The sequence below is a fragment of the Falco biarmicus genome, chromosome 3, assembly GCF_023638135.1.
Source record: "Falco biarmicus isolate bFalBia1 chromosome 3, bFalBia1.pri, whole genome shotgun sequence".
Taxonomy (NCBI): domain Eukaryota; kingdom Metazoa; phylum Chordata; class Aves; order Falconiformes; family Falconidae; genus Falco; species Falco biarmicus.
Window position 1 is genome coordinate 83,214,038 of NC_079290.1, and position 144,179 is coordinate 83,358,216.

A 144,179-nucleotide genomic window follows, 5' to 3' on the forward strand; every position below is an offset into this window, starting at 1 on the left:
ATTATGCTTTAATCAACTTCATCCTAGAACTGGGATCCTAGATATGACATGCAAATGCAGCAAGAGGGATGATAGCCTTCACTGCAAGCCTGAATTAATACCCCTGTTCTTACTGCTTATGTGCCTTCCAAGCTGACATGATCTACAAGCAGGTCAAACATTTTTGACATTGATACAACACTGTACCAATCACACATCATAAGGAAAATTCACATACCTGCAATTTACTTTTTGTCTCCAGGCCTTACTCACCTTTTCATAGGAATTACACAGGCTATGTTAATGAGGTTGGGAAACTCCATACTCTGATTTTTTTTCTAAATTATTTCCCTGCTGCACAGCTCCCTGTTTGCTTTGATCCAGCTTGGGAAGGTCATGCAGTCACAGCCACTAAATGAAGAACGCTGTTGGAGTATGACATTCCAGTGGACAGAAAGCCCTCCAAGTCTCCATTCTTGCTAGCTAGCCTGCAAGCACTTTCTTATTATCTTCCAGCTTGATAAATCTGGGGAGAAAAGATCAGTAAAGGCCCCATCTACACAAAAACTTGCAATGGTTTTGAGATAGTTCTGTTTTCATAAAAATGCAGAATAATGTAGGCTTGAGGTACCTAGTCCAAACACTTGCTCAAAGCAGGTCTCATTAGATGAATTTGCTTGGGCTGTGTCCTATCAAGCCTTGAAAACGTCCACAATATTTTACAGTCTTCCAGGAAACCTGTTCCTGTATTTGATCACCCTCATGGTAAAATATTATATCTTTACCTAATTAGAGTTTCCCATGTTTCAACTTTTGACCTTTGCATATCATCTTACCACTGCACATAGCCAAGGGGAAGCTGGCTCCATCTTCTCTGCATCTTCCAATCAGGCGGCTGTAGAAATCAGTAAGATCTCTCCTGAATCTTCCATTTTTTAGGCTAAAGACACCCCGTCCTCTCCTCATATATCATGTGCTCCACTTCCCTGGACATCCTGATGGCCCTTCAATGGACTCATTCCCATATGTTAGTACCTTATATTGGGAAACAAAAACTGGACACCATATTCCAGATGCAGTCTCACAAGTACCACAGAGGGGAAAAGATCACTTCCCTGGAGCTGCTGGCTGTATTTGTGCTACAACCCAGGAAGTGGTTGGCCTTTGATGCTTTAATTAGTTGGCCTTTTTGTTTTAATTAATTCTATTTCAAATCTATAGTTCACTGAAATTTAAAATGAGCCAGTCAAAACTGCAATAATGCTTTGCACAGGGGTTTTCAGTAGTTTAAATACAATCAGCAGGAGTCGGTTCCATTTCTGCCCATACTTAAAACTGGGCTTTTGTTTATAACCAAGAGCTGTGCTGATTTAACTGGGATGGCTTTCCTCCAACATCAGCTTAAAAACATTTCAGCAATTAAACTGAAGACATCTTCATACCACTGTCAGTAAAGTGACTCCTTACTTCTATTAGGGTAAATGAGAGTTAAGTTCTAAGAGCTGTCAAGTAGAAATTAAATTTACAGTAATAAATGCAGTACGTACTGGTAGTCATCCCCTACCACCCCAGATTCATACAACAAACCCTGTTGTAAAAGTGCTAAGACTTTTCAAACTGGTAGGGCATTGTCATACAACAACTTAAATAATCATATAATTTTTCACAGGAAAAAGTAAAATATCACAACTTTTTGCATCATTCATTTACTTCTTTGAGTTAGAAGATATGAAGATCTCTCAAAGAACAAGACAAATTTTCTTCTGAAATTACTTTAATAAAAACAAAGGCATTAAAGTTTTACAAAGAACATTCTAAAATGCCAAAGTATTAATTCAGGGTAATAACTCCTATAAGCATTACTGAATTATACATTTTAAATTACAATTTTCAAAAAAAGGAGTGGGTATATTACAAAACTGAAAATAAATTTCACAAAACCTATTCTAAGTATTCTATGCAATGATATGTGTGAATTATTTAACATTTTCATTAACATTGTCTGGAAATGTACAATTTTATCTGACTCATGTCTTGAGATTCTTGTAATGTCAGAGAACCTAGTTCTGCAAGTTTTCCTGCATAGGCATGCCACTAAATGCACACATATGTATTTCTAGAACTCAGAAGATTCAGTACTGAAACTATGAACTAATGCTGAATGTCAGCACCATTTGAGTTGCATTATATGTACAATGCTCCCTTCCGAGCATTATGCATTTATCCTTTTGTATTACATTATAAAAAAATAAAAAACAAAAATAAAACTCAAACCCCACAAACCTCAAACTTTTGTCTAGTTTTCATGCTCTTTAAGAAGCATAAAATTCAGGCTTGCAAAGGGAGACAGAATTCCATCAAATAAAGGCTTTCCTTTAAAAATCCAAGCATCTCTTGTGCCTAGTTGAGCAACAGGAAAGAGTTGCATTCCTTAGTGCAGCACCTGTTTTGAAAGAGGTGTGGCAGACCAAATAATTAAACCTAAAGTATTCAAACACCAATTAACATTTGACTTGAAGTTCAAGTAAACGTTTAAACTAGATATTATGTTATCAGAACCATCCAGACTAACATCCCTAATACATGCAAGTGAGACACAGACAGATCACAACAGTTATTGAAAATTAAAGCTGCTTAATTGTTTGCATTAAGCAGAAGGCAGTCGAGGAACACACTGTTATGGATATTTTATTTCTCCTTTCCACTTCGTTAGCACAGTCCCTTCAGTGCATGAAAAGTCTCACCAAAATCGGTGGGTAACATTTCCACAGGAATTTCCAGCCTAGATATCTGGAGGGGAACTAGATGCCTCAGTGCTCTCCTAGGCACTGAAAATATCTTAGATGCTTTTGTCACCGGTGAGCTCTGCAGACATCTGAACCTCTATGCATATGCCTCTAACAGTTACAATTCAGGTCAGTTAGCAGTCACTAATGAGTGTTGCTGATTATGCTTATGGATCAATTCAGTTCGCTACTCTTTAAAAACCTTATACTGATTGGAGAAAAAAACAGAACCCAGGTTTTCCTGTACCACATGTGTGTAACCATATAACCATAAGCCCAGTGCATCCATTTCTCTTTCCAACATTAAACTTGTCGGTTGGTGCCACGTCTTCTTGTCAGCAACTCCCGAATAAATGCACTGAATTTGGCCTTTCTAATTAACACATGTGAATAAACCCCAAATTCAGGATGCCATTGCACTAGCTTAAGATGTGCATAACAGTTTTTTTCATACTGTTACCAAAAAAATTTCCGACTGCCAAATACCAGCTACAGTGAGGGAGAGAAAAAAGTGTGCACCTTTGCTACGACTTGGCAGACAGAAACAAGTATTTTGTATGGATTTCCCAAAAGATATATCAAGAACTATCTTCAGCATGTTAAAGATTTTAAGTATTTATAAACTTTATAAATGTTATTACTATTATAGGGAAATAAATATTCTATATCCATTTTGCTGAGGCTGTTATTCTGGAAGTTCATGTGGTAAGAGGTATTTCTTGCCCAGAATATAAATTCACTTGCACAGTATGTATTTTGCAAAAAGAGAGAGAACATTGGCTTCCAGCCTTTTTAATGAGGGATAAAAAGAACTGGAGATATTTTTTAAGCTTTGCTTTGGCGCTCATATGTTACAGGTGTCCACAGTTATGTGGAGGCACACAGAATATTAACACTCAGGTATTTAACTTTACGTTATGCCTATCTAGACAGGATGTGAAATGTCTAAATGAGGAATCTTGTACTCACACTATGTCACTACACAAAATCTCACCTGGAATTGTCTTGCCCATAAAGCTGTAGTTATAAAAATGGAGAATATGACTGTTTTCCAAATGAAACTCATAATGTTAATATCAACTATTTTATATCCTTAAGTGATTGCTTATGACATGATTTCATATCTTACAGTAGTCTGGTAAAAGTCACAATCTCAAACCAGAAATGCTAGATTTTACAAGGATAAGGGATACAGATATACATCTGTAGAAAAGTATGTGAAACCACAATATAAAATAGTGTTTTCCATAGAAAATACATGTGATCCACTAATTTTACAAAGACACCAAAAGACGTGAAGCACAAACGGCCTACCAACAAAACCTTCAGAGAGGTTACAATGCATTTGCTCAATAAATTAGTGCAGGCTTATACCACAAAAACCAATTGGTGAGAAGCTCACACTCTCCAAATGAGGTGCACTAACATCCTTGATTAGCATAACAGGGATACAGAAAGTTTCAAGCATGATACTGAAGTTACTTTTTAAATTACTACATCAATAAAATTAGCATATCATGTCTTTCAAGTTTGATTATTACAGTGAAAGTATTCCTTTAATATTTATATAAACAGAAGTTTTAAAAAGTATACCTAAATAAAAAAAATTATGTTACTATCCTCACATAGTAGTCCACACACCGACTCAAAACATATTTTTTTAAGTTCGAATCCTGTCATTCATGTTTTGTACTCAAAAGGCACAACAATATTTTTTCTCAAGTAAAACTAAGTAAAGGTGAAACAATGGCAAGACCTAACCCTATGAGAATTGTTCAACTAGCAGAACAGAATAGCAGCAGGAGTAGTGTTACTACCAGAAGTACAATCAGAGACAGGGCTAAGAAACAGTCAATGTAAGCGCATATGTCTCAGCTATTATTCATTCACATACAATTCCAACAAAACATTGTTTTCTGGCCAAGACATTCTAGAATACGTGCTTGCTAATAATGTGAAGCATGGGCAGATTCACAAATCTGTTGTTGTCCACTAACTATGCAAATTTGTCTTTTGTAACACCAGAGAAAGCCAGAAAATGATGGAGAAAGAAAGAAAAATAACTGGTGTCAACCATTCGACATATAGCAGAGCAAATGAAAGAAATTAATTTTGTCTTATTGCAGGATGGCAGTATTGTGACTGACATCATTTAGTGGGTTGCTTAGCATTTGGGTCAGCAGACTGAAATTGCAGTGAGAAGACAAGACCAAGCATTGTACAATATTATCACAGTGTTCCTATTTCTGGTGCATTTCTTCATCAGAGAGAAGATGCAACCTCAGGGTTAGACTTTTTGATAGACAATTTAGTATCAATAAATTTATACATCAGATCCAAATCCCCAAAATCTTCTAACTGCTTCCAGAGTTCTGGAAAAGCCAAACCTGAAAGTTTGCAGATTATTCCTTGAAATATGAGGATTGGATTCAAGCCAACCGGTTTGGAGTTTGGTTTTTTTTTTTCTTTTCCTAATTGTTAACATAAACACAAAGAAAAAAGAGACTAAATGAGTGGCAGACACAACCAAGTTCTGAGTAGAGAATTTATAGGGAGCTAGAATCCAGGTTAATTCCAGACAAGAAAGACCACTTGCCACTGTATCAGCTACAAAGAGTCAGATGTCACAAGAGGCGAAGTTCTTTGCCATAAGAAAAGCTCCAACACACATCCTGAGAAGGGGTTATGTCGGAAAACAAAAGAAAAAACAACAAAAAATTAATATTTGAGCTGAAGGTAGCTCCATCATCTTCCACAGGCACAAAAACCCCATCTCAGAGGTGATGGAAAAGGAAACTGGGTTGAGGCTTAGATGCTTGAGGGTAGATGCTAACCATTTCCAAGACAAAAGCAACCCTTTCCCTACCAAGAACAAGAAAGAGGAAAGAGAAACTATTTTCTTCTCAGTAGGACAGAACGTACAGAAAAACTACATTCTGAACTCCAAGAACAGGAATAGCCATTAGCAAAACTTCCAGTGTCTACAAAGGAGGACAGCATTGTTCTATCTTGGGCTCATCAATAACTCCATCCCAAGCTCAGAGGTAAGACCATAGAAAGAAGACATTAAAAAGACAATATTTTTTGGCACAGTCATACCCCACTAACAGACACAATTCGTTGTGTCATGGTCCCAGGCTGGTGCTGTTTTCACACAGAAGGTTTTTCTGGAAGCTTCTGTTGCTTCTGTTTTGCAGACTTCTCTGAAGTCAGTCTTGGCTAGGAAATATGTCTGAAACACAGTGAAATCACACTTCTTAAAGGACATCAGGTCAGCTGAACAGATGGGCATAAATATAAGAAGTGCCTGCTTCAAGCTTTTTTTTTTTTTAATAGGTTTTCATTCAGACACGCTATAAGTAAAAGTCAGCGGTGTCTATAACAACAGCAAATAGAGGTAGTAGACAAAGCTAAGTGACCCCTTAAGGACTGAGTGTATAAAATGAACTCCATCGCAAAACCAGACTACTGTTTCAAGTTCAGTAAATAGCATTTCCTACAGATCGTCTCTCACGTTACAGTCTCAACAAGATCTAGGTTAACTATACTTACCCTTATCAGTGCTGTCTTAAGGGGATTCTTGACAGCTACCAGTCTATGGTATGTTCAAAATAAGACAAGTCTGTATCTTCCAACATTTCCTGAAGCAGGAAATGTTCATATTAAAGACATTGGTTTTATTCAAATCTTCATTTTCTCCCACTATTTCCTGTTTGCTGGGACTTGTTACAGCTCCTGGGAAAACTGACTGGGTAGCAAGGTCCTCTCTGACAGCTTCCCAGACACATTTTCCCACACACTCATAGTTCAAAACACACACTGAAAGTTTCATCCATCTCTGACTCAAGTGGACTCAAAGGTCAACATAAAGATTTAAATCAAAATTAATTCTTATTCCAACTTTAATTTTGTAGTCTGGTCAGCAAGAGGATGACTAAAGTAAGGCTGCAATACAATATGTTTTAACTCTCCCACAAATTATAGCCTCTAGACATTTTTCTAAATGTGTATATGTAGTCATAAAAATTGTAAGACATTTTGATACTGCATGACAATGATTAGGAATAAAAAACATGTCATAGAGCCCTGGAAACCAGAGACCTTTGCAAATTATAGCAAAATAAAACTCGTATTCATTTAACTTTTATAATACAGTTTTCTGAGGTACAAATTATATTATTAACTAACCTTGAAACAACTTCGAAATTTTCAGACTTTCTCTGAAACTTTTTTTAAACTTTCCAGTTGCTACTAGTGGAACTTTGATTTTTGAAATCACACTGCCTCATCAGACCTGGCCCCTTTCTGGGGCAACTGAAGAAATGCAGAGAGCAGCCAAGGCACCCATCCAGGGAGAAAGTACTACAGGGAAACTGCCCATCAGGAGTGGAGACAGAAAGGGGGATAAGTACTTCTCTCACTCTTTTAAAAATACAAAAGACTCCTGTGACTCAAGAAACTATAAGCAGAACTCCATTAGAAAATGCCAGAGGAATATATCTGCCTTCTCCTCACTCCTGCAGTTGTGACTGAATATCACAAAGCACAAAGCACATGCAAAATGTCTCTCCTGAGCAGCATCCAGAAGCTGTAGCCCTAGGAATTTTTGCAACACTCTCTAGGCATACACACATTATGTTGTTCAAATTCCTTGATACTGTCCATATTTGAAAAAATAAGTCATTTACCAGTAACTAGAGTTATTCAAAACATTTACACATACATGTTCTGTTTATGTGCAAACTGCAGTTACTAGGATGTAACTTGCATCTTTCCTCCAGGGACTGCCCACATCTACTTCCACAGAAATGTTACTTCAGAAGAACTCCAGGCTCAGTTATCAGGGTCCCGACATCCTTCATTTAGGCAGTAACTGAAGGATCATCCTACCAAGGCATGGCCACAGTGAATATCTCTGCAGTAATGCAAAACTTCAAAGATGGGGATTCAGCTTCAAAGCTGTACTAAGCAGGTGCTGGAATAGAAAACATTTTTTTAGTGAGGTCCAACACATAGCTTGAGCTCTAATGGACTGTATTGTCAAGGTAGGAAATGGTTTGACTATGTGAAAATGGATTTTCCTTTGGACTTGCAGCAATTAGATCGAATAGATCTTCCAATAGCTGAAAGAGCGAGTGTTGTTAAGCATAGGAGTTCTCTTAAAACCAAAGGTATGAGGTGTGGCTTCAGTCTTACAGGAATTGAATTTAGCCAAGAAAATTGTCTTGAGGTGACACTTGGGAACTACTTAGGCAAGAAATTTGCTGAGGTATATAGGAACGCATTAACTCTGAAATAAGGTTTTTAGGGGTGGCAGAAGTATACAGGTAACATCCTCCCCTTTTGCAAGCCAAAATACCAGCTACCAGAATTTACCCTCTCAGATATGCAATGCAGCCATGAACGAACCATCAAGATTCAAAAATCTGGCCTTCAAAAAAGAAAAAAATAGAGAGTCCTCAATTTCCTTTGAGATCCTTCCAGAATGGAAACATATTACCCAAAGTTCACAGGAGTTCAGGAGTACTTGGTGAGAGAACACAAAGATTACACACGCCCTGGAGGGTGATGGTTTAAAAGGAAAGCCAGAGAAACTCTGGCCAAGCAGAAAGATGACTCCTTCAGTGATAGCAAATATTTTCTCTAGAAGATACTCATTCTTGAATTGAGAAAATAAATTCAGAGGAATATGAGACTTTGTATTTTGCCAGTAAACTCCACTTGCCTAGGAACAGCAGGGGTGTGCTACTGATGAGAGATAGTCAACATTCCTGTCATGAGGTAAAGGTGCTTGCAGAAGGATACTTCACCTGAAGTTGAGTGAATAGATCCAGACTGGGGGGAAGGCTCTAAGGTTACTTCTGGACAGGCAAAGGAGGAGGAAAGAAACAGGCTTGGTGTCAGAAATACAGGTGAGAAGTACTTTTGACACAGTGTGAATTAAGAATTTGAAACCCTAACCTATTTTCTTGGTATTTATCACAGAAGGGTTCCCTGTCCCAGGTAACTAATTTGGGTGAACTTCCTATTTCACCAAAGAGTGTTCTCCTGCACCTGAAGAAGAGCAGAGATCTTGTTCTACTTTCTTAGCACAAAACATAACAGCATTGTCACCATTAAACATGACAACATCAGAAGTAGATCCAAAATGTTCTACAGGCTCTGAAATCGCAAGTTCCTGTGGGGTTTTCATTCTCCTCAGAACAAGTGTCATCCTTCTGGTTGCTGAAACGGTTCACACAAGCAAGAGGTCTGTGGGGGGTCTGTCACATCAAAGCAGGACTGTAGGAGATGCTGGAAAGGTCACCTGCTTACAGAGGCTGGCTTGAACTATCCAAAGAATGCATTATTGTGAGAGCTGTTCTGTTTGATAGAGATGATGCCTGCCTGAAGAATGGATGGTCCTTAGCCACACTCAGCCTGGAATCTGAAGGCATAGTAACCCTGAAACATCTTAAAATTCCACTCTATCTTGAGGCAAAATGGGGATAGAGGAAGGAGCAACTCATAAACCAACTTGTAGTGCTAGTTTAAGGAAACTAGAGTAAGGCAGAAAGGCCTTCTTTGCCACAAAACCCAGTACTATCTCAGGCAAGTGTAAAACATGTTAGATGGCTGTGTCCAAATTTTGAAGCCCCTCCTTTGAAGTGTTGGGTGTCCAAGAACTGAGTGTATTCTGTAGACAATAAAGAACCTATTCTTTGAACAAAAATCTAGGTGCCATAACAGCTAACCTCAGATGAAACAAAGTGCAGCTATGACAGACAGTATGTTGAAAAAACTCAAAATTAAATAGGTCCTGAACATTGAATGGAATGGTCCTGATTCACTGGGGTTCATAACTTCTCCATATGTCACTTTTATCTGGAGACAGAGAAATTATGTTAAGTTCAGCAAGTGTCAGATCAGTCTTGTCTTGAATGGCTGTCAGCAAAAAGCTAGTGACCTTCTTAAATTTACAGATTCCACAGTTCTGTCTCCTTTAGCCAAGGATGGATTACCACCTTTCTTTTCTCTTTAGAGAGAGTGGAGAGCAACACTTCCTACATGAGCTAGTCTGTCATCAAATGAAGAGGAAATTAACAAGTAAACCAGGAGGTGGTGACAGTAGGAGTAAAGGGAGAACTGGGTGACAGCTCTCTGAGAGGCTCTCAGTGATGTTGGCAAGGTTACAAAGGCTCAGGTGGGGATACTGCCAAAAAAGACCTTGAGTGAGGAAATCTCTGACTTCTGCTTTCCTTAACGTGGAACCCGAGGGGAGGCTAGCACTGGAAACTAGGGGTTTTGCAAACAGATGAAGCGACAAAAGTGGACAGGTATCTGGAGACAAAGGCATACTACAACATCAGAGTGCCTTTACCATGTAAAAAATAACACCATAAATCCTTACCTTAAACCTGGTGATTCTAAAGAATAAATCTTCCACCTAGGAATGCATATCCCTCATGCAATTAAGCAAATGTAGCTAGGATGTATCATGTTTAGAAGAGGCAACCCAGTGTTGCACTTAACTGTGAAAGCTGATTGGAACTAGGACCGGACTGATATGACATGTTCCTCAGAACGTAGGAGCAGATGCCACCAATGGGTCTTTTATTCACAGTAAGCAGATGGTCCTGGTAGTTACTTGGGCAAACTAAAAGAAAACAAAAGTTTACATTCTTACCCAAAGCCTCCAGACACCTGTAGCCCATAAATTTAGACTCCTTTATTTTCTCTGAGAAGTGGCTGTGATCATGAGGAAAAGTAGCAGCAGTTGAATATATAGAAATATGACCATCCTTCTGTTTCCTTATTAGTCTTTGTGGTCATGGGAAGCAGGACATGGAAACACGTCACTAATGGGCAAGGAGATTCGGGATGATTTTTACCTAATGTCTTATTAGTCTATTAGAAAGTTTAATCTCACTCTCCAAAAGATAAAGTCTCCTACTACACTCAACTGTAGTCACACTTGAAGGTACTTGATTGTAGTTCAAAGTCAAAACTGACTAGTATCCCTCAGAGGCAGAATACTGATTTCTACTATTGAGGTTGTCCATGCTGCATGATTGTAGAGAGATGCTTTCCATGCTACCTTTCCTGCATTCTTCATACAGTAAAAGATGGCCAACAAATAATGCACAGATCAGTACAACAACTGGAAGCCACGTTTCTGGCTTAATTTAACACAGCTCAGAACACTTTGCAATAATACTTTTCATCCATACCTGATCTTTTAAAAGGAAAATACAAAGATAGCCTGTTACAATCCCCAGCATACTTGCTGTATTGTATCAAGGATTAGACCACTCCACAAAAGTTTACTTAGCTAATATATTAAAATCTGTCCATACAAGTTGGACTTCAAAGATTAGTTTCCTGCCACAGGAGAAAACTATTTGCATGAGGTTTACACTTCTTTTTAGTTGTCATGGACATTCTGTGGGAATTATGAAGTACTTGTGCCATCACATGAAGGTATTAAAAAAATTAAATGCTGGGAAATGACCCACAGATTTAGCTCTCATCTGCCTGCAGTGATGATGGTGACAGATTTTAAAAAATATTTTCTCTCAAAACAGTAGTATTGCTGAAAACGAAGTTCACCTAAGTGCATGGGGAAAGGAAGAAAATATTGCTTTAGGTTTTAGGGATGGCAGAACTATAAAATAAGTTATATCTGCATGAGATACAGGGTGAAAATAATTCACTAACAATCTCCCTCACAATGATAACCAAGCACCAAAATGTCAAACAAAAGGCTGGAAACCTTTATTGAATCAGATGCTTGTCAGTCTTCTGACAAATGTATCAGCTCTGGGTATTTTAGTCAGCAATTTCAGTAACAACCAAATGGCCTTTTGTACACTGAACATGAAGACAGCCTTCAATTGGCATGGAAAATAATAAATCTCAGGCTTTTGAACCTTTAATTCTCACTCATTTTTGGACGTGTTGGAAGAGATAAATGGGAGCTTTACTGATGTCCTTGTTCACATTGATCCAGAATGTAATTTTATTTAGAAATTTTATAAATTGCATGCCTCGTTTAAAAATCTGGAATTAAATGTTGCCTTCCAATGTAGGTCATCAGCACAATTCTCAGAACAACTTCAAGACAGCAGGCTGTATGCACAGCATAACAATGCTCGTAAATAACTACCCAACTGGCAAAGGAGCGCACGCTGTATTGAAACCCACTTTGAGGGGTAGATTGGAAGTGTTCAGACCCTGAATGCTCTGAAGCTGGGTGCCTCATAAAAGTATTGCTTTTGGCAAGGTATCAGTATCATCTGTATCCCTGTGGGTAAAACCCTGCCAATCACAGTCTGCTTTAAAAAAAACCAAAAGTCACCTTTTCTCTCCAAAGAGCCACAAGGGATGGAGGCAAATAAGGGAAAAATTCAAACCAAATTAATAGTCTGTTTGTCAGCAGTGGCTCTGCCAGTTTAGTGAAATTATGTCAAGTTTACTCCAGATTGGCACCACAGCTCTGATGAAAATCTGGGTGTAAGGAACTCAATTGAGCAAAAGATGCCAAAACAGAATCTTATTTTCCAAAGTAAATGTTTTTACCTTTGATAATCCTGATACCCAACATTCTTATGACCAGAGAACAAAAAAGGTGGAGAAAAATGAACCATTTCAGATATCTACACCAATTATAATTAGCCAGGAGAAGCACCCTCATACTGACAGGTCAATTGGCTGCTATTTTCACTACTCAGCACCTAACCTACAACTTCATATTACCAATGTTTCAGAGAGAGGGCAAATGAATCTCCAGCGATCTTGGGAGTGCTGGCATAAGGTTGGCAGTTCTTGGCAAGACTCATTCAAAACCAAAAGTTTCAAAAAAAAAAAGAAAAGAGTGATGACAGCCATGGGGTAAGAAGAAAGTTTTGTCTCTGTGCCTGTTTAACAGTTGGCTGGCAACAGTCCTGTGGCAAACCCAGACATCTCAGGGCCCAGGCAATATCTGGGCTCACCAAGGTGACATATTGCTCAGGTTTGTTTCCAGATGGCCCAGAAAGAATCAACCTGCAAGTCCAAAAGAGGCTTTGGTTCAGGAAATCCTGCTGTCACTGCTGACAGTCAGTGCCCTTATGATAAACTGTCTGAAGAGTCTGATTGAGACCGTTGTTTCTTACATTGCCTAGAAGAACTCTGTATTACATTATCTTCTCCCGGAGCTCTCAGGAAAGCTGGATATACACTTAAGACAATTAGGTATATCTCTAAGAAAGAGAACTTTGGGGTAATGAAAATTTTTCTAGACATTCTGTCCTTTTAAAAAGTATATATCTGTAAAAACAGAAAAATCAGCAGTTGCTGTGAAAGCTGGCTATTGACTAATTTGAGTCCTGTAACTCAATTTGTTCATGTAACACAGCACACTAGAGTACTAGTATTAAATCAGTAACCTAACTGCACATTCTTCTTTTTTTTTACAGAGTTTTGTGTCTCAGATTGCTTTCTTTCTTTTTTTTTGAAAGTAAGTTCTGAAGTTCTGCCACTTATGTGCTGTAAACTGGTATCTGTTATAAACTGCCAGTAGGGCAGAAACTTACTGATTTGCTTTCAGGACTCTAAAGCTGATACAGGAGTGCGCAGAAGTCTGCTGGAAGTCTTGCCGTCAAAATGACTTCCCCCCCAGAATGTCCACCTATTATATTAAGCATAAATAGCATATAATTAGAATTCAATGCCATTGTGAAAGATTTACAAATAAACTCTGCTTTTCTCTTAAGACAGATGAAACATTTTAAAATGTAAATAGCAAAACCTGAGTATCAGGAAATAAAATGTCTTAAAAAAATCCACAAACTGTCCTGAAAAGCAAAAATCATATTTCCTATTACTCTCATGTCCCTTTTCCCTATATACTTGGCCTTTCTGAAACCACAAATGGAACTTTGAGATCTCAGAAGAAAATTTCAAAGGAGATAATCACACAGTTTATTTGAGATCAGCAGATTTCAAGTACAAGTTTAGAGATTTTTTTTTCCTTTACAAACATCAGAACTTCCAGAAACTTATTCACTGACCAAAGCTAAGGCTATTATAAATTTGTAAGTAATAGAAGGCGTCTAAGATTAAGAAGCCTCAATTCCAGCTTAGAATTATCATTCTTTAAATATTATGAAAGAGGTAAGCTAAAAATCAGAATAAGAAAAAAAAAAAGCTGTGAGAGCAGGAGAGAATTTATTCAGGCTGCTCATCAATCTACAAACACTAATTGATGAAAGCAGTTTTCTGATAGTCATTGCTTTTCAGTGCATGCTTCTAAAAGGCCATTTACTCTTATAGTTACTCATGAATTTCATCAGAGCCTGACTTCAAATGTAATGCTAAATGCCGTAATTCAGATGCAAAAAAAAAAAAAAAAGAAAGGTAAACAGTGGCACAATAAAGATACTGGTTTATATGAATTCAGCACAGCCGTGATTACTTTCAGCAAATGTACAAATTGAGATGCACCAGCAATAATTAACCTCAGAGGATAACTGAGCTAAAAAACCCATTTAAAAAACATAAACTACCTAAGGACTGGAATTTTTGGCTACCTCTTTTGCAGACACTGTGGCAGCAACCTCAAAAGAAACACTGAGTCAAAATAAGCAAGAAGAGTGGAAAAAGATTCTGAGAACAGAGGCAATATGACCTTTTCTGGCCAAGCAGATATCACGTTGCATTAGTCAACAAAGGAAAAATATGGAAAAGGTGAAAGGAAAAGAATCCATTGCAGGTCTGGAAACACTATTCTAGTCTTGGGAAATGACACCTGGTTTACAGACAGCTTTCACAAATGTAGTCCTTATATAAAGTTGTCTGAACATGTCAGTCTATGAGTCAGTACAAATACGAAATATCTGAGCTGATCTTTTTTCCCTGCACTGCAACCTGTCACATCTGTCACTTGAATGTGAATATAATATACATGGTACATACAATTTTTTCCTTTGAATAGTTTACTGATTGTCATTTTCATTTTGATGGCTATGATACTGAGTCAACATCATACATTTCAATTATTCTTTCTCCAAACCTAGCTGTTTGATCACAATTTTTACACTTTGTATTGCACAAGCATGAATGATAGAAACATTTCATGCCTCCATTCTGCAGCAAGATGCAGTGCAGTGTCTCACTATGCTTTGTGCCATAATTTCACAGGTCGGGAGGTTGCTGTTCTGAAATGGTTATCCACATACCCACATCACCTAGAACTGCTATCTGACCTTTTCCTGCCCTTTTCCTTCAAAGCAGTAAGGAAATCCCAGAACATTTCTGACCTGCTGCAAACCTTAACATGCATTCTGTGAATGTAATTCAATACACATGCAAAACATCCTTCTTTTCCCTTCATGCATCTTCAGTTTCTACCATACAATACTTGCAGCTGGATATAAAACACACTCCTCACATTAATGCTTTCAGAAGTAATTGCAAGAGCAAATGCTATTATCAGAGATGTGCAGCGTATCATCTGACATGTTACTGCAGGGCTACCTGCTTTGTGCCAAAGAATTATCTGGTAGCATCCATTCACCTGGAAGTTTTCAGCACAGTTTCTGTTTGTAGTTACTTTTTGACATTGTTTTGATGATTTCTACCTGGGAAAAGACTATTATAGTAGAAGTACCCAAGATTTTCAAGAAATGATAAATAGAAAATTGAACAGAATAAATCACTTTAACACTTTAAAAGCTTCAAGAGGTGATTCAAAATTTTAAGAAAAGGTAATATCAAAACCAAAAAAGACCTGTCATGTCATCCTATACAATCCTACTCTTACAACAAGAAGTACAAAGCACAAAGGTGGTACATGTAATGCAGCTGAAGCAGATGTGCTGAGGAACAGAGCACCTCATTGCTGTGCTGGAGGTTAGCATGAGAAACCAGCAATGATCACACAGATCAGAAATGTAATAATTTTACATTCCAGAGTGCTAATCATAAGCAACCACTGCTGCTGGAATCTGATATTACCATAAATTATTTGATGATTGTTGTTCACCATTAACAATAATTAACAATCACATTACCTCACTCTGACAGACACAATACAAAGGCAACAAAAAGAAATCCTTGCCTCAGATGGTGAAGGGTTTATGATGGGTAACAAACATCAACAAGTCAGGAACCTCAGTGAAATAGGTATGCTTGCAGGTTTGGTGAGCTCTGAAATCAAAAAGCAGCAGCTGCTCCAAAATTTTAGATTTCCATGCCATCAAAACAAGTAAGGATTTTGATGAGGGAGTTAACTACAAATGAAATCTTATGGTTTTGCTAAGGTGTACCTGAGAATATGAAGAGCAACTTGCAGACTATGTCATATATTAGAGTTAAAAGGAAAAACTGATTGTGTCTTGCATATAAACTTGATTCAGGAATATTCTTAGGCAAAACAGTAAGCTTCAGTCAGGGGTTTGACTGAAATTTCATTAGACAGAGATATTCTTTGAAGCAGCTTTACAATACAGTGATACAGATAATCAAATCACATTATGATTACATACTGTTTACTCTGTAGTCTAAATTCAGTACAATTTCTTTAAAGGGGGCAAAATGACAAGCTGTAAAATAAAAAAATTGATTAAACACAACAAGTGTTCAAGAGCAAAAATCAGGGTTCAAAAAGGAATTAAAAGAGAGGAGATGGAGCTACAAAGACCTGTCTTGAGCAAATGCTGTTTGTTTACCGTGCATTTAGATAGGAATATCTTTTGTTTAGGCAGAAAGACTGTATTTTTATATTGGCTGCCAAGAAACTTTCTCCATCTGTCCCTAGTGAAAAGACTATGCTCTTACCCCTACTGTTGGACTCCTCTCATTTTTGACACAACCCCTTCAAACTGAGACTGCCTTTGTTAATCGTTCAGCAGGTCAGTGATTTGCTGTCAATATTCTAATAAGGAGTTCGCTTGCACCAGTCATGCACACATATTTATCCTCAGATCGCAACAAGCATTGTTTCCTGATGAGTAGAAGTACACTTAGAGAATGAAGATCTCAGGAATTGCAAAGTCTATTGATTTTTCCCCTACTCTAATTTAAAAGAGGGCATGCAAAAAACCATAGATTTGAGCTTATTTAACTTGCACTTTCAGATATGAAACAAAGAATAGTCATGTGCACATACTTGCAAGGAAAGATTTGCTTTTTTGACAAATATAATAACAGTAATGTCATAGTTATCCATTTCTAAAGGACTTTCTGGAGGGCCTGAGAACATTCACTGCATTTAAATTAAATGGATGGGAATCCTATGTATCCAAACAAGCTTTTCTCCATTAAAATTATAACACATAGAGCAAGTGATAAACAAGTGGCAACAAGACCAAAACAAACAATCTTCTACTATTAAAAACAAACAGAAAACTCCAAAAAGCCTTTCAGACCCTCAAACTAAAAATTCTAATAGAAGGAACTAGGAGGAGAGGATTATCTTTCCTATTTTAAGTTTTAATTAATGTGCTTCTCATAAGACAAAGGAAGAAGCTACATTACTTATCACATTGAAGAATATTCTTCTAAAAATAGCTACATCTTGTTCCCTAAAAACTCACAGCCAAACTAATAGGCAGCACAGAGCTTACTGAGTGGACATATACATAGCTGTGTTTGCATATATATGTACACATAACTTTCATGTTCACCTATTCAGAACAAAGTTAAGGGCATAAAGTTATGACTACTCACTCTTAGTCTTTCCTTTGACAGGTCCTACCATCACAGCTTTCAAGCAGTAGAGGACTAGATACTGATGAAACAGAAGATGAAAAAATATCTGGCAGACACTGTTTCATGCAGAAGTCTGATATTTTATCATAATTTCCACACACACTTTACACTGTAGACACTTTAAGAATATTGCTGTTATTGCTATCCTTTCTTCAGGTGCAGTGTGCATCTGCTAAAAGATCTATGCTTTGCACATAAAATCCAGGTGAATCTGCTTATATTTAGTTTTTTGTCAATTTACAATCTTACACTTCAAGTTGGTTGCACTTACCCTTGTAAACACCTGCATTGTGAGAAAGAGGGTATCTACACTGAGCTTAAGGGTCAGACCCTCTACACTGAGCTAGAGAGCTGCTGGGGCCCGGTGACTGCAGCGACGCAACAGGCACAGGCTGCTAATAAATTTCACAGGGAGAGGAAACGTCCTCATAATGAAGTTCAGAGAAGTGTTAGCACCCTAAAGAGCCTGGGTTAGACACCCAAATCAAGGCTACAAGGAAACGTGCTTTTACTTGGAAGTCACGTCTGAAAATTTGCCCCTGGATGTAGTCTTTAAAAATAGAAGGGGGAAAAAAAAAAAAGAAAAGAAAACAAAAAAGTCAAAACAAACCCCCAGATAAGAAATTGCACAGCAAGGATTATTTTTTCCTTAAATCACAGTAAGACAGAGCACCTCCTCTCCTGTGAATTTCACTCCAATATTAGAAACCAGAGTTCAGATTTGCTTGTGCTGAAGGGAAGGGAATATAACTAATCAATATAGTCCAGAAAAAAGACTTGGCTATGAACACAGGGGAAAAGATCACTGTCACTCTTGCCTACTTTGCATACAGAAGTAAATGATTAACTGAGCTGAGAGAGGGGGGAAGAGGTGACCAGCATTCTTTAGCTTTGTGATTAAGCTGCACATTCATGGGTGTGGGAGAGCAGGTTTTTGTTCCCTTTTCAGTGGCTATTTCTATGGGGTTTTTAGTCTAGGTACTGTTAAATGTAAGATGTATTACCCAGTCTAGATACAAGCTGTACCCTGAATATCCTGTGTGAGCACTCTGCTCTGTGTCTTGGCTAATCTTTAGGCGGGAATACACCACCATCCCTGCCTCTGCCAGCCTTCACCACCACCACCGGAGCTGCACAAAAAAAGTTAATGCATGTGAGGTACATTGGAAATGCATCTAGAGACTGGGACTCATGTGTGACCTTCCTTGACAATGCCAGCAGGTGTCACAAACAGGGCAGATACAGTCCTATCTTTGTTTTTTGGCAATATACTAGCATTTACAAAGCACAAAGCCATGCTTTCTTGTGAGTACTGCAAGCTAGCTCTGCAGTAACTAGGTCAGGTGCTAAGGGCAAGACAGCTGTGTTAACATGGGGTCTTGACAGAAGTCTGTCTCATAGGATCCTGAATTTTGTATAGATTTTTTCTATATACTTTATGTAAAAAGGAATATGGTGTTATAGAATAACATTGAAATTTAGAAGGCAAGAAGAAGCCAAAAGGTCAGTCTCCTTTCAGAGGTTGTCTGGAGGATTTTGTAAAATCACAAAAGATGTTACTTAGCATGTGTACATGTGCATGAATTACAGCACCCTTGCAAATACCTAACAAGTCCTTTTCTTACAACATTTAGTCTTCTGAAATTTGGAGCTCCTCTGAGGAACTTGAGGTCTCCTGAAATTTCTGAGAACCACACCAGTGGTAACAGTAATATTAGTGACATTCAGTGAATCCTGAAAAATAATTCAAAGTTACTATTTGCTGATACAGTGCAAAGAGGAACAGGCTGATTTCCAAGGAGCGAGGGACAGACAATGAGCATTTCTAATTTTCAGACACCATCTTTACTTCTTTTCAATGATGACCTGTTAGCGTAGGACTAGTTCTATACTGTCCCAGACCAGCAGGAGACTTCATGGATTTGCATAAGACATGCTTCAGATATCGCCAATAGTCTCAGTTCATGTCTGCAGTGGGGAAGCAGCCACAGTGTGCTTCACTCCACACACCACGGCAGGAGGAACTGCAGCTACAGCAACATTCCACAAGAAACACAATGTTTGGAACTAACAGGGCAAGCAGCAGCCATTTGCTGTATAAAGGCTGAAACGTTCTTTAATCTGAAGAAAAGAAACAAAGCTCATAAAAAGAAGGCTTCCTAAAAAGCTCAAGAGTTGGAGGGAAAAATAGTCTTTTACTAGCTGAAGTTAGAATGCAGGTCGAGTTCTGAGAGGAGGAAAATTTTGTTCTCAGTGAAGCAACCAAGGCAAACTCAGAGAAAATACCTACTCTATCTACTTTGTCCCTTTCAGAGATGATTCATGGATAGCACATGCAAAGAGATGAGCTAGGGATCCCTCCCACAGGTATTCCCAGGGAAAAGTTCTTCAGCAATGCTTGCATATAGATGCATCCCCAGTGTGGGCATATCTATGAGGGAAAAGGACACTTTCCGTTCTCCCCAGAACTGGCACGGAGAGAGTAGTATGTCTAGCATTGATCACTTTTTTTTTTTTTTTTTTTGCAGTAGATAAAGAGACTTCTTGGAGAAAAGCAAGAATGATCAGACAAAAGACCAAATTAAGCGTGTTCATTTATACATATATATATATATGCATGTATGTTCACATGTGTACGTGTTCATTTTTCTCTATATGCTAGGAGGGAAAAAAATGCAGGGAAGATAACTTCAGTCTTAATATAACTTAGAATCAACTGTTCTCTATGTCCATGGCAGATGACAAAATAAGTAAACTACAGCAAGGAGGAGTTAAGCAGGGTATCAGAAGAACAGTAAGGATATTCAGGTAATAGAATCTGCTGTAGAAACTACAGTACTGGTGACATCCAAGAACAGATTAGGCCATCATCTGTTAACATAAAACATACAGCTGAAATCTACCTGCAGGGGAATAAAATCTTTTGGGGGCAGATTTGGCCTCCTGAAGTCTGTTCTAGTTCTATCTTTTTTGCTGATGATGGAGGAAACAGCGCTGAAGGAAAGCCTTGCTACAAGAAATCTTAGGAATACTTTGGCTTTGCAACTAATTCCTAGCTCAGGAGACTATGTTTTCTTGCAGTGGTATAATTCAAAAGTGAGGTGCTATGGATGAAAAATGCTGGTTTAGCTCCCCTGAGACCTCTTCTTGAGACAATTTTTCAAACATACACAAAACATGCAGCATGAACTGGAAAAATCTGATTGTGTGATAAGCTAGCTTTAAGCAATCCATATGTCTACAAACAGTGACCAAGGCCACCTATGTCTTCTTGGAATTTTGGAAGAGCAAGAAATATAAGATCCTACTCTCCACAGCTCAAGCAGGTAGAGAAAAATCCCAACTGGGTCTACAGGTTAAGCCACAGAAACCTCCCTAATGCCACAATGCATGCTTTACCAAGTAACTGTCCATTCTTAAGAACAAAAGCATCTCCATCTTGAAATACACCCCAGGAAAAATCTCCTTGATGATGTCAGTATTGATGAATCTAATTTAATCACGTTCATTATAATCAGTTTTCACCCCCACTATGAGAAATAAATCACCGTCAGGTTTCTGGGTATAAGTGTCTTCAACTAGGCACAAAGGATAAAGTGTTCTAAGATTAATAGATATAATTTAAAAGGAATTTTAATACTATTTACATTGTAGAGCAAAAAAGTGCAATTTGTTTTTGCAGAAATACATCCCTTTCTATTAGTTGGAGATTTGACTGCCTTAAACATACTGCGACCAAACTATTGTCTTTTCTATTGAAGCCTTCCACAGATCAAGAGATACTTAAAGATATTTTCCAACACCTACTCAAATAAAGTTATTTTATACAACGGAACTGCCTTAGCTGGAAGAAGAGACATCCATCCTGGTCTAAAGCAGATCCTGTCATTTTTCTTGGTGCTTCTCTGAGCTCTGAGAAGTTTTGTTGAACTCCAGCCTTAGGGCATCTCTTTCCTCCTGAAGCAAAGCAACACACCTCAGGGGCCATAAAGATTAGTGCAATGTCTAGTCTATCTGTTCTCCCCCCTGCACAGACAAAGGAAAATGATGCTGATTAACATAGACAGACTTAGACCTACATTGTATAGTGAGTTTGATTTGAAAACAATTTAAATTTTTTCCATCAGACAATACAAGACATTCAATTTTAATTGGGGAATTCTTTGAAGAGTGTGTTCTCACACTTCCTGATTTTTCTTCAGTTTTCATATGTCATATCTTGATTATAAAAATCTCTTCTTGGCCCCATTTCACATCTGATTTCAGTGGTTATCCATTTTTCCAAAGCTGGCTTGTTTTGACTACTTAACTGCAAATTCCTTTGTCTTTTGGCTGTTTTTCTGAGAGCTAGTAAAACATAGTTCTCAAAGGTTATTTAAGCTGACTGCTTTGCTAACTACTCTAGGAAAGTGGGAAATGGATTTCCTCCTGTCTAACATAGCTTGCTTTTTTTTTTTTTTTTTTTTTTTTTACGTGGAGAGAAATTTCAAGCTCTTAATCTTTTAGCTGAAGAGCCACAATGCTCTTTTTATTAACTGAAGTATTTAGAAGGAATTTGAGGGAAAGGTATGATTAAACAATGAATCAAAACCATTTTTAAGGTGGCTGCAACAGTTTATCTCCAGTCTTACACACAGAATAAGACAGCTTTAAATTTATTCAACTCCTTGCCTCCAAGTTGTATCTAAGATAAGTATCCATAAGGGTAAGTACTACCACAGTCAGCTCAAGTCCGTTTGATGCCTTTGTCCAGTCACAGCTTGTATGATGAAATGCACTATGACCTCAATGATACTTGTTCAGCTAGCACTCGGAGAAGTGGTGAGCAAGATCAGCTGTGACCCGCTGCAGAGTTAGAGCAAAATCTAATTAATTGCTTATTAAAATTGTCTGTGTTGGTTATGCATAAACTACCAGGATTTACATATACATTAATTCTTCAGGTTTAATTTAGGCATACTGATGACACTCACTGGAGTATACAAAAATATGTAGACTATATAAGGTTAAACAGCTAATGGCATAGTTATGTTACACCTCTTGATTAACTTACTGATAACTAAATGAAAGTAAAAATCTGTCACAGAGTATCTGCAACTTCCTAATTTAGAACCTAGTTTTATGGGCTACAGTTCCAGTGGTAGAAGCCATTCCTAATTAATAGTGCCTAAAACATACCAAGAAAATAAAATTGATTTAATAATGAGAATTTCCCTAACTGGTATATATAATTTTAGCCAACAAGTCCAAAAGAGTGAGACAGAAGAGATCAACATTTCACCTGCAAATGCAGAATAACTAGAAAAATTAGTGAAAAAGCAGATGAAAAGATGAATATAAAAAGAAAAATAATGGAGAAACTCAAACAAGATAAAAAAATAAAAAGCAGGTAATGCATCATTTTTATATAGCTTTGGAGGTTTTTACTTGTTAAAATATTAACAAAGTTCATGTTTTGTCACCAATATAAGATTCAGAGTGGAATAATACAGCTTCCACAGCAATCATCAACCCCTTCTTCATTTAGTAGAAAAGAGAATATAAATAATGCAGGAACAAACCATTGAACTTTTTAGTTCCAAACATTAGTGTATCTTAAAAGCAGTCAAAATGTGAAAGGCAGTTATGTGAACATTTATCATTTATACTGTTTTAGTCATTTTACTTTTTATATTCTGGATCCATATAACTAGGTAGGGAATTGTAAAATATAATCCCATGCCCTGTGGCAGTGTGATTATGATTAAGTACATAAATTAGTTTTGCATGTTTAAAAGTTAATTACTTCCATTTACAAATCAATTAATGCATTTCTATTTTGTTTTTCAAAATAAAGGCCTATTCTAGAAAAGAACTGTGATTTTCTTATTTAATCAATATTCTACAAACTCTTTTTATGCTGATGTATAAAAAATATTTTGTCCATTTTTCTTATTAATATCGTTATATAAAAAGAACCCTAGTACACCTGAAAGTGACGTATTTTACATACAGAAGAGAAAAATGTAACACTACAAGTGAGGCACCATGCCCTACACAGACAGTAGCAGCACTCATTTTCACATAGTGCTTGCTTAGACTATTAATAACACTTTGCATATCACAACTTCTAACAGTTGTCAGCAACTGGCATGCACTGTCAAAAAAAAAATCAATACAAAATAAGACAGCTATCAGAGCAGATGTGCAGCAGTTCAAAATCTCCAATTTCCTCCAGCTATATTTTGGGCGGAGAAGATAGTTAAGAATAAAGCAACATAAGCTTCTAACTTGCTCTGAGCACTAAGCAGGCAATACAATTCCTTTTGAATACTCTGCAGCACAGTACATTCAATATCAGTCAAAGCTGGAGTAGAGCCATCATCTGTGTGTGTACAGATGCTGGTGTCTCCATTTAGGCATGGCAAAGCAGTGACACTTTGAAATTCTCTTGTACTTAAAAGCCACAATCTACACAATTTGTCTCTGTGTGCCTGAAAGTACCATTTTCTGTTAAGTTTGTCCCACAACATGCCTTAATATCAATGAGCAAATAGAAAATTCAGCAATGTGCTAGAAGAATTTGGAGTCTGGTGGAAAAATGAGGTCAAATAACCTATAAGAGCCTTCAAAACCATCACCTTCTATAACAGTTTGTGATTGCCAAGTACTTAAGCCTTTTGCTGTTCTGGATTTTTTCATTTTTCTCACAACAAACATATGATTAAGAATTGCTGTATTGCCTTCTAGGAGTAAAACGAAAACTTTATTGGCTTTCCTATGTGTTAATGTCAAAGCTTGGTACAGCAGAATTTATTGGTGGTGGAGTTGTTCTTGCTCGTGACCCCACTGCCACAGAGCCACGTTACATCCCCAGCATAATTTACAAGCAATTCCCACTCATTTTTCTGTTTTGCCCACTTAAGCTTATGCTACTGTAGGAAACAGCTCAGCAGCATGGCAAGCACCGTAACATTTTCTGATAAGTATAGCTTCCTTAAATTCCTATAAACCCCTGCAACTTAACTGTAAGGGCTGTGAAATTCTTCTACTGATCACATTTATCCTTCTCTATGATATTTTAAGACAGCTTGGAACAGGAGCATCGTCATGAAACACATGCCTTGGATTGATATGGCTGAGATACCAAAAGTTTCAAAACTCATTTACATGTACTAAACTGGTGCGTGTCTACAGGCAACGCTTCATTTGACAGGCTCGGCAGAGCTGGTTAAACCTGGCCTCTGCACTGGCTCTTCCCAGTCACTCCCAGTTTCTGTTATCCTCTGAGTGATGCATGCTGTTGTATAAAAGCAAAGGGCTACAAAGATGGCACACAAAATACCTCAAAACATGCGACTTAGTTTTTTTCTAAAGTAGGTTGCACTGTTTCATTGAGAGAGAAAGCCCTCGCAATCCAATCTGTTTCTCTCTGCATGGGATATAGTTGTTATGGTTTTTACCCTACCCATGTAACACAGAAGCTACTGTGCTATTAATAGCACCATTAATTTCTTCCTTAGGTTTCATTAATAAGCCTAAAGATTCAAAGAATTGAAGAATGTGATCTATGCAGATAAAGATCTATTGCCAGTATTTTCTGGTCTGGATTTTTGTTGCAGCGGAGCACATAGCTGCTACATCTTCTCTAAGACCATGATTTGGTTAAACACCGGAGTGTCACTGATGATTCAATCAAATGAAAAGGCTACCCATCGCTTCTTAGGATAAAGCAAAAGGCAGAAGGTCCCCTAGCCCCTCTAGTCACTTGCATATATGTAGAATGGGTACATACCTGATTCCAGCACATTGTTTAATAGCATGTGTCCACAGAGTGAGCAATCAACATATTTCAGTGATAACATCATTTATTCCCTACTGGGGGAAAAAAACCAAACCAAAACAAAAAAATTCCAAGAGAGACCATGTATCGGACGCCAGATAAAAATATCCATCCAAGCCAGGCTGGTGCATGCCAGTGGAAGAGGCTATCACAGTCTGTTTTCAGCTCCTGTATTACACAGGCCATGGGGTCTGGCTGTGCCACTTTATAACTTTTGCAACAGTAAGTCTCAACTGAAAGACTTTCTATGGTAATAAAAAGCTCTACTCTCAACTGCTAATTGCCCCATCAGCCACATACATAGTTAATTGGTTGTTCCTCTTCTGGATTAAAGAAAGCATCTCCTACAGACCTGCAGTTCCACAGCGTTTGCGCTCCCCATGGATCCCAAGCTCCTCCTACTGAAGTGGCTGCTCATCCTCCTGTAGAGGACCCTGAGCCATCTGCACTGAGCAACATACATTACAAAGGGGACCCTCAGAATCAGCCACCTCAGAGGCTGCCTGAGGACAGATGACCATGCATCACTTTGTCAGAGGGCAGGTGTGGCTTTGTGTGTGGCTGCAGGGAAAACATTGTGTCAAGTGACTGCTGCTTCAGCAGGTGATCCTTTTGCATGCCAGAAAAACAGGACTCTCCACCTCCTCTCATTGTCTGTGGTGCAGGGACAAGATTCACGATTTTATGGTGTATGCCATTACAACAGCACCAGCCTGTAACTGTTGTGCTTCAGGAGCTGAAGGTGCTGTGCGGCAGGGTCTCTGTGTGGAAGGACAGGAGGATGGTACCACCATGGCAGGTATGTGCACCACTTACTTGATCACCAGTGCTGACCTAGGCACTCATACAGGACAGCAGCCAGGAAATTAGTTTCTGACATAGGTATTTTGCTACCAGGGTTCACTTCCTCCAGGGAACTGCCCTTAAAGGGCACAGGATCCCTCCCAGTCAGCCAGGTGATGCATGTTGCTTACCCAGAATGCTCACCCCAATGCACTGCACCTACCAGAAGCATTCTACATTTCTGTAAGACGTGCAGAAAAAGCAGTAAACTCAACCAAGGTGAAGTCAGGCATGTTGGCACCTAGAGGCCCTTGTTAATGCATATGAGAAAAGTATTCCTGGATGTGTTATCACAAACAGGGGTCTTGTGAAGGATCTCAGGTCGAGAATCCCCAACCAGCTCTTCCAGACTCCCTCATACATCATGGTCTCACTCAGGGTACTGAGATCTAAAGCAGTACCAGGCTTGGTGACGTGACGCTACCCAAAAATCTCTTTAAGCTCTCCGGAACAGAAACTGTGCTGCCTCAAAGTTCATTGGTGTCCTGGGTCTTCCCAGAGTACACCATATTTTTCTGTAGTTTTCTCCAGTGTTGCTCACATCTTTTGCATCTTGCAGTAGCCATAAGATTACTGACTGCCTGATAGAGCCATTGGATCACTCTGCCAAACAAGAAATTTCCAACTCCGATAACACAGATTAGCAAGTAGCAGCATCTCCTCAAGACCCCAAGTGGCACCTCACCAGAACTTGAGTAGGTAGACTTTGCCACAGTAGAAGAGGAGAGGTGGGGAGAAAAAAGAATTTTAAAAGGGTGAAGAAGGATAAAAGGGGTTCAACAAAAGACCGTGGTAACAGAAGGTTAAAATAGCAGAAAAATGATAGAGGGTTACACACCAGGAAAAGTGTAGATGGGTGAGGAAGGAGAAGCAGTCGAAACAAAGCACTGAGAGTTGGCAAAGGATAGATGTGTATGATATTTAGTCCCAGATACAGCATGAGAACCTCTTCAACATGCTGCAGGGGTTCTCAGGGGTTGAAAAACCTCCTGCTGTGTGTTAGGTACTTCATGGTGAGGTGGCAAGTTTGTTGGTTCAGACTCTTATGGCTTTTCCAAAGGGCCTCCAGTATCTGAGGAGTTATTCTGGATTAATTTACTCTGAAAGATACCTAGGTCACATGCACCGCGACCACCCTGAAAAACCAAGCTCACTGTGCTGTAAATGGGCAGTCAGGAGGGTCGCTCAGAAATGCATTACTGCTCGAAAAAAGACTGCTGCTGGACACACAGCCCCAGAGATCAGGATCAATATTCAGCTGTTGTTTACTTAAAATGCTGACACCTAAACACGGAGGGAAAGCAACATAAATGTTCGGAGGGGTAGATGATGATGCACTCCCTATACAATTAACTCAAATTTGATAATTTCATAGCAGTAAGGTCCCTAATTGCAATTAAGGAAGCGCTACAGTCTTCTAATCATGACTGGATACAGGAAGATCTCTCCATTATACATTATTTAAGTGGACTTAATCACAACAATCCTAAATTAGGTAAATACAGATCTCATCTCTGGAAACACTTGGAGTCTATTTGGAAGGTTTAAATTACCTCAGTAGTGAGACTGAATATCAGTGACGTATGCCAAATAAAAAACTCTACACTCACTGAACTGAGATCAGTTAAAGCAGAACTATAAGCACGAGTTACATATTGGCATCAAGTCACTCAAAACTTTAATCTGAAAAATTCTTACATAGAAATAAGAGAAATGCAGGAAACTTCCTTAAGGGGAAGAGTTTAAGTTTGTTTGAAGGAGTGTAGGCACTGATATATTCATTATCTAACAATTTCCAGATCTGGAAGTCTTGTCCTCAAAATATCTTCACATACCTACGTACAAGTTCTGTAACAGCAAAGACCAATTGCAAAACATAAACATGGTCATAACCAAGAGTGAAATCCCATGCTCCTGACTTATCTGAGAACATTAGCTTGCCAGTCTAATGAGTTTGCCTGGATTCAAAACACCAGTGAAGGGAATTATTTAACATTATACAAATAATTATTACACTTCACTGTTTAGATTGTGATTGCAAGAAAATTATGAAGGTTCATAGTCAAGGTATTTCTGTTTGAGAACAACAATTCCAGTGAGCTCTCTAGATCACACAGAGCAATAAAGAATGTACCTGAGTGAGGAAATCCTGATGGTACAGTGACACTGTTACAGAGGCTGACTGCCAGAAAAACTGACCTGTCTTTCCTGATGCCCAAAACTGAAGAGAAACTCCAAGATACACCAGGCATGAGTCTCCCACACCCTTGCATAGTCAGAAATGTACAAACCCCCCAAAAATATGGTAGCATTTTTCACAATAGTTAACAGCGGTTATATATCTCTGTTGCATAAAGTGCAAATAGCTGCATGAAATACAATTTCCATTCTGACTTCAGCCAAAAGTTTCACAGCACACACTGTGCATAAACCACACATTCCTACTCCTTTACAGCTGGCAGTGAAATGATTATTTGCAATAGCCACCATGACAGGACTACTCACTCATCAGGCAGAGTTCTTGTCAGACAGTTATGAGGAAGCCCTTTCTTAAACAACAGCAACAGGAAACTAAAAGAGAGGAGAGCTGACAACCCACCTGTTTCCATAAGTTATCCATAACCTCCACAGAATCTGGAACCAGCAAGTCCAAAAATAAGCCTCTGAGAAAGCCACCTGAGTGGAGATCCTACAATCTATCTGCTTTCCCAGAGGATCATTCCTGCGTGCAGAATTCCCACGGAGATGTGTGTATCTTGCATTTAAGCCATCACATCAAACTCATGGAGGTGAATCCAGCACAATAAAGGTATAAGGCAAAGAAAAACAATTTAAACTGAAAGGCAAATCTAATATCATGGCAATTAGTAGGAATAAAGACAGCTGAAGAAGCGATATATTAACATATCAAAATTCTCTGTTGAAACAAAATTATACAGTTCAATCCAGGTCAATGGAATAGCATTTCTTCATATCAGGAGAAGCCCCGTGGATTTTTGTTTCCTTTTTTTCAGAAGAATGAGAGAAGAACACTTGTCCTTTTGCAAACATCATTACAGCACGCTAGATGTATAGTAGGTATACAAATAGAAAATTGTGTTTTGTTAAAGACAATGAAGTTACTAAGGCCAAATACTTTTAACTAATTCATTTGCACACACATACAGACAAAACCACAACTACTTTTAGCCTTCCAAGGTGCTTTTCAGTAGAAGGTCAGCAATAACATTCTTTCACAACTAACTGTAAAGTCTGTCCCTTAGTTTCACTGGTTTGGGGTCTGGCAATGTCAAGCCCCTACTCATTCTCATTCTTTGTCTGTTCACATATCCCGGTGGGGTACATAGGAGAGGTGTATTGCTTCTTACAGCTCTGCCAGGTCACTGAAGACTGATATGCCAACTCTGAATTCTGGTGGGTAGGTAGGGGTTACAAAGGAAAAATAAAAGAAAATTTTGGAACTAGGTTACTCTCTCATAGTTTGGAAAATAAGTAAACTTTATGACGGAATAAAAAAAATGCGTCTCAGAAGAGTAAGCAAGCAGGAAAATCAGCCTTTATTATTAGAATTTTCATCAAAATCAACATAATTCTACAAAGCACAAGACTTTCTGACCATCAAAAATCTGTATTTCTACATTAAAAAACTGAAATGCAGTATTCAGCCTGTAGCCACTCTGAAATACCACATAGCTCTTAGGAGCAGTTAGGGTCTATCAAAGGGTAAAAGACATCTGGAAATGTTGGGATAGTCCACAAGACAAGTTTTGAGCCCACCGCCAAACAGGAGAAATATTGACAAACCAGGAGACAAGCACAGGGCACTAAAACAGTCAGGGGGTAGAGCAGATGATGTAAGGCAAAGGGCTGAGGGAGCTGAGTTTATCCAGACTGGAGAAGAGAAGGCTTCAGACTGACCTAGTCAGGGCTGGGCAGGGGAGGTAATAGAGAAGACAGAGCCAAACTTTTTTAAAAAGTACACAGCAGAAGATCAAAATGTTATGGCCACAGGTTGCAGTAAGGGAAATCCTGACTAGATACAAGGAAAAAGAAAACTTACAATGAGAGTGGTTAAGAGCCTGAACAGGTTGCTCAGAGAAGCTGTGAAATTTCCATTACTGGAAGTTTTCAAGACTGCTCTGTATAAAACCCAGATTGATCTAACTATGAAATTACCTGGCTTTGAGCAGGGGGGCGGCTTAGATGACCTCCAGGGTTCCCTTCCAGACCTAAACTGATTCTGCGGTTCTAAGTGATTCAAGAATCGCTGATTCAAGAATCGTGATACCAGTACATGACTGTAAATCAGCATATGGTATAGATGAATGCATTCTGCTCCCTACTTTAAATCTAAACCCATTACCATACATGTTAGATAGAAGTAATTCATCATGATTTCAGTATCGCTTCCTTTAAGGGTAACAGTGTAACCCATGACAAATACATATTGCTGTGTAAAAAGAAACCTGTACCCTGTTATACTCACACAACTTTTCATTAAAAAAATAAAAAGAGTTTAAGTTTCAAGCTTCTGAAACCGCAAGAAAAGAAAAAAGTATTCTGTCTTTGAAAACCTTCTTAACCCTTCAGCATTTACCTATGAACAGTCCTTCCTGTCTAGCTGAAGTCCAGGCTACAAGCCCTTTGTGTATAACCTGCTCTACTGCAGAGCAACTTTGATGCATCAGTGGACCCCAGAGTAAGGAGCACAGGTGAAAACCTTTGCAAATAGGCCAGAGCATAAATACAGAGTCTGCAGAGCACCTGCAAAAGTTCTTGGTCCCCAAAGGGACAACAAAAGGTCCCAAAAGGGCCTGCCACATCCCGTTGCATAGCAAACAAGCAGAACAAAGCCACGTAGGGAATCTGACAAAGAACCATGAGCACTTGCAGCTCAGCACTACAAATGTCATTCAAGGTTGCACAGACCTCAGCAGTGTGTATGGTTTATGCTGTGGCTTCCTGAAGAGTGCCTTACTTACCAACCTCTTGGATATTTTGAGATGGCTGTCCATCAGCTTCTCCTGGCGAAGTGGTTCTGCTTTATGTAAGTATTTAAGGAGACAGTAAATAGGAATGACTTTCTAAAATATTAGCCAAAATACTCCCTTGCAAAAGAGAACTTGGCTTCTAGTTGAATTCCCAGGAAATATTTACACATACTAAACCACTGTTAATAGAAGTTGAAAGCATCTTACAGTCTTGTCTCTCTGGAAATGGTTTAATTTTTTTGATGGAAGGCAAAACATGAGTTTTAAAGCCTCTTCCGATAGAAGACCTGAGTCTGTGTTTTCATATTCTGGATCAATATTTTGAGACTTGCACTCTTGATTAGAAGAATGTTGCTGTTATTGCCTCCCATTCCTAGTAGTACACATCCGTTCCTAAATTTTTTCTTGGAACCACTGCGTAAATCCAGCTATCACATAAGGTTTCATGTACACAACAGGTGCAAATGCACGTTAAAGCTTCTCCTATAAAAACTTATTTTCCTTTCCAGCACAATACTAAAAGCATTGCCTTTTTCTTCAGCTATTAACTGTTTCTTTCACTTTCTTGAACTCTACCACATGTGGAAAGATAAATTATGTATTGATGTTTCCTCTGTTTAATAGCCTCATGAACAAAGAGGCAGTGATGTTGAAGATGGTGCTTCTGGGAGAGAAGGGACATCACCAGTAGAGCATTTTGAATCATGGCTCTCTTCTGGGTGTTTTTCTTGAAGTTAACAGACTTATCACCACAGAAGCACACTGCCAGAAAGTGCATTCTGCTGATTGCTCCTCAGATTGGAGTAAAGGAGAGCCATATGCATCTATCAGTATAGTTTTCCTGCCAACGGTACAGCACAGCTAATGGTCCTTTTCTGTCTCTGTCCCCCTCCCTTTGCTCCTTCATATATTTTATGAGACCATACCATCCTCAGTGTTGATGCTTTGTAGCTACTCCTGTACCTGGTATCATTAATGTGCCCATAAAAACTATTCCCCCAGTAGAACTGCCCCAAGTAATGCATCACTGGCAATTTCAGCCTTGGGTGAGCAATCGCTTTACCATAATTCACTGTGCTGTGCACAATCATACCTACAATAGGTTACTGCTTTATTGAACACTTCAAATCCCTCAGCTATAAATGGCAGAATTTTCAGCATTCAGCAGTCAAACAATATTCTGTTTCTCTCCTCTTCAAGCATTATGTTGTGAAGGCGAATTAATTTTAGCTAAGTTAACAAATACCATAAGGATAGTTCCCTCAAGGTATTTTGTTATTTCTTATTTGTTTTCTTATTTGAAGTCCTCAGCCAGAACAGAGACCAACTATGCTGGAGGTGGTACAAATAAAGGCAAATTGTTTATTAAGATGTGCTACCGCAAAAGAGAGACCACAGAGTTTTAGGCTTTGCTTCAAAAACATACTAACAATGTCAATCATCATTTGGTCCACAAACTAAATAACACCTATTGCAGTGGGACCACCGCATTTCTTATCAACATTTAAACACTAAAAATGTATTTCATGTTGAAACATATAAAACCCCAAACATTTCACAAGGCACTATTTCAACTATCTGGATTTTTGATCAGAAACTAGCAGCAAGCCAAAGATGATCTTAATAGAAAAAGTAACAAAATTTTGCTAAAACCCATGTAGATACTTGGGTTTTGAGAAAATAGCATAGAACATCAGAATTTTATCTTGCTGAAAACATTCTACATATGATGTTTGGACAATTTTTTAGTGAATTGTATGCCTATATATAAAAAAAAAAACCACCAATATTTTTGTCCAAAATAAAATTCCTCCTATCCAAGAATAACCCCCCAAAAAAACCTTTCTAGAAGCAGAGTTAAAATTAGGTAACCTCAGGGTTTTTTTTCTACCCCTGTTTAGTATTTGGCAGGGGGTGGGGGTAAAAATGTCTGAATTTTTCAAAATATTTCATGTAGGTCACTTCCAAAAATTCACATGAAAAGGCCCACAGAAAGACTCACAGTTCTAGTTGAGGAGGGCAAGCACTCACATTTTGGTCAGGAGCTCCATTTTTAACGTATTCAGCGTGGCTGGGATATATGTCGATTCTTTCCTCTCCTCCCTCTGAAAAGAACCGTGCTTACATGTCTCCTTCCTCCAGAAGAAGACTCAAAGCAATGGGCATAGTCTTTCCCACTCACCATATCTGATGGCTGTTTAAGGGGTCAGTGAAAAAGGGACCTCCAGCAGCACCTGGGGTACTACAATGCAGAGAGCATCACACCCAGAATGTCCTAGCCCAGGAGTTACAGAGCACTCTGGAGATGTGGATACCAATCTAGCTGGGCAGAGGACCAGACTGATACCCAGTGTTTCAGATGAAGGTTAATGCCCTTATCTGCAGGCTACCGGCCTCTCGACCTCCTGTCTCTGGCATGAAGTCTTATATTATCCCTGCTTTTATTACAAGTACACAAAATAGTCTAAGGTTGCAAAAAAATCCTTTAATCACTAAAACTTTTTCCTTATTTTTCATTCATATTTTATTTATTTGTTAATTTATTTTTCCATTTTGATTAACCACACGGGGTCCTAACCCCTGCTTTAGGAGCTGACTTGGGCAAAACAAAAGACTGACACACACAATTCTAGCTATAGACAACAAGGGAAGAGATTGCAGTCCATTTCTTACAACCCTGCTCCTCAGCCTCATTCATCTCTTCGTGAAAGCTCAGTCTCTGTCTCACAGAACAGTTTAAGACTCTTCAGCAGTTTACAAACTGGGCAGCCACCATCTATTGAGCCCACCCCAAGCAAGAGCATCTCACAGCAAGGCTTCATAAGTATTAACTGTAACCTCACTCTACTTGCTTGTTCCTCCAAAGAGACTGTTCAAGGATGATTTCCTTATCACTTAAAAAAACTTGTCTATGGTTTGTTGGGTGATTATGCAACGGGCACTGGTGGACTTTGAGCACATGAAATATTGTGTCTGTCCTTAAAAAATATGTAGGTACCTTGTGTCCCGAGATAAAATAGAGCCTCAGCTCTATCCCATACACATAACAGAGTCAGCTACCTTTATGCATAAAGGTATTTTTATGCATAAAGCAACTTCAAAAGCCAGGCCAGATATATTATATTTGTGGAGCAAAGGCTATTGGTGGTAAAGAAATAGTCTAAGTGTAAAGCCAAGACATAATGTAGAAAAAAACGGTTGTGATCAGTGGCGAAACACCATCAGCAGAACAAAAGAGGGGTAACCCAGCTTCCTTCCAGTTCCTGCCTTAAGGCTGGCTTCTGTGTTTTGGTCATTGGCTTTCAATGGAAGGTGAAGTAACTAGGATCTCTCTTCAAACACAAGTGTTAAGGACTTCTAATTTCTATTCATTCATGAGCTGTTCCCTTCTTCCTGCTTCAATTTTGTGCATTTTTTCCAAATCAGATTGTAAGCCAAATGACACATCCTCTTGTCCCTGTAGAGAATAGAGGTTTTAAGGTCACCTATGGCATATTAGGATCCTCTCCCTGTCTGCAAAATAGGAAGAACCTCTCTTGTTACAGAAAGTAAAGATGAACCAGAGTCCCCAAATGCAGATTTTGCTCTAAACTCTGGATCTGGGGTAACATGTGGGAAAGGAAAATTCAAGAGTCCTTATTCTAATTGTTCTTTTCTACCCTACATGTCCACTCTGCGCATATCTAAGAATCTAAATTGCTGTGACAAGTGGTTTTACATGTAATGCTCAAAGCACAGGTCTGGCTCTCATTTAACCAATATCACATTTATAAAAGTATTGAGGTACTGAACTCTATTTTAACAGTCATCAATGTGACAGCTGATAACTGTGTCATGATGCTTTTTGTCTAACTGTGCAAAAAAAGGGCAAGGCTAAGTGTTATGAGTACCTCAAAAATGTGGAATATATAGGGAAACACATAGACTAACAAATCCCTGAACTATGAGAATTAGCTATCAAAAACATCAGTGAAGTATTTGATTGTATTTTGCTCTTGTACTTGGAGATAAAAGGGAAAATGTTATTTTACCTGTACCAACAAATGTAACACTGTAAAGAACAATGTTCACTGCTCAGTTCAGAGCAATGTTCTGTACTATTTTTCAGGTTGAAAAGTACTTTGCTCCACAAATAGCTCTATTTGAGTGAATGCTAAGGTACTGTATCCAGTGCATAAAAGCAATATAGCTAAGCTTCATGGAATTAACCATTAGGAAAACTATAACACTTAAGAAAGCACCTGCATACATGATTTTTTTTTTCACTGTATATTGAATAATTACTTCCTGTTAACTGTGCAAAGAAAGAAATACAACAGAACAAACATAGAATTGGTTAGGTAAGTGTGATGGTTTAACCAGGACAGTTATACAAGTGTGGACCCTATCAAAATTCATGTGAACTACAGCTAGAAGTCTGAACTCAAATCTATTCACACTTTGTTCCTCTCAATTCCTAGAGATCCCATATCCAGATCAGTAATTCAGGTTAAGTATCAGTGAAAACTGATCAACATTTATTACAATACATTTTAAAATTATGGGATTCCAAGAGATTCATTTCACCCATCGCCATACAAAAAAATAATTTCACAGAGTTTCTTGCTGACCAGTTGCTTGTCTTTCATGTGCAACATGATTCCACCTATCAGGGAACACAGAGGGAGAAGCTGTAACACCAACACAAAATGCACAATCCTACAGCATGAATGCCTAGTTTACATTAATCTTCAGTTAAGGCATATAGTTGTGTCGCCTGCTTAGCCGTGTTTCTCTGCTCCCCAGCCCTGCCCTACCTCCTCAGCACTGTTGGGTTTTGTTTGGGGTTTTTTGAAAAGCCAAGAAAATTAAAACAGACTGACTTAATGCAACATTAAGGGCAAACATTTACAACCCACAGAGAAAATAAAAAGCTAAGGTTCCCAGAGCAATATTGATTTTTGCCACACTGAACACACTTTACATACAACTGTATATGCATGTAGTGCTACTAACAATGTTACATAATATAAATCACTCAGCATATCCAAATATTGTTACTATGGGAAATTTTATATCTTAATTTTCCTGACTTTTTGTATCTATATTGTTTAACTGTTGCATTAGGAGGATTTAAATTTTCACATTTGCTTTATGTTATAGTTTTACAATGTACTTTATCCTACTTCAATACACTCCACTATTGAGACCGCTGAATATGGAGAACTGGGTATTTTGGGATGTTTCTGCTAGATAAAGTAAACTTTAGGAGATTTCACAAGTTCTCAGTGATAGTTAACTGGAAACTGGGAGTGAATTATCAATAAAAATTTGGGGCATTTCTGTCTAAATTTGTAGACACCATTCAGAAACTCTTCTAAAATATAAAAAAAGTTCAGAATGTGTGTTCTAAATTCTAGCAATAAAAGTATCTCAGAGGTAAAAGTTTGGACATACCAGGAATTCAAATTTCCATTTAACCATCAGGATTCATATAGATTAGTGTAAAAAGAGAATGCAAAATTCTACTAGTTCATGCAAAATAAGCATGCAAAATTCTTTTTAAGGAAGAGCTACTATACAGAATCTGCAGCAAAAATACCCATATTCAACTAGTTACAAAATGCTCTGAAAAACAACAGAAACCTGAAAAATGCCAAACCAAATGCCAGGCCATTCATATATCTAGGAAGCTAAAACCATATCACTGTGGTGTTCCCAATAACAAAGCACAAATTCACAAAAAATGCATTGTCTTAAGAACAGGAAGAAAAAGGAACTATCACCTGTAGAAATCCAATGATTAAGTCCATAACGTTTATGAATACCCCCACAAGTGACTAGGCTATCCTGCTGATAGTTTTTCAAGGCTGTCACTATGAATGGCTTCTGTTTAAGCAGTTAATAAATGTTTTTCTGAGATGCAAAAGCCAAACCTGTAGTGGACTAGGCTCTCATACAATGCAAAATAAGTTAATATCACTTAGATACCTTCACAGCTGATTAAGCTGACCCATTTTACTGCTCATCACAATGCCTGTTCTTTGTCTCAGTTGCTGACACAGGAACTGTGTATCCACAATACAAAGTTTGATGAAATCAAGCACAACAGCATTACAACAGCACTTTCCCTTCCTGACACCACTTGCAGTTTTCTAGAGACATCCAAAAACATGGGCAGGTCTATCTCCCCACACTTCAAAGACACGATCCCAGGAGGGCTCTAGGGTGTCTGTTAGCTGAAGTAATTGCACTGGCAGTGCAAGTGTGGAGGCCAGCAGGTCACCACAGCTGGGCTGCTGAAATGCTACTCACTGCGGCTGTGATGCAAGCCGGCTCACCACCTCTACATTAGTCTTAGTTTTCAGAAGGGAAGCAGAGGTAGTCATACTCCACAACAGAAAAAACACAAACTTTTCTGCAAGTGTATTTTTTTCCCCTCTCTCTTCATAAACATTGTCCTGCTTCCCTTGCCCACTCGTTCCACGTTGATATTTGGCCAAAGTAAATGGCTTGCTGTAACAACTGTGCTGCTTACTTGCCTACTCACTATTCAACAAGAATAGCAATGTATTATGACCCGCAAATGCAAAATGGAATTGTGATTTTACAAAATATTCCAATGATCAAAAATGCAGCTAAGCCTCAGCCTGTTGGTTCAGTGTCCATAGCAGAGGTCAACACTGTTCCTTCCCTTCAAAGGCCTCCATCTATCTTGCATGCCTCTGTATTTCTCTTTTCCCTGCTCACCAGTAAAAATTCATAATGAATTTAAAGTTTCAGACAATAACAGTCATATAAAGAATGGGGAACGAAACACAGGCCCATCTTATTTTCCTCTCAAGCATGAGAAAAATCCCCTGCCTCACAAAGGTGACAGGCTGAGCAGTCATCTGGCAACTCTTCTGGAGTCCAAAGTAATGACTGTCTTAAGCTCATTTTCTTCCTTACTCCAAAACTTCAGCCAAGGCTGCCAGGTCTTCCCAACACTTGCTAAACTAGCAGTCGCTTTAGAAATAATAGATATTTTCTACAGGATAAAGCTGAAATTATACTGCGTGTCTTTTCATTTTAGCAGTATCCTACATTTCTCTCAGGTCTGAGGTAGATTTTTTTTGTCTCACAATATTGGTGACACTTTGATAAATAGTAAGAAAGATACTCTGTTCTTCATTTTTGATTCTCTGATTTATGAGCCACTCCGTCATCTAGAAAGCTAAACATCTGAAAGCCACCTGCTCACAGAGAGCACTGCTAGGGATTCCCTTAGAGCTAATACTAATCCTGCTTCAGGGGATGGATCTTTCTAATCCCAAACCCTAAAAAAATGACCATGGAAGTATATCGTGTATCCCTAAATTAAGGGAACATAAAAGGGTCCGACCTATGCATGAAATACATGCAGGACAAATGACACTAAAGTTAATATTTTAATTAAAACTATGGTATTTTACTTTCTCCCAAAACTCAGGTTTTACTCTTTTCCCTGATAAATCCTGTTGGTGTGTCTTCTCTTCATCTATTTTGCCTGATGAGGACCTTTGAATTAAAGGAATACAAAATGAGCATCTTTCCAGCACTAGACCGCGTTACTTTAAGTTTGGCAGTGTGTTCTTTACCAGAACTCCAGCACTGAAAGCTATTTCAGTTTCTGTAAGAACAGAAAACTATAGCTGGCATGACCTGTGACAACTGCAGAGGAAGCTCGATCCACATCTATTTTACACCATGTCTGAACTAGTAAAGTACCATTAGCTTCAGTGGATTTACTCCCAGTGTGTGGCCGTATAAGCAAGAGAAACAAGCACACAGTGATAGGGTGCTCTAGTTCAGCAAAAGGAATCCTTGATCAGAGCTAAACACAGCTCAGTCAATGAAAAAGGAAACAATAATATTTACATATGCTTTTTCCCAGTAGTTATGAAACATAAATCCAATAAAAATATCATTTATCAACCATTTACTGCAAAATAAATTACACATGTTATAAAAAATATAGCTGAGTTTTAATTTAAATTATTAATGATTATGGATCAGACCAAGAATATCTTAATTAAATCAGTCTGCACATACTGTTTGACTCAAGAGTTTAATAAAATATACTGGGTCTGGCTGGGATGAAGTTAATTTTCTTCATAGCATCCCATATGGTGGTGTGTTTTGGATTTGTGAATTTGTGTCTGAAAACTAAAACATTAGAGTTCATAACATACCAGTGTTTCGGTTATTGCTGAGCACTGCTTGTACAGCACCAAGGTTTGGGTTTGGGGGAGGGGGGGGAGTGGGGTGTGCGTCCTTCCTTTTTCCCACTCTGACCCTCCCATGCAAGTAGGCTGGGAGTGAAAAAGAAGCTGGGAGGGGGCACAGCCAGAACAGCTGACCGAAACTTACCAGAGGGACGCTCCATACCGTATGACCACATGCTCAGCAATAAAAGCTCAAGGAGAGAAGGCAGAAGGGGAAAAAATTAAGGCTACAGCATTTGCCTTCCCCAGTAACTGTTACGCACAATGGAGCCCTGCTTTCTGGGAATCGGCTAAATATCTGCCTGCTGATGGGAAGTAGCAAGTGAACTCCTTGTTTTGCTTGTGCTTGCAGGTCTGCCTCACCTGTTAAACTGTTTTTATCTTGAGTTATCTCACTTTTGCCTTCTGATTCTCTCTGCCACCCTGCTGGGGTTAGCAAGTGAGTGACTGGGTGGGGGCTTTGCTTCCAGATGGGGTCAACCCATCACATAAGAGAAAATAAATACAATAAATAGACCTCATCTCATATACAGAGTACAGGCAGACATACGTGATTCTAGATCCCAGCTTTTAGACTAGGAAGAGTTGTCTACAGTGATCAAGTTATCTGAGAGTGGAAAATAGCAGAGAACCTGTCCAGCCAAGCAGGAAGTGAAAAACAGACTCTCAGTGTCATTCATCAAATCCATCAAGTCTGATAAAGGCTTAAGGAGACAATATCTACTCCCAGGCAACTTTAACCATTAAGAAAATTAATTAGTGACAGACAGAAAACTAGAACTAAGTGCAGAGAATGGTAGAAACATCCAAAGCAGGGAGACAGTTTTCCCTGAATATTAACATACTGATAAGGAAAAGGAGAAAACTCAGAGGAAATAGTTTAAGAAGAAAATGTAAACAATTCTCAATTAAAGAATTGATGCAAATGCCTTCTTTTTGGACTGGCAGAAACCTTTGTTAAAGAAAAGCTGTGGCCACTGCTGGAGGGCCTTAGGAAGGAGACTTTGTTCCATGAGCACCTAATCGATTAATACAGTAGCCACACAGAGTATTTGTTACTTCTCCTGACAAGTTTTGCTCTCTAGTGCACTTAACACTCTGGGACCAGAATCTTCCAGCAGAAATCAGACTGGCACCTCAGAAACTTCTTACTCTCAGTTTATTTTATTGTTATAAAACAAACAAACAAACAAAAAAACCCAAAACAAAAATCACCAAATGCTGAGTGCACAGAAACTTGCATTTACACATAGGCTGAGGTTCTTACGCATGGCTGATGCACATGTATCATACATTCAAGCACATCTTTATTCAGATGTAAGCTACAAAAAGGATAGCACAGTAAAAGCAGAGAGCCCACTTCACAGTAAGAAGTAAACACAGTAAAAAGAAACATTTATAATTATTTCTTCTGCCCCAGTGATAAGGAAGTTATCAGGCTACTGAATTTCATCATTTCAATATCTAAATTGATAAGGGGTGCGAAGGAGCCCAGAAGGCATGTCATGCACAGGGGAAGAGCAAGAACAGTCTTGAAAAATGTTGCATTGTTTGCTTGGAGTGGCACATGATAATGAACAAAAACAGAAAAAGCACTAGAGACAATTTTGCAATCCTCATATTGAAGTCTGGCACTGATCCATTGCACTGCGTACAGTGAAGAAAGATAATACAAATGTGCATAATTGAGTGTCTAGTGAAAAATTAATATTACTACCTAAGAGTTGCCCACTTATCTCCAGTAATGAATTCAGGCTTTTCATCACCTGCATTTGAAAGAGAAAATGAAGGTAAGAGTAGGGTTTGGGGATTTTTTTGCCTATAGCTTATCTTATTATGCATCTGAGTGTGATTGAGCCTGTGAATGTACAGTCACCAAGCAGAACAGAAATGCTGAGCACCCACAAATAGTGCTGAGGACCCACAAATACTGCTGAAATCAATAGGAACTGCAGGGATATTGTGACTTTGAGAAACAGCTCATCTTTCTTACAGAGCTTGCTTACGGGTAGAAAGGCTTGCTCTGAAGCCGTATAAGATTTCAGTACTGGTGGGGCTTGTTCTGTTTTGTTTTATTTCCAGAGGACAAAATCAGGCCAGACAGGCCAAGTCCCGGGGCAGTGTGAGAAGAAAAGAAAATCTCTGTCTCAGGAAGATAAGTAGAGTCAGATGGATCCTTGAACCCATTTGTGCCCACGGGTAACTGACCCACAACCAGAAGAGTTATTCTATGTGCAATACATTTCTGAACACTGCAAATTATCAGGCCCAGCTGAGGTTCCCAATGAGAAAAATCCTTCTGTTGGCTGTTTGCACGTGTCAACCTAGCTAAGATGAATGTAGAGCTTTTGGCATTCAAGGACAATACAATGAAGATATCCTACCCAGAGCATTTTAAAGCTTGTCCTTATTCTATCTCCTGTTAAGCACTGCCATCAGAAGGCATGGGTGGTGCATAGTGGTCATAGCACAAGGGTCACAAGCACTTTCAAAGTCAAAAGGCCAGGACGTGCAGCCTATCTGCCTTCATCATTACTACTAGAGGTTAACACATCTCAGTATTAGCTAGATGAGTGCAAAAAAGAAAACATAACTGGCTTGTTTAAGGAAAGGTCCTTGTTTTAGAGTGCAAGAATTGTAGTTAGCACTGCAAAACATGTGGCATCATCAAAGAAGATGGAGTCAAGAGGGAGGTCAAATATCTGAAGACATTACTTTGACTGTTTTCAGCAAGTTCTGGGTTTGGATTCCATCCCTTTCCTGGCACGGGGCTTAACTGAGAAACAGGAACACAAAATGCAGTAGTTCTAGACAAGACAAACAGCTAGTATGTGCCTCAGGCAGTGGAAAGTGGCTGTCAAAAAAACCCGAAAGGTCACCTTCAGCAGCATCCTCAAGATGCTCTGTTGAGAGAGAAGATGCAAATCTGGCAATAAACTCAAACTGTTCTGAAGAGAAAGGCAACAATGGGATAGACAATTAAGACCATCACCTGCAAAAAATGTCTAATGAGGAAATTAAGAGTAACTAAAATGTCACAATACTCAATCTGCCTTATGTGTATTGTGTACAATGGAAGATAGAAAATAAACATTCTCCATGTACTGCAAAACTTCCAAGAGTTGTCCAGGAAGCCTACAAGGCAACAGATAAGAAGCGCCATTTTAAGGTCAAGAAAAATATCCAGCTCATACAAAAAGTTTCAGATTTTTAATTCTGAAAAGATTTTTTTCCCCACCATTTATTTTAAATCAGTATTTTCTGATGTGGGAAACCATAATCTTACACATTACAATGTATTAGGCAGCGTGCAGAGGACAGTGCATTTCAAATTTTTGCTGCTTTGAATTTTAATGCATTAGAGCTTGAATATTATCAAAAATCTCCTTTTTTGTTTCTTAAGACATCTAGTTTCCCCTCTGCACTTCCCCTATGCATTCCTGCTATTTCTCCAGAACATTTTAGGAAAAAAAATAAAGGTGTCGATATAGAAATGAGCATTGCATCATTTCTTAAATTAAAAATCCAGATAGTTAAACCTAGCGGCTCATTACCACTCTTCTGTCATAGTGTCCTTGTCACACTGGTCCTTTGTCCCTGATTAACTTTAGCAATGTCCCCTATTTTCCTGCATCAGAATTTATAGATATGATTAATATGCAGAACAAATGCATTTAGAAGTGCACACCACCAGAGTATTCTGGAGTAATGTACTAAGATACTATGTGAAACATCTGATCAATTACTGTTTAATACTGAATATTTAAATTTACCCTCATTTCATGAGTGAAGACAGCTTTTTCAGAAAAGCTGGTATTGGTTTCTTTTAGAGGAAAATAAAAGTGGATCCCCAGAAGACCCTACTGAAAAGATGACTTGTATTAGGGAGCAGCAAAATCCAGCGGCTCCCCCTGGGGTGGGGATTCCAGCAAGGCCCATCAGCCAGGGCCCACCCCACCGCCCTGGCCAGGAGGGTACTGGGGGACCCCCAGCCCCAGGCACTGGGCCCTGGGATGGGGACGAGCCAAGGACAGGCTGGGATATGAGCTGGGCCCATGCCTGGGCAGGGCAGGGACAGTCAAGGCTGGTGCATCTCTAGGGCCTTCACAACTTGTTCAACAGCACCAGCAAGAGCTGTACACAGGAGCACATGGCAGTTTTGGGTTTAAGTCTTCCAAGACAGTCACCTAATAAAATTGTACCTGCTACTTTTAAACCCTGCAACATCTAGCTAAAGTTCTTCGCATTTATTTGTTTTCCAGTATAAGCAGTGCATTGGTTCACAACAGCTTCACTGAAAGGCAATGTCTCATTGGAGAACAGGAGTAGAAAAACAGCTGTAAGGCTCAACAAGGAATATACAGGCTGCTGAATGAGGCAGGTGATTTAGCAACAGCAGACACAAATAAGGCCAAGGTATTCAATCTCATCTTTGTCCCAGTCTTCTCTGAGCTCTGCCATGACTCTGTGATTAGTGAAAGGGGCCATGGAGATCTACCAACACTGCATAATGACTCAATTAGGGGTTACTCGAGATAATTCAACTCACATAGGTCCATGGGATCCAACAGGCTGTATTCAGGAGTCAGAGAGAGCTGACATCCTTGCAAGGCTGCTCCCTATTACCTTTGAAAGCTCATGGAGATCCGAGTGGTCCCTCGTGACTAGTGACAGGCAAATGTATCCATCTTCAGAAAAAGCCAAAAGGTAAACCGAGGGAACTCCAAGTCTCACTTCAATTGCTCGAAAAAAATCACAGAGCGTGTCTTTTTCAAGCATGTCTCTGGGCACATGAAGTAGATAAGGTGACTGGGAACAGTCAGCACAGATTTACTAAGCGTAGATTGTCCTCTAGGATAAAGCTACTAGATTTATGGATGAAGGAACAGTGGATGTCATTTACCTTCAAGTTTAGAAACGTGCCTGACTCACAATATTGTTGTATGCAAGTTATGATGATAAGATCTGGATTAGTGGGCAATTAGAAGGGAAAAAACTGCTTGGATGATCAGTGTCAGAAGACAGTAGGATAGCCCATCATACTGTATCTGGAGGCTAATAACAAGTGGAGAACCAACAGAGGTCTATCCTGGGACCTGTCCTTTCTAAAATTTTTACCAATGACTTGTAGGAAAGTAGTTGCATGCACTTCCATCAGGTTTTCAGACGACATCAAATTAGGAGCTTAAAAGCAGGACTTCTGTTAAAAGGGACCTAGACAGACTGGATGAATGGGCCAGCAGGAACTTTATGCATTTCAACAAGGACAAATTCAAAGTCTTGCACCTAAGAAGGAATAAGCCATTGCAACAGTGCAGGCAGGGGAGTGACTGGCTGGGGAACAGCTCTGCTGAAAAGGACCTCAGTTAAACAGCCAGCAGTATGTCCTAGAAGCAAAAAAAAAAGAGTCATGCTATCCCAGGGTGTATTATCAGAAACTATTATCATAGCTAGTAGATGAAAGCACTTGGTAGAGCACATCTCAAACACTGCATCCAGTTTTGGCCCCTCAATACAAGACAGACATTAGTAAACTGGAGCAACTTCAGCAGAGTTCAGAGAATAGCTAACAAGATGGTCAGAGGTCCGGAGCATTTTTCCTATTAGTAGAGGCTGAGCTAATTTAGCTCGTTCAGCCTGGACTCAAGAAGGCTTCAGAGGAACCTAGCTGCAGCCTTTGAATATCTGCATGGAGGTCACAGAGATGATGGAGCCAGATTTTTCATAGTGATGTATGATGGGAAGAAGAGAAACAGCAAGCTTGAGTTGAAATAAGAGATTGAGACTGGGTAAAGGGATTTTTTTTTTTTCACCACGAGGACAGAGAAGTATTGGAATAGGTTACTCAGAAGTGTTGCATCGTCTCTTTCCTTGGAGATTTTAAAGACAGTAGATAAAGCCCCGAGTAACATGGTTTGACCTCATAGTTGACTTTACTTTGAACATGAGGTTGGACTAAAGACCTGCCTAGGTCCCTTCCAGATTGAACTATCCTATGATGCTATGATTATATTGTCTGTCTAGTACAGGTCTTGAAATCTCTCTATGTCAAGGCTTCTTGCAAGTACTGTCATGAGTCCTACAATTCTTTTCCAAAATATGCTACATCATATATCCCCTTGACCAGTCAAAACTGGCAATCACAGCTGAACCACAGAACCACAAAAGTGTTGAGGTTGGAAGTGACCTGTCAGGATGTCTAGTCCAATCCTTCTGCTCAAGCTGGGTCAGCTAGAATTGGTTGCCCACAAAAAGCAACATATGCAGAGAAATTTTTCGCTCACTCTGCTATTAAATAAAAGTTTTCTCCTCTCTGGAAACCCTTGTGTAAAAAGAAAACCCATGGCATCCAGTGACTTCCTCACCTGCAAATACCAATACAGAAACTAATCCATCTTCTCGTAACAAAAATATACTAAGCACTCCTAGCACAAACCTGGTCAAGTCCCAGGACTGTGCAGGTCTGATAGAAGATGAGTAAAGCAAAGACAGATATATCCTACAAAACCAAAATGGACCTGGTCTTTCCAAGTTCTGATTTAAGTGTCCAAGCAAACTTTTGAGGGCTTACTTTTAATCTATTTAAGCCTCTGCAAGGTATGTGGCTGAACCTGAGAACTAAATCCTTCCTAGAGCAACCAGAAATAGTGCTATGGTCTGCTAAGTTGGAATTCTCAAATGCTGTATAGCAGAGTAGATCAGGACTTCACTGAAATTGAGATGTTGCCTAAGACTTGATACTCATTTGTGCAGTTATCTTCATATATTCTGAATGATAGTTTCTGCCCACCTTAATATAGGCATAGAAGAAAGGAAGAAAGCAATTAATTAAACAATATGGAAGCACAGCTAAGGCGTTTCCATGAAGTTATTTGGGAAGGTGAATTTTAAATATTCTGAAGAACAAAATTATAACTTGCTACATATTGAGACAGTATATTTCTCCTTCAAAAGGGTTCATACTTTCTCACATCAAGTGCCCAATGATATCCTTAGGAATGGATTAACTTTTAATTTCATGATCCCTAGTCAATATTTCATCCAAAATAGGCACAGTTATCATTGTTTTTTATTAAAGACCTGGAGATCTACACATTTGCTTCCATAACTCAGGGGCTATAATTATAATTTAGATGTCAGCGAATTCTCCTGGATCTAGCATGTAATATTATGTTTCCTAAGTGAATTACAATTAGCTTTATTATACTTCTAGGACTCTTCGAAGGTAGATAAGTTCCCTAAGGTGTCACTATATTCCTGGAAAAATCTTACCTTAGCCAAACAAAGACTAATCTCTAGCATTTATGGAGTTATCTCTCTTCTTCATTATAATAGAAGTTAACTGTGCCAATAAAGCAGTTTATCTCTGCTCCTCTCCTCTGGGCTGCCAGTAGAACATGGTATTTATATGCCTTTGTCTCAAAGAGGATATATCTGTTCTCCAACAACTCACATTAAGATAAAAGGGAATTGATTTCCAAGAACATGAAGGACAGAAAATTAATCAGAAATAGTCAGCAGGGATTTACCAGGTGCAACTCATGCTTGACCAGCCTTATTGCCTTCTATGATGAAATGAAGGGACCAGGGAAGAGCAGTGGGTATGATACACTTTGGCTTTTATAAGGCTTTTGGCACAATCTCCCACAATACTGATTTGGAAGCTGAGAAACTATGACCTGACTGGACTTACATATGTTGAAAATTGGCTGGACACTGGGCTCACCATAATCAATGGCTCAAAGTCCAGTTGGCAGTCAGTAACACAAACTGAATCACAGAGTTGTTTCTGTGCCTGACATCATTCCCTATCTTCATCAGCAACCTGGGTCACAAGGAAGAATGCACTTACCAGAAAATGTGAGGACAGTACTAAACAGAGGGGAAATAGATACACTGAGTGCTAGAGTTTTGATTCACAGCACTCTTGAGAAACTTGTGAACCAGGCCAAAAGGGATTTCCTGAAGCTCAATAAGGAGAATTGCAAAGTTCCACCTGGAGAACGATAACCTTATGCACAAGTACAGCTGGAAATTGGCTGCCTGAACCACAGCCCTGATGAAAGGACCAGGGGCCATGATGGATGTCAATGTGACTATGAGCCATGGTGCAGTCCCCCTGTGAAGGTGACAAGACAATACTGGGTTGCACTAAGAAAAGCGTAGCCATACGGTCAGGGGAGTTACTGCATTTAAGAGGCTGTATCCGGAAAGCTGTGTTTGATTTGGGGCTCTGCAGTTCATGAAGGATGCTGAGAAGTTGAGGAATGTCCAGTAGAAGGCTATAAAGAAGGTCAGCACTTGACCCACTAGAAGAAACTGAGAGAACTGGGCTTGTCTAGCCTGGCAAAGAGGGTGATCTAATAACAGTCTACAGCTACATGAAAGGTAGCTACGATGACAGTGGAGACCTCTTATCAGAAATAGCCGATGGCAAAACAAGGGGCAACAGGGAATAGTTGCACTTAGGAAGACTGATGGACATGAGGAAAACTTTCTTCACTAGATAGTTTAGCGCTGGAATATATTATTCACATAGGTGGAACCTCCATCCTTAGAAGTTTTCAAGACTGGCTAGGCAAAACTACAGCTGACTTGATCTGGAGTTGGTAACAGTCCTGTTTCAAGTAGAACAAGGGACTAGATGGCCTCCAGGGGTCACTTTCAAACAAAATTTTAACGATTCTGTGAAAATATGTGAAATAAATCACACTGGTCAGTGTAACTTGCTTTTTATGGTAATGCCTAGAAGGGTTACAAAATATGGCTTTTGTTCATGAAGCACCTTGAAGAAATGTAACCACATTTGAGAAAGGACTAATCCAAAATGGCAGGTTCTCCCTTTACATTACCTACGTGAAGAAACAATGCTAATGGTTTAGGACAACACTTCACCTATTTAGGAACTGCATGCATTCACTGAATTACAAATCAATGCCAAAAGGCAATTTTTCATAGGCAGAATGTGGCCTAGACTTTCCTCAGAAAACAGCACAAAATGTCGTTCCCTTTCTATACGCTTAGATGTATTAAACACTTTTTGTTTTTATAAATGTGGCACCTTCAACACAAGAGTGCCAAAAGTGTCTGTTTATTTGTCTGCAAGTATTTGCTTAGAGAAAATAATCATGAACATTATCCCTCCACTTTTTGGCAGCTCTCCCATACAAGTATTTTTTATTTCTCTTAAATGAGAATAAAAATAGACTACCCCAGAAAAAAAGACTTAAAGAATTAATAAATTACAAATTTTAAAAGTCAATTTAAATCTGTAAGAACATAACGAGATACTGAATTTTGCTCATGTTTTTTCAGTACAAGTACGGCACAGTGTTGCATTCCCACTGCAATGTAATAAACACGTACCACAAAATTTGGCTTCTCCTTCCTGACTACGAAGGAAACTCCTGGATATGATGCCTGCCTGGACAAGCTGTCTGTTAAAAAGCCTGCTTCCTACCATGCACATTAGTTAATATCTGTATATTCCAGTATTATGCCAAATGCATAAGTGGTTTTGCCCACTACTGGTTAGTGAATTCAAATAACAGAAAAATAGAAATTTATTTGTAAACTGCATTAATTGGTGGGATCCACCTTATCTCTTCAGCAAAACAGTTTTATTTTTTAATCACTGCAGTAAGATTGAACCAACTCATCTTTAACAAAGCCAATGAGCTACTTAGTACTGCTACTGCAGCCGTTTGGTCTTACTGATTTCAGTGGTGTATCTAGCTATATATTGAGAGTATAAAGGGATAAAAAAGCCAATTTGTAGCAGAATTATAAAATATAATATTAGTTTAGGGAAAAATCCTGGGAAGAGAATACTCAGAATTGGTAAAACGATACTGAATTCACTGCATATGTCTATAGTAATAAATCAAAGAAAGGCAGGGCAAGGGCTCAAATACCAGCCTACACTCATCTATAACATTTAACTGCTAACATGTATACTCCATCAACAGCTGGCAATTAGTACTCTCTCAGACGCTGGGAGATTTAAGTACAGTCTGTAGGATAAAACAGGTCAAGGACTGTGTGTTGTGAGTGCATAAATACACTATGGTCCATTTTATTTGCTACCGTGGGCACAACCCACATGTCTACAAGAAAGTTGCTAAGGACAAACAGTAGCACTGCACTCTCCCATGTCCCAAAATAAGAATGAGTACCAAAACCACAGATAGTATCAGGCAGCAACACTGCAACCAGTCTGTCCTTACTCCAGAATTACTTCTCCAGTGCTCTTTACTCTTCAGCATACATTCACTATGACACTTTGTTGCTCCTTCAAGGAGCAATGGGTACATCTTGCATTCACTATTGTAACCACAGCCCATGTAGACGTTCTTGATGAATTCAAAATGCAGAGCTTGGATACTGCTAACAATGCAGCCACAGCAAGAAAGAGCCAACCTCAGGCCAGTGGGTAGAGTTTTTAAACCGTTTCCATTGTGGCTTTTCTGCTGCAGCTCTAATGCTGACAGTACTTGAGCTAAGCAGCTTTTAGCTAGCTCAACTTGTTCACCACAACTGCAGCTGTTGTAACACAGACATACCACCAAGTTCAGCCCTCAGAAGCCCTAGGGATCTTCAGAAAGCTTCTCTTAGCTGCTGACTGACCCTGGAGTCCAGGCTGCTTGGAGCTCACAGGTGGACATGCACAGAGCAGCCCACATACTGCTCTTGCCCAACAGAAGCCAGGGTGACGTGCAAGCCCCAGCAGGATTGACAGGGACCCCCAGTGGCATTTCCCCAGGCCCAAACTGTACTGAAACACTGAGCACACCCACAAGTCAGCCCCACAAGTGAACAGACAGGGGCAAGATTCCCCTCTCTCCCACACCAGAGGGTTTTTCTCCAGTAATGCTGGGCAGGGGTGAACTGGTTTAGTTTTAAACATGTGTGCATGCAGTCATACAACCTCAGCAGGAAAGGCATGGAGTATCTCCCAAAGTAGAAGATCCAGAACAGGATGGTGTACCTTAAAAAGTCTTACAGTACCCCTATCTAAATCAAATATGCCTGGGCAGGTCCGATTTACAACAGACTAAAGGCAAAACAAAATTGCCCAGGATATTGATATGAACGCTCCTTACTGATAATATTTCCATAACCATAACAGAAAAATACTTCATGCTGTATAGTCCCACCAAACTAGTGAAATTCAGTAAGTGGTACACTCCTCAATTTAACTGCCTCAAAAACATCTAACCTTGCTAAGCATTTTAACCTCTGGTCCTAAACACTCCAAAGGGCTTTCAGGGTGGTGCTCGCGTCAGTAAGCGTTCTCCTGCAGTTCTGATAATAAAGGTTTTACTACTTTCATGTAAGAAGATAACAACCTATTGTGCCTCTAAGTTATGAGAGAACAGCAATAATGCCTGATTTTTTCATTTTCCTTCTAATAAAATAAAAAACTATGAATTCCATGCAAAGTTGGGGAAAAATACCCCACACCTAGGATTACAATTGGCATCACCATGAGTAGCAGAGGCTACTGAAGAGTGTCACCTTACAATATTTAAAAAAAAAAAGAGTAAATAAAAGCTACATTTCACTTAGTGGAGATTGGCACTTGCTTCATTAAAAAAAACCCTCTTATTAAGCTGACATGAAACTGTTTTGTTAAAGCTTAAACAGCTGCCCTAGTAAAACATTAGTTTCTCAATTGGATCAAACTAATTTGACTTACAATAAGTGGGAAGAATGGTTTCATTAACATTATTGAATATACTCTGCACCAGACTGGATTTCTTTCTCAGCATCATGCAGAACTCATTAAAAAAAAAGAACTCAACCTTTTGCTCATAATTACCTTTGGAAGACTAGCACTTGAGACAATTTTCTAATTGCAGAAGAGGAACTGCACAAAGCTACCATTCAAATGTATCTATTAATTTAGCTTTATTTTCTGCTCAGCCTTCCAAAACTAATTATTTAACACTGAGGTTAGGAAATGGGAGAGTAAGCCTCAAGAGGGGTAGGGCAGAAGGTCTCTTAAAAAGGAGCTTTTAAGCCTTGAGGGGGAAGGAAGATTCTAAAAAATAACTAAAAATAACTTCTGTGGAATTGCATAAGGAAAAAAGGCCTCCTATACAAGCCCTGTAAAGGGCATGCATCTCAGCATTGTTTTTGTCTTTACACAGATGTTTTATGACATTGGAGAGCTACATGGCAGGTGAAATTCACTGTTGATAAATGTAAAGTTATGCACACAGAAAAAGAACCGAGATTTGACATACAGAGTGACAGGGTCTGAGCTGACCATAACTAGCCAGAAAACATAACTCAGATTTGCTCTGTGACAGCCAGTAGCAGCCATGAAAGCAATGACAGAGATCACCTCAGATGAAGAGAAGAACAATGTGCAAGGACAGAAGCATAAAAGCAGTGTTTCCTGCTCTGCATTTATTACCTAGAAGGCATACTCTGACCTCATAGCACGCATACAGCAATGTGCATACAGGAAAGTATATGGAGCCACCATTTTAAATTAAATCTTAAAATAGGCTTTGTAACTGTAAGGAAACTACTTTCACACACTTAATTCATCATCATCTAAATGGCCAGCACAAGGTTCATACATCAATATTCCCACTGGATACCCTTAATCTGGATAGTATCTAGAGGAAAGAGCACTAGTTACTAGAGTAACAAAGTCAATTAAAAATTTTCCATTGCAGGAAGCACTACTTACACCAAGTTTAAGACCCACTTTGTCTATGTTTAAAACACAGTCAAAGATTAAACTAAGGAGTCTTAGTAGAACAGAAGGGATCTCAGCAGCAACTCTGAGAGGATCCTCAGCATCTTCCAAGATTCACCTCTAAGTCTGCAGGTTGTGTAGTGAGCGACCTCAGTGTTGTCTTGCATACAAGAATGATTTCCCCTGCTTAAGCTAGCAAATCTCTGCCCTACTGTGTACATCTTCATAAATACCACTCACTGTTGCTACAGCTGCATGATAGATGGGAGGCTGCTATTAAGAAATGTATAAGTGCTCCTAAAAGGCCATTTTCTCTCTTCTAACTTACGTTAATAGCATCTTGATCTATGCATTTATTGACAATCCATTCTTGTTTCACTGCATAACTTCAAGTATTGGTTTCTTGATAATAGAAAGAAACAAGTTAATACGTAACATTGTTCATTACTAGGTGCTGCAGAATCCTGCAAATCTTTCAAAGGTTATTGCTTTCTTTAATGAACATATCTAAATTGGGCTTCAGTACTGGCAGCAGTGTTCAATACATTTAATAGCTACAGTAATATTACTGTTTACAGTTACCAAACCTGTTTAATCAACCACTTTCATGTAAGTATCAATAAGGCACAGGAAATGCCTCTCCGATTTAAAGCTTCGAGAAGAGTAACTGTGATGGCCATGAATCCTGCAATAGGGAAAACATTGAGCAGTCATAAGAAGTACAGAGACTGATGAAAGTCAGCACTGTGGCTGGATGATAATGCTTGAGAACTCAGACACAATCTCACCAGAACGCTGCACAGGAATCGTGTCACTCAACAAAGCATTGCCCAAAACCCACACAAATTATACCTTGTATCTTAATGGTCCAAAATCAGCACAAGGCAACAGTAACAATATACTACTTAAATTTTAGCAAAGAATTCTGTCTGCCTTAGGCAATCAAACTGGATTTATATTTTTCATTTCATCTTACTAATTCTAGTTTTTCTTTACCACATCTTTCATACAAACCCCAGGCAATCCATTCATAAAATAAGAATACTTGGACTGTCCCGTGGCGAGAACCTCGGATTTGCCTGGTAAAAATAACAACTAGACAGGAAGCCTATGGCTTGATGATACTTTAATTTAGTTTAACATATCTTTCCTTCAATTTCATGGCTGAATGGGCTCCTCCTTCAGACCAACATAACTGACACCAGAAGCAGACTGTTTCCGCCCAGAAACACACTTGGAATCAGCTAAACCAGGCCTAAGCATTTGATACCTTTCTCAGAGTCTTAAGAATTCACACTACAGAAAAGCACAGGAAGATTATTCTACAATACTGAGGAAAGTAAGATTTGTCCTTAAAATAAATATGGAGAAAATGCCATTTAAGAAAAACCTAACTATAAAAAACCACCAAGGTAATGTCTTATGAAAAAACACAGGAATTATACCTAGAAAACCACACTTTTTATAGCTGCAAGTCAACTAATATGAAGTATCTTAAAGTGAGGCTTGAATATAGATGGAAAGAAACAAGATTAAAATTTAAATCATAAAAAATACTATATTTTATGGTGTTACAGCAGAATTACATCTAACAAAATAGTGAATTAGATAGCTTCACAAGCATAATTCATATGAAGATTTGCTCTATGAATCTAACCACAAAAAACCTTACAGTAGACCCTAAGTAAAAGTTTCTATTTTAAATTAAAGATTATCTGTAGCACCCAAGTGATTAAAAATGAATATGATTCAGACTTATTAAAGGAAGAATTCTATGTAGGATTAATACAAGAAACACATTTCAAAAGTTCAAATCCTTCATCAGTGAGCTGGTGCATAGCTATCCCTCAGAGCAGTATGCACATGAACAATATTCTGTATGAACAGAAATGTTAGTAAATCGATATCATTATTTGGGAGAAAAAATACTGGTTTTTCTGTAAATGTGTCTCCCCTTCCACCCTACAAAAGAGTAAAGACACAAAAAACCCCATGTTTGCAATAAATTAAAGCCCCAGATGGACCAAAAAATAATTACGATATTAATCTTCCCACATGTACAGGACCAAAGGATTTCTTAGCTCTGAGGAAGCTAAGAAAAGATCTTTCAGTCTATTAACCTCTTGCAGGGTGAAGAACACTAAATGCCTGAGAGGCAATCAAGACAATTTATTTGGGCAGCACTTTCTGACAATCTTAAAGCACATTTCTACTCAAGGCACAGAAGTATCTATTAAGTAATGGAGTTTCCAAATCTTATTCCTCCTTTTTTTTTTTTTTTTTTATTATTTTTGCAGGTCTCCTAAGAGCTTTCCCCACACTATCTGATATAGTGGGCATTTGTTCACTTCAGCGGGATGCAGATCAGGCTCTTAATCACATGACCATGTAATGTAAATATTCACCATTAAAATGGTGCAACAATACTAAGCCTGATTCTCCTCTTCCTAATTCCTAATTTTGTCAAGTCCAGCAGAGTGCCAGTAAATATTTATAATTCAGCTCCACAAAAAGCTGACCTTTGTAGGAGTCTGCAGAAGTCACTTGTTGCTCACAAATTCAGGGAAGAGCATGGTGGTCACGCTAGTTGTTTCTGTGGTGTTAGGAGTGCTTTGGAATGCAAGAACTGGACAAAAGTAGGCAGACACTCATGGTGAGTGGATGGTCCTGCTGGTATGAAACAACCCAAACTGTCATCAAATACTAAACACTGTGGAAAATTATTAGGAAGAATGGAGTGCGTAGTGGAGGTGAGGGCAGGTACACCTCTCCTGGAGGTCAGAATGGCTTTCTGGAGGTGGATATGACTGGTTGAGTTTATGAGCCATCCTGATGGAGGGCCAGAAGAAAAAGTCAGTCTGGCACAAGGCTCAGGAAGAAGTTGCTTTAGCTCCATTTTCATTTGACAAATCCCTTGTTACTGCAGGGGCCTAGGCTACAAGAGGGCAGCATCATTTGTCTCTTCTGCTCCCTCCTTATGGCACGCTGTAGGTATCATCTCTTGTGTTACAGGCATTCAGCTCCCTGGGAGACTGGCAAAGTGTATAGGTGTGAAGTGGAAGAGTCCTGGGGCAGATGCTTTGTGGGCACTAGTAGAGGAAAAGCTTTGCTGTAAGCTTCCTGCAGTTCTAGGGACAGCGGTGTTGCTGGGTCCCAGGTCCTCTTCTCATCTTCTGTGTGCCAATATAGTTCAGAACAGAGAACTAGTTTGTTTTACCTAAACCTCTGAATGCTACTTTTTCTTAGCCTCACAAAGGAATACAAACTGTCATCTTGGATGCTGGAACACCTCTCTGATGTAAAAGTATTAGGGCAGATCCAATGAAACCCAAAAGAAATAAATCTGCAAGTCCCATTGCCAGGCTCTTCAAGCCATTCAGTCTGTAGCAGTAATATGTTATATGTCACCCAGGACATCCAGGTAAAGTGGATGGTGAAAACCACGCTGAGACCACACTGAAAGGAATCCTTTTCTTTTGAGTATTTTTGCCTTCACTTATCCCTAAGAAAAATCCTTTTGAATGCTGAGCTGGGACCAGAGAATGATGTTGAAGAGTAAGGTCAGTAAATCCAAACTTCTTAAAGGAGAAAGAGAAAACAGAGGTAGCATCAAATTACTCTTGGATAACAACATACTTGACATCTATGGAAGTTTCCATGTACTTGGAAAGCAGGGAACACAAGCAGAATTTGTAAAACACCGAGGCATCTTGCTGTTGCTACCTGGCCCATGGCAATGGTAGCTGTAAAGAAAAGCAATCCCAAGGCTGAGACACAGTCAGAAGACTCAATAGGGAGGTACTGTAGAGGTCAAGCAGACAGAACAGTGTCTACTTGTCGCCATTTCTGTACTGGTAATAACATCAAAATACTACCGGCTCCCTGCTAACCCCTTTATTTTACCACGCAACCTCCAAATCAGGCCTTTTTTCCATATGCAAGTAATATAAATGCTTTCTGATAGAACCATGCCATAAGTCCTTTCTATACTCCAATTTGCACACCTACCTGGCACCTACCCCAAACTTCTCAGGGGTTTTTGACCCCAGGCTTCAAGCCGTTAGTTCTGACTGAACCTCAGCCTCAAATTTTCTCCAAGTGCTCTTCACTCTGCTCTCACAGGTCATGACGGGCCTTAATAGAACCCCCAATTCCCTGCCTACGTTGTGTGAAAAAGAAGAAGAGAGCAGGGAAATTGCAGTTGCTCCTTGCCAGCTACATGGACTCTCCAGATTGCTCAGTTCTTTCTGTTCTTCTCTTTTGTGCCCAGATGAGAGCACAGCATGGGGGAGGGAGGCAGAACGAGTTCAGCATATTGCTCTGGCAGACTTAATTGGATGCTTCTGCCGCTGAAAGTGAGCAAGTAAGGTAGCAGAAGGCACTTAAAAAAGGAAAAGAAATTGAACTACACAGGCTCAAAAAAATTGAGAGACAACCTGAAAGTCCCAGTCCCAATCAACATCCCAAACACTTAGAAAAACTCAAAACACTGACAAGCTACCCACCTTAACCAGATATCCAGGAAGCAAGGGTGAAACTTAGGTCTTCTCAGGAGCAGCAGTCAGGCTCCTGGCAGGACACAAGAACATAGCCAGAGGCAATAAATACTTCATGAAGGGCTTTCCACAGAGATCTGCTTTCGTCAGTGCACAGAAAGCAGTGCTATTCAGTGGCCGCAGTGCCTCTGGCAGAAAAGGATGAGAAAAGAAATGCCACCAACATTCAAGAAGACAGAAAAAATCCCACCAATTAACAGTGCAGAACTAAGATAACTGGAGAGGAATGCTGTAGAAGCAGTGTCCTGAAAGCTGATTAAGACACCTTCTTCCACTGTGTGCTGAAAAGCAGCTATCTGGCATCTTCAACAACATGCATACAATGGTTGCTGCAGATAGGACTTTCCAATAGTAAGGCACTGCTGGTCAGATGTGGCATTTAAAAAAAAAAAAAAAAGAGAGAGAAGGGGGGAGGAGCGTGAAGTTCCATCATATCAAATATTTCTGCCTCATTGAGTCTGTGAAGATGACGTGTACATTAAATTTCAATATGGCATCTAAAATCTGTGGGGAAGGAATGATTAAGAAAAGAAGGATCTAAAAAGCACAAAGAAGAAAAAGGTTAAATTTTTGTACAAAAACTGAGCTTGCTAATCCCTGTGCAGAACACAGAGTCTTCGGTAATGATAGCAACAATGAAGTCCAATAAATCAATGCATGAGACAACTGGTGCAGAGTTTACAAAATTTAGACTAAAAACCAAAACACACAGAAATTACTAAACTTCCCCTGCAAAATGTTCACCATTTAATACCTACAAAATATGCTACTGAATTTTTTCTAAGCCATATTTAATCCAATATCTATGTTGTGTAGCATTGAATCTTTAAGAACTTCATTTTGCAATTTCTACAATACTAGTTTCTACTGTTTTAATTAAACATCAGCCTTGTAACAGAACTAATCTCACTTTTCTAAAACAGTGCACATCAATATGCTGTATACATCACTCATTTCAGTCAGTCAGAAAGTTGGGCAGCTGAAATGTGAAGTAAACATTCATTTGAGATAAAACTGGAATTGGTAGATTTACATTTTAGTCACAATGCTGCTCTTCTGTTATCTTCTGCTAAAAAATACTAGTACTCTGCCCATTTTCAAAAGTATATGCTTCATTTGACTTTTAAATTTACCGGTGTTTACTCATGTAATTCAGAAATAAAGAACACTGAATTACACAGGAACACTCAGAATAAATTCAAAATAATTTCTTGGTAGAAACTTGTAGAGGAATACAATTCTAAGAATAGTAAGTGCCTCAATATTTGTGGTGGGTTGACCCTGGCTGGATGCTGGGTGCCCACCAAAGCTGTTCTGTCACTCCCCTCCTCAGCTGGGCAGGGGAGAGTAAAACAAAACATTTGTGGATCAAGATAAGGGCAGACAGAGATCACTCACCAACTACCGTCTTGGGCAAAACAGACTCAGCTTGGGTAAACTGCTGTAATTTATTACCAATCAAACCACAGTAAGTAATGAGAAATAAAACCTGAATCTTAAATCCTGTTAACCCCACCCCTCCCTTCTTCCCAGGCTCAACTTCACCCCCAGCTTCTCCACCTCCTCCCAAGCAGCGCAGGGGGACGGGTAATGGGGGTGGTGGTCAGTTCATCACACGTTGTCTCTGACGCTCCTTCCTCCTCACACTCTTCCCCTGCTCCAGTGTGGGGTCCCTCCCGTGGGAGACAGTCCTCCATGAACTTCTCCAACATGAGACCTTCCCACAGGCTGCAGTTCTTCACAAGCTGCTCCAGCGTGGGTCCCCCGCAGGGGGTTCAGTCCTTTAGGAACAGCCAGCTCTAGCGGGGGTCTCCCATGGGGTCACAAGCCCGGCCAGCAAACTGCTTCAGTGTGGGCTCCTCTCTCTCTCCATAGGTCCTGCCAGGAGCCTGCTCCAGCGTGGGCTTCCCAGTGGGTCACAGCCTTCTTCAGGCACATCCATCTGCTCTGGCGTGGGGCCCCTCATGGGCTGCAGGTGGATATCTGCTCCACCATGGACCTCCATGGGCTGCAGGGGCACAACCTACCTCACCGTGGGCTTCACCACGGGCTGCAGGGGGATCTCGGCTCCGGTGCCTGGAGCCCCTCCTGCCCTCCTTCTGCTCTGACCTGGGTGTCTGCAGGAGTGAGTACTCTCACTCCTCCCTCTTGCTGCAATTGCTGTTGCACAGATATTTTTTTTTTTCCTCTTCTTAAATACATTATCCCAGAGGCTCTACCACCATCGCTGATGGACTCGGCCTTGGCCAGCGGCGGGTCAGTCTTGGAGCTGGTTGGCATTGGCTCTATTGGACATCGGGGAAGCTTCCAGCAGCTTCTCATGGAAGTCACCCCTGCAGCCCCTCACTACCAAAACCTTGCCACACAAACCCAATACAATATTTTAAGTCTAACATGGGCAGCAGCATATTAAGGATCTGAAATTTGAGTTATGACTGCAGGGTGTTAATCTAGGATGAAATTATTAATCACCTGTTGTAAAAATTAGTTCTCAACACCATTCTGAATAAAGTATGACATATTTTTTTCCCCCTATAATACAACTGCTACTGAAGCTTAAGTCATTATGGTGCTCAATATAGTCTGCCATTGCTCTCCTAAAGTCTTAATCACTGTGTACACATACACAAATTGTTCTGAGACTAAAACCCTGGAGCTAAGTGCTGTACCATTCCAATACTCCTTAATAAATAAAATACAGACAACCTACAACAGAAATCTAACTTTTGGGTTGCCAGTAAAATTCATTCCTTTGCTGAAACCACAGTCAGAAAGATCACATTTTCTAACTGAATGGCCCTCTTGTCATTATACGAGTAGTATAAGTACTTCTGGAAAATTAAGTTTGTTCAGGAAGAAACAAAACCACAATATATTAATGACAAGAATGAAAACAGCAAAAGTATTTCACATTATGCTATGAACATTTCAATTTATTAATCTGTCCTGCTAATAGACAAGTGTGCAAATAGTGGCAAAGCGATGAGTGTTTAGGTTTGATTAAAAAACCATTCTGAGTAAACTGAACTTTAAGAATATCTGGGAAACAGCATGAATATTAAAAACACATATATAACTATTTTAGTCACAAAATTCAATTTATCTTTCTACCCGAAAGACCAACAATGTAGCATCTGTTGTAGACAAATTCTTTTTAAAAGCTGTAAATTAGAGTGGTAAGAATTAATCTCTGCCCCAAATAAAGAAGACTTGTACAGAGTTATTTCAAGTAGGACAGAAAAGAACTATGTTTGGTTAACAAGAAAGACATCTCGTATGACAGCTAATGAAAATGAAAGCAGAAATGTAACCATGGATGTTTGTATTTATATTGAAATATTCAAACTGGATTAATAACTATGCCATTTAGCTTTTGAAACTGCAATTTAACTACAGCTGTGATCTCTTTCCAAATCCTAAGTGGAATGCAAAACTTAAAAGTGCTCTTCTGATTGAGTTAGATTTCAATTACACATGCATGATAGTTCTATGATGCAAGTTAGACCCATGCATAGGTGACATAGAGGAATGGAACAAGCTCTGCTTAAATTACAAATTGCAGGCAATTGTTTCTGCATGTTATAGATTCTCCTTTAAAAACAGCCCTTCCTGCTATTAAAAAGTGAAGAGAGGAGCAAGTATCCAGCTAAACAAAAAGATACAAGAAACCAGGGAAGAAGAGAAAAGGGGGGGGGGGGGAGGGGCAGGAAAAAAAGCAGAAAGAACCACTCTATTAGACTGTTACACTAAACGACTATGCAAGTAATGTCCCTGTTGAGAAGACAAGAGATCCAGGCTAGAACACCTGGGGCCGAGTTAAAAGTATCCATGTCCTGACATGGGATAAATCTCCTAGTAGCTTTGCAAACTTAGCAGCAATGTTAAGGGCTGCAGAACAGTGAGAAGATAAGAATTCCACTCTCCCACATCCCCAGAAACAAAACCAAAAGCCCTTGCTAATGAAAGTGCTAGTGATAAGATAATTGTAAAGAATGTTAGATCCTTCCACTTCCAGTAACACTTTTCTGCTGAAATAAGGTCATGCCATGCATTTGAGTCCACACAGGAATGAAGGCATTTTCACTGTGACACCAAAACTAGGTCTTGTGTTTCCACCCAGCAAACTCAAGAAATTTATAGCGTTGAGTTTCTGCATACTAGGAAGACCGAGACCAAAGAGAAAATCGACACCAGTAGTTCTGTTGCTTCAAATTATTTATCAAGGAACAGTAAAAAACAGTGAAACATTTTTAACTACCCATTTTATTGGTGTAAACACTTGCTTACATATAGCCTGAGAATCTCTTTGTATGAAAAAAATCATCCAGGCTGTGCTAGTTTAAGGGATGAAATACCAAGCCTTTCCACACCTCACGAGGGAGCAGCTGCAACAGGAGTGGGCCAGGTGGCAGCTCAGCAGAAGCTGCTCCAGGAAGGGTAGAGATGCCAGGCTGCCGTCCAGCAGCGCACATATCGGAACAAACCTGCAGCAGCCTTCCCCGCAGCCCCAGGCTGCCAGGCTCTGCTCCTCCCAGACTTCCAGAGCAGAAACCTGGTCCCATTAGCCTCTTCTCTGGAACAGATCCGGACTGAAGACTCCAACAAGCACTGCTAATGTGAAACATTTGAGGCTGTTCTCTGAGAATAAGGTCTAGGAGGAAGGCTCCTGGCAACAGCAGGGCACATCAGACACTGCAGCCCCTTGGTCCCAACCTGATGCCCGGCAGTAGGAAAATTCTTGGTTGCATCAGTATTGACAGCAATTAAATGCAACAGTTCTGGTGTAAAGGGTGTAAAACAACCTACTGCAAGCAGCCACACTCTTTTAATTTTTCCTCATAGGATAGCCGGGAATCTCAGTCGGCTGAAACCGCCCACAGAGCCTGCCAGATGAGCCAGTTTCAGGGGACGGGCTGTGCTTGTTGCTGTTACTTCATCTGGATAAACCAGCAGCCAGGGAGGTCAAGGTTCTGCTCTCAATGACTTTGTAAAGGAGAGTTCAGGCATTATTTTAAGGTCTGTTTATATAGGCTCTACGAGTGGAATTAAGTACAGTGAAAATGCAAAACAAAGCAGGATTTTTTCCAGGCAGATACTTTGCAAACTCAAAGCATACCATGACACTCAGGTAGAGCTGGCTGATGGGATTTTTTTTTTTTTTCCTAACATGTGCTTGAATAAATTCATGTACACATTAGAACAGACTGAAGATGTTTTCTTTAGAGGAATACTTTACTAAACTGCACTTTAACAGAAACACAATCCACCAATTACTGTGGAAATTCTTGCCAAAATGTTTCAGCATTAATTTTAAAAGGCCTGGCAATAAGAAGAAACAATGAAGTCATACCAATTTATAATGTTTGAATTACACTGCAGAATTCCTTGGCTACCAGGGCATTGCTGTACGACTGCATAAATTTAGGCACCACAAAGACAGCAAATACAATGCACTATTCTCTTCACATCCCTTCATTTATTGCATTTCAGTGTTGAAAGTCAAATAAATGAGAGCACTGATCAGGCAAGTGACAACGCTAATCTATGTCTTCATCTGAGTTTTGAACAGAATATGCCTCCTTAATGATTTCAGGCTCTCAACTTGATTGTTACCCAAAAAGCATGTGTGACTATATTAATTGTGATTTGGAACTGTCTATGTGCACCACATAAGTGTCTGTTTTATAATTTGCTCTTAATTAGCTGAGAGGAAGCAGAGTATATTATGCAGCAAACCCTATTTTTTAAAAAAGTTTACAGTCATTTACTAGCATTATATCGAATCGATAATTAAGCCTGGAATAACAGCACAGCATTCCTGGGCTGCAGCAAGGCTATTTACAACTTAGCTTCACCAGAGAGTTTAGAAACCAGCCCAAACACTGTTTAGTAGACAGGTAACTGATCTGCTGTATGTGGTTCCCAACTGTGATCCATCGGACACAGCTCTGTACTAAAACTCAGAACACCTGCGCTCACCTCATGTTTATGTAGAACAAAATCAAAAACGCTTGGCTTCTTCTGAGAGTGAAGATTAGAAGAAGACAGGATAAACAGCAAGAAGGCTGCTACACTTTGCTAGCTTAAACACCCCTTTTCACTTCAATATAAAATATTGCCAAACTCCAAACAGTCTATTTCCACACTGCATCTCTGCTTCAACCTCTTGCAGCATCCACTCTCCCCAGCCTGGCATGCAACTCTAATGTGGTATCACTCAGGTTTTCTGCACCTCCCCCTCATTCAGGATGAAGCCTGACTTCTTCCACACACAAGATGGAAAGATTCCTCTCCTGGGAGCCACCTACTGAAGTAGTCTTCTGTCTGTGGGACGCCTGCACCCTTGGTTACAGGTCTTGGAGAGGTTTGTACGAAATGAGTCCCAGGAGCACAGGAGACAGAAGGATGGTCATATCAATAAGGCAGCTCAAGGTCTTCCTGGAAGACCTGACTGATTTAATCTTTACCTCCTCAGTCCTGGAGCTCTCAGTCTGAAGCAAACTGAACCTCTCACAGCTGATCACCGAATACTCTGTGTATCCATCTGCTGAGATCCAGACATACAGAAATGCTGATGATGCAAAAAGGTACATATGAAGAAACTGGAAAGTCTATTTTCATAACCAAACAAAACATTAATCATTCCAAGTACTCTGGGAATTTAAAAGAGCATACTAAATTATAGACCATGTGACAATTTTAGTTTTAAATTTCTCTGTACCTCATTTTCTTCTCTTTAAAATGAAAACAAGTTATTTCCTCTCAGCATATTCTTTTCAAAGCATTTCTGTGATACTTGTGGAAGTCCATACTACAGTAGGAAACTTAGTTTTAGAAATTGTCTTTCAAGGAGAAAATTTAAATAATTCATTAAATGAGGGATCAGGTGAGGTATTGAGAGATTGTTAAGACTTTTTTGTTTTAATTCTGGCCATTCAAATGTAACTGTCCAGCAGAACCTGCACTCCTGTTTGCTGAACACTGAGGTTTGTACTTCAACACTACCCTAAAGCTGAACTAATAGTCATTTCTATATATCCTAGTTTCTAAGTACTTACACTGCCTCTCTACTGTCCCAAAGCTCAGCAAGCTTTATATCACAGGAAAAAAAAATATATAAAAGGCCATGGAAATGAGAAATATTTTTGGAACATTAAAAACTACTGAGTTCGGTTTCAAATTCAGATTGAACTTTCACAGTAACTCACAATTTATGTGCTTCCGCTCATCCCTTCGCAATTAAAACTTGCACATTTGCCAGTAAAGATTGAGATCAGGAGTTCATTTATCACGTTTGCTTGAGTTACTCATTTCTAAATCATATATCCATTCCAGCTACCTACTGCACAGCAGCGTTGGAAGGATTGATCAAAAACCATGGTTTCTGTTGCTAGTGACAACTATGATGAAAGCTTAAAAGGAGGAAGGAGTGGATTCAGTGCCATGGAAATAACGTGCTGAAATATAGCAAAGTTTTTAAATCTTAAGATGAAAGTACTTTCCAACAAGACAGATGCACTTGCTCTGACAAAACTGAACCTATGGCCTGGCCTGCTAAACACAAATCCTGGGAGTTTAGAAAAGATGAATGGCAAAGTACCGGTTTAAACTGAAACCTGTTAAATATTCCAGTAGCTGAGAGCCAGAAAGTATGTTCAGTTTGTTTACGGTTTTCTAAAGAAATATGTTCTCCATGTTTAGATTAAGCATGAAAACTCACAGAAAGACATGGCAGGGAGCAAGGAGTTAACAGGTAAAGGGAAACAGCAGTGCTGCAGAGGTAGGTATTCCTGCGATCATACTAATAAAATAGTCTGAACCTGCTTGCTTGCTACAGAGAATTCAGTGCTCAGCTGCTAACAACTCTTCCCTCCTATCTGCAAGACTAAAAGACCTGAAATCTAGCTCTTACTCCACTGTAGGTTTTTCTTTTTCCTTTTTTTTTTAACTTTTTTTTTTTAAGTCACTCATACTTTAAGCCACTGCACAGCACATCTTAAAGAATATAAACCTTTCATCCACTTTGGCAAAAACTCAAACTACAATGACTGGAACACTTAAGCAAAAAGGAGAAATCAAAGAATTACATCTGACTCTCCAAGACAGTCTCCAGGATAAAATGAGGCCCTAGAAGATTAGAAGCATTCATGCAACCCATTTAGGGAAACCTCTCAAGATATTTGTAAATGAATGTCCTGAATGAACAATGGTTTATTTTGTTCTTTTCTTTTTTTTTTTTCTCCCCTGTAGAGGTGCCATGAGAGAATAAAATACACTCACCCGAGGAAGTACACATATGAAGCATGTTTTATTTTATTATATAAATAGACATTTTCTGACCTACACCCTCGGTTTCCTATACTTAGCAAAGCTGCTCATGACTTCACTGAAGTTTCTGCCTGCATAAGTAAGCATGTGGGAATAGCACTTGGAGAGTTACATGGCAGTAATAGCTATGGAAGACGGATGAAAGCCATCCAATTAAAAATTCCTGATGTTTAAGTGAGGCTCATGACATTTTGGTAACCAGCTCACAATCATAGACTGTTTAAAGGAGGCAATACTGAAACTATAATAAGAAAGGTATGTATACATGGAAGCTTTTCTCTGTTTGGTTGTTTGGGTTTTTTTCCTCCAAAAGCTATTTTAGATCCTGCAGCTGGTTAGGAAAATGCATCATTTGATAGTTGTTCTTTGTTACCACTTTCTATCACTCTACGGACACTACTGCATGGCCCTGGCTCAGGAACAAACTGAAAAACCCAAATGCTTATTTATCATGGTTTTTAGGAATTTCCGGTGAAAGGGGGTTTTGTTTGTTAGATAACATATGACATTGTTAGATTATTTAGTTATTGGCTCAATTATACTTTTCCAGTCTTGCACTTTTTTCATCTACTCATAAAGCATTAGTTACCCACCTCCACGCTGAGGACTTAAAACTATGTTTACTATACTGGTGAAAGTTTTGGCATAACATCAGGGTGAGAATACTCAAATATTTATAAGCCAGTAAAAGTCCTGGGGGGAAATACTGGCTGCAACTGTACTGTGGATGCAATCACCAGGTCCTTCATGTCAGGCTGAGACCTGAGTACAATTATCTGGCCCTTTCTTCCTCTCCTCTCCAAGTTGTCAGTGGAGGAAACCAAGCAGCTCAGTCCCAAAGAAGCTGGAAAAGAAGAGGAGCACCCCAAAGTCCCCCTGCTTTGCAGTCCAGACAGCCACTTTTCAATGCTGTGTTTAGACAAGTAACTTAGTTATTTGAGCAATGCGGAAAAAGTATCTTTTGGCAAGAGTGAACTGCATCTACAGCCAGTAGACTTTGCTGGTAAAGCCAGTACAGATTAGACCTAAATATCTCTTTTTATACCAGTCCTCTCTTATCTTTATCCTGCAGTCCCCAGAGGATTCTTATGCTTTATTCAGTTGCCCAACCACCACTTGAAATTTGGACTAAGCAGCCTGATAGAAAAGATGTAGGCTTGTCTTGGATCTCCTTTTTGCAAAGGAAGTCTCTGGGAATTCCTGTAGTCTTAGAGGAGTTTAGTCAGCTTTTAAACACTTCACACAAAACCAGAAGGGAGGAAGGAGGGGAGAAAATTCTTTTCCCATGTAGTTTGATTAATACATCTCAAACCAAACTTCCACCTTAGCAACAATTCACAAATTAACCAAACCATAACAGTTTTTAGCAATGGAGAAATAGGCATTCATCATAGGGAAAGAAAAACTGCAGTTAGAAATTGTAGCTGCAATTCAGACCCCAAGGTGGAACTGAGATGTCCAAGGAAAATTCCTGCAGAGTAAATTGTTCTTTCTCTAAATATTTGATTCGGTAAGCAAATAAAAATTAAATACAACACTCTAAATCCTTTCCCCGTTAGAAGTTTCAAGATTTTGATGTTGGCTTTGAAGGAAAAGGTTCCTCCTAACTTGTTTTTCTTCTTGAAACTGTGTATTTCTGTGTTTCCCAGTCAACAAAAAGTTCTTTCTGGCAGCATGAAAACCACTGGTAGCATGCAACAAGCAAATGAATCACATTCATGTTGGTGTGCTTTGATTAAGGTTTTTGAACTCAGAAAATAATGAGACCTTAATCCTAGAATAACAAAAACCCAACGTTTTTCCTGCTTGAGGAGTGGAGGTTTCAGCCACGGATCAACAAATCCATGCCATTTCCAAATTCCCTATGGAAAAATGAATCATCAGTCCTTTGAATCAGTCAAGCCTTTTAAAGACCATATGGACTGTTTTCTCTCCTGGAATAGCACAAAACACCCTCTTGTTATTTCTACAAGTTCTTCAACTACAGAGAGATGAGCAAACCCCTTCTAACTTAATCGCTGCCACAGTATCTCTGGATATTCAAAAAAATGTCCTTGCAGGTAAATATAAACATGCAAGAAGTCAGTATATGTAAATAATCCTCTTTAAATTATTATGTCCTACATATTCTGAAGAAATTGGTTTCATCAAAGTAAATCTGATGCTTTCTCCTAGATAACTAATATTCCAGGAAAGGCCAAAATGCACTACACCAGCTTGTAATAAATATAAATACTTTTTCCCAGTCCTTTAAGGGAAAAAGTTTACATGTCGTAGAAGTATGCTTATTGTTCTGTTTAAAAAAGATTAAAAAAAAAAAATAATGCCAAATTCCTTAGACATGTTATCCAAATAAAAATGACTTTTCCAAATATGAAAAAAAATATTCCCAGAATGAGTGATTAACATCTCAAAATAGCTTTCCTCATTATTACCATTTGCATTTTAGCATTTTTCAAACATCTCTTCTTATATCTCTGTTTTTACAGACAAACCCAGATAAAGGAAAGGCACTGTTAATGGCAAAATCAACAAGAGGAACATCAGTAGGAGAAGTCAGATGTTCAATCAGACTTGGATCTCAGTGCCTTAGATGTCTGGCTCCCACGGAAATCAAATGTCAGGCAATGAAATTTGTTTAAGAACATGTGATAGGGCTCTTATACAGACCTAGAGTGATATAAGCCTTATACTATACCATAGCATTTTAAAATATTTGATTAAATGAACATTCTTTGCCAGCTTTAGCACAGAAAGAATTAATCTTTATCTTATATCCAATTAACTACACAGTTAAAAAAAAAAACACCCTTTGATCTAGAACTGTTGCCATCTGCGTATATGAATGGAGAACAGGAAATTTCAAACAAAAAAAGGAATGAAGGAAATTTCTAGTGCATTTCCCACTATACAAAAAAACAATGATCAAACACAAATAAACTGCTTGACTGCAAAATGTATGTTTACGTCCAGCCCTACCTTTACAGTGAATTGGAGAACTGGGTCAGTCATTCCTATTTCCCGCCCACGAAGCATGAATCCTTCGCTTTCTCAGATACACGCCGATTTGTTTTCCAGTGTACAGGCTCAGGAAAACTGGTCATATCTGCCTTAATGCATAGGTTATTATTCCACCTTCACCACAGAGTTTTACTTATCTCCCTGTAGCTGGAAGGTAAGGCTAATGCTGCAATAAAAGATGTCCAGATACAAGCTGGGCTTTTTGGGGTTTTATCTCAAGTGGGGAAAAAAAAATAAAAAATTGAAGCAGCTCATAAAGTAAAGATCACGGAGTTTTATATAGACCTTGAGCTTCCCTTTCTATCACATTCTCCACCTTTCACACTAGCACATTAATAAATGCCCTGGGTTGCTCATCAGTGTAACAGTCTCTTTGGATACCTCAAAAGTCTCTTGAGATAACTCAAAGGCAAAGGAATGTTTTACTGATTAAACTAACAATATCCAGGATCTCTACTTTACAGGTATCATTATGCCATGTTATGATTCACATCTGATCAGGTTTTCTGTTCCCTTACTCCATAAAGTAGGATTTCTTTCTAATATTTGTACTCAAGACAATAGGGTGGAATACTTTTTAAGCTGTGAGAATATTTGTGTATCAGTGTCATGGTTTAACCCCAGCCGGCAACCAAGCTCGCTCGCTCCCCCTCACCCAGAGGGATGGGGAGAAGAATGGGAAAGGGATGTAAAACCCAAGGGTTGAGATAAGAACAATTTAATAATTGAAACGAAATAAAAATGAAAGAACAATAATTACAATGATGACAATAACAGTTATAATGGGGGTGGGGACAATAAAATCTAGAGGGAAAGGAAGAAAGGAACACATGGTGCACAACGCAACTGTTCAGCACCTGCCGACCGATGCCCTGAGCAATGATCTGCCCGTCCTGGCCAACCCCCCCAGCCTATGTACTCAGCAAGATGTCATATGACATGGAATATCCCTTTGGCCAGTTGGGGTCACCTGTCCTGGCTGTGTCCCCTCCCAGTTTCCCGTGCCCCTCCAGCCCTCTGCTGGCAGGGCCTGTGGAACTGAAAAGTCCTTGACTTGGTATAAACATCACCCAGCAACTACTAAAACCATCAGTATGCAATCAACATTGTTCTCACATCAGAGCCAAACCACAGCCCTGCACCAGCTACTAAAGATAATTAACTCCATTCCAGCTGAAACTGGGGCAATCAGGTTTTTTTAAAATTCAACACAATTGAGTAATGATCAACAATAACAAGATATTGGCCTATATAAGGTAATGCGACAGCTTTCTGAAAGTAAATCATCAGACATGAAGAATCACCATAAATGCCAACTAGCAGTAGTCCAGTCATATGTCTGTTCCATCATAAGTGGCAGTCTATAAGGGGTGCTCAGCTAAAGGTTTCAGCTTAATGATTGTGCACATCACCTTGCAAACGTAGCACACAACATAGAACAAAACAGTAACTTCCTCAGCCTGCAAATACATCAGGAAGCGAGGGCAGTGCAATATTAGAATAGCCGTGACCTGCTTCAGCACAGAGCTTAATATTAACTGTGTACTCCACTGCTAATTTTACAGCACCAACAGTGCTATTCAGTGCTATTAAATTTATGGCTCATAATTCAGCACTAAGAGCTAATACACCCATTTGTTATGTTAGCCAATAGCAGAACAGGCAAGTGGGTGCACTTAAAACTTTATAGAATAGAAAACTGAGTTCAGAGTCACCTGATGTCACAAAACACCTCTAATGTTCCTTCCCAAGGGAAAAGGAAAAGGGCGTTACACACTCCAAAAGCCCTAAGTGACCTTTAGAATGCAGGATTCCAAACTGGTCCCGGTGATCACACCTACCGTTCCCTATACACAGAAGCCTACAGCTTGTCCCCACACTCACTCCTACAATGTAGTTATGGGCTGTAAATACAAATATCCACGACAAGTTGAAACCCGAACTTTTTAGACAAATAAGCATAAACCTCATAATATCAAGCTATATAACTACCTCTAATACTGGTACTAATCCTATTAGTTATGTGTAATACTTAAAGGTTTGAATCGTAATTTAGTTTTAATTGACACAAGCCCTAAGTTGGAAAAATGTTACTGAAATTAAGAAAAAGCTTTGATTATTTCACTGTATTTATTACAGAAAGCACATTTACCATCTCAGGGCTGTTGGTGGAATTCAATGGCTGAGGCAACAGAGGTTTCTAAAGGAAATCTAAGGTGAAATAGCACAGGTTATAATCACATTCATCACATTCTCCCCACAGGGACAGTATCAAAAGTTCAATATCTGCCCATGGGGCTTAACTGTGATTTGGAAAGTGCTTGTGGGATTTTTTTAGAAATTACAATTTCTTCAGCCTTCAGAACTTTCAGACAGTTTGATACAGGAACTTTCTTTTTATGAAGTTAACTACTGTTGTGAACTACAAGCCAATCAAATCTCCTACTACAAGCTAAAATAACCAGCAGATGCCAGAAAGCACACTCATCACAGCTGCTGGTTTGTATTCTGATACCTGCATGATGGTTTGATGTTTATTCTTCTGATCCATCAGCTGGCACAACATGTCGCACTATACAAAGGGTATGTTCCACATCAAGACTGTCGTGGCAAACATAACTAATAGTATCCCTTCCACAAACTTATTTGGCTTGACACACTACGCATTAAGTTCAATCCAATATAGAGACATACAACAGAAAGACAGCTCAGAGAAGCACCACATTCAAGTAGGCAGAGCAATTATTCAGTATACCATCAGCTTGATATATTTATATGACCTAGTTCAGAGCTGTCTCTTCAGAAATGGAAGACTTATGGGAGATCTGGAAGGCAGTGCAATGTTCAAATAATTTGTTTTTTAAAAAAATAATACAAAAATACAATACCACAAGTCTCCTATGTGTTAATCTAATTGGAAGGCTATGTATGTTGCCTTTGTATTATGCCACCAATTTATTATTGCATAAGAGCTATTAGCGTTACTGAAAGACATTGTTTTTACAGTATACAACATGGTGATACAATGATCCAATCTTTCTCTGCTTCAGTCATAAAATTTAATCTTTTCAAACAAATCTGTTTTTCCGTTACCTGAGCATAAAAACTTCAGGCACGTCTTGTCTTACTCTTCCCTTACATCCACATTCAGGCAACTACTTAGAGAAGAGATGAACACACTTTTGTGAAACTTTAAAAGAAACGTTGGCAGCAGTCTGAAAGCCCATATGATGAAACTCAGAGCACACATAAGCTTTTGTGAAATGTAGAAACTTTCAAGTTATAAAAGCACATTCTCTTCACCTAACATAGTTTATATCGGCAGTGCCAACATGTTATGCTTATCAGAATGTAGTTTGTGGTGTCAGAGGCAATGGCAGCTCCTGATTTGGCTTGCAGGAGTGGGTGTCACAGACATGATTTTGAAATACACAGGAACTCAGAAGCTGAATTCCTACTGGTTTCATAATCTCCCTTGAAGCAAACAAAGATGACCAAGAAATACGAGTTCTACAAATACCTGAGGGAACCATTTAATGGTCTCCACAGACACGTAGTATGTGTAAGAGAAAGAAGACTGGAAAACATTTCAGAGAGATTTTAAAATATAGGTGTTTGGAGAAACCAAGGCATTTTGTAAGACCAAGATTTAGAATCTAAGCAAAGAACACAGAAATAGGTAGGAACAGGAATCACAAGGACACAGAAACATACTGCAAAGAACCAGCAGGATTAAAAAGGGTTCTAGGAAAGGCAGAGCATGAAGAAAGGGACCAGCCCCTTTACTCTCAATCTGAATGCTGGACGCAAGAAAAATAAGGATATTGGAAGGAAGCTAAATCAGGCAAACTAGTTTCCTCCCCAAGTACAAATTTACTTCTCTCCAGCTGAGGAATATTGAGGTTTCTGCAATCAATTTCCTGTGCCACAAACTCATAGCGATTAAAAAAAGTCCAGCAAGAAAGCTGTGGGCTGGGCTGCAGCTGCTGTCAACACTATCAAAATTATCTGGAATTTAATAAAACATCAGTGAAATGGTGGTTAGAAAATCCATCTTAAAAAAAACAACAAAGGAATTAAAAATGGTAAATGCATGAACTATTTAAAGACTGCTATCATCAAAGTTTTCTAGTAACAAATCAAAGTTTATCTTCTGTACATTTCATGGACTAATCTTAAATCAAAGCAAGAGGTTTTGCTTTCACAAATTAATTTTTTTCAGATACCAATGTTTTTATCGAGCTTGAAAGTTTGTCTGGTAAGTTCTTCCCCCTTGACTACTCAAATTAACTTTGAACCTAGTTCCAATGAGAATTTAAAATTTGTAAAATAAGTCAGATTTAAGCCCGAGCTTTGGTTTTTCACAGTTTCAGTTGGTATCAGCGGAAGCTGGGACATTCCCATCCCCTCAAACCTGGTCAAATGCAGCTCTCAGTACAAGGTGAGGGGCACTTACATATTTTCCAAGTCCTTGACAAAGCATATAGTCCAAGGTGGTATGTGATATTAAACAAAGTACAACGCTTAACATATACCAAAATGAACATGGGAAGATGTTTAAGCATAAACAGGCCATTTGATGTTACACTTAAGCCCAGGGTCCCAAAGTGCTCCTCTTTTCAAGCCTGTGTGCAACAGGTTGCGTGTTCCTTTGGCAACACGAAGGTGTTACAGCGTGCAGCAGAAACTTTTGAGCAGATGTAAAAATGACCAAAGAGGTTTCCACAGAGGAGACTGACAGGACTCTCGCCACAAACACATTACAAACCAACTGTTGCCAAAATCAACACCTGCTAATAAAGCTAATTCATGTTGGATATGCTATCCAGGTTTTCTACGGTAGTCAGAAGGACCCGTGAAGGATTCACAGCTACTGTAAAAAATCTCCTTCGATGCTTACGACTACTGAAGAGGACGCTTGACCTTTCGTAACCCTTTGTGTTCTCCGGTTCTGTGCAAGTACTTCTAGAGTTCACAACATCCGAAGAACTACCAACTGTGCTGACAGAGGTCCAAATAAAAAAAATGTGAATGCATAAGAAATACCTGGGATTTTTATAGAACTATTTCTAAGAGAAATTTTTTAAAAAATAAAAATAATAAATTATGCAAGTCGTTATTTGCCCTTCCCATAGATGAAATTTCAGCCTATATAAAAAAATAATCTACGTAAGAACTTCAGTATACTTTTATCCATACTTACATATTTAAATTCAAGATACACAAATAGTAATTGTATTTTTTTAATATTAATAACTTATTACCCTGCTCCCAGACTACAAATGGCCAGACATAGCACTATCTCAGTAATCATCTGAATACTTTTAATGTCTTTTTTGAAGTGCATTCACCTGCCTGAAGTAATCTTTTATCTTCAACTTCTAAAATAAATCGAACACAAATTCAATATTCATACATATTACTGGAAGATTACTAAGTTCAGATAATGACTTCTATTCACTTTTCCAATAACCTCAGTTACCTCTATTTACCAATATTAAACAAAATTAAAATTGTTATTTACCGAGATTAAACGTGCTTTGAGTTTTCTGATGATTGCATGGAAATATAGAACATTAATGCAGATACAACTGTCTTCTGACATCCAGTTTTCTGAAAACAGATGACATCTCTCACTGGCTAAGCTCATGTCTTCAAAAGAGTACTAAAAAATTTGATTTATAGTTATATAAAAGTTTATCCTCAATTTTATTAGGGGGAAAAAAAAAGCTTCTGTATAATTTGCATTATTTAGAAGATATAGTGATAAGCTTCCATCATACCAGGGAAAAAAAAACTTAAAGCTCTTATTTTTCGACTCACAATAATATCATCCATATTTTGTACAATTACTGTCCATTCATTTTTTGAGGACTGAGCATACTTTTTCAAAAACTACAAAGTGTAACTCGACAAACATTCAAAGAAATCTAATGTGGAAGTTGATATTTAAACTTCATTGCTTTTTAAGATGCATCCATCGATTTTTCTGCAGTAAGGAGATCAACAGCTCTCTCCAATTGTGCTTACATGACAACGTAACTCCAGCCAGCAAAATCACCTTGCTGAAATTGCTTTTCAGTAATAGAAATCCTTTGTTTCCCTGTACCAACATCATAACAGAGACTTTTTGTTATGCAACAGATTTGAACACAATTAGTAAATTATTATTTTGTTCAGTGTCAACATAATTTCACTCTTTCATGGGAAATCAACTACGAAAAACGTAGTTAAGCAGGCAAGTAGTTAGGGAATGCTTAAAATCGACTTTTTGCAAGTATATGCGTGCATGACCTCAAATCACTGTTGTTACGGCAAAGGTTTCCTAAACAGTTCATTTTTCAAAAAGGCTGTTTACCATAAAACTAAAGCATGAAGTGATATACTGCATGAAAACTTCTGATTTTAGTAACACCTTCACACTTACGGATTTCCCATTTAAAGAAAAACAATCCAAGAACAGTAACTTCTTGAAAATGTTCCAACTACAGACTTTTATCAACAATTACAGGAAAATTATGACTCTGTAAACAAACCATTAATTTCTTTCTCTTTTCATGATGTGCAAACACTTCAATGAGAAAGTCTTTTTCAGGATGAGCAAATGACACGAGAATAGATATGCTACAAATGGATTTCTATAGAAACCCTTTGTAACAAAAAGCAAGCACTACAGCACACAGGAATTGAGCTGCAAGATTTACTTTCAAATTATAACATTCTTGGTATTATTCCACTCTTGTTTTCTTATCCTTTAGCTTGATGTGACTAGCAAATTTACTGCACTCTGAAATTCTGTCTGCTTTACAATGTCACTTCATTGCTACAAAAACTGTAATATGAAATCTTAAAATACGTTCCATGGCCGCTTTTCTTTCAATTTTTACCTCAAATTCTTTCTTCTTTTTAGCATCTGGGTTTATTAATTTCCAAACACCATCCACCTTCACCGAGTTACATCAGTTTTCAGTGTCATTCAATCACAGAATTTGAATTCCCTTTATGAAAAGGAATCGATGACTGACTTGAAATTTTTCAAGTAAATTACATTAAATATGAAATACCTTAGTCATTGTCTTGTTGTGAATGTAAGATGCAGACTTGTGTAAATAACAAAACAGGCACCCTAGTTCCATCTACTGACAAAGTATTCTCACATAAAATATATCACTCTTTGGTATTAAGAAAGGCTGGTTGGAAATTTGGTAAGATTTTAAATTATTTTGAAGACAAATAAACAAAAGCTTTTCCACTAATTACCACAAATCATTATGTTCTCATTTGCAACACTGTAGCAGTTAAAGCCTTGTCAAGTTTTCAGTTTCTGTCATCCCAAGGCACATTAAAAAAATAAAGTATTTCAAAAAGGAAAGAAAAAAAGCCACATTATTAAAATATAGTGGACTACAATAACTATATTAACATGGTACCGGTACATGTTTTCACTGTGCTACAACAGAATGCTTTACTGAATAATGCATTGGAAGAGACTATAGAACACATCATAGAAAACTGCATATTAAAAAGCTGTTAATTATAGCCCATATTTCAGTTTCTATATCAATTAGTTTACACATGACATAGTACCAGGAAATCAAGACAGCCTTTCCAGTTTACACACGCCACAAAATTGGTAGTCAGAGCTAAGGATTTAGGGCATGATCCAAAGTGCCACTTTACTAGATAGCAACTATCTGTCTCTTATTTAGCTCCAAAAAAATAATAATATTTATGACTACAGAAAAGGAAGCCTTGGTGTTGCCCAAAGCATATACAGACAGAAAATGGACAGGTTTGTCCTCATCGCCAATGGCATCACCAAAACTGGGGGGCTGAGCAGAGCAACAAGAACCGTGCCCAATGCTGGCAGCCACCTTTTCCTGCACCCTTCACTCTTAGTTTGGGTGAAGGAGGAGACAGCAAAGTAGACAGTGGTTCCGCAGTGGGGGAACACTGGGGCAAAATTTCCCTAGGACAGAGAGGCTTGCATGTCACTTCCACACCACAATAATGCATGCACAAAGAGCTGAAAATTTGGAGAACACAGGTGACATGAGAGGTAAGAGATGCTTAAAGGAGTTGCTGCTTGGTCTTTTACTCTGGTGGTAGAGAAATTGCTTTGTCGTTGGTCAGGATCTTAATGCCAAGGCTGTCCTTCAGTACTAGTTACTGAGATGCAGGACTCCCAACTTCCAGCCCCTGCAGCAGGGGTTGCTTAATTATTCATACAGCATAGCACTAGGGGGCACAGACTTCTGATTCCCTCAGGCAGGGAAAGGATTACAATCTAAGCAACTGGAATATTTTCCACTGAAAACCAGAACACTTTATATTTACAAAATATCTCAACTCAGTTAAATCCAATACAAATCCAAATCCTGTTTAGGCCAAAAGTTTGGAAGATTATGTAATATAATAAAAAAGGACTGACACTTACATAAATTAGACCTGATTACTCCCCTTATATCAAAAAGTACTGTCCCAAATATATTACCTGGACAAAAATAGCAATATAATACATGAGTTCTCCTTCTCAGCTTTTGTAAAACTAGCAGTGTCATCCACAGATTTTAGAAACTAAAAGAACACAGCCAGAGCAGAATTATCTATATACAGCATTGTATGGGATGTTGCATAGAGACTTGTGCAATATTTATCAAAGCTCATTTACTTACAGAAAACACAGTTCCAGGGTCAAAGCTATTTGTGAATTAGGTTACAATTCAGTGAATAGCTTTGTTTTGCTGATTGACTGGATACCAAGCAAAAATGAATTCCAAATCAAACACAAAATAAATGCAGTTTATTGTATTACAATACAATAAAGGAAAATACCATGCAATATGATAAAAGGAAACAGTACTAGTTATTATGCACATTACAATAAAAGAGCAATAGGAGTGAAGCATTGGATCATTACTACAAAGCATTACAGAGACTAAAAAAAGGATTCATCAGCAATTACCACATTAACACCATCCAAGCCCACACTTCAGCTGGGAAGGCCCATTGCAGCCAACGTCAGGAGTCTCTCGGCAACTGGGAAAAATCCTGCGCCGTGCATCCACCCATAGGTGAGACTTCTGGCCCAGTTCCAGAGCTTGCCCGCCTTTATACTCAGTAAAAAAAAAAACCAGTTTAAACACTGAGTGTATGCAATCTTTTAAGATTAGGGTAAGTGCAGGTGTGCACTGTCTCATGACTTATAAGGTTCACACACACCAGGGACATTGGCCAGACACCCAAGCATGGTGGAGTTACCGTCATGACAAAGCTGCACACAACATCAATTGTCTGGGTGGTCCTGCTCATATTTGCTTGTTCAGGGGGCTCAGGACAGACCCCGCCTGCTCATGAAAGTTTTCCTTGAGCTTCCTGAGCTCACTGTCCAAGTTAAATGATTCCTAACTAAAGGCAAAGACTTTTTCATAAGCCGTAATCAATTTACTAAAATTTTCACCATAAGCTTTAACCAAGAAAACAAAATAATAGAGAAGTCAGAATGTTTTCCTTCAATAGTTGCCTTCCAAAAGTTAAAATACAAGAACATTTTGCTTGCAGGCAAGCGAAGTATTCTGCGCTATTCTCAGAATATCCACACTTTGTTCATTTTACTATATAAAACCATTTTTGGCCTGCCATTTTTGTGGCCTTTATAATACTTACTGATCAAACATTTAGATCTCATTACATCAATTTAATTTCTCCCTATTGCATACCTTTAGCAAAGGGCACCATAAATACCTGAGCCATAAACTCACCTGTTAAAAACATCCTTCACAAATAAAGAGTAATTTCGGACACATATTTTCTTAATGACGATAAACGCCATTAAGGACATTGGCAGGAAGCAAAACACTTTCTAACATTTTTTTCTGCATCAGGTCTTAACACATCAGTGTTAGCCTCCATGCAGTGACTATGAACAAAACAAGAATATACACAAAGAGGCAAAAGTTAAACACTTAACATATATAATGAACAATTCTGCCTTTCACAGACTTGCTACTGTTCTCATTATTAAAGTAACAAATTAATTATGAAAAATAATCAAGAAAAAAATAGTTGAAATCCATGTAAGACAAGCATCAGCTCAAATGCCAGATTTACCAGGAACTGGTAGAAGGAGCAAATGCTGCAGAACCAAAGACTGTGAAGTTGCCATGATTTCAGTCACTGTTTGTGTGGAGGAGCAGCATTACAGTAAGCATTCCTGTCTCCATTGCTTAATCTTCATTAAGATGATAAAACCAGCATGAACCCTCTCACGTTACTGCCCAGCAAGTTCTGAGTATATGAAGCAATGGCAAAAAACACCAAGCCTATGTACTGAATAGAAAAAAAAAAGAAAAAAAAAAAGAGCAAACCGTTTATTGCAAAAGCAGAAAAAACACAGCATCTCATCTAAAATATGAAATAAATAATAGTACAATGGGGTTTTTTGTGATAATTGCATTTGGAATAATGTGAATAATGTCTCCAGATTCAAGTTCATTTCAAATACATTAACAGACAACTTTTATATTGCAACATTAAACAGTCAAATTGCAGTCAGGGTTTCAAGCACAAAAGCCTCAGCCTACTCGTTTATCATGACAAAAACAGTAGGAAATGTACCCAAAAGTCTGAAAACATGGACAAACACATAAACAGCACAGACTTTCAGAATTCAAACCTTTTGCAGAACATTGTTTAGATTAAAACAAAACAAAGACTTACATCCCTCACCCTCTCCAAGAGAACAGTAACACACTAAATGGCTCGCATGGCTCAAGCTAATGAAAAGCTTACAATCTCTCTCCAAGCAAACGCAGGGCTGTGCCTTATTGTTAGCTTTTGTTACACTTGAGAAACTGACGGCTTGTAAAACCAACACTGAAACACCAAATCTCAATGAACAGAACAAACTTCCGAGTCCTCATTAACCAAGCAGTCCTGACAGCGCTCACAGGATGGATGGAAGCCCGGGGCCAGGAGGGACGCAAACAAGGCTGATGCAGGCTGGTAACAAACGCGCATCAGGACTGAGAACCAGAACCTACATTAGGCAACACCAGGAGCCAGGTCACGAGAGGCAGACAGCCATAACACGTGGGAGCCCCTGCGGAGCCTGCCCACAGTCCAGCGCAGTGAGCATCAAGGAAAAGAAAGCTCTTACCTACCGAATGGATAAAATAGAAGTACCTGTCCGGCCCACAGCCCCGTTTCCAGCTAGTGATGCTTGGGCCTTGAGATGCAGGTCAGCGTGGGAAACAGTTGATACTGCTGTGACTGCTGAGTCCTTGTCCCTGACAGCACTAGCTGGTTACTAAGAACTCTGAAGTTTCCATCAACCATTTGGCGCTATGATTAGAAGCCTATTACATTACAAAAGATTATACATATTCTGCCTGCCCAGGGAAATTCACTGACCAAACCATGACTTTTCACTGAAAATAGCAGAGGCGGACCCTGAGGGCCTCTGTACTTCCTACAGCTGGCAAGCAGATGCACTCAACTTAATTACACCAACAAAGTCTCTTCAGGTAAGGCTGTAGATAAAGACTAGGGAGTAGAACATGCTTCAGTCACAGTTCAGTCTTCCAATTGTTACTGAAATACAATTTACAGTGGATGAAATACTTTAAATATGGGCATTTATCTAGAGAATTCTGTGACAGAAGTGTTACATCTGTCTTGTATTCAATTACTTTCAGTATCTTGGAGTCCCCTATTTAAAGAGACAGAATTGCATACCACAAGAAAATTATTATTTGGCTACCTTATCATTAACAATTTGCTTAGCAAAAGAGATTCAACTGCATTTAGAAAGGCTCAGTAGCAACAAACTGAACATGCTTCATAAGGATTTTAATGTAAAACGTATGTTGCATTACAAATATTGTGACATGCAATACCACCATTAAAAGGCTAAGGACTGCTTTGCTGCTGATTAACTGAATGTCAATAAAAAGAATACAAGCTTTACTATCTATTTAGAAGTCTGCATCTCAGTTATCAGTTCAATTTTCTTTCTTTCAAATGTTACTGTTTCTAAGTGACCTCCACCAAGGTTCACATACAAAATGAGGGCTGCAACTATATAAGAGGTTATTTATTTCCTGTATTTTTATATTATCCATAGTGAACACTAATAAAGGCAAATGTGTAAAAGTTATGTCAGAATAACCAAAATGAGGCTTCTAAATGATCTAAATGCATGTAAAAAGTAGACATTGAATAGTGACCTAGAGCAAAACTAATTCAGGTTTTGTTCCTGTTACAGTTTCATTAAACCCTGTCGGAGTAATTTGAGGAATTCAGAGTAACTCAGTAGGATTCAGTATAAGTGCATATGACCATATAACTCCCCACCTGCAGAAGTTGCCTGCAACCTCGGTGTTAAGAGCAGCTTCATTTTCCACAGGCCAAAGGACAAGGAACTGTTCAATCAGCTAAAGCCAGCAAATATAGAAGTGTAGCAGGTCCAGACCAATTACACTTCAGAGGGATTTACCACTAGGAAAGGCTAATTAATATCTTCACTCCCTCCACCTAGATTTATTTTAGGAGATGGAAAGTTAATTCTACTTTGTAAGTCACATGTACACTACCAACTATTAGTATCTTCACAAAAGCTCTGAGCTTCTCACTACAACGTGACGTTGCTAGCCACCTCTGCAGTACACACTTCAGAGAAGGCTGCACCTTTCCTTCATGTCTAGTAGTATGTCACTCCTTTGTAACTAGGCCTCATATTTGGATTTGGCCTGCTGGCATGCACTTACCCATTTCGTTTCAGAAAATACCAGGAGACAGCAAAATAACCTGTTCCTTCCAGAAAAGACAGAAGCCCATGTGAAAACTCCCGTGTGTGAGCATCCAGGTTCTCCTCACTTGCTGGATGCGCACTGAACTGGGGCCTTCCGCTACCTCTGGCTGTGGCTCTGCCAACATGTAAGTACAACTCGGACCTCTGGCAAAGGGACAAACACCACCTCATCATCAGTCTGGGTTGCAGACGGTCTCTGATCCTCATATTTAGTAGAGCAAGAACATTTAAGAAACAGCAGTGTTAACATGAAGACCATTCACTGAAGTTTATGTATTCAACATTTTTTTCTTCTCTGCATATTTTTGACAGACATCTGGTCTGACAATATTCAGGACAGTCATCACCTGATTTTAAGTCTCTGCTTTTTGCCCTCCACCCACCTTCTTTGAGGCAACTGGCAACTGCGGCCTGCAGTGTATTTTAAAGATTCATTTTGGTCAAGCATTAAAAAAAGTTCTTTATAAACTTTTTTCTCTAGAAAATACCATCTACTTTACTGCTTTTTCAGTCTGGCAGCTTGAAAAAGATTTGCCGCAAGGGGCTTTTATACCCAGGAATAAGGCTGCTTTAAAATACACTTTAACCTATTTGGTGAAGGCACTGACTTAAGTCTTCCTATTCCTATCTTCTGAACTAAGAAATTGTATCTAATGTAGAAAGAAAAACTATGAATTGAGCTAAAACTCCATAAATGTAGCACCTAGGAAGGAAAATAAAAAAAAAAGGGGGGGGGGGGGGCTGGGCAGGGGTAGGCAAGGTGCTGCTGGTACACACATAAAAGTCTGACCTGTGTCTGGAGAACAACTAACAGAATTTGACCCAGAAATTCGAAGGCAAGTGAAAGCAACAATAACAATATGAAAGAAGCAAATATGAAAAAATCAGAACAAGGATTAGAGTCTTTGCACATCCTACAACTTACAGCTCCCCTATAATTATAACGTATTAGTCAATCTTAAGTAGATCATTCACATAACATGCCAAGAGTTTGAAACATTTTATTTTAAAATGAGATAGTATCAAATTATTCTTAAAGAACAGATGCATTAATGCCATAGTTTCTGAAATCTTTATTGCCTTCAGTGTTATAAAATAGAAAAGCTGAAATCTGTTTCTGAAGATCTGCCTATTGGTACCACAACACAGATGAAAACACACTTTTTATTGAGACTGACTAGCATATGGTATAAATGCAGAGTGCTCTGTGTGGTAAACAAATTTTAAAGGTGAGGATTGTAATCTATTCCAGCAGATTATCCATCTAAACATGTTGAAAATTGGTATTTGCAGTACAGATATTTGATCCTTGAAAATCAAAGTTCTATTGTACAATTGCTCAAGGAAAAAAAATCAGCTTGCTTCATGGCAACACTACACTACAGATAGGCAGAGTTTGTACCAATTTCCTACATTCTTTTCACCCTTAATGAACAGTTCTCGTTTTTCTTTTTAACACAAACTACAGGGCAAATGTTTTTTTCAAATAGTAATGGATTATGCTGATAAAAACTCAGTCTACTGAACAGATACTCCCAAATCCATATGGATATAATCAATGGTGTAACAACTCCAGAATAAGAAAAATAATTTAAATCAAGAGATACACATTTCCTGTCTATCACTTTTTAGTAAACATTCTGAAAGCAGGTAGCATATAGGCTTCTTGCTCCCCAGAAGCAGATTTCAGTTCAGTTGGCCCTTTTGCATTGTTTATTCCCTTCTCGGACCTAGTTGGAAAAACATATTGATTTTTACCTGATTTTACGGCTCTTCCTGCACTATCAATGTGGCGTAACAGAAGTAGTGCAGGCCAAACATCCAAACGCTACTATGGCTGGATAACACTACCACATTGGTAGCAATTACGCTTCCCCTTAGCACCTTTTCCCACTTTATGTCATTCTAATGATGTGAATTACATATATCAACATATTGAAGCAAAGTAGTATTCTGCATAAGGTGGTGCAGATGAAAGTCTTAAGTCTCAAGGCTGGAGAAGGACTGTCACTAATATTTCATCTGGCAGGGGGACACACAGGGGGACGGGAGGGGACCCAACAACAAGCAAATAAACAATTCACTTTGCTGTGTAGAAAACCATCTCAAGCAGCCTTTTCTGTATACCCATTCTGAATTGCATTTTTATATGGCAAGACTGGTCAGGCTTTGCAATCACATTTCATGATTCAGTGATAAGTGTCAGAAACCAGAAATGCTGTTTACTGCATTGTTCCTGGACTAACGAACTTTAACAATATTTACTTAACTGGTAGATAAGCAATTTGATTGCCATGGTGGAGGTAGCATGTTTGTTCATACGTTGCTCAATTTTCCTGCATATGGTAGAAAAAGTATTTTGTCTTGAGTTTGTTCATATTTGGAGATGATAAGTTGTTGCCTCTCATTTTAGAAAAATTATTCAAAGCAACTAACCTAGTAAGATTCCCATGTGATTTCAGCAGCCTGTTTTCCAAGCAGATGAATATAACATGCATCAGTGCAGTTTTTGAGCTGGTTAAGGTGACCACTATCCAACAGCTTCTGAACCAGGAGATCAAGACAGGAATTGTATTTAGAACTGATGGCTATGTCAGGGTAACATGAGTTTGGGCTTGTCAGGACAGAACGTTGCAATAGCAAGAGCTGTTGATGAGTCATAACTACAGAAAACTTTTTCATGCAATTTTACATTCCATTTTGATGAAGGATAAAGTTATTAAGTCCTAAGTAGAATAGTTCTTCTCTCAGTTCATCTAATTTGTACCAATGAACAAATACAGAAATAAAAGTGAGAAATGAGAACATGTAGGCTTACTAACATAGGCCATGACAGATAAATCTGATGACTTCATAAAATAAAATTTCATTTATGTTTACTGCAGTGTCCTCAGGGAATTATGGCACAGACCACGAACAAAGGTTAGAAAAATTATAAGGCAAGTAAACCAGCAAGATACAAAAGTCCCAATATCTATGCCAGATTGCAGCCAATTTATATTGTATACTCCCAGTAACAACAGGTTTAAGTTGTCCAAAGAGCTGAACTCTTCTGTCACAAAAAATGGAAATCATCAAAACAGAGAAGAACAAGACTCTCACATAAAACCAGGCCAAGATGCAGTACACAATGCAAAGTCACACACTTTTAAATAGAAATAGTAAGCTTTACTCTGAAGTAGCACATATAAAGTGACAGAAGGATCCAAATGCAGTTAAAAGCAATAACCATGAGACACCAAATGTAGTTAACAGCTAATAAAGAGGTAAGACTGAAGAAAACAAAACCATGATCATGAGCCTGACAGACCCATCCACTGTAGGTGCTAAGTCTTACAGTCACAAGCAGTAAGAAGGAATTAAATGACTCGTGCAAGCATCTGACTTTTATATCTCTGGCTCCATCAGCTGTGAAAGTGCACAGGTACTGCCACCCTCAGGAGTAGCCATTTAAAAAATACATTCTTCCAGCTGTAAACACAGACATGCAGTTGCAGACAATCATTTTAATCACAGCATTGCCACTGATTACTTTTATGGTCTCAAACAAATTAGCTCTTTGCTACAGTTTTTTCAGTTGTAAAGGGTGAAGATAATATCAGCCAATCCTACAAAACCGTTGCCAGATTTATTATTCAGTAGCAGTTTGAAAATGAATACTGCTGTATAAACATTGCATTTTACTGCAGGGCTGAATGCAAACTAATAACTAGGGTTCCAACTGCCATCATCTTCATCTACCTTTGTGGTTTTTTTTTAATGCATGCAAACAAATTCCCTCAAAGTTAATAGGAACAACACATGTTTACTGAAGAGGGAACAGACCTGTGTCTCCTTCTGCAACCTATAAATCTCCATTCAGCAGCATTCAGCTTAGTCTGTCCCCAGAGTATTAGGATCAGAAGGTTATTCTTATATTTATATCAATATATTGTGATATTTTTACTGACATATAAAAAATTATGCTACTGTAAGGAGCAAAATTTGATTTTTTACATTCCCCAAAAAGGCAAACAGACCAAGAGAGTCCTGCTACTTCAAGCCTCTGTACCAGATGCAGTACCAATCCCCTTGAACTAACCTTAAGCCAGAGGTAATTATACCAAGTCTTGGTGGAAACCCAAGATGTTCCCAGTAGTGGTCCTAACAAACAGCATCTGTATCAGCAACAGGAATTTGAGAGAAAGCCTTTCCATCTCTATTGGTACAGGGTCTTGGTGCTGCTGAAAAGACTTTCCAGAGGGGAAAGTCCTCAGTTAAAGAGCTTTGCTCTTAAGTTTGTGCTGAAGAGGAAGGACTCTGGTATTAGGTCTTTGCCTCCAGTGAAGGAAAGTTTATGATTAGGTTGTACCAGAAACACAGTGTAAAACAAAAGAGCAATGTTCTATTACTATTAGGCAGAAGGAAAATTGGGAGTAAATTTATCCTCTGCTTTGCAGAATCACTAAATAGGGGGAGGGATCAAATTCAGCAGCGCTAAAACAGTCTTTATAAAAGCCTACCAAAACCACTGATGCTGTGTCCCGTTACACTGAGACCAAGCTTTGGGAAGTCTTCAGCACCCAGAGCCCGCTTGTTTCAGTGCCTTCAGAGACTACGAGGATTTTGAGTGAATGACCTGTATATCCAACACCAGGAGAGAACACTGTCTCACCAATGTACTAAAGGCACTCAATGCCAATAAAATATCGACTGTGTATTTTGCACAGTAATAGAAACAGACTTGTATTGCCAACATAGATTCTTCAGGCATACAACAGAATAGAAAGATAAATGAATCATAAGCAACATTTAGTTTTACACCTGTAGAAATAAAATATTTACCAGACTCAGATTAAAACAATACCAGAGAAAGGTTCACTTTTGGTTAGTTATCCTGACAGGGATTAAATGTATGCTTCAAGCTCTAATTTGTCCTTCATCCTTATACACCTAAGTATCACCCAAGCAGGCAAAAGTCCTCATTTCAATCATCTGATGTTCATAATCACCCAAAGTAACAGACAAACATGAAAAAAACAGCTATATACAAAGCCTCATGAAAGATCCAGGTTTCCTGTTTCCTGGAAAGTGCTTAGACTACCTAACTTTCCTGCAGCAGGCAAATAATCCTGAGACGAGCACTGTTTGATCAGCACTTTTCTTAGAATAGGCAAACAACCTAATTCAGAGTGCATGCCCAGGAGGCTCACGAGACACGCCAACTTCTTCTAAGAAACTTAAACTGTTCTTTAAGTCAGTCTGGATCTGACCTATATTTTACTTAATGCGCTCTGGTAAATAAGACCCCATTGCTGAAGCCAGCAACATTTTTTATATTAGAAGCCGTTTTCTAATCTTTAATTTCTGAGGGTGATAAGTGTAGTTTCCATTTTAAATCTGTAATATTGTCACTCTAAAGTTATTGGGGAGTGGGGGTGTTTTAAATAAAATTATCTGAAAGTCCTACAGAATACACACTTCAAGACGTTTACTAATTGTATTAGCTCAGCCAATTGTTCTCCCACCAACATACTCTTTATCAGAACAATAACAGCACTTAACAGTTAGATGAAACCATCTGATGATAGTATTTGAAAATACATTTCTTTTAAATACCACACAACAGCGCTGCTTTGCTACTGATCTTTCATTCCCTGGCTTTGCTTGACACATCAGACTGACAACTGAAATTAGAAGTCTCAACGCAGGAGACCCTACCATCTCTGCCACCAAGTAACATTAATATTTTCACATCATGAACATCATTTGTCCCATTCCTGCTCAAAATCTTTTTAATTGCTTCAGTGTGAGATCTGCGTTTGCAAATAAACTTAATTGGTATCGATCACACCCACAAAACTTACTTCTGCATTGATCGTAAAGGTAGTCAGAGTACAAATTTGGTTTGTATGTGCACTAAAAAAAAAAGCAGCAGCAAAAAAATATACATCATAGATGATGAGGATCCCTGTAAAGAACTTAAGAGAACATCTGGACACATAATCTTTTGATTTGTGTGTATGGAAATGCTTGAAAAAACAATGGGAAAGACAGAAAAAGAAGTATACTTTCAAGAAGTGCTACATAACTGTGGGGTGGGGAAGACAGCATCAAACCTTAGGGGCTAGAGAGACAGTGACAGGGAAGACCCCTTAGGTTTTGGCTATGCCCCACACCACTCAACATTTTTTTCTCCCAGAACTTACAGTGATCACATTTTTAATTATTCATTTTGTGTCTTCTCCTCACACTTTCATTTTCTATCAAGAAACAACGAATCAAGAGATTGCTTATGCAAGAGCTACGCATGTGTCTGCCTACCTGAACCAGAGCTCTGGCACGGACAGCTGCAGACATTACAGCATTCACTCGTTTCACAGGGACTGTTGGCTTTTTAGACAGGCTTCAGTGGCAGCTGATCAGGTGCTTTGATAATGTAGATTTAAGAAGTTTCTTGAAGAAAAAGCAATTAGACCCTTAAATGAGATCTATCATCGATCAACTAAAAAAACAGAATTACAGAACACAATAGGAATGTGCAAAACCACATGGCTGCTCTCACATAGCAAAATGTGAAGTTACATGCTTACCAGAAGAGAGACAGAGGCTCACACATTTGTATACTGCAGAGTTCAAGGCTCAACAGTCCATGCAAGCAACAACAGAAGAAGAAAAAACTCACATTGATTAGCTAAATGGAAATAAGTTTGTGTCTTACGTAAACCCATATTTTTAGTTCAGGAATTCTCAAACGATTTTCAGACACATTAAAATTTTCCAATGGATGGAGATAACCACAGGTAGCAAATATAAACATACTGATAAGTAGATCTGCTTTTTAAATTACTTTTTGTGGATTCCTCAGAAGGTACCCACAAACTTGAGGCTGAAAGCCATTAATTTACTGCTTCTGACCTTGCAAAGACCTCTGTTCACCTCAAAATTGTATGCCACAAGCTCTATATGGGTCTTCAAAAGCCTACTTTATTTTTAAAAATAACCACAATGTATACAGTAAGCTAAAAAATATCCCTGCACATTTACTGGTAAGCAGGTTTTACTTATTTTTTACTAATGCTACTTCATTGAATTCTATTACAGTGATTCTTCAAGGACTACATAGTAATTCACAGGAAAAACATCAGTCTGACATTTAAACCAAAGCCTCCAACAGAAACCCCAACATTATACTAAGAAAAAGAAAACAGCAAAAGTCCCACCTGAACAAATAACCCAAACCCAAAGATCTACTGAACGGATAAAAGGCCTGCATTTATTTGCCAAGTGATGAAATATAATAAAAATGTGAAATTAAGTACTTAAAACTACTAAATAGTCAGAATTGTAGTGTAGACCAAAGGTATTTTTCAGTTTAAATACTATATGGGTGGATGTGTTTTTCTTTCATTTACTGGAAACAAAAGTCATGCTATTTCAGCATACAGACTGCTAAATAAATCAAGGAGGTTAGTTAAATACACGTTAAAATGTTAGGGGGGAAAAAAAAAAAAGGACATTCCTTCCTGCAAAGTTCCTGGAAAAAAAGCAACTAGTTTACAGAAAAAAAAAAAAATAAAATAAAAGGAAATGAGAAGATCTGATGAGTTTATGAAGTTAAACAATCAACTTCTAAAGACAACATGAAAAATAAAAGCAAATGCTGAAATAAGAGCAAGAATTCAGAAAAATAATGACAAAAAAAATTGTAACTACCCATGCAGAGGTCTCCCTCAGCGAAGCATGCAAGGATGGGTAGAAAGATTGTCATACAAAGAAAAATACTGAAAATATTAATTCTGCACTGATTTCACTCAAGGACAGGATGATGTTTAAGTTAAACAGATGCTACACTTTCTTATCAAGAACTCCAGAAGTCTTCTAGAAGAAACATATTTTACTTCTGAAAAACAAGCTGGGGTTACGTTTTGAAACCAGAGAACTGCAAACTTGGCAAGTGTAAAACTAAAAAAACTCATTCAAAGCAGAATATACTGGCATTAAATCTGATCTTAGGCTGCAATCTTCACCCATGAATTTGAAGGACTCACATCCTTTCATGAATAAATGCTTCAGTATTTGTAAACCATCATGAAAAGTGAAACTACAGAATTCTGAGGTCATTATCGATAATTAGTGTCCATTCAAGTGTAATGGTAGCCGCTATCACTCCATTTCCAAACAAATGCTCATCACAGCCGACTATGGATGCTCCTATCTAATGAGAAATAGCCCAGCTCAATGTGTAAGTCTATCAAACTGCTTTTGAAGTAGTTCAGACTGCCATACTTGTGCCACAAGATTTCCCTCCTCCTTCCCTCCCATAGCTTAAACCATGAAAGATAAGCAGAGGGAGCATTTTGCTTACTTCCCCTGTGGATCTTAGAATGGTACTACAGTGGTAAAAATTTGCAAAGAACGCACACATGAGAAAAGCAAAGCTCAAGTCATTCTTGAAAAAATTATGCAGAACTCAGGAGATCTCTGTCACCTCCTGAGCTGTGTACTTTATTAAAGGCGAAAGACTTTGCCAAAACCTGGGCTTTGGAACTTTTTCCCCCACAGACCATACCCATTCAACTGGCTTGTGAAATGTGGTACTTCGTTCTAAACGTGAATCTGTACCTTCTTACCTGACTACAACTCATAAGTCAGAAATAAACAGCAGCTCAGAGACAGAGGATTAACTTCCTTGCAGCAATATTAGATTAAGTGGCAGCATATCATCAGACCAGAGGATAAGTCAGGAATTTCAATACACCCAGTAATACAGAAACGCCTAAAGCTCACAAAATATGTGCACATTTCACAAACAAATCTGGACAAGCTTGGTCGACATTGCTGTGTAGCTGTAGTGACTGTGCAGTGTACTGAACAACTTGCCAATCAGATGGCTCTCTTGTAGCCATACCCATCTCCCCCTCTCTAGAAAGCCAATTTATGGAAAATGAAAAACTACAAAATTAGAACTGTAGCACTCAGACGCTACATTGCTACAACTGATCTTGCATCACAAAGCCTGTGGAGACAATGTGTCTCAATGTCAAAAAAAATTAATATTTTAAAGTCTGACTCCTGGAGAACTCTGACCTGTATTATTTTCAAACAGATCATATTCTACAATATTTCAGGAAAGCACCACTCATTCAGCAATATAGCAACTTTTTTACTAAGATCTGACAGGTCAAGAAAGGAATAAAACAAGTAACTCCCAATGGGCAAGTGATTCTACTAGAAGATGTAAACAAAGATAAACTATAGGGTTTTCCGTGTACCTGAATTACTTTGCTATTGAACAGCATGTGTAGCTTGAAGGTTTCCTTCTTTTGGCTTCAGACCTACACTATAATTTGATTAAGCCAGTTCTCTAAGGCTTTCCCAGTTTTCAGAAGAAACAAATTTTTACTGTGAAGTAGCATATCCATGAAATCATATTACCCTAGCAATTGGAAGTGTATCAACATAATAATCCATACAGTGATAACTGAAGTCAGAGTTAAGTATATAATCTTGTAAACTATCAAACGAACATAGCAAGTGACAGAAAATTTTAGGACATGACGAGAAAAATGCTTTCCCAAGTCCCCCTGTGTAAATTAAAACAATTTGCTTTGTATTTCACACTTTGGCCATGGAAACACAAAATACAGCGCATTTCCTTATGAAATAAGGAATTCCAAACCTTCAGACCATTGTCTATCTCAGTGTAGGCCCCCAAAAGTAAATGGTCAGCGCAAGAAACAGCCCTCTGCTTTACTTTAAAAGCATTCATAAATCTCTCCTTGACTTGAGGACAGCACTTAGTGCTCCTAAAGCTCAGACCATCACATCATTAATTCTATCTCACCCTCCTCAACAAATATCTCTGGAGCGATAGGTGATAGCTCCTAGTACATGCCCCAAAGCCTTACTGCAGGCAGAAATGAGAAATTCAGTTTTACCTTTCAACAGGTAAATGATAATGCAATCGACAAACAGCAGAAAAAGTAAATACCCACTTCATTCCCTGCAAACTAACTTTAGTGAAAGTAGGCAGTAGAAAGAAACTTGGGTCAGAGCACTGTGCTGCAGATGAGTTACTATTCACGTGATCAAAACCTTTTGCCTCCTCTTCTCCTTTATAATCATTTAGGCAAGGACTCAGCTTAATTAGCCAATTTTCCCTTTGTATGGTCTTTTTCCAATGGAAATATTTTCAGATTTCCTTTGTCTGAGGTTTCAGTTTTATGGCCTTGGGATATTAAATTCAGTCATTTTAGATAAGCCACCGTAGCCCCGTCACTGTGTAATAATCATAGCACTTAAATCATTGTAGAAATATTTAGTGTAGTTTTACAAGATGCATTATGTTACACTGCAGCGAAAGGCTGTAAAAGACTGCTTACAAGAAATCAGCGTTCTTCAACACATACAGTCTCCACATTTACAGCTGCACCTTGCCATGCAAGGCTGAAATGATCTCTCCTTTGCAGACTCCAGAACAGATTCATTTGCCTTTTTCTCCTCCTTTGTACACATTATCAGGACAAAACCATTCCAGCGCTCCATTTCAAATCCGCACTGTAGATGTGTATCTTAAATTCTCCTTCCTCCTCCTCCTCTCGCACCAAAAATAAAAAGCCTGGGTACAGGTGTAACTGTAGAGTACACACCCCAAATAATATTGAACTTCTCTTCAAGTCAGATACTAGATATACTCCAGCATACGGGCTTTCCCAGTGTCCGATAAGATGTCAGGGTCTCTGTATTTACCTGAAGTTGTAGTGTCTAAGCACTTCTCTGAGCTAATTTTAGTTGTGGTAATGAGTGCCTAGAAGCCACATGACAATTCCCTAGCCTGTTGTAGCTTCATTCTATGGGTATCATGTATGCAAAGGTCTGACAAACTTATGTATTCACTGCTTAACAAACAGTCTATATGTTAACTGGGGCCAGGGGAGGCTAACTATAAAATTTGCCTAATTGTTAATGGGTGAAAACAGGATATCTTTACCCAAGAACCAGAAGAAAGACCAAGTAAGCAAACTGTTACAAAATGGAAAAGTGCTGTAACCATGTTAGAAAAGGAAAACCTCATGGCAGTGACAGTACCCCACTACAAACCAGTATCAGCAAAAATCCAGAACTTGCTTCACTTGCAAGGAAAAGCCATGCAGCAACACCATGAGTTTCTGAGGTCTCATCAAATGGCATAGAAAAGTAGATGGGAAAAAGATGCCCGATTGAAAACCTCCCTTCCCATCACACTATAAATTAAATGAGGTCTAATCAGATTTAACCAAGCTAGCCAGACCAACTAGCTCTGGAGTCAGAGAGTCTTGTGACACATTGAAGTAAGCAACTCTCACCCATGCCTTATCCAAGGTTTGAGTACACAGAAGTGGTGACACTTCACTGCCAAGTAAGTGACTTTTGAATCCCTTTCTAAATCAGAAAGGTTAGGAAAAATATTTGTAATTTGTAAAGGCTTGTACCAATAATTGTTCAGTTAGAGCACATTTCTGCAGCTTTGTTAAATAAGCACTTAAGTTAAATAAAAATACATTAATATACTCAAGGGCTGCACTTGTGTTAATGAATAAGCAACTTGCTATATTTGCTTGTTGTGTCATATTCAACTTTTAAAAGTACACATTCAAGGCCGAGTTATAAAACTTCAGGTTCATCACGATACTCACTGTGCATCAGTATGCCTACTTGGCATACATAATGAAGACATTTGGGAACTATGGCTCATTTGAGAAGCCGCTTGCACACCACTTCCAACACCAGTAACAAACGCTATGTAGGCTCAGAAATAAAGCAAATATTAAGTCTGCTAATTTGAGCATTTTAACTTATACATATATTCCCCTTAAGAGTAGTGAACCGCATTTTATCCCATTTTCCATATTAAAGTTTTCCACTTCTATAAAACTTTCTTATAATTCTTACTAACCACATTAAGCCATTTAACTACACCTTTCACTGCTTTTGTGTGCTTTCAAATAACCAATGTACTTCAGCTACTTTAGTAAATATTTATGTCCAGATCCTGGGTGTCCTGGTTTCAGCTGGGATGGAGTTAATTTATTCATAGTAGTTAGTACAGTGCTGTGTTTTGGCTCTGATGTGAGAACAATGATAGGACACTGATGCTTTCAGTTGTTGCTGGGTGATGTTTATACTAAATCAAGGACTTGTCAGTTCCTCGGGCCCTGCCAGCAAGAGGGCTGGAGGGGCACGGGAAATGGGGAGGGGACACAGCCAGGACAGCTGACCCCAACTAGCCAAAGAGGCATTCCATACCACATGACATCATGCTGAGTATATAAACTGGGGGAAGAAGAAGGAAGGTGGGGACATTTGGCATTATGGCGTTTGTCTTCCCAAGTAACCGTTACTCATGATGGAGCCCTGCTGTCCTTCGATGGCTGAACACCTGCCTGCCCATGGGAAGTGGGGAATGAATTCCTTGCTTTGCTTGCGTGTGCGGCTTTTGCTTTACCTATTAAACTGTTCTTTAAACTCTAGAGTTTTACGTTCCCTTTCCGACCCCCCTCCCCATCCCTCTGGGTGAGGGGGAGCGAGCAAGTGGCAGCGTGGTACTTGATTGCCGGCTGGGGTTAAACCACGACATGGGGCTCTATTCACATTAACCTTATCTTTAAGCAGGTAAACTCAAAGCCAAAAATTTCAGTACAAAAAAAAAATTAGGATTCTGTCTCTGGTGTAGTTTCCAAGCTTTTTGTTTCACATCCTCTAGAATGTTTCAAATCATAGGCCCACACAGTGTCTATTCCCTCTCCAGTAGTATGATCTGGGATCCAGCAAGGGAAAGCAAAACGACAGGCAATGATTCTGGCACTACATTGAAGTTCTTCTTCCAGCTTCTTCTCCAACTGTGGCATCTGTTGAGCAACAATAAAAAGCTTTCAGAAGTGGTAAAAGACAGAAGCATTCTCTTCAGAATGTAGTTCAAGTGTTCAAAGAAGTCCATGGCTTGAGGAATTGTTGGGAAAAAAATTAGGGAAGTATTTATGATACACATTTTGGCTTTGATGCACTGCCAAGGAACATCTAAAACTAGAAAATGGTTATTATGACCTGTTTGGTGAGATCAAGAAAATCTTAACTCTAAATTCTAAAATCTCAATCAAAAACTGTAGATAATCCCTTAGACTAATAACTCCACAAATTAAGAAAAGACTCTGCATGTTCCAATTAATTATTTTTTTAAGTGGGATTCTTCTCTGTAGAGAATAAAAATTCAGCCACCTGAATTTATTCTATTTATGATACCCCAAGTTGCATGAACTTTTATGTGATACTCAAAGACCAGCACCTCTCAGTTTCTAGACTAACTTCAAGACAGAGCCTGGAACAACCAAAACATCATACAGCCAACAACCCAAAGCCAACATTCTGCTCTCTGTCACTCTATAACAAAGTACTGGCATGTTAAACACGATTGAAATTGAGCTTTCTTAGCTCCAGCTTTCTGGGCAATGAGTGCACATTGCTGGCTCATGTGCAGCTTTTTACCCACCAGTACCTCCAAGTCCTTCTCTGCAGGGCTGCTCTCAATCTCTTCAGCCTGCAGCCTGTATTGATACCAGGGGTTGCCCTGACCCATGTGCAGGACCCTGAACTTGTCATTGTTGAACCTCATAAGGTTCACATGAGCCTACTTCTCGAGCTTGTCCCGCTCCCTTCAAATGGCATCCCTTCACTCCAGTGTATCACCCACACGCTCAGCTTGGTGTCATCTGCAAACTTGCCGAAGGTACACTTCATCCCACTCTCTGTGTCATTGATGAAGATATTAAACAGTACTGGTCCTAATACAAACTCCTGAGGGACACCACTCGTGACTCGTCTCGATCTGGATATTGAGCCATTGACCACTACTCTCTGGATGCGACCGTCCAGCTAATTCCTTATCCATCAAACAGTCCAACCATCACATCCATCTCTCTACAGTTTAGAGAGAAGGATGTTGTGGCAGACCACGTCAAATACCACTATGCACAACCACCTTGGTTGAAGACCTACAGTCTGGCTTTCCTCCATTCACAAAAACTGAGCAGATATGAAAGTCAAGGGAAATATCACTACTCTTCCACAACAGAGCAACACCCTGCCTAGTCAGATACTTTGCAAATTCTGCTATGAATTAAGTGAAAGATGAATTAATACATCTAGACATCAAAGAAAATTTTCCCATCCCAGACAGTGATTATGTTAAAAAAAAAAAAGAAACTTGATAGATTTAGCCAAGTTTGTCATTTGGAAAATTTGATGTCATCTGCTTAAGCAGATTAGTGTGCATCCATTTGGAATTCCTTTTATTCTTACATACTGTATCTATCTCGGGGAGTAATTATAACAGCAAGTTCTATAGGTTACTTCTATTACATGTAAAAAACTGTTACTATGATATCATGGCATAATGTTTAGATATTAAAAGGTTAAAAGGACAGTAATTATTTACAAATACAGCTCAATTTAAGTCATGGACACAAATACATATAAAATTCACACAAAAAAAAAGAAGACAAAAATCACAACAGAACATTATTAGAAAACAAGACTGAAGAAAATCTGTTTCCAAAGGCTGCAGATAACTTCCACTATCACATACATGCAGGGTGTGCCTCTGATGTATCATCATATAATAGATACTTTTAGGCTTATAATGGAGTATTTTAGGAAAATTATAGTCATAGATCTAATATGTCAAAGAGTTACCTCTGCATATTTTTAGGTATTCTATGCTTTGATTTCATCCATACAAAAATGCTTTTAAACATTTTTGCTACCACACCTTAAATAAACTAGAAAAATAAGCCTACTTGGATAACTCAAACTGAGCTGAGACACCACAAAAGGAAGGACTAAGTTGTTACAGAAATTCCAAACATAGACATGCCTAATTTTTAAGTAATAATTATGAAAGTTACATTTCCTGTCTGTATTAGCTCCAATTAGAAAATGTCATTAATGGTTCAGCCAAAAAGAATTATGTTCTTAAACTAAACAGTCAAACTAGTTCTTCAGGCAAATCTCAGTAACATTAGGTGTTATAATCATCCTGTATTTTATATCAAGCCAGAGTTGTGGGGGTTTTATATCTACATCAATATACAATTTAGTAAACCTTTTGTACAGTACATAATTAGTTAAAATACACAGAAGCTGTGAACACAAACACCTGGTAAGAATTCTGTCATCCCACCCTGAACAAGTAAAAGTCTCTCTACAATGACTCATAGATAAACAACCTTCCCCCAGATGCCTGCAAGAACAGAGAGGTCTTAGTCTTCCCTGAAGATCAATAAATCCATGTTCTGTAAGCTAATCTTGGATATGAAATAGAAGAACTGTGTGACAGCATCAAATCAGACTAGTATTATTAAAAAAGCTAAAGAGATCTATTGCCCTCAGTTAAGAAAAAAAAAAAAAAGAGAGAGAAAATGCACTACAGTTTCTAGAAAATCAATTTAGTAATTCAGGATGATAAGCATTCACAGATCCGAAGGGGATCATGAGCAAACAAATGCTCAGGAAACACAGTAGTTCATATGTTTGGATTTGTTACATTTATGACAGAATTTTTATTAGAAGAATTTAGCATGGTGTTTACTGAATTTACTGCAGGTATTCTGAACCTTATAGCTACTCTTTCTAAAATAACTGTTACTAATTTATCCCACTTTATACCATTACATTTAAAGTTAAGCCATATTTCTGCTAGGTTTACTCACATTCTCCCAGGGCATTTTTTATTTCTAGTTCACCGAGATATCTTTCTCCACCTGCACTTTTCCCCTCAGTGCAATTGCAGAATTTCTGACTGCAATTCAAGTATTTACACTGCCCCCTCCCGGAACTGAAGGCAGAGAGCACATATCATCCAAAACTGGCAACATCTGTAGCACAAGTAACATCATGGTTCACACTAATATGCCAACCACCAAAGTAGGGGACAAAAAAAATGCATTTTCGCTACAGATTGCAACATAAGTTACAATTTGAATCTGAATTAGTTACTTAATTCCAATGCTGTTACATAGAAAAAACAGTGAACAGGGAAGCTTTATCAGGCTTCTTGTTGCATCTTCCTGTTACTACTACAGAAATAGTTATCAGTGTATGTACTATGGTATAGCATCACAAAGCTCTTCACTCATTTCATCCTGTATCTTCCTTAGCAGAGAAAGAAGCAACAGAATAGAATTTATAGGATCTTTCTGTTTCACTCCTCCATATGCATTCAAACTATATATATATAAAGATTCTAATAATTAATCAAAATACCAAAATTATTTAAATATTTAAGATTTTTTTCTCTTGTCTATTAAAAGAGAAAAGGAAAACTAGATCAAGCCGAAAGCCAAAGTGAATGTAAAGTCTGACTACATTTATCAAATATATCACTAAAGCAATCACAATGTAACTCAATTTTTACACCAGTTTGAAGAAAACATTTTCCCCAGGGTCATGATGAAGATGGGCTACAAAGCCTTCCTAGAAGGCAAAGAATTTGTGGACTTGTACACTAGTGGTTATACTTGAAGCATTTGTCTCCCTTCCTAAACCCTCACTAACACAGGCAAAAGATTATTTCCATATACCAGCTACTGGCCTACTTGAAGCGATCCGGTTTTTGGAGAAGAACATAAGAAAAGTTCAATACCCTCCTCTAACAAGGTTCCCTGAAATCAGCTGTAGCCAATTTCCTACTCCATCCTCTCCCTGCATACCCTCCTCTAACAAGGTTCCCTGAAATCAGCTGTAGCCAATTTCCTACTCCATCCTCTCCCTGCAAACTTCCTGGTTTCTCACTGGGAAAAACTGACATTCTCAAGAACCAATCTATCACCCTCCCGCCAAGCAACTCAAGCCCAGCAGTTTTCATTTTGATTCTGAACTAATGGACAGAAAATACTTCTCAAAAAAACCGTATATTTTCAGAGCTACACTCCACCTATTGTTACAACTTTCACCAGGTTTTATCATGGACATTAATAAGCAACAATGAAATATCAAAACTACCTTTGACATTCTGCGCATTGGTTCACTTTGCAGATGAACATACAAACACTGAATGCCTTGGTATTAAAATACTGAAACAACGCAAAAATAGTAAACTTACCATATCAGGTACCCCAAAAACAACAACATTCGTATAACCGGAAAACGAAACCTAAAACAAAATTTGAGAACAGGTCTTAATGAAAGTGGCATTTATATTTGGAGAAGTTCTCACCACTCTTTTCCCCTAATCCCTCTAGCTGCACTCCTTTCAACAGGGATTTAGATCAAAAATAAGAAAGAAGATCCCATATCAACTTTTCATCATACAAATTTCCACATAAAGACAACTTTATATTGCTGAACAGCAAAAAAAACTTCTACTGACCGGCCAAGAATATGGCACCAATTCTAGTAGGACAAAAAGCATTAATTTAGAAAATACATAGTTTCACTCATGGCTAATTTTTTCTACAACTCCTGTATATGTTAAAATTACTTCAGTTTTAAGTTTGCTTCCATTTGTGTTAAATGTTAGCTAGCTATGGAAACCTGCATTCCAATGCCTGGGTTCTTCCAGTCAGTACTATGAAGTTTTCCTATGTTAATGTCTCAATAAAGTACATTCACACTTTTCCCCCAAAACTCCTGGTCTCCACTTTACCCACTACAAAATGCCGTTCTTAAAAAAAAAATAACAACCAACCAAGAAAAAAAAAAACACAATCAAAACCAAAACCACAACCCATCATCAACAACAAAAAAAAAAAAAAAAAAAAGCCCCCACAACTTTGACAGGAATAGCCAGGGAGAGGCCCACATAAATATGACCCAAAAAAGCATGCCTCATTTAAGAAGCAACTGTGACTCAAATGTTTGAAAATTGTGAAAAAATTGTCAGTCACATAAGTTTTCTTAAAGCAACACTCAAAAGTAGGTAACACATTGCACAGTGGGTAAAGAACAGATGTCTACTGAAATGTCAGATTAGATTGTGATCTTGCATGTTAGGTGAATAAGTCTCTTGTTACTGACTCCACAGAATTGGGTCCCAGTGAAGCCTGACATTACAGCATCCCACATCCCCACATCATTCATCAGGCACAGGCATGACGTAGTACACTTAAGCATGCTGTACTGAAAAAGGACAGCACCACACCGAAGCACAAAAACAGCAGAGCAGTGTATTGTGTTGTGAGTTTAGTTTCCATGGGCTCGAGTACTTTTCTCAAAGCCCAATACAGCACCTTGCAGCCAGTCAGCATTCTGGTTCTTTCAAGAAAGTATTTTCCAATTATGGAAATATCTCAAACATCCCAGATTCATTCTTACACACTTCACCACCTACCTTCCATAAATCTGAAATATAAAATCTGGTGTTCTGATGTACTCCATCTCTCCAGGCACGGTATCTGGAGTACCAGACTAGCCAGGGATTTAGTTCATAACCAACAGCTTTGAATCCCCTTTTTGCAGCTGCTATCACCTACAAGGAAGAAAATAAATCTTCACATAGAAACAGAGAAAGTGTATTCATCTAAACAGGAGCACATAGTTTTATTTAAAATATAAATCAAAGGAATGCGCTTTGGTAAATCACTCTGGTTTTAGCCCCCAACAGATTAGTAGCATAGTGAACAAAAACTCAAACTACATTTTACTATTACGACTAGTCCCATTGAAATTAATAGATATATTCAGACAAACAAAATGAACTACTTAAAATATTTATAGGGCAAAGCTGCAAGCTTTCAGTAAGCCTATGATTTACATAAAAGTTTAATTTAGTACATTCATGACAATACCTTGGAATTAAAGGGTACCAAAATTGACCATGAAGAGAACAGTGAAATGCGCAGGCAGAAGTGTTCGAAATTAGACCACTTAACTTATTTGAAAAATCAGCGATGGGTAGGCACTTGTGAGACCCCTGAATGATAGCCAAAATGCCCTACCAATAGAAAGTGTATGAAAATACTCTGTTGATTTACATTTTAAAAAAACACGTAGGTAAAATATTTAAATGTATGTTAGAAAAAGATGGAGAAAACCCACCCACATACAAATCTTACAGTATAGCTTTCATCCAATGCTAAGTTTCATGTGTTATTTTAAGAGGCAAAAGTTAGTTCACATAACAAATAGATTTTCAAAGACATTTCTCTAAATTAGACCCTAAGATTTAGAATTATTAACCTGTATTGCAAGTATCTTCAAACAAGATCAAAACCTACTGATATTTTAGAAAATGAATTAAAAAAAAATAAGGAAAATAGAAGGCACCAGTTTCTACAATTAAGGTTTAAGACATAATTTAAAAGGTTACTGCCAAGTTTTAACCAGGAAATGCCTGATGAAGTATGAATTAGAGAACAGGCAAGGTGAAATCAGGAAGTAGTACACATTTCTTAACAGAACTTCTCAAACAGCATTGCCTGGACAGTGTATTTCACACTACTAAAATAACACATCTTCCATCATGCACACAGCATTTGCAGATATACTAAAAGAATCTGACATTTTTACCATGTTTGGAAATAAAAATATGGTCATATTTATCCATCAATTACACCTGAGTAAGTGCTAAATATTTAAAAGCATCTGAATAGAAGTCCAACTTTTTTCAGGGCAAATACATTAAAGCAACACCAAGCAGTAAATTCTAGACACCGGTCTCTCCAAGTAGTCTTCAGTCTCCATTTAGACACATATATATACACATTTATAAAATTAGAAGTAAATATGCAGTAACTGATCAAATTAGATGTCTCCGATGAGGGTCAACAGCCAGAAGACTGAGCAGAGAGGACACCAGAAACTGCAGCTGTCTTGAATCTACATGCTTTTTTGTCTCCTACTTGGCCACAATTCCTTCCAAGCCACCCTCACAGATCTGGATTTCCAAATAATTTTTTTTTTAGTGTAGACAAATTGTTGACTCATTCACATGAAATATGGACACAAGTAGCATTCAAGAACTTACTTGTTTCTGCCAAAAATCTACTTAGTGTTCCATCCTGCTGCTAAAACTGACCTGAAGCAGATGGTTATGAAATAGTACACAAAACATCACAACTACAAAAAACCCACACCATTCTCCCCTAATCCCTTACCACATTTCACAAACTGGGGTTCAGACAACGTCCTGGAAGCACAATACTGTTTTGACTTCAGCGATTCTCACCATTTCTCTTGGTAATTATTCTAGTTTCATCACATTGATTTTGAAGTGGGGCAGCCAGCACCACATAAAGGTGTGAATTACAGTTCTAACAATACCAGGATTTTTATTTCTATAATCCATCACTCATACTCTTTTGTTCTTCTGTCACCTTTATGCAATAAGCATAGAGCTGCAGCTCCAAAAGCACGGTGCTCTTTAATCTCACAGCCTCATGTGCTGCAGCCATAAAACTATGTGGAATCACATCTCTTTGGCAATCACAATACCAATATTTCGGCTGCATCTTTACATGTGAATGTGGTGCAATTCCCTCCAGCCAAGAGAATGAGGTTATCATTTTGTACACCTTGTCAAGCTGCAGGTAAGGCTGCAATCGAAACCGATTACTCACCTAAACTGAAAGTAACCCTACCTCAGCTTTGAGCCTTTTCATAAGGCTCAAACAAAAACACTAAATGCCAAAGACAAGATGTCCATAAATATGTGAAAACAAGAGCCACAGCTAGAGCATTTGGCACTTTTTTGAGAAGTGGTATGAGAGGAAGGCAATGTCCTTCACTTACAATACGGCCATCCCCGCTACCAATGTCAACTAGGGAGCCACTTCTGTTTTCTAACATTTTCAGCACGTTCTGGATCTGAGTAGAAGTTGCAGGAACGAAGGGCAGGCACACTTTCCTCAGAGCCGGGGTCACAAAGGGTGTAACCGCAGCATAGAGGGCCACCAATGTCCCACCAACACCAGCAGTGACCAACAGCCCCCAGCTCCTTCTCCTGGAGCTGCCCTCACAGTCCTCTCGCCGGCCGGCTGCGTGGCTCTCCTTCTCTAGCACCTCGGGCATCACACCTACAGCAGACATCAAGGAATATTAGTTTTCTAACAGCTTTATTACGTGTGTGTGTGTAAAACAAAGTAGTATATTATATCACAGATGTAGGATATCAGGAAAAAACCCAAACCAAACTTATATTCCTTTAGATGATTCCTACAGCCTAGGGAGACGTTACTGCTTTTGAGAAGCCGAAGCGCTAGCTTCGTTTTTCAGGGCGGGAAATCACTTTCCATTAGGCCCGTGGCTCTCCCCGCCGGGCCGGGCCGGGCGGCGGCGCGCCCCACACCGCCCGAGGGCGGTACGGGCAGAGCCCTCCCCACCACGGGCAGGCCGCACCCGGGGACGCCGCCCCGAGCACTTACGGCTCTTCCCTGCAGGGAGAACTTCTTTTCGCCACAGCACTGCGCCCCTGCCTGCAACGCCGCCTGTCAGCCTGCCGGCCCACAGCCACCACCCGCCGCGGGCTCCCTCAGAACCAACTAAGTGGTGCCTTCGGTATTTACAGGAGTGGGCAATACCACTCCGCTGTGGGGCGGGGGGGGGAGCGAAACCTTCCTAAAGGTACTTCGTGGAGGAGCAGCGCGCACACTCCCGCCCGTGTCTGTCCCTACTCCTTCGCGTTCAGGTTACCTGGCGCAGCCCGCTGCCGCCGCGCTTGGCGCCTCTACTCTACTCATCTAATACGGTCCCTGTCCCCGCAGCCCGGCGACGGAACCGCGACCGCCGCGCAACTCCTACCGTGCCGGATGCTTCCAGAAAGGTCCTCCGGAGGCGCCATATAAATGCCACCCGTGAAATAAGTCGCGCTGCTGCCGACTGCGCAGGCGCGGGGGGCCGTGCGGGGGAGCGTGTGGCGTCACGGCGCGGTGGCATCCGGCTGGTGCCTGCCCGGTGTGCGGGAGCAGCGGCAGCCATGTCGGCCATGGGGACGCTGGCCTTTGACGAGTATGGACGCCCTTTCCTCATCCTCAAGGACCAGGAGCGCAAGACGCGCCTCATGGGACTTGAGGCGCTCAAGGTGAGCTGACGGCCGCCAGGGCCGCCCATCTACCGGCGGGCCCTCGCTGGGCGGGCCGGGCCGCGCCGCGCCGTGCCGCGCCATGCCGCCGTTAGGGGCAGGGAGCGGGCGGCGCTGGGCCGCGGCGGGAGGATGGAGCCCGCCGGGCTGAGCTGCTTCTGCGCCGGTGTCGTGCCGCGCGTCAGGCGCAGGGCGCCCGCAGCCCGGTGTAGGCCTGCGGGTGTGTGGGGGGGATGGAGGGAGGCAGGGCACGGCCCCCGGCGCTGGGAACGCGCCGCCCGCGGCGGAGGGCCTGCGGGGCTCTGCGGCGGGAGCCCGCTCCTGGTGCCGCGGCTTCGCCGTCGTTGCCCCCGTAGGAGCGGCGCGTCCCTCCCGGTGGCCTTCGGTAGCCTCGGGCAGGGAGGCTCCCTGCAGCCCCCTCCCTTAGGCACCTCCCCTCCCCCGTCGGAAGCTCCGTCGTTGTTCCCAAGAAAGGCCGCGGCTGAGCGAGTAGGCCGCCATTTGTGAATGTATATGTTTGAAGTACCGGTGGAAGAGTGGAGCAAAATTATACGGGCTTCTTTTAGCGTTGCTTGCTTGTGTTGCTTCGCTGCTTTAAACCTCGGGGCTGTCATTTTAGCTGCTCCGCTTTCATGTGCTTTAGCGGCGCAACTGATAGCTGTGCAAGGAAAGGCATGGAAAACGTTTCTGGCATAAAACCAATACGCGTATATTGGTATTTTTTTTTTTGTAGCCATAATTGTCTGTTAGTTAAATACCAGTATTTTTGTTAGCGTTTTCTCTTAGCTTGCTATTGTGATTTTGGAATGCATAGTAATGATTTAACTTATTTCTCTTTTGTTTTATAGTCTCACATAATGGCAGCAAAAGCTGTAGCAAGTACTCTGAGAACATCCCTTGGGCCCAATGGTAATAATGAAATAATTTTTATTGTTCTTTATCAGTAATTGGTTTTGGAGATTTTCTGTATTTTCCTTCATGCTTTTAATATGTGTTTTTTTAGGCCTGGATAAAATGATGGTGGACAAAGATGGCGAGGTGACTGTGACAAACGATGGTGCTACTATCCTGAATATGATGGATGTGGATCACCAGATAGCCAAACTTATGGTGGAGCTGTCTAAATCTCAAGATGATGAGATTGGGGATGGAACCACTGGAGTTGTTGGTAAGAAGAGATTTTAAATTTAACTTGGATTTTCCATCTTTCAAATCAAGCTTCTTCAGCTATTATAAGAAACATGTGAAGTAACAGTAGCTTTTTTGTAACACGGTTTTAGAGTATTTACTGCTTCAGTATTCTTGTTGTTGTATTAGAAGTCTTTCAGTCAGAAAGGTGGTTTTGTGTCTTTTCTATGCATGGTTACATTGTAAGTTTATGTTGAGAGGCCTCTTGGTGCTTTGAAAAATTTTCTGGATCATTTTCTTCCATAATATTCTACCTGTCCTGCCTTGGTTGGTGCCCATGCTTCTTTTTGTTCTAACATAATGCGGTTTTCTCTCTAAGCATAGCAAGTAGGGGGCTCTTTAGGGTTATTTTGTCATTTAAGAAACCTTGAACAGTTAAAAGTATTACAGAAGGCAAATATTTTAATCTTTTGATAATGTATTAAAAATGATGCTTCAGCTTATGGAAGAGTAAACATTACCTTAATATTTTGTTTTATAGTTCTGGCTGGAGCGTTACTGGAACAAGCTGAGCAATTACTAGATCGTGGTATTCACCCTATCAGGATAGCAGATGGTTATGAGCAGGCAGCCCGCATTGCTATTGAGCATCTAGACAAAATCAGTGACAGCTTTCCAGTTGATCCACAGAACATTGAACCTCTGATCCAGACAGCAAAGACAACGCTAGGCTCTAAAGTGTAAGTCACAAAAACTTCAGAAAAATATTTATGTTTCCATTAAAAACTTCTAGTTGAAAGGAGAAATCCTGGTGTTTTGATGGATTGTTAAATTTTTTGTGATTTTGGAGTGGCTGCTGAAGGCTCTTCTTTGTTTGATTTTGGCTAACTTCTCAACAGACTCATGTCTCAGGATAAGAAATTGTGAATCCTTTTTCTCTAAAGGGTCAATTCCATGAGGTTAAACAGATGCAATATCAATTTTGTTCTAACCTGTTAATTCCAGATTTCTGCAGCACAGCAAATTCCAAGAGTAATGCAAACCTCTTAAAAATAACTCTGTGTTATATTTCAAAGGTTTGTTTTGTTTGGGGTTTTTTTCCTAAACAAAATTTTGTTCAATAGTTCCATTAAGTGCTTTTTTTTTTAATTGGTTGTATGTATAGTATATAAATTCAGATATAATAAGGGTTTCCTTTGCAGCCCTATCTTAACAGTTGTTTCTGTGACTTCAATGTTTCTCCATAGTTAATTCTCCTTACTTGTTTCAAATCTGTATCCTAAGATGACTTAGACAAACCGTATTGCATGTTGTTTTCTGCCATGTTTACCCTCTTTTGTGTCTGAACAAACGAGCAGGACCCCCTTTTTCAATGTAGCATGCAGAAATGGTTAGATACAGTATTACTTTTTTCTATTCAAGTTGATAGAATCACTTCTTTTCTTCCGCATTTATGGAAATGTAATGCATCATCATTATTGTTTGGTTTTGTTTTTAAACCTAGAGTTAACCGTTGTCACAGACAAATGGCAGAAATTGCTGTAAATGCTGTACTGACAGTAGCAGATATGGAACGTAAAGATGTTGATTTTGAGCTGATCAAAGTACAAGGCAAAGTGGGAGGTAGACTGGAAGATACACAGTTGGTTAAAGGAGTTATTGTGGATAAAGATTTCAGTCATCCACAGATGCCTAAAGTAAGTGATGTCCCTGTGTACGTCTCATCTGTAATGGCTTAAATAACATTATCTAACCTACTTCAAATGCTGTCCTAGCATTTCTTGAAGTATTTGAATACTGTTGTTGTTTGGCCTGGTTTTTCACCCATATATCAACAGAGAAAGGGGAGAGGAGCATTAAATTCTTCATGTTGGAAGGGACCAAGTTAGAATTTAAAACAGTCTTGGGGAAATAGAGAAAAAATGATGGGGAGGGGGATTACTGTACAACTAACTGAGGACAGGTGCAGAGTTCTGTGTTGAAGCAGAAATAATCATCCATATTGTGTTACAATGCTTAAGATGCTTGAACCAACTCAGTATCAGGAAACGCTTTGTAAGCTTTATGATTTGTCATCTTGTCCTGATTGGAACACCCCGGAAGCTGCCCCTTTATTATGTTTGGTGTAGATGAGATGTCCAAGTCTTGTGTAGCATATGTCAAGGAAGATGGAGGAAATCTAAATTTTCTACTGTATGAAAATATTTTCCTAGTAGGTGACACTGTTTATCCTATAAAAAGGAACACTGGTGGAAAATACTGGTTGTGTAGTACATAAATTCTGTGAAGATGAGCGTGTAGTAGTCTCAATGGTCATGGTGGATAGGGCAAATGATGGCTTAATTGAAGTTGTTTCTCTGTTTAGTTAAACGTTGAACTATAAAAAGACGTCGCTGGTAGTGATTGTTAAGGGCTTAAACAGTGGCTTGAAGCTGTGGAATTTGTTTTAAGTGGGTTATATAGACTTTTGATGGAATTATTTGGGTAGAGTTAGTTTCACTTAGAATTAAGTCAGATGATCTTCAAGTTTCCTCCTATGCCTGTGTTTTTAGATACATGTCTATGTTTTGCAGATACAAGAATGAGGTGTTACTAAGATTAAAACTGAACTTTGGGGTTTTTTTACTTAATTATGCAGGAGCTTAAAGATGCTAAAATTGCAATCCTTACTTGTCCATTTGAACCACCTAAGCCTAAAACCAAGCATAAACTTGATGTCACATCTGTGGAAGATTACAAGGCACTGCAGAAATACGAAAAGGAGAAGTTTGAAGAGATGGTGAAACAGGTAATCTTTAAGATTATTTCTATGTCTTTCGTAGCCATTGCACGGAATACTGTAGTGCATTGACTTATTTCTGAAAATGAGCAAATAATCCTCATTGGAGGCAACATACAAGCAATTGTAAGGCTATGAATAAAAGTTAAGTTCATGTAAGAAAGAGATGCCACCCTGGTTTGAAATTTACTTTGATCTCTATGTATGCCAGGTGGTTCTTTTTCAGACTTGTGTTTTGAGAAAATTAGAATTAAAACCATGAAGAGATATTTTTTTTTTATTCCTTTGTTAGTTCTGATCAGAAGATTGATATTGTGTGTTGCTTTCAGATAAAAGACACTGGTGCAAACCTTGCTATTTGCCAGTGGGGTTTTGATGATGAGGCAAATCACTTGCTGCTCCAGAATGAGCTGCCTGCTGTTCGTTGGGTTGGTGGACCTGAAATAGAAGTAAGTAAAATCTTCTAAAATTGGACTTTGTACCAGTTCTGAAACATTTGTTGAGTAATACACTGTACCATTTAAAAGTTCAGGCTTTCTGCTTAGAGCTGCATAATCATGTATGGGTATATATTGGAGAATAAACAATTTTTTGGGGTTCTGTGGGAAGAACCTACAGTGAATGGGATTATGGTGTATAATTGGAGTGTATGCATATTACTTGTTGAAAGTTTTATGTGGCTAGAAATGTTTCTGCTTTAGTCTCCCTGTTAGCAGGAACAAGGCATTGCCTGAAATACTTGAAGTGATGGGAAGACAATCTTTTGGAGTAGGCATTTGACAGATCTTCTGCTAGTTTGACATTATGGAAAACATGTGGGAAAGTCTTCTCAAAATAATTGATGGTTGTTTAACTTCAGTTAATCGCCATTGCAACTGGAGGACGCATCGTTCCTCGCTTCTGTGAACTCACAGCAGAGAAACTGGGTTTTGCGGGTATTGTTCGAGAGATCTCCTTTGGAACAACAAAGGACAGAATGCTTGTCATTGAGCAGTGTCAGAACTCCAGAGCTGTGACCATTTTCATTAGAGGAGGAAATAAAATGGTGAGATACTTAGTTTGTTACAAATATTTGAGACATAAATTGTAGAATATGTGGTTTCTTTTCTTTGTCTTAATTTCTTTTTTGTCTTAATTTTTCCTTGCAGTGTGGAGAAATGGAAGGGGGGAGGGTTGTAGGCATTTGTGACTGTGTGGAAGTCACTTGTTAGATTCACATCCTATGTTTTTGAATGAAAACTCTTGTTTTCTCACTATTGGACCGTGTAGTTCATAAATACAGAAATAATTTACCTGTGGATGCTCTAATCTGTTTTTTCTCATGGGAGGCTCACTTCTATGAGTAAAGACAACATTTTTTGAAACATTTGGTTTTATTCTAGACCTAGGCATGTTACTTCTGATTTAATCCAGTTTAAAAAAAAAATTAAAAAAACCCAAACCACTCCCTTCCCCAGAATGAGACCATTTAAATGCTTTTGTACTTAACCTGGTTCTTGGTTGTACTGTTAGTGTTGAGTTATATTTAGTATAGGTCAAGTCCTGCTTTGATTGAAAAATCTTAGGAAGAAAGAAACATAACCCCTAGTCTGAAGAGTTCTTTAAGAAAAACTACTACTTTAAAGGTTAGCATAACTTGTTAAATCCTCTTGCATCTGTTGAAGTTGGGAGTCATCACAAACTGCAGTCTGAAAATAATGTTGGGTTTAAAATTTAAGTGTTTTGTGTATTGGAAATGCACAAGATGGAAAACCTTCTGTAGGGTTTTGTCATTTCAAATTACAGATTTAAATAAACAGTGTTGAAAAGATGTGGGGGTTTTATTCTTTCTGTGCCACTGGATGTGTAACCGTTGTATGTTTTGAAAAGTATAACATAGCAGCAGTAGAGCTGCATTAGAGCCATGAAAAGATCCTATAATTTATTCGCAGTTTCCATTTCTGTATTGGGAAATAACAGCTTGACAGCCTTCAGCTGTGTATATTGTAAAATACATGGTATTTTATACTTCCAGATTATTGAAGAAGCAAAGCGATCTCTTCATGATGCGTTGTGTGTAATCCGGAATCTTGTTCGCGATAATCGTATTGTGTATGGTGGTGGAGCAGCTGAAATTTCTTGTGCCTTGGCAGTGAGTGAAGCAGCAGATAAGGTAAGAAATGTTACAACTTCCCTTCGTTTATGAAGGAAAAATAAGGACTAAGTCTGCCTTGAGGGATTCCAAAAAACCTTCAGAGAGCTTCCAGACAGTGCATATTATGGACCTTCCATAATATTAGAAGTTTTCCTTCCCCTCTCTGTAAAAAATCATTACCAGTACCTTTTTCCTTTTATGTTAAGAGCAGTTTAAAATTGTTTTAATTTGCCAGTAGTTATCCAAGGTACTCATTTCAGTTGTTACATTGCCAAGAAAATTGCATATCATGTGTATATTTTATAGCTAGTGTGAATGTCTGCTTTTAACATTGGAATTAATAGCTGTATGAATTCAAATTTCTTTTCCCTTAGTGCCCGTCTTTGGAACAGTATGCTATGAGGGCTTTTGCAGATGCCTTGGAAGTAATTCCCATGGCACTTTCAGAGAACAGTGGTATGAATCCAATACAGACTATGACGGAAGTGCGGGCTAGGCAAGTGAAAGAAAATAATCCGGCCCTTGGCATTGATTGTTTGCAGAAAGGAACAAACGGTAAGAACTGGAGTGTGGAGGAGGAGCATAACAGGGTGTTCTTTTCAGAATATCAAAACGCTTACTATTTTGCCTCGGGGGAGTGTGGGCCCTCTGGGTTTTTTGTTTTAAACTGTGTATTGATTCAGTTATGAACTCTTGCCCCTTGTCATAAATGGGAATGCAGGTGGAGAGATACATGCATGTCTACAAGGTAGAAAATGTATAATTGCTTGAAAACCTGTATTTGGTGGCAAGATTAGTTGAAAATGTTGGCTGACCTTGTGGTACAGGAATAAAAGCTACTTACTATGAGGCAAACGCAGCCCGTGTTTTAAACACTGCCATTTTAGTGATCCAGTTTACACTTCAGCCCTATAGAACAGTTGTTAATTGAGAAACACTTTGTGAAGAAGTAAATGAAAGGTTGGAAATGTCTTCAGGTAGTATTACTCACACCAGTATGTATGGATATAGACCTGTAACAGGTAATGCGAAGACTAAGAAACCAGTGTACGAAAACTTATTTTCATCTGGACATATGCTTGTCACACTCTGTTGCTTTTTTTCAGAAGAGAAGGTGGTAAATTGTAGAACATGATGTAAGACATTGTGTTTATGTAAATTTATAACACTTCTTGGAACAGGTGTTTCTGCTTTACAGCATTTGAACTTCCACTTCTTTAGTGGTTGCTCAGGCCTTAGGAGGCTTCTAATATTTGTATATGGAAACCGTACTCCATATAATAGGCAGAATAATAATGCGGAAGGCAAAAAGCTACAGTTGGGGAAGGCTTAGTTGGGAAAAGAGTTTGGATCTTAAATGTTCCAAGGTCTTTGGTAGGAACCCAGGCATAAAACTCTAGTTTGTACGAATTGCCAACTATGGTGGTCAAGAGTAACAATTTTTAAATGCTTTTTAAAAAATTACACGGAAATTACTATCTCAGGTTCAAGGCTATATCTAGATTTGAGGAGGGTATCTAATTCTTCTGCTTCTTTTTGGCAGATATGAAGCAGCAGCATGTTATAGAAACCTTGATTGGTAAGAAACAGCAGATTTCTCTGGCGACTCAGGTTGTTAGAATGATTCTGAAGATTGATGATATCCGTAGGCCTGGAGAATCTGAAGAGTGAAAGCGGAAAAGCAAGAAACAATAAGGGGGCCACAGCAGTAGCGAAGACGGTAGTATTCTGATGCTTCATCTTCAGCTATTTATTTTGGACACTTTGTTTCAGATACTGTAACGGCTAATTGTTGGAAATAAAAAACAGTTTAGCACTGGTGGTTTCAAGACTTGTTTCAGGAATATCATTGCATCTTTTCTTAGAGAGGTGTCAGTATTCATAGAAAACACTTGAACATACAGGAAAAAAACATTGAAAACACAGTAATAAAATTCCATGGGTCCTTTTCCATTGCTCCTGCAGCTATCTGCAACTAACAGATTCTTATTTTGAGAGGTCTGTCACTCTTCATTGAAGCAAGCAGAAAATTATTGTAGCCTCCAGTAGTTCTCATACGTTAAATATCAAACCTGTATTTCAGGCTTCTGGTTGCTTACGGTTTTTCCGTTGTGGTACCTTTTAAGTGTATTCCTGATTTGTGTGCAAGGATGAGTTTTTTCAGGGGCACACACATTCAGCCAAGTGCGGTTGTTTTGTCTGTACTGCCATAACTGAGTGCACTGACTTGCTAAGTCCCAAGTATGAGCTTAGAATGGTAGAGTAAAATTTCCTAGATGGGTGCCTTGCTTGTGAAACTACTAACAAAGGACAAGTGCTAGACCAGAACTGATGTGTAACTGGCAGATTTCAGAAGAGAGGGAGGTGTTGAAAATACCAATTCCGCATTACTTGCTTTACATTTCATGTGTGTAGTTTTAAAGTTTCAGAGCATAGTAGCACAGAGGAAACTTTATTTACTGACCACTATGAGCTAGCAGGTCTTGTTCTAATCATTATTTGCTGTGATTATACATCACCACACACAGCATGCTCACTCACTCCCTTCCACAGGGGATGGAGGAAGAGAATGAGAAAGGTAAAAGAGAACTCATGAGTTGAGAGAAAGACAGTTCAGCAAGTAAAGCAAAAGCCGTGCGTACAAGCCAAGCAAATTAGGGAATTCCTTCACCACCTCCCATGGGCAGGCAGATGTTCAGCCATCCCCAGGACAGCAGGGCTGCATCATGCACAACAGTTACTTGGCAAGACAAAAAATGCCACCGCTGCAACTTTGCCTTCTTTCCCCCAGCCTTTGATTGCTGAGCTTGGTGTTAGATGGTGTGGGCTATCGCTCTGGTTAGTTCGCGTCATCTGCCTGGTTATGCGCCCCCACCAGCCTCCTGCACACCCCCAGGCCACTTGAAAGGTGGGTACAGTGAGAAGTAGAGGCAGCCTTGATGCTGTGCAAGCACTGTTCAGCAATAGCTAAACCAGATTTTCAGCATTATTTTAGTCACAAATGTATCGGCTACTATGACGAAAGTTAACTCCATCCCAGCCAGAGCCAGTACACCTGTCTGTGTTGGTGAATCAAAGCTTCACCTATCAACTATTCTTCGGTTACATTTTCTCTTGGCGTGACTTAGAAATTGTGACTGCTTTAAAACGTGAGATGCCGAGAAGAAATGGGCAGTACTGCAGACTGCTGCGACTGCTCTGCCGTTGGATGTCCTGACCAGGAGGTGCGGAGGAGGCAGAGGAGGGAGGGCTCTGTGCAGGCATCGATGTGATTGCCAGGGGGAAAAGCTAGCACTCGTGCTCTGCAGGCTGTGTATGGGGTTGGTTCACAGAAACCTGGAGCTTACAGCCTGTAATAGATCTTCAGCATGATGTGCTGGTAGTTTCTAAAGATATGTGAGCTGAGACCTGGTCAGAATTAGGTGGTGGAGTGTTGGGTTTGGGTTTGTTTTTTTTTTGCTTCCAAGGGCAGGTTTTGACTGTAAACTGCTGCCTAATTCAGAAACCTCTAGGAACACGGGACAGTTTATTTTAAAAAATTGTGAAATCTTGCATTTGCTTATTAACTTATGGAAATAAGGGGTTTGTGCTCTATACAAATATTGTTTAGTGTTTAACCTTATCTTAGCATGGAAAGGCTGAAGCTTGGTGGTGGTTCTTTGATAAAATTGTAAGAAAAGGAAGTCTTTTTACAGGCTTGTACTTCTGCTCTTTGAATATAATAAATATATAGTGTTAGCGTTGTCCATAATTGTTGCATAGAGGCAACTGGAGGGAAGACAACTTTCGTCACAGCATACAGCATGCAACTAAAATTATGAAACCAAATTAATGAAACCAGTGCAGCTTGAACTGGGATACTTTTGCAGCAGGAGCAGCTGAATCTTTGTGTTGACAAAAGGGTGGGAATGCCAGTACTGTGATTTTGTGCTGTGGTCTGCCCGCCCCGGTCAAATAAAACAGCAAGCGTATCTGAATAATGATAAGGTTATGGGAGACAAGCACTGATATCCAAATTAATCGTGGTGTGTTTGTAACCATCAGGGAGTGGAAGCCCTGTCTGGCCGTGTGCTTGGGTCTGAGGCCACAGGCCCCGCGGTCTCCTCACACACGACTCCGTCACGCTGGGGAAGGTGCGAGGTTCGCCACTGGAGGGCACCCCAGGCGCATCCCTGCCGCAGCAGACCGCTTCCGGCTTTCCAAAGCGAGCTGGAGCAGCCCGGCAGCTGTTTCCCAGCACCACTGGCACGGCACACCTATGTCACCAGCAAGATTTCACGTTTCCCTCAAGGGCTCAGTCACTTGAGCTAGTTTCATAACTGGCCCCATGTGCCCTTTTAAATCCAAGCTTCCACACTTTCCTAGGACCTGCCCTGCCTCTTTGACCCACTAGTTCTGGTTCCCCTGTTACCAGCCAGCTTTCCCAGTCTCGTTTCTTACTCTCTTCTGCTGTGTTCCCAGGCCTGGGATCCTTTCCTTCTCCAATTTCCCGCATCTCCATGCTGATACACCTGTCTTTGCAGGCACACGAGACAAGGCTTCCAGAAGCACACCACGCACATTCCTCTCCATCCTTCCAGGTCACACACACCCCACAGGAGCTACAGGATGCTGTGTGCCCAAGGCTGAGCTTCTGACTTTAGGTGCACCACAATGATTCAGAGAATTCAGGTCTGAGTAGATTTTTTTTTTTAGGAATAGGGTTAAGCATAGCTGTGAAACAGCATTCTTCTTTCTCTGCAAACTGACACTTTTCAGTACAAATGCATTTTTCCTTTGCCTAATAAAACTGCTCTTTGATCATTTCTGACTGTGTTCTGCATGGGGCAAGATGCCTCATAATGTGGGAAGTTCCTGTCCAGTGGTCCAATCTGAGAAGCTTACGCGCAGCCACAGATAGGGTCTTAAGTGGAGCAAGTAGAGCAGTCTGGCTAACATGCGGCTCTGCCAGCTCCCTCTGTAATATCAAGACACCTGGATATGAGGATACCTAGACCCAGACCTGGCTCCAGAACCTGCCCGGGCTGCGTGTCTCTATACTAAGGCTGTACAGAAAAGAGGGAACTGTTCTCTTCTGTGGCAGAATGGCATGTCTGTCCCTTGCACTGTTAAAAATTACTGTTACATTGGCTGTAAGGCTGGTTATTACACCCCCTGGACTCTTACCATCACCCAGGGAGGGATGCTTCAGTTATGAGGTTTGGGTCTGGGAGAGTAGCCTTGTTTGTCCTCCCTGCAGAGAAGTACCTCTCCATTTCACATCTTGGAGGATTTCCAAGAAACTCTCTGCCAGGGAACATTTCTGGCGTGTTTTAAAGACCCAATTAAGTGGACTGACAGTGTTTGCTTTGTAAACAACTCATCTCTGTGATACAAGACTGTTCGCTAAACTCAAATGACCAGGAGGTAAAGCTTTAGTACATTCTCTGTAAGTGTGGACCCTTCAATATCTCCTGGTGTACATGTGTTAGAATCCACGTGCTTGTGAGATTCCTCCCTGAGCTGTTTGGGACCAGTGACTGTTACGGTGAGGCTCCTGCCCTGCAGCACTGAATGGCAGCAGCACCGGCACTGAGAGAAAGGCCTCTGCCACCTCCCTGGTGTCTGGGCACTCGCTGAACGTGTGCTCCCCTTGCTCCCCCAAAAGAGCTTTAGCTACTTGTGCTCCAGTCCAGCTCTGGTATGGCACACCTGTGTCACCTTGAATCAGACTGCTGGGGAAAATGCCAGGGGTAAGAAAGAGCTGGGAGAAGCCCCCCCAGTTTTGCTCCAGCACTGCAGTCAGGATCAGGCCCATGCCCTTGCTCCTGGCCTGAGCTATGTTTCAGCTGTGCCTGTGCCTTGCTGATACTGATGCTCTTTTGACTTCCTGGCTTGTCCTTAGCCTTGCCTTGTCGAGTGAGACTTGATGCAAGATCACTCGACTGGTGATCATGGCTCTTCACTGACCCTGGTCACTGTGGCTGGACCTGCTCTGCTTTTCTTCCTTGGGCACAGTGATGTCAAGGAGCTCTGGAGCAGAACGGTGGACAGAAATTGTCTGGCAGGAGCACCTCAGAAGGCCATTGAAGAAGTTGTTACTCTTCAGGATGGGTAGTGGGAAGACAGCTCTTCTGCAGTGTATGAGCAAGAAAGGCTGTACAGGCAAAGGTGGAGCGAGCGAAAGAAAGCTGGGGAATCTCAAGGAAATCAGCATAATCTGATAACTCTGATCACAGTGAATGGTGAGCACTAAGAACTTTAGCCAGGGAAAGAAGAATAAAATATTGGAATCGGGAAAACTGATGTCAGTGCGAGTAATGCTATCGAGGATTGCTGAAGGCATCGGCTCTGTGGGATGGGGTACTACCACAAGCCCTCCCTCCCTCTCAGAAAAGTCGAGCAGCTGAGTAACACAGGATTATAAAAGCTCAGTGTGAATTCTGTTTGCAGTAGGGCCTATAATGGGTTACAGTGTTTTCTGCCAAAAGAAAAAGATCAGAACTAGATGCTAGGTTTGGTTACTCATCTGTACTGCGGTCATGTCTCAGGAATTCCCATTCTGCTTGGCTGGAGCTTCACTTCTTCTCTGCCTCCATCAAAATAAAGGGAGATTTCTGTCTTCCGTCTCCGCACCAACCAGCTGTGCTGCCAAAGACTATATAGTCCTTTCCCTGAACTCCAGCGTTCTCAGATCTGGGGTGGAGGGTGGGGTGGAACTATCAAGGACCACTAAATTTCAAGTTTCCAGCTATGTGCACGCTCAGCTCCTCTTGAGTCAAAAGTTGCTGAAAGCTGGTAAGTGTCTTTGAGGAATTTTCACCATGCACTTGCCCCGTTCTTAGCTTTATTTTTTTAAGAGACAGGGTATTGGATTAAATTAGACTTTTGGCCTGATGTGGTACAGGCATTCTTTACCTAAGTACAACCATGTTGAGGCAAGCTTTTTAAACTTTGTGTTATAGATAAAACTAGCTGATGTATAGAACAAGGAATAACTGGCTAACACTGGTGAAGTGGCAGATTGCTTCTGACTCTCATAAGGGAATTGTCAAAACTATGTAGTTGCCTAAAACTGTTAAAGAGGCCTTTAAATGTACCTCTTTTCCTGGAACATAGTCCAAATTTACAGGAAGAGTACATGCTTTCCATACCCTAATTTATGGCAGAAAACAAATACAACTGTTTTTTAAATTTGGGTTAATATTGTACCGTTTCAATAAGCAAAAAAGCTTTAACTCACTAAAATTTACAGAGATACCACTGAAGCATCATTGCTTTTCCTCTTTAAATCTTTTTATTAGTTGGATATTAAACGAACACTCTTGGAAAGGTTTTCTTGAATTCAAGTTTAATTTGAAGTATTTTTAAAAGAAAAATAAAGATTATGCAAATATTTAAAAGTCTGGTTTGAATTTAAAGATCCTGTGGTTTCTGATACAGTACAGTGCCTTTTTACACTGTGCAAAGAAAACCATCTAAAACCGGTAAGTAACCAAGCTGTTTCCTCAAAAATGTCCTTTATTTTTTCACTCCAGATCAGGAGGGAGTGGTTTTCCTGCTGGCATAAACAAAACCCACATACACAGGGGACTATCTAATGTCACTTCAGCTGCTGTGATCTCAGGGCATCAGGGTCTCTGACTGTCTCTGTTTCAAGAAGCGCTTTGATTTATGTGCCTTATGGCACCTAGTTCTCAGAGTATCATAAAAAACCTGTCCAACATTAAAATTGCTGAGTTCCCGCTCTCTATCTAGACTGTCTCATGGTGAACTTCTCTGCCAGCTGCTCATATTCATCACTCACTGACCGTTCCCATCACCCAGCTCGCAAGTGAAAAGCCTTCTGCAATCTCCTGACCTTTCTTCCACGTGTACACCACTGACTCCTCTGCTGCCTGCTGCCAGGTACGTGTCCCCATAACCCACTGGCAGGAGCACTCAGGTCCTCACACTCAGCTGGGTTTTCCAGTGAACATAACGCTTCTCCAAGGACCCTCAAACCATCTCTTCATGGGCTCATCCCAGGTGGCCATCAATTCTCCCTGCTCTCTCCTGCTGTTTGAATTTGAATCTTGGTCTGAGCTGACATCAGCTGGTTTCCTGTTTTTCACATCCAGCTACTGTGCTGGCTGGCATTTTGCAAGTGCCTTGACTAGACGGTTAGATATGAGGTCTTCTCATTAACACGTCTCTTGTAATTGGAAGAAGGCCAAAGGCTGGGAAAGGCAAGTTTTCAGCACTACCTTTGATTTAAGGGCAGCACTGATACTTCAGGTTAAGTGAGTGTGAGTGCTGATGACTGGAAATGAGCTCAGAGGGACAGAAAGTGATGTGTGGTGAGCACTAGGGAAGCAGGAGTGACTTGAAAAGACTGAAAACCCACTAAGGAAAGATCCTTTGCTGAGTACCTTCGGCACAAGGTGGCAATGACACATTCTCTTAATACTTGTCGCACTGCCTCGCTTTTCAACTATGTTGACTCACTCCCTAAGAAAAGCTGCTGCTACAAAACCTGTGGGAGCTCCATTTCTGACTCCTCAGGATCTAGGTCAGGCTCTCTTTCTTGCTGCTTCATGGTGGGACCATGCGAGCACCCAGGAGATGGACAGATCAGCACAGTCTTGTCTTCCCTTCCTAGGGACAAAGAAAGTTTGCAGCAATTTCTTCTCTTTTGCTAATAGAAAAAGTATGTACCCTCCAGCTCCTGCTTGTTTAGGAACAGCAGAGGACATAAGCAGAAATGTGCCTTTTTCCAAACTGAGCATTATTATTGCTTTTGAGTAGAAGTGCAGAAGCTAACAGCACCAACAAAGTTCAGTGGATGTTTAGCAGTGAATTCATTTCTTGGCTGAAACTGAGCATGGGAGAAGATGAAACTCAGTTCAGGAGGGAGTAGTTTAGAGCTGGTGGAAAACAGGTCATGTTACTAAGTCCCCAGCAAATCTGGATTCCTGAGGCAGGAGCTAGTGGGTATGGGTGTTTGAATCCTTGGCACACTCCCAGTACTGGAAGCTTCACCTACTGCAACGGCAGTGCGAGCATCCGAGGGACTGAGATGCCATCATGAGAACCCCTGTAGTGAAACAGTCCCTTTAAGGCATTTCACAAACCAGATCCCACTTTGCTTCAAGAAATTGCTCTGCGGATAAGGCAGAATGGGGACAGGACCTTTGCACACCAGCTGTAGTGCAGTGTGGGAATGTAGTCCTTATCTCCAAGCCTGAGCTGTAGGCTCTGCTCCAGGTCATTAAAGGAAGGCTGGCTAACTTCTATGAGGGTTTAAGTAGCGCCACTGAGCAGAGGTCTTGTCGAGCTCACAGAGAAGGTAATTCAGTGGCTCTGGTGTCCTGATTGTCCAAATCAGAGACCTGGTCCTGTTGGCTTCTGGTCTACGTGCCAGGATTTCTGTGGAAGACAGGACCTGAGTGACCAGTAGCAGTGCATGCCCAGGCTGTGCTCCACCGTGGAGGAGGGATACAGAAAGGGTGGGCAGGCAATCATTTACACATATCCCAGTTTACCTGCTGCTGGAGTTTACTAGCCCCTAATCCAGGCATGTTGAATTTATCTTGTGTACAATTTACTCACCTACAGAAAACGCATACATTTATCCTCTCTGAGTACTAACATAACTGAATCTCATGGCAAAGCTGCAGGCCTGAAAAAGTAGGTTTGAGAAGGCTATAAAGCCTTCAGGAACTATTCATAGCTATTCCCTATTATATATATTAGCCTACCAACAGCACTATAAGGAAAGAAAATGTGGGGATGTGAAGAAAATCCAATTAATTCCTTGGGTCTGAGGCTGTGAAGTCTAAGAAGACATGTATTGACTGATTTTCTGTTCTTAAATGCTTCTTTTCAGCCCCAGGGCACAGGCAAGAAATTATCTTCTTCAGTGACTGCCCAGACATGACTGGTCTGTTAGTGTTTGCTTGACAAGCTATACTGAGGGATGAGGTTTCAGTCTTTTAATCTAAGAAATATGTGTCTACATAAGCTCTTCCCATGTCTGCAGGTTGTCAGGTAGTAACCCTCGGTTCCTAATTGCAACAAAATGATCTGACAATGAAATGGGGAGCAGATTTGTCACTGAAGCAGATACATGTTTAAATCACAAAGCTGAGACTGATGAAGGAGACTTGCAAAGCAACAGCTTTGTGAATCAGCATGGAAATTTCTGCCAGTATCCCATGAGACCCTGGAATAAACAGAAAAGTCAGAAAATGGAGCTGAACACTATCCATCCTAATGTGAGCCTGCCTTCCAAATGATCTGGTTTTGCTCTTGATAAGGAAAGGTTCCTCACCTTGAACAAAAAGTTTCCCATTTCTCTTTCTTTGCCATCATCTGATTGGGATTATCTTTGGGAAAATAGCACTCAGACCTTAAGAACAAGCTGAAAGTTTAGAAGCAGGGATGTGAAATCCAACCTAATCCAACCTGAGCCTTGATCCTGACCTGCTACTCTCCCCTGCATAATTGTAACACGTGAATGCTACCCAGCCATCCTCCGCTAGCAAGCCAAAAACAGTCCCAAGAGCCACTGAGGAACAACACAATCTATAAACAGGGCTTGGCAAAATGAGTAGCTGTGCCAAAAATAGGGAACACAGGAAGCAGGACCTTGGTCCATACAGGCGTTATTGCCCTTGCTTTCCACAGCATTAGGAATTTAGAACCTATATGGATTGTGGTGAGGTATGTGCTTGACATTGCTGATATAAGATCCAAACTGTGTGGCTATAGACTGGTCTACTTTGAATCAACACATGAGAAATGAGTCGTTAAGTGACCTAGAAAGGAACTACCAGAGCTGCTCAGAAGGAATTGTTTTGACTAAAGAGAGAAGTATTGGTTTTGGTGCCTGGCTTTCATTGGGAATGTAACTCCTGCAACAGAAATGCCACAAGTGTTTTGTTTCTGTGGAAATACTGTGCGGAGTTGTGCAGATCGATATCTTTGTTAGACTTCATGAATTATCAGCCAGCCATCCCAGCAAAAATGTTTGCAACTACAGCAAATAGCTAATATGTCCCATCTGAGACTGCTGCAGTGGGCAGCTAGCCACCTTCACAATTAAGTGTTTGACTGCAGCAGTCTTAGATGGTAATTTTGGACATAGTAGTGAGAGCAAAACAAGAAATATTGGTTCTGACCTCTGAAGGCAGTGGCTTGTTGGCACACACAATGGGAAAGCAATGGCGACAGCAATGCAGGCAGAGCAAGGAGTCCAGTGAATTGTAAATTCAGGTGGAAGGGAGTCAAGTCTCCTGTTTCAAATAATACAGTCCTGAGCTAAAGTCCAAGGGGCAGGAGCTAGTGGTAAGAAGGGAAGGGGTGGAAAAGACAAGAGAATTTGGGGTCAGGACTTCCAAGTCTTTGCCTAACTCTGGGGAAACAGGTATGTCTATTGGTTAAGGAGACCTGAAGTCAGGATTACTTAATACTGTTCCCAGCCCCAGCCTGCTGGGTGACCTGAGCTCAGGACTTGGCTCTGTGTCCCAATTTCTCATCAGTCAGGTTTCCACCCATTGAACCAAACTGATCCTTGATGGTGGGTGGCCGGTTACCTTCCCCTCTTGAGGTCCCATCATTCCTTTGGCCAGTGCCACCTGGCAGCTCCCACATACCACGTGCTATAAACTCATCTCTGTCCCACAGTGACAGAAGGAAAGGAAAGGACAGAGGCATCCTATTACAGCCAGGTCTCTGCCAGCCCTATCTAGTTCCTGACATGCCCTTGTGCAGCCAGGAACCAGTGAGAGGGTGGCAGGCTAAGGGGCAGGGCAGAATCACTGCCTATCATAGCTCCCACTTAATCCCCACATTTCCATTATGGAGCAGGACAGAAGAGACCAACTAGTTCAGCAGTTCCCAGGGTAGCCCAGCAACAGTAAACTCAAACAGAGATTGGCAATGGCTACCTGCAAAGACATGCAGAGAGTCACCAGGAGGCTCTAACCTCCTCTGCCCTAACCTCCTCCAGCACTGGGAATAGAAGCCGCACAACCTGCCTGCTGAAGTCCACTCCTACCCTGCTACCAGCAGTACCCAAACAGCAGCTGCTCTTTGTGCAAGTGCTTTCTTATGTTTCTAGCTGAGTGATAAACAGTCCTGGTGGGATAAAGGTGCTGCAGTCTTCTCTGAAGCACTATGAGCAGAATGGGTATGAGGGAGGGGAACCTGAGGACACAAGAGCATGCCTCTTCCTGCTACAGCTCCCCAGATTAGTGGTGCAAGGAAATGAACTGATTTATATGAGTCATAAGTGAAAGAGAGTAGCTCCTCTCCCAACCGGGTGAAAAGAGCCATTGAGTTGTACAGTGAGCACCTGTATTGCTTCTTCAGAGCATAGTCTAAGGCGTTTCCCTCTGGTTCATGCACCTCCACTCGGGGATGCAGGACAGAGGAAAAAAAAGTTAATGGCTGAAACTCCATGAGCCATTGCGTGTTTCCTGGTCAGAGACCATGTGTCTTCTAATCGAGCCACTTTCAATCCTGCAGCTCTTTGTCCTTTGGCATGACAATGAGGCTATGTGGCTTCTTAAGGCTACAGGCAGCTCTAGAAGACATCAGCTGGGTTGCAGTTGTTGCCAGCATGCCCCTACATGAGCAAAAAAAGGAAGGTAACAAGTTCCCACCATCTCTATCTGCTAGTTTTTGTCTGTTTCCATCCCTCTGCTCAGAAGGACAGTTGTTTGGAACAGGGTTATATTATGTGCTTTTTGTCAAAGCTCTGGTCTACTTTGTCTTTGAAGTGAAAGTCAAAACTCAAGAACAAGCAGTGTGGGAGGAGGCAGGATCAGGCACTATGCAGTCTTGCACCTGCCCTATCATATTCCCTGGCCTGAGATGCTTTTCCCCACTCATTTTTGGAATCTGATGCTCAGCCCCTCTGCAGTCTTAAGACCTGACATCTGTGTACAGAGTAGGAAGGGCTGCACAGAGCCTTCACACAGTGTTGTTCAGGAGACAAGGCTACAAGGGAACTCTGGGAAACATGGAGAATTACTCCTTCGCTACCCTTCCTAAAAAACTTCAGTCACAGTCCTAGTGATGATACTTAACAGAGTTGAAGTGGGAAGGGATGGAAGTAACACAGTGTCAGAGTCGGTAAGATGGAAGGAAGATCATACGTTGCAAGCTTCTAGAAATGACACCAGAAGCCTAACTGAGGGGAGGTCTTGACAGCTGGACTTCTGTCCTGCCTTTAGACACTGGGTCAGCCAGTCCAACACACTGACTTCTATTAAACTTCCTGTAGGAGGCGATGACATTGACCCCATTATCCAACCTGGTCCTACCCTCCCTTTTATATCCCGAGTCTAGCCAGCATCGCAATACGGTCTATATGTTGGGCATATTGCTGACCTGTGGTTAACCCAGCTAATTTGCCTAAGTGCGCTCTTCAACACTCAACATTTTAATTCTGAGATGACTGGTCTGTGGCACTGTTTGACCATCAGCACGACCTGGGGCAATCACTTTCATATCTGCCTGCATTTTCACATCTCTGTCTAGCAAACCGCTTCCACTTCCACTTCTTCACACCAAGACTTCCTAACTGGAAGGAGTGTTACAACCAAAGGATCTGTCCAGTTAATGGATCCAGGCTCAACACACCACCCTGCCCCTGCAATATCAAAGTGCTGGCCCATGCCTTGCCTACACCCTGCAGGCTGCATTCCGCATCGCATCGCAGTCCTCAGGCTGCTGCAGAGCATGACTATTCAGGAGCCATGTGGAGTGTATGGTGCAGAAGAGGAAGAGAATCCATAGCAAAGTGCACAAGGGGACCCAGAAACATAGACCATGCATCCTACCAAAAGCCATGTGATCTATGCTCCCAGCCTGCACATGCAGTATGCTGCAGGCACCGGGGCACTAGGGCCTGTGTTCACACTTTGTGGACTGCAATCACTGCAACCAGAACTCACATAGTACAGCGAGGTCTATAATTACCCAATTTATCCCTTCATTCCACCCTGAACAGGAGTGAAGTACCATGTCTTTCCCTCCCCTTTGGAGCCACCTGATGCCTCTTTGGGGATGACACCAGATCCACCCCATACCTTGTGCCTACATTAGCTGAGATGTTGCCCTTTACAGTGCTGGGCATCTGGCCAGCTCTCCTGCAGCCAGCGGCTGTGCCTGCAAAGGGCCAGCATGTTTGCACGCAGCTCCGTTCCATTCAGCTTCTCCCAGCAGCTGCTGCGGGGGTGATGGGGACAAGCAGATCTTTTTTCAGACACCACCCCCCCGGGGATAGGCTTCAGCATGGTTTTTTATTCATTGATATAAGAAATCCAGCTGGAATTATACAATTATGATTAAGCCATTGAGAAAAGGAGCCCATGCTGGGGAGTTGGCTCAAGGCAGGGCTTTTGCTACTTTGCTTACTGCTGTGCTTGTTTGATTGTAACCCTGTCCACATCACATTATGCACATGATGCAGTCACAGTGCTGATTTCATCACGTAGCTACATATCACACAAAGTTCTGGCAGCAGAAACCCCTTCTGCCAAAGTCTCAAGGGTCTGTGATATAGATGACAAAAGAAACAATCCTGGTCATCACCACTGTTCCCTGCCAATAGCCTCTGTCACATCATCTTTGTTATGCAACATCAAATCCCTGATCCTCATCAGCACCTTCAAAAAGCAGCGTTGGTCCTGATGGAACTGGGCAGTTTCATCTGTTTCCCCAAAGATGTCAGTGTTACACCAGTTCAAGTTTTCTTTAATTTGGAATAAACCCTTAAATCTTGCTAATCCTTTCTTGTTGAACCAGTTTTGCATCTTGTGCCCAGCTCTGCTGAGACCACCGCATGCAACACTGAGCAGTTCCAAAGCAGAGATGCTGGGGGCCCCACACATCTCCAGCTGCAACACATGCTGTTCTCAAAATGAAAAATGTTGCAGCATGGTTGGTGCTGGACAGGACCTCTGGAGATCGCCTAGCCCAGCCTCCTGCTCAAAACACAGAGCAGGTTGACCAGGGCCCTGTTCAATCAGCTTTTGAATATCTCCAAACACAGAGAAACCACAACTAATGTTCCAGTGTTTGGCCACCATCACTGTAAAGCCATTTTTCTTATGTTTAAATGGAATCTTCTGCATTTAGATTTGTGTACATTGCCTCTTGTCCTATCACCCAGTACTGCTGTGAAGACTCTGGCTACATCTATTTTGTACCCTTCCATTGGTTATTTATACACATTTATAAGAATAGAATGGAATAGAATAGACTATTTCAGTTGGAAGGGACTTACAGCTATCATCATAACCAAAGAGCGTTCCCAACTGACAAGTATTTCTTCTGTCCATCAGAAGTTCTTAATTCACTTAATGTATGCTTTATTGACTTTGCATAGTACTCCATCTTCTTAATCAATACAGCATAATGTAATTTTCTTTCTATCAATAGGCCATGCCTTACAAAAGTTGTGTAACACTATGAATTTACTTTATTAAACACAACTTTATTATCAAATAGAATGTTGAGTTGAGTGTTGCATTCCAAAAAGCCATGTTCCTGTTCTATAATTCTCTATTAGTAAGCATCTGTATCAGATTTTCCATTATTTTCACTGAATAATTGTCAGCTACCTGGCCTGTAAATCCATTGGTGTTATGGCTTCTCCCCTTTTTGTTGGTACCTTAACACTCCTGTGCTGTTCCAATAGTAATCAAAGAGTAATTAAGGCCAAATCTCAGCCGGCCACAGCTGAACAACATTTACTATGGTTTTGGGTAATGAAAGAGTCTAAGAAATGGAAGCAGCCAGAAGAAAACTGTGTCTTGAGTAGGGTAAGCAAATGCTGGTTGATAAGATAGATTGGGGAGTTGGAAGGAAGACACAAGGGTTAAGTGATGTAGGGAGCAGGAAAAGTACAAAAGAATAGTATGGAGGTGATGTTGCTGAGAAAGGAATGAGTGAAAGTTGCTTACCAGGAAATGGATAGTAGAAAGGGGATGTTAGTGAGGAAGGCAAGCAATGGTAAAATGCCAGTGGGTGAAAAGAACTTGGAAAAAGAGAGCTGGAGTCTGGGGAGCTACAAAAGAGTATGTGCAGGAAAGGATCTGAGATGAAAGAAAATCTGGGATGCTAGAAAGTGTGGTGCTTGAACATTGCATTTTTAGAAGTTACAAAGCCACTGAGAATGGATACTGAGCTGGAGATGTTTCCAGGAATAAGATCAGGCTAAGAGCTGGAGGGGATTACCAACAGCGTAATCCTGGGGACTGGAAAGAGGAGCAAAGACGAGTTTCTAACACCTAATTCCCTCCTTACTACCTCTTTCCAGGATTAAAATGTGCACCTAGAAGGACATTGCGGGATTAGGAAGGGTGTGTTGCTGGGGAAGGGTTAAAGCAGTGAAAGGAAATGGGAGAAGAAAAGTCTTGCAGAGGGGTAACCAGGCATCTACAAGAGCATGAAGAAAATTCTCTTAGAACCTGAAGGCAGTATAAGGGAGGAGATGTGCTTGGGCTGGCATTGGATAGTCTTGGAAATGGTTTCTTGGGACTGGAGGATTCAGGAGAATAGGAGCAAGGAAGAAGTGGTAGTGGAGGCTTGTACAGAGGGGCTGGCTCTACGAGGAGAGAGCAGTCAGTCTGGAGGAGGATGAGGAGTGAGAGCAAGGCAATGGTGTAGGACTGCTAGGAGGTATCACTAAGGCAATTTTGATGGGGTTATTCATACAGATAAATTTATGTAACCTGTGGTTACAGCTCCTCTGTTAGCCTTTCCCGGTGATGCCCAGGCCAACCACCCTCACAGTGCTACTGTCTTCTTAGCTCAATCATACATGTGGATGTTCATGAGAGTGAGCTCACTTTTCCACTTGCACCTAAGCCACTCAGGGAGGCAGAGGGGTGAACTGTGCTTTACCAGGGCTCTCAGTGTTTGCAGAAGGCCATTCTCCTAAGTGGCAGGAATTAGAGGGGAATTTTTGTGCAAACTAACACTAAGACTCCTGCTGCTAACAACCTCTGTGCACAAGAGCCTGTCTGTTAGCTGGTTCTGAACAGAAGGAAATGGGAAGAAACCTATGGCAGTGGGTAGGTTACAATGTGTGATTCCCAGCAGCTTTCTCCAGCACTCCACCTCCATGGCTCCCACCACCTTCTCAACACCATCATCAGTCCCCAGCTACCATCTGCAGTCATATGCTGGGGGGTCCCCAGCACTTCTAACCCACCATCCTGAAGCCACCCTTCAAGGATCCTGATGGAGGCCCAGGCAGCATCCAGGGGTGGCCCCTGCCTTGCGCAGGTTCTGTCGTGCCCCTGCTCCCCCACAGCAAGTGGGGCCCCACAGGCCTTTTGTTATGAGGGAAAAAGAGCCACATACAGAAACACAATAGTACATATTTTGCTCTATTTTGAGACAAGGCAGGTGCTGCAGCCCCTAGAAAATGCCCTGGAGTCCCTGTTGTCAGGAAGCGAGAGGTGCCTCACATGCAGATAGATATTTCCAAGAGGAAGGAGATGTTTTCGAGCCCCAAGGAAACACGAGGAAGTTGCACTGGGCAGCCATGGGGTTAGGACCATCAGGGGGGGAAGGAGCCTGGCTCCATGACAGCAGGGAGAGTACTGCAGAAAAGTTGCTCTCTGGGTCATCATGGCCTCTCACGCCCGGGCCATTGTAATGCCCCAGACCCCACAGCCCCTTGCCAGGTGAGGCATGCCTTCCCTCCTCCCATGGGGAGCAGGCTCTAGGGCTTCACCACAGCCTCCTCGCTGTGCCCATCCTCCAGCCTCCAAGGGCAATCCACATAGCGCAGCGCCCCACTGACAGGGCCACGCTTGGTGGGATCTAGGGCCAGCAGGCTCCGCAGCATCAGGGCAGCCTCAGCCGTCAGGCGTTTCCAGTGGCGGGGCAGGTCCTCCTCCAGGCCTGTCTCCTGCCACAGCATGAAGTCCTCAAAGAAGGGGTCATCTGGCAGGCTCTGCTCCCAGGGGAAGTAGCCTGTCAGCAGGCAGAAAAGCAGCACGCCGAAGGCCCAGGCATCCAAGCTGGTGTCAATGGGCACCCCCTGGGCATCAGTGGTGTTGCTCAGCTCGGGGGCGGTGTAGGGGATTACCCCTGCCACCAGCTTGAGCTTGGTACCCTTAGGCCGTGTAAGCCCGAAGTCAGTCAGCTTGATGCGCCGGCACTCGGGATCAAAAAGCAGCACGTTCTCAGGCTTGACATCACGATACACGAGCCCTCGGCTGTGGATGAACTCCAGCGCGCTCACAAGCTGCTTGGCACACTGCTTCGCAGCTGGCTCGGGGATACCGTCCTGCACAGGGAGAGAGGCAGGCGGTATGGCACACGTGGGGCACCTTGGCAGCCCTGCCAGCTGCGCTGTCACCTGCGTGCTCTACACTGGGGGACACTTTTGCATTTCTGGTCTTGCAAGCCTGAAGCTGCTTCAACACTATAGACCCCAGAGAGACCCACAGCCCACTGCCTTTATCGCCCTCCCTCCGACCCAGGCAGACTACACAGGGACAGGCAGACAGGAGGACAGTCCCAGTTCCCATGGCCTTGTAGCAGCGCTCACTTACCCGGGGTTTGATGATAGAAATGAGGTCTTTGTGCAGTGCTGGTTCATAGAGGAAGCCATAGTATTGGCTGGACTCAATGGCAATTCCAAACATGCCGATGATGGCAGGGTGAGTGGCAAGGGAAAGCGCCACGCAATACTCGTACAGGAAGGTGTGCAGCTTGGTACTGGCTTTGGGTAGCAGCTTGAGAGCCATAGGAGTCCCTGGGGATGGGGAGAGTGGGTTAGACATCCCTGAAAGTCACTTACCCCAAGGCCAGACAGAGAAGGCACTGAGTAGCCATGGGTCTCAACACTCACAGCCACAGGGAAGTCTCTGGGATGAAGCTTTCTGTGGTTATATCCTGTGGACACCAGATCTGGGAGCAGGCATTGCCAGTGTGAGTTTTGAGCCAGTCAGGGCATGCACAGGAGCACCGGGCAGAGCAAGGGAACTTCAGGCTACATGGGCCATCAGTCTGGGATGAGGAAGAGTAGTGTCAGGGCCTCTGGGCACTCACAGGCCTTAACAGCCTGGCAAACCCCACCTAGGACCCCCACTCACACATTCTCTCCATGGGCCTTAGGGCACCATTGAAGTTCAGGCTTGGGGCTTCACACTCTGCCTGAGCTGTGTGGTGGGACTGCTGGTTTCCAGCTGTATCACACCCACAGTGGTGCCTAGCCATGAACCCTATTGATCCTGACTTGTGGATTGACATCCCAGCTTGACCTTGGACCTGCTGCTTCACTGTAACCTTGCCTGATGTTCTGGGCTGCCCCCTGGCATCACCTTCTCCTTGGCCGGGTGCAATGGGATGATCCCTGGCTGGGGAGGTCTCTACCCCACCGGTCTCCCTGGGGACCCCCCATTGTACCTGGTGCCTGGCCCCAAGGAGCCACCAGCCCACCCAGCGCCCTGGTCAGCAGAGAGGAGGCAAGGCACAGTAGCTCATCGGGCGCAGTCGGTTCCTTACCTCTCTGCCTGTGGGTCACTAGCATCACGTGGCCATACTTGCCCCTGCCCAGCTCCTTGATAACCTCATAGTGTTCGGCCACCTCGGTGCGCACCAGGCTCTGAGCTGTGATCTCCAGAAGCTCATCTAGCACTGTTGGTGCTGCTGTCCCTGCCGCTGCCACAGCTGAGCTCTCAGCCATTGATGAGCGCTGCAGAAACACCACAGCCCAAGTCAGGAACATCACAACATGCACAGAAAAAAAACAGACTGGACACGCCATGTAAATCCTGCCATGGCAGGGGATATTTCTGCCACTTGGAGACTGAGCACTCTTGTAGCTGTGCTAGAGTTGAGCTTGTGCTTTTATACAGTACACCTCTGGGCAAAGCCCCTCATCATATATAAAAGGTCCCTTTATTGAAGAAGACCTCCTTCAGTCCTCTAATCCTTCCTGGCCTCCAGGCAGGTGCTTTACTCTTGTAATTGAAATCCCTGGAGCCTCTAATTTCAAAGACCTGGATCACCTTTCTGTGCCAGCTATACTAAAGCTTGGCCTTCCAGGCCTCCTCTTACTCTAGTCTTCAAAGTGTTAGGCAACAAGCAAAACATTAGCAGGGTCCCAGATTATCAAGCATGACCCAGTCCTCTTGCTCTCCTTAGCCTATTGCAGCAAGACCGTGTCTCTCTACTCAGAAACCCACCCCTACTGCTCATTGAAGAAAGTCCTTGAGGCAGTTGCCCCTCAGGCAGAGGCACAGCTAGCCCATTATAGAAAAGGGACTGCTAGTCAGAGCCAGTGTGCTCTGAGCAAGTCGAAGGTTGCTCAGTACCTCTGACTGATGACACATCTGCTGACATTTCTGACCCAAAGTCACTTATCTGTGCAGCCAAGGAACTTAGGCAGGAAGGAAGCTTGGACTTCAATGGCATTTTGAGCTACAGCCAGCTGCTTCTGACCCATTTCAGAGAAATGCTTTTTCAGTCCCCTCAGCCAGCTACAAGGCAGCATTTTAAGGCACCTGTGGCAGCACTCTCCCCATGACTATTTCCCTATGCTCTGAACACAGGCACTCCAGGCCTGGGAACCCATCCTGGCTTTGGAGCAAGGTCACAGAACCAGAGTCACAGGATGGTCAAGGTCAGAAGATACCTCTGGAGATCACCTAGTGCAACCTCCTGCTCAGAGGAAGGTTAACTAAAGCAGGTTGCTCATGACTGTGTCCAGACTGGTTTTGAATATCTCCTGGAATGGAAACTCCACAACTGCTCTGGGTAACTTCTTCATGTCTGGTCACCATTATGGAAAAAAAACTTTTTCTTACGCTTAAATAGAAATTCTGTGTTTCAGGCCCACTGCCTCTTGTCCTGTCATTCTGTATCACTAAGAAAACTCTGTCTGTGTCTTTTTTACAGGTATTTACACACATCAATAATATGATTCCCTTGAGCCTTCTCCTCTTGAGGCTAAACAAGTCCTAACTCTCTTAGCCTCTCCTCGTATGAGAGATGATCCAATATCTTAATCATCTTCACAGACTGGATGTGTTCCAGTATGCCCATATCATTCTGCTGAGGAGGCCAGAATTGGACCTGCTACTCCAGATGTAGCCTCACTAACACTGAATAGAGGAAGGATCACCTCCCGCGACCCGCTGGTAGCACTTTGCCTAAGGCACCCCAGCATGCAGCCCAAGAGCCTGAGTGCTGCAGCATTTTCAGATGAGTCTTACACACTGTGCAGTGAGCCAGAGCTCTGATGTAAACCCAGTGGCTCATATCTGCACCTACAAACTCAGGATCTCTTCCCATCAAATATTCCATGATAAAGGCATATCACATGATGCCTTTCTGGGGAGGAAACAGGACCTCACATTGCTCAAAAGGAATATGGCATCCTGGGAATATGAGTGGGAACAGAAAGAATTAAGTCTTTTCCCTTAGTTTTTACATTACTCTATCTGTGACAGAGCTTATTACAGTTCCTTCAGGTCCCAGCCCCCACTGCTGCTAGCAACCTACAAAAAGGCTGGAATTGTATAGGAGACAGGGACTATTTGTGGGACAGTTCCCCTTCTTTTCCCTTCCCTTCTTGCCTAGACAGCACTGCTAAATCTTATCCAATTCAGAAGCACAAAGTAATTGGCTCCATTTTTCTGCAAAGGCTTTGCCTTGATGTGAGAGCCAACAGCAGCCACAGTTAGTACAGTCCACAGGGAGTTCAACAATGAACAAATGCATGCATGGGAGGGTATGAATGGAAGGCTGGGGAGAAATTTGCAGGGGAAGACAGTCTGAAAAGTATTTTAGAGAATTTGCTTTGATGTCCTCCTGTTTGCTGCCCAGCCAGCACAGCTTGTGAAATTCCACACAGCAAGGGCATCGCAGAACCCACAAATGGACCCACACGGCCACTAACATTTCCAAGATGGTGTTGCCACATTGAAATGTTAAAACAAACAGTTGAAAAAGCTTTTTAAAGAGTCCTAGCTAGGAACATAGTGAAAAAACTTAAAATGTAATAGAACTTTGAAAGGCATAGACCTCTCTTTGATATTAGATAGGGTAAAGCCGCACTAAATGGGGAGTGGAACAACAGGGGAGACGTCTGCTTGTCTTGTGCAGAACACATTAGATTTATATTTGTGAAAAAAATATCAGAAGATCTTTTCTGTAAGACAGTGTTCCTCCTATATCAAATTCATGGTCATATACAAGTTCTTGTCAGCAAATAGTTCATGATCTTCTCACATAACTTAATTTCTCAAACTTCAGTTAGATAAAATTTCTTCCCTTGTAGCCTAGCCAACTATCAGTGCTATCTAACCCAAAGTTAGAATCTTTTCACTGCATCCACTTAGTGTATTATTCAATAATTATATAATTTTCAATATCTATTCATTAATCTGGTTTTTATTTGTATTGAATTATTTATTATATGATTCATCTACTCTGTTTTTTATATGATTAATTCATTCTTTCCTATTTACTGTGTGAAAACTTGCTTTTGTGAATGGGACAATGTGCTTCTCTGTGTATTCTTGGTTTTCACTCCAGCTTTGGGAGTCAATACACTTCAGTCCATAAGGTTTTGCAGTAAAAAACATTCCAAAAAGCTCTTGTGTCTTTCCACTCCATATTTCAAGTGAGCTGCAGTACAGGTTGCAAGGATCCTTAATTCCATACATGGCCCCATTGGCATGGGAGGGCAGATTGTCTGGGTACAGAGTAGAACATCAAAGTGAAATAGCCTGGAAAAACAGAGCAACCGGAGGATATGAGTAGAGCATCTTGAGGAACAGTGACAATCCTGTGGGTCTGATCAGGGCTTCATATGAATGAAGCCCCAGCTGTGGTCACTCCAGAACAGTTTGCAGGCTTTGGCTCTTGCTGCCCTTGAGTAAATTGATTACAGGATGCAGTCCATACCTCAAGGAATAGCCAAAGGTGTCAGGTCTTTCCCTGAGATACCACTGCCATTAGCTAGGAAGCTCAGTGAGAGCCAGATTTAGGTCACTACTGAGTAGAGTGTGCCTGCGTGCTCTGCACCTGTCTCTGTTACCTTCTAGAGTGCCATTTGCCCTTTGCAGAATGACAAGCACTGGGGAGGAGGCCACCAGGCCTGGCCAGGATGCACTCACCATTTGGCTGTGCTGTACTGAAGATAGAAAGGAGGGTCCTTTTCAAAACTGTTCTTTCCTCCACTGTCCTTACTGTCTTCATCCCTGCTAGGGGTCCTGTTTCCAGGCTGTCAATATGTGAAAAACCCTAATTCCACAAAAGAGTCTCTGATTACAGCAGCAAGAAATTCACACCCCTTCCACTATCAGGAGATGCTTCCTAGCTTCCTGAGTTGAGAAGGAGCCAGCCGACAGAGATATAGTATCTTAGTCTAGGAAATGTTATTCCGGAAATGTTATTCTAGGAAATGTTATTCTTCAACCAAAATGATTAATATATTTGGTCCAATAAAGCACTTCATACATGTCAAGAGCCAAAGACAGTATAATCTCTGTATAACAGAGATGGTGCTATGACATCAGGATCACAGAGGGTTTTAGGCTTTAAGGGAGCTCTTGAGATCATCTAATCCAATTCTCCTGCTCAAGCAGCAGCAGCTGTAGCAGGTTATCTAGGAAGGTGTCCAGTCGAGTTTTCAATATCTCCACAGATGGACATTCCACAACCTCTCTGGGCAACCTATCATGCTGTTTGACCACCCCCAAAGCTTTTTGGTTTTTTTTTTTTTTTTAAATGTTTTCTTCTGTTTACATGGAATTCCTTCATTTTAAGTTGTGCACATTGCCTCTTGCCCTGTCAATGAGCACTACTGAGAAAATTTTTTCTCCCTTTTCTTCATTCCTTCTCATCAGTTATTTATATACACCAACAAGATTCCCTCTGAGCCTTCTCTTTTCCAAGCTGAAGAGTTTCAGCTGTCTCAGCCTCTCCTCATATCAAAGACACTCCATTAAAAATGGCCTTGAGCGTATGGCACGTAGGTCCATTTTCTTGTCTGATCTTCTACAGAGCTTTAACCCTAACTCAATAACCAACATTTAGGGCACCTCTTACAAAAAGTCATGCAGGCTTGATCCAAAGACAAACTTTGGTCAACTATATATAAAAGCCAGTGTTAATATTCTTGCTGTTACATATTTATATGATATCCTAATCTGAATTTACCTAACCTGCTGCTAAAATTTCTCAGCCAGAGAAGAGTTTTTTGGTGCCTGTTATATTTCTCCTGACTCTTGCAGGGTTTATATGCACTGTGGTCAGAGGTATGACCACAGCCTATGAGAACGTATTTTAAACTAGATTGAGTAAAACTAGCAGGGTACAGCCTGAAACTCAGACTATGTATTTAACCAATGCTTTATTTAGGCTTCACAAACCATCTGGCACACTCTACTTCTGGGGTGACCACATCAGTTAGTTAAAAAACAGGTAGGAAGCTTCCAGAAATTGTTGTCACATTTTGAATTTTGAATAAACATCAAAATTTTGAATTTTGAATAAACATCTCCATGCTCTCTGATCAAGACACTTCTCAGTCTTCTTATTGGTTAAATGCCTTCAAGCAACCTTCTGTCCAATTCTTAAATCAAGGCCTATTCTCCAGCTCTCAAATCTATCTTATGGCTCTTTTCTGAAGCCTCACCATTTTTTCACACACACACACGCACACCACACACCCCCCATTAAAACACCAGCTGCTCCTGAGGGAACGCCTCCTGTGACGCATTCAGCTAGAATTACCCTCTGCCTTATGCTGTGGCCCCAAGATGTCTTTTTGCAGGAACGTCACACTGAGAAGCTGCACTACCTTATACATCCATTATGACTCCAAAGTTTTTCCAAATTACTGTTGGGGTTTTTTTTCAGGAAAAAGTCCACTTCCTCTTTAAGTCACTTTTTGGGTGCTGCCTGCTTCGTTTCTACCTGAATACTTTTGTACCATGTTTAATAAAGCACATTTTGCTCAAACAGACTTGGTGTATCAAGTAATTCACATCACTTGGTGTCTCTGTTGTTATCTAAGTGCCGTGTTCATTTCTGTCTAGGGGCTGTGTAAGGACCCTACCTGTGGGGGCTTCCCATTGACCTCTAAGTCATTGGTGGGACTTTGGAGCAGTGCTCAGCCCAGTATTGGTTCATAGAGCACCTGCCAGAAACGTCCCACCCACTCATCATTCCCTGAAAGCTACCTGTACAAATTCATCTTGGCATTGGTCAAAACCAAGAAGCCACACATTTTTACTGGATTTTAAAATAAGCCAAATACAGTGGATATTAATGTATTTTATTGGTGTCCTCACTCTACACAATTCATTTTATTAAATCCTGACTCTGTTATAATTTTTTACCTTTGTCAATGATCTAGAAGTTCTAGAGGAAAGCACTGAAATCATCCAGAAAATGTTTGCAAATGACACAAAATGGGTTTGGGTAGATAATGCATTGCTTGATCAAACTAGTACATGCACATACACACATACAAACACCTTTCAAACAACCAAAGAAGTCAAGAGTTTATTCTGGTATTGAGTGACAGAATAAAAATTAACGTGTTATTAATTAGACAATTCTAAGTTCTTCATGCTGCTTTGCAGATAAAATGGGCACCGTGTGAACTCAAAAATGTAGATCTGGTACAGCCTCATTTCCTTGGCAAGCCTTAGTATGTAGGATGATACAGAATTGCACTAGAAATATCTACAGTGATACAGATACACAACTTAAAGATACAGAAACAAGTCTAAGAGAATAACAGTACAAGGGTTACTGATGTTTCAGATTCCACTTTTGCATTCGTTCTGCAAGAGTATTGAAGAGAATGCCCAAAAAGTGTCAGACACAGGAAACATCAGCAGTGAGTGGCAAAATGGCATTTTCCAGATGCTAAATTAAGAAAATGAGCTTCACTGTAAATGAAAAAATAGATATAGCCATTCAGTTTTACATAGACTAAGATAGATTATAACAAAATAACAGATCTGCTCTGAGGCGATATGCCTCTTACAGTGAACTCTAGTTTCTGCAGAGGTTCCTATACACAGATGCCCTGAGACAGTCTGAAATTTAATCTCTGAAAATCAGCTGAGTTAGGAAAGCTGTATTTTTTAAGAGCTGGCCACCTGCTAACGACTTTTGCGCTAGAACTGAGAGTATCATGCACCAGTGGATTTCATATTTTTATTAGAAGTGCATTCCTTCCATTTGCTCTGCTTTGCATTCTTCTTTATCTACTTTTTAATGATATTTTTGGAATGTTAAAAATATACTTATGTGAAATCTTGGTTTCTCTAGGGTAAATTTCCTGAATTCTTCTGAAGGACAGCTGATGGGTCAACAGAATTAGTTCTTGGATGTTTTCTTTCTTTTTTATGGTATTGATGAGATCACAGTTCAGCAAGCTAGCCCTGGTGTCCAGAGTCTGATGGAAAAAGGACCAGATTAAAACCATGAGCAAGGCAACAGGGCTGACAATTACAGGGGAAACTTCCAGGGGAGCAGTCTTTTTAGCTTATCAAACAGATAGCAAAGAATTGAGACTACCATCTGTATGTACCTTTGTGGGAACTAGAATGTCACTGAAGAGGGCTCTCCCAATTAAGTTAAAGCATTATAATAAAACTAATAGCTGAAGCCGAAATGAGGCAACCTCAGTTGCGGTGCAGATTTTGTGAAGAGGGATATTTTCCCCTAAAAAACCCTCATCAAACAGTATGGAAAAATACCCTTCCATCTCTCGAACTTTTAAATTAAGAGCGGTACTTTTTTCCCCTTAAAATGTCCTCTAGTGCAAACCACATTTAATGCAGAAAAGGGATCAGAACATGTTATCGCAGCGGTTGTTTCTGGCCTTATTGCTGGTACATTTACGAGCTGCTTCTTAAAACTGGTCAGCAGGCTAGTGTTTAATCTCACCGTGGAGAACCGCATGACTGTCCCCTTAGCTGTATTACGTATTGCTCTTCTTGGGCAGAAACACCTAGCAGGGTCCCCAGAGAGAGAAAGCCTCTCCCCAGAAAGCAGTACGCCACAATCTCCGCACAGCAGCCTCCGCAGACAGAAATCGGCAGCAATCTCACTGGCACAAGCCACATCACACCCTCCTCCCAACCAACCAGCTGGTACTGTGGCACCATCCCAACGGACACAACCGGACACAAAGCAACCTTTTGGGGCAGAGCCACCTAACGAGCTCACCATCAACCAGATGTGGGAAAGCGGGTGCACTCCACGTTGTGACGGCGTGCTACACCGGAGTCTCCAAAACCTATTTGTGAGGGGTGGGTGCCCTTTTACGTGCCTGTCCAGTCTCATTCATCCTGCCACGGCTGTAACTTCTCTTCCCACTCGCCTTCCCAGTCCGTACCAAGCCTCTCACCTTCTCCAGCAGCGCAGCGCTGACGGCCGGCCGTGGGCTGCCTCGCTTCCCTCGCTGCAGTCTCCGGGCTGGGTTCAGCTTGCGCCGAGCAGCCGGAGGGGCTGCCAGGCATTACGGGGCTAAGCGTGACGCTCCGCCCCTTCCCCATGGCTCTGGCCCTGGGGCACGCTGCCTCCCCGCTGAAGGTGACCTCTGGGAGGGAAGAAAAGAGGGGGAACCAGGGGAGAAAGGGGCTATCCATCTGCCCTGTTTATGGAGGGGGAGGTGTGGCAGGGACTGGGGTGGGGTTGTTTCTGCTCTAGCCATACCATCATAAGCCCCAGGGACCCTTTGGCAGACCCACCCTTTTCAGCCCTTCCCTCCAGCTTGGGCTTCCCTTGCAGCTGAGGGAGCAAAGCAGCTCCCCAGGCTGCTGCATGGTCCTTGCTCTGGGGCTGTCCCAAGTGAGAGTACGTGTCTGATGGCAGGGCTTAGAACAGCCGTGGGCTGCCAGAGCTTGCTCTTGGCTACCAAAGGGGCCGAAGACACGTCAGTCACAATTGCCTGTGTCAGTAAGCATTGGAGACGAGGCACAAACCATCGCTGGTTCAAGGTCCCTTCGTGGGTCCTGGTGGGTCAGGCTCACACACACCAGTACTACAGAGTGTTACACTGAAGCTGAAATTATTAATGGTAACTACAATGATTTGCAGGCATTTCACCTGTTCTCAGTACCTCCACCTGGACTACAGTCCTGTGCCAAAATCCTCTTCCTTCCACTTGAGCATGGAGAGGAAATCAGCTCTCGGGAACATGGTCACCATGCAAGCCCTAGATCTTGGCTCTGAAGCACTGGGGGTTTTTGTCAAGGATATGGATCAATCTGTGTATCTGAAGCAGCGATGTGTGCAGCTGTGGCATAGGAGTGTCACAGCACTGGCCTCCCTGTTCCCTGGAGCTGGGGACATGCAGGGAAAGGCTTAAGCTGCCCTGACGAACCTCTGTGCTTCCTCTGGGGGCACAGTATGGTGAGGAACGCTGAGAGAGGACGGAGGTGGAAGACAGTCTAACAGAAGAAAGCAGAGCAGCCCCCACAACCGTAAGTACTCTGGGTCTCCAGCACAGGACTGAACCTTCACAGGCTTCTGACTCAGTGCTCTGCCCCACATAGAGACAATCAGGTGAGTTGCACTGGACTGCCATCACAGACCTGTGCAAACTGCTCTGCTGCCACTAAGAGATGGTGCAAATCGGAAGGCAAGAGGAGCAGCACAGTCAGGCTCCCAGCTGTCCCTGTTTTCTGGGTAAATGGTGGAGAGTGAAGTTGTGGTGCTGATGACCTAAAGGTCTAGTGCCGTTCAAGACTGTCCCTTCACACCCATTCTTGAAGGATGCGGCAGTGACTGGAGCCTTCGACGTGCAAACTCCTTACAGGCAGGAACACTACAGCTAGGGGTGGTGCGAGAGTATAGAAGAAACCTAGCCGATATGCAAGAATTCAGCACTGGGATAAATGGTGGGGGACAGAATGGGTGAGACTGTTGCTTGTGCTGGAGACACAAGTCAGAAGTCGAACTGAGCAGTGTCCCTTGGGACTTGCTTGAAGCCACAGATACAAGGCAACACTGGGAAAGTAACCCAGGTTCCCTGACTCTCGAGTCCCTCTCTCCTCCACTCCAGTCACTAACTCAAACCGGCTTCCAGATCTAGGAACAAAATACTGTAGTCTTCCTATTTTTTTCCATCTTATTTTTTGAGACAGATTCCCTATGTTTTCCCTTTCTACCAAGAGTGGGACCTGCCGAGTGGTTTGGCTCAGAGAAGTTACCTCTTTCACAGCCTTACCTGCAGTGCACCAACAAGCAGCATTTTGGCTGCAGTCTTGGACCTTACCTGCAGTTCATCTAACACTACATCTGCAGGGCTTGCCATGCATTCCCACAACACAGGGAGAATGTCACGTACTGCGTGTGTATCATGTGTGTGTAGGACTCCCTGCTCTCTGCTCCCCGAGGACTGGCCACAGAGCAGCTGTTGGAGGTCCTAGGGCCTGCTGTCCTACTCATGAAGTCAGCATTCATGTATTTCAGGACCTCTGTAATTGAACACCTACACCTATCTCACCCATGCTGCACACATTTTGTCCTGCTGGCAGTCAAGATACTGGTCAAAGTCTGCACTGGCAGAGCTGGAAATATGATGTAATCAAGATCGCCTTTGTCTTTTGGAAAGTCAGTTCCAGGCTTTGGACTTGAGGATACACTATCAGCCATGCAGGAGAATTTGCCTTCAGCACCATAGGTAGACCCACAGAGAATCTTCCAATAAGGTCAGTTGTGGATCTCTACACATCCTTCAGGCAAACTCTGGAGGCAACCGTTGGAAGTGAACAGAAGAGGAAAAGTGGAAAAGGAGAGACATTACAAGTGGGCATTAATGGCACTTCTGTTCAGCTTGCCTAATATTGTCCACTGCAAAGACGCCTTTCAGATGCATGTTTATGTTTTGTGGCACATGCAAGCATTGGGGACGGCGTATGATATCTTAACAATAAATACTTTGTGAAAATGCATCCCTTTTCTCTTCTGAATTATTGTTGGTTTAGCACAATAAATATCCTGTCCCTTGTATGCCTGACTCAGAATAGGCAGCACACAGAAAAACAATGGAATGTGAATGTTCCCAAGAGCCAGATGTGGCAGCCAGTGTCACACAGTCATAGCAGTGACACCTGTATGAGGAACAGCTGGACTAAAGCAGCTGCAGTGAAGGACCTAGTCAAGAAGGACTCTCCCACATGTCTTTAGTCCCTCCTTCTCTTCCCTTATCCCTTTTCCTGGGCATACACACAGCAGCCGATATCACTCCCATCTGAACAGCAGCAGTTCTTCAAGTACACACCGTACACAACTCCAAAGGATCAGCTTCCTATTAGCTTGTGCTCAAAAGTCACACAGTACCAGATGTAGGGTTGCAACTGGAACACTGCCCCTTCAAAGAGAAATCCACCAGACTCCAGCAAGTACCCAAAGAGCCACTGAGAGAATTGGCTTAGCTATTCCAATGCACCATTAACAGGACACTCAGTTTCTCAAGTGGTGGCCCTTAGTGTAAACCCTTTTTCACAATATCCGTGGCTAATGACTAGTGAATTCTACAGGAGGTAAGCTGGGTGAGAAGGTCTGTACTCCTGTTTCAGAGCTACCAAACCCCACCTAACTCTAGTTTTCATTCTGTACTATCAGAGGCACCAACAGCATCTAGGAGGATCTGATGCTATTTGAACCCAAAAGAACACTTTTCAGTGGTATGGAGGCTTATCAGCAGGGGTATGTGTGAGAGAAAGATGCTGAAATGCGAGCATCAGGCTCCTTTACTAGGACCTAAAATGGCACTGCTCATTTAATATTGTAGTCTATGGCAACTATCAGTTTGTCTGTGTATATTCAAACTGCCCATAAGCATTTACCCAGAACACCACTGACGGCAGCTTTTTAGAGCACTCAGGATTCTTTCATTTTCAGTACTCATTTCACTCAGCCCTTTTCAGAACCGGCTTTAGGCCTGATGCTGGGGTGGGACTATGTCTTTGACTTTCCCCATTGCCTTCCTACTTCTTATATTAATAATTCTGTGAGTTGCCAGCACTTTCCTCCCCTCCACCCTCAGCGAGCAGGCTAGGAAGCCAATCTGCAGGGTGCTGCAGGGTGCTACAGGGTGTGGGCTGCCTCCTGGACAGAGAGCTGGGGCCCTGACCTCTCTTCAGCACAGGCAGGGTGCTCAGAGGAGTCCACCAGCTGCGCAGACCATTTGTGCTCTGAGGTCATTCAAAGCTACGCCATCGCCGAGGAATCTGCTGGCCGCCTTCCTGATGATGCCGTACAATGTCCCACCTCGCTTGCCAGATAACACAACATGCGCATGCTGGTCCCAGGCCCCACTCCCCAGAGGTACTTCCCAACCATGCTCTCTAGCTTTGTCAAAGCCCCTCACACCTGAAACTTCTGGTCATCCACTGACCATTATATCTGCTTCAAAACACCCTGCCCAGTCCCACTTTCAGTCTGCTCTCTTCATGCTGCTGTTGGGTGTGTTGGGTACAGAGTGGGTTGCAAGAGGCGGTGCTAATCCATGGAGATCCATGAGCACTGATCCCAGTGCCTCAGAGCAAGCTGGTGCGGTGACCTTCCACCCCAGCACAAGGACAGGGACTCACAATAGCTATATTTTTAACCTTTTGCATTGTGATCTCTCTCAGCCTGTCCTGCAGGGCTTAAAACAAGATACAATATCCAGTATCCAGGATGCACATCAGCCTTCTTCCGGAAGCTCAATGGCTTGTCTCCACAGGTAGGGCTAGGGACTGTCCTGTGCGGGTGGCAGCTCAGCTTGCAGCACGCCCAGTGAGACGGTGCCATCGCAGGAGGCTGAGTTGGCCAGGGCTCTGGACAGCCTGGAGGCAGATCCTGGGGAGGGGATCCCTGCAGTGGGGCTTTGCAGGAAAAAAGGCTGGACTTGTGGAGTGGGAACTGGTGGGAGAGCATGTTTTGCTGGGAAAGTGTCCTTCTGTCAGGGTAGAGAGAGGGGCCAGCTGCTCCTATGCATCAAGGAGCCAGAGACAAGGGAGATAACAAGGCTGGCAGGACAAGGGCTTTCCAGCCAAGGCTCATCCCAGAGTTTCCCACAAGGTGAAAGCGCATTCCCAGGGATGGACTCAGGTTCAGCTGAGTCCACGTCATAAGGTGAGCTTGTGGTGATGAAGGGGTCCAAGCTCCAACTGAGAAGTTGATTTGCAGGTCAGGGTCAGTTCCAGAGGTGGTATCTGGTGACTGCCGCAGCCCGGTGACTGCCAGGCAGGTCTGAGGTCAAGCCAGGAAGTCAGCCCATGTGCCAGGGTGCAAACAGCATCCATGGCCAGACACAGCTATGAAAGAGGGGTAGACAGACCATGATACAGCTCAGGCAGGTAGTAGAAGTCCAAAGCTGAGCTGAAAATGGGGCTTCCTGTCCTATGGGCAAAAGTTGCATGTGGAGGGCCCAGGTGAGGCTGGTCAGGCCCATCAAGACCTATCAGTGCCCTTGGGGCAAGGCAAAGTGATAGCTCCTGTCAACCTCTCAATTTTTCAGCAATTTCATGTCTGCCTCTAGCAATGGGCTGAAAGGCAAAGGATGGTCCCAGTACCTGAGGAAGGCTGATACCTCCTGTGCTACCTTGCTTCACGTCTACAGCTTCGTCTTCACAGGGCAGTAGGCCAGCACCCTGCAAAGCATCTTCCACCACCCAGCCCCTAGGGATCACTGCTGCTGGGACGTTGTCCCTAGTGTCAGTGTCTCACCTCATGCCAAGGTACTGCATAGGACTCTTCTGGGGCTGTCCACAAAACTGGGAGGGAGGGAGGTGTCCCCCATGGGATTTCAGCAGCGAGTGCCTGCTTTCTGACAGGTCTGGGTGGCCAGAGGACTAGGAACACTTGTGGGTGCACATTTGGGGCACACCCAGGTCAGCTGGGCTCTGGCACTGGCCAGGGGCATTGCAGCATCATGGTGCCAGGAGGCCCCCCTTGAGGTCCATTTATGCTTCCCAGCGCCCGTCCCAGGGCTGCTTCAGCCACGGTCATTTCTGGGAAAGTGTTTTGTCCAATTTTCTCTGAAAGACATCCAGTGACATGGGCTCCCAGCTGCCTGCAACAGTGCTGCCTTCTCCAAGGAAAAAGTGACAGAGAAGAGAAGCTGTAATAGCTGTAATAAATAGGTATAATAAAACTATAATGGGAATAAGTAAGGTGAAAATAAACTACTGCTCACTGTCTCTTCAAAAGACAGAAGGACTAAAGGCAGGTCCAAAACAAACACAAGGCTTCCTCACGCAGCACACCTTCAGCCATGGACACCTTGCCTCAGAAGAGTGTGGGTAGTAAACATTTGTGTGGTTTCATATAACAAGTCGATGGAGACGCTGCAGAGGAAAAGCACGGTTAAATACAAAGATTCAACATCTGTCTCAGACTGCTGGAAGCTAGGATAGTATTTGGTGGATTTATTACATACTTCCTTGCTCTTATATCTTCCACATGGAATTTGCCACTGGATGGTCTCACAGGCAGGATAATAGCACTGAACAGTGTTTTATTCTGATCTGGTTCAGCTGTTGTCATTCATTCCGCTAATGAAATGCTGTGGTGGCACAAGTATGCTGCAGCACCCCTTGGGCAAAGCTAACAAGGCAAAAAGCTCCATGGCCCCGCTTTTCAATGACTTCTCCCAGAGCAGCCCCATACCTGCTGTTTAAATAGCTGGTGAGTCTTGACACCTTTGCAGTCTCTCCCTGCCAGGGTGACAGCTCTCAGGTGGGTCAAGGAGGTAAGATGAGAGGGAGTTTGCCTTGTGGGTGGAACAGAGATGTCACAGGACAGAGGGCTTCCAGAGAAGGAGTTGATGCCAGCCCTTGACAGTGGCATCCTGGATTGTTTGTCATTTCTATTAAAGAACCACCTGTGAAGTCTTCTATCTGTGGGATGGTACCAGAGGAGTGGGCAGCAAGCCAGCCTTTTAGAAAACAATTATTTGGTAGCTGAGGGAAGCTCTCATCTTCATGTCGCAGAATTTAGTGAAAGACAGATCTGCATTCACCTTATCCAACCACCTTCAAGATTTTATAAACCTCACTGATAACTTCTCTGAGCCTTCCTGTCTTCAAACTGCAGAGCTGCAGCCTTTTCTGTAGTTCCTCATAAAGCAGCTATTCCATCCTTTTGATTGCCGTAGATGCCCTTCCCTGTGCCTTCTCTAACTCCCCCATGTCTCTCTTGAAATACAGAGACCAGAACCGCCCTCGCTGCTCAAGATCAGGATGCATGGAGGTTTTATATAGTGCTAAAATGGCATCCTCTGTCTAACTCTAAATACTCTTGCCAATGATGCCCAACATCTATTGTGGCTACTGCTGCATGAGCCCATTTATAGGGTAACGACAAGTCCAGGACCTTTTTCCTGTTTTACTTGTTAAACTGTCTTTATCTCAGCCCACAACTTTTCTCACTTTTACTCTTCTGATCCTCTCCCCCATCCCACGGTGAGGCAAGTGAGCAAGTGGCTGCGTGGGGCTTAGTTGGTGGCTGGAGTTAAACCACAACAGTCAGGCAGCTGGACTAGATGATCATTGTAGGTCCCTTCCAACTGAAATAGTGTTGTATTCTAGTCTAGTCTATTCTGTCCTGTCCTGTCCTGTCCTATCCTCACTGCTTATTCATCTTGACCCTGAGAAGTGCCCCATGCACTCTATTTCCTTCCTGTCCTTTACCCAGCATTCATTCCATAAAAGGACTTTTCCTCCAACCCTGTAGCAACTTAGTTCCTTTAATAACTTCTGGTAAGGAACCTGTCAATGGCTTTTTGGAAGTCTAAATATATTACGTCTCCTGGATCCCCCCCCTGTGCTTATTGAGACCCTGACAGAACCCAGCATGACAATGATGCAGGCTTTCCCTTTACAGAAGCCACGACTCTTTTTCAACAGACTGTTATTCACATACTCATTGTCTTACTCTTTATTATATACACCACTCTCTTACCACAGATGGAAGACTCACCAGTAATTTTTTATAGTGGGGGCTTGCACTGGCAATCCAGTGCTCTGGTACAGAGACATTAATGACAGGTTATACAGCTTGACCAGCAGTTTATAGTTCTACATTTGAATTCCTTCAGGACTTTCAGGCAAATGTCATGCAGTGCTAGTGACTTACTAACATTCAAAGTATCTGTCTGGTCTTACTTCAAATTAAGCTGTCTCCTCTGATCAATCTACTGCAAATATGGCATCGGGACTGGAAATCTCCCCACCAAACAAGGCACTCGCTGCTGGAAGGTGTAAGAAGCAACTGTATCCTAAGTCTTCTCTCCCAGACAGACATAAAAGAAAGGAGCTTTAAAGCTCCCTGAACTACCTGGGA

General features: G+C 40.9%; 3 protein-coding genes across 7 annotated transcripts; 1 reads left to right on the forward strand and 2 right to left on the reverse strand.

The window, feature by feature from the left end:
• Positions 1-1,812: 1,812 nt before the first annotated feature.
• Positions 1,813-102,616, reverse strand: ATPSCKMT (ATP synthase c subunit lysine N-methyltransferase). 5 transcript variants are annotated; one of them, XM_056330635.1, is made up of 6 exons: positions 102,555-102,616; positions 101,547-101,830; positions 99,148-99,285; positions 97,921-97,971; positions 5,865-5,997; positions 1,828-2,422 (listed from the first exon to the last, which is right to left on the reverse strand). In XM_056330635.1, exons 1-5 carry the CDS (start codon positions 102,592-102,594, stop codon positions 5,869-5,871), a joined length of 642 nt encoding a protein of 213 aa, XP_056186610.1. In that variant the 5' UTR covers positions 102,595-102,616; the 3' UTR covers positions 1,828-2,422; positions 5,865-5,868. The 5 variants fall into 5 exon arrangements, with proteins under 5 accessions (XP_056186609.1, XP_056186610.1, XP_056186606.1 ...); XM_056330634.1 differs by having other exon boundaries at positions 1,813-5,997; XM_056330631.1 differs by lacking the exons at positions 1,828-2,422; positions 5,865-5,997 and adding an exon at positions 76,775-93,673.
• A 49-nt stretch (positions 102,617-102,665) lies between these two features.
• CCT5 (chaperonin containing TCP1 subunit 5) lies at positions 102,666-110,704 on the forward strand. Its single transcript, XM_056330630.1, has 11 exons — positions 102,666-102,834; positions 103,683-103,743; positions 103,838-104,002; positions 104,504-104,702; positions 105,467-105,659; positions 106,601-106,750; positions 107,071-107,190; positions 107,601-107,786; positions 108,756-108,893; positions 109,250-109,430; positions 110,419-110,704. The coding sequence occupies exons 1-11, from the start codon at positions 102,730-102,732 to the stop codon at positions 110,544-110,546; spliced, it is 1,626 nt and encodes a 541-aa protein (XP_056186605.1). The 5' UTR covers positions 102,666-102,729; the 3' UTR covers positions 110,547-110,704.
• A 15,567-nt stretch (positions 110,705-126,271) lies between these two features.
• On the reverse strand, positions 126,272-136,338 carry LOC130146403 (serine/threonine-protein kinase SBK2-like). Its single transcript, XM_056332511.1, has 4 exons — positions 136,249-136,338; positions 128,373-128,562; positions 127,418-127,620; positions 126,272-127,149 (listed from the first exon to the last, which is right to left on the reverse strand). Exons 2-4 carry the CDS (start codon positions 128,551-128,553, stop codon positions 126,580-126,582), a joined length of 954 nt encoding a protein of 317 aa, XP_056188486.1. The 5' UTR covers positions 128,554-128,562; positions 136,249-136,338; the 3' UTR covers positions 126,272-126,579.
• Positions 136,339-144,179: the final 7,841 nt, after the last annotated feature.

Excerpts from the sequence above, each read along its gene's own strand:
- ATPSCKMT (XM_056330631.1), bottom strand. The coding sequence starts at position 102,594 with ATGGCGCCTCCGGAGGACCTTTCTGGAAGCATCCGGCACG. Across the intron at positions 97,972-99,147 it reads ATATTTCAGATTTATGGAAG|GTTTCGTTTTCCGGTTATAC; the intron begins GTAGGTGGTGAA and ends ATTTTGTTTTAG. Across the intron at positions 93,674-97,920 it reads TTTTTGGGGTACCTGATATG|ATGCCACAGTTGGAGAAGAA; the intron begins GTAAGTTTACTA and ends GTTGCTCAACAG.
- LOC130146403 (XM_056332511.1), bottom strand. The coding sequence starts at position 128,553 with ATGGCTGAGAGCTCAGCTGTGGCAGCGGCAGGGACAGCAGCACCAACA. Across the intron at positions 127,621-128,372 it reads AGTGACCCACAGGCAGAGAG|GGACTCCTATGGCTCTCAAG; the intron begins GTAAGGAACCGA and ends CCCCATCCCCAG. Across the intron at positions 127,150-127,417 it reads TTTCTATCATCAAACCCCGG|GACGGTATCCCCGAGCCAGC; the intron begins GTAAGTGAGCGC and ends CTCCCTGTGCAG.
- CCT5 (XM_056330630.1), top strand. The coding sequence starts at position 102,730 with ATGTCGGCCATGGGGACGCTGGCCTTTGACGAGTATGGACGCCCTTTC. Across the intron at positions 103,744-103,837 it reads AACATCCCTTGGGCCCAATG|GCCTGGATAAAATGATGGTG; the intron begins GTAATAATGAAA and ends GTGTTTTTTTAG. Across the intron at positions 104,003-104,503 it reads TGGAACCACTGGAGTTGTTG|TTCTGGCTGGAGCGTTACTG; the intron begins GTAAGAAGAGAT and ends TTTGTTTTATAG.